The sequence below is a fragment of the Phyllostomus discolor genome, chromosome 7, assembly GCF_004126475.2.
Source record: "Phyllostomus discolor isolate MPI-MPIP mPhyDis1 chromosome 7, mPhyDis1.pri.v3, whole genome shotgun sequence".
Taxonomy (NCBI): domain Eukaryota; kingdom Metazoa; phylum Chordata; class Mammalia; order Chiroptera; family Phyllostomidae; genus Phyllostomus; species Phyllostomus discolor.
Window position 1 is genome coordinate 134,362,640 of NC_040909.2, and position 139,209 is coordinate 134,501,848.

Below are 139,209 nucleotides of genomic sequence, written 5' to 3' on the forward strand. Positions count from 1 at the left end.
CAGCGGAGATAATGGTGCAAACTTGAGCGCAGCACTGGCTTCCTATCACTTCTAGATCTCGGCGAGAGACGACAAATGGAAACCAGAAGTGGGAGCAGCCCGGAGAAGGGAGAGCGGGCTCACGTTCCCCACTGGGAGAGCTTTCAAAGCCCCCACCGCCCTCCCGCCCACCCACCAGGGTCACCAAAGCTCCGCCTCCGCCCTGCACCCTCCCGGGGCGTCCCTGCCCCACCTGCGTGACGTGCTCCCCAGGATGACCCAGGTCCTCTGTGAGACGGTGCCGCCCAGCCCCAGCGTGAAATCGTAGCCCTGTAACTTTCCCTTTAAGACTGTCAGAGCCGGGGAGGCCGGCCAAGCCTGGGCTGGAGGTGGGGACAGAGGGAAGAAAGGGAAAAAAGAGAGAGAGAGAGGCAGGAAAAGTTTTTTTCAGAGGAAAATGCAGGGTTTGTCCCTACCCCTGACGTCAGATCTTGCTTTAATAAAACCCCCCGAGGGCTGCGGGAAGAGCCGTAGCTGGTGCTCCTGATGGGCTGGCCAGTCTCAGCCCAGCCGGCCCGAGAGGTGGCGGGTCTTCTGGGCTCTCGGTCGATGCCGTTGCCGCTGACTTCCAGGCATGAGGTGGTTCCTGCCCTGGACGCTGGCAGTAGTGACCGCAGCAGCCGCCGCGGGCAGCGCCCTGGCCACGGTGAGTCCTGCCTGGAGGGGCTCAGAGAGGGGCCCCAGCAGGGTGAGAGGGGCTGGAGGGTGGTGGGGGAGAGCGAGGCCCGGGCCAAGGAGGAGGGCCGCCTGGGGTCAGCAGATTCCAGCAGGGCCAGGAGGAAGGGGCAACACCTGAAGGCACGAAACTGGCCAGCCCCCCATGCCTCCTCTCACACCTGAAGCAGGGCTGAGAGGAAGGGGCGCTGGGAGCTGGGGGGTGGCCTCCAGACCCTACTGTGACTTTGCCAGGGTTGGCTGTGTGACCTTGAGCTAGTCCCTCGCCCTCTCTGAGCAGCATGAAGTGAACAAGTTGTTAGCAGACTTCTTGAGTCTTTGGGTTTGGAAAAAATGAGTCCCTAAGGGTTGGGTATACTACAGGAAGGGGACGTGGAAAATGCCAAGAAAAGTTGGAAAGGGAAACACCAGCTTTCAACAAAGGAGCCTCTGGAGTAAACGGTGCTCGGGCTGATTTCCCACCCCTGACCGCCGCGGCTCTGGGCTGGCGCGGACCTCCGGTTCCTGCAGCGCGCACGGCTGGGTCCCGCGCACGAGGCCCGCTGTCTCCGGGGCCTCCTCGGCTTCTCTGCCCCCCACCTCCATTCCCAGGCGCGCCAAGGGGAAGGGAGGAAGGTCTGTCCCTCCGGGAAGCCCAGGGAGCCAGACACGTGGCGGCGCAGAGGCCGTCTGCGGGGCTGGGCGTGGGCGTGCGGGGGGCGGCTGGCAGAGCCTCTGAACCCAGGATCCCTCCGCCTGGCCAGGGCCCCTCGGGAAGCCAAGGGCTGGAGGGAGGGTGGGGCGAGAGGGGCTTTCTTGCCCGCTCACACTGACGGGCGGCTTCCCTTGGGATCAATGGGCCCCATTCATGGATGAGGACACTGAGGCTCAGGAAGCAAGGAGCTTAGCCGTGGGCTCGTGGACACCGGTTCTGATTGGACCGGACCTGAGGCTGAGAGCGGATGCTGCCTGCAGGCCAGGTGCCTCGTGGGAGCTGGGTGGGGGGCTCTGTGCGGAGTATGATGAGGGCAGGGAGAGCCTGTCCGACTCGTCGTTAAATCCTCTGTGCCTTGCGCGGTGCCCGTCTTCCCACACAAAATACATTATTAACGTTTCTGCAAATGAACGAAACGGAGACAGAGCAGGTAGGGGACTTGCCCAAGGTCCCCGAATCAATCGGTGGCCAGAGTTCAAACTTAGAGCTCTCCTGCCAAACCCCACTCTGCCTTCCAGAGCTTTCCTGGTCGAGGGGAAACTGAGCACTTCCGGCAGGCCAGAAAGAGCCAAGCCAGCCCCCCTCTCCGGGCTTCTGCGGCTGGGAGGGCAGTGCGGCTGGGAGGGCAGGGGCTGGCTGGAGAAGAGGCGAGAGGCGCAGCGCAGGGAGGTCTGAGTGACATGGGGGAGGGGCAAGCCTGCCGGGTGTCTGGACGTTGGAGCCCCACGTGCCTCCGCAGAGCTGCTGGTGCTGGGGAGGAGGGGGCGCCGAGCTGCAGGCTCAGCCCAGGGGACATACACAGGACCCTGGAGCCCAGGCGGTCTGGGGCAGCAGGATAGGGGGCAGGCTCCTGGCGGGAGGGGGGTGGGGCGAGGCCCCTCTCCTCTGCGCGGCCCCTCCTCCGTGCAGGCCCCTCCGGGACCGTTTCCGGGAGCCCCACTCGACCCACCTGTTCCCCAATTCAGGAGCTCTCTGCAGAAAGCCGGGAGCTGGGCCACTTGGGGCATCGTACCACCCCCACACCCCTCCTTTGTGAGGGCCCAGGGACAAATGGCAACCAGTGCGGTGCTCACAGCCAAATCCCAGCCTCTGTTGTTCCCACCCCCCCGCCCCACCCCCACATACGCACACTGGCACGTAAAGGGGGTGCAAGGCCACGCCGGGCCCCGGTGGGATTCCAACAGAAAAAAATGATATAGACGTGCGCGTGGGAGGAGGCGCCCGTGCGGACCGCCAGGAGGGCCTGAGGAAGTGGGGCCTCGGGGGGCCTCGCCCTGTCGGAGGGAACCGCGTTATCTGAAGGGTCTGTAATCGAAGCAGGAAGCGATAAATCAGGGGGCGAGACAGGCAGCCAGCGCAGAGACGGAGCCGGTCTATTGGGGAGCGGAATGCGTGATAAAGGAGCAGGCGGGGCAGACTTGCTTTCCCCGCTCGCCGCCCCTCTCTTCCCTCTGCAGGACTCGGTGCCCACCGGGCGCCCAGAGAGGGCACTCCCGGCGGTCCTGGGCCCAGTGCTGTGTGTGAATAACCGGGACCCCCCCCTCAGCTCAGCCAGCAGCCCTTCACGAAGTGCCTCCTCCGATTCCCATGGCAGTGTTATTAAGCGGGTGCCATTGTCTTCCTTTGTAGATGCAAACCCTGGAGCTCAGAGAAGTCAAGTCATTTGCCTAAGCTCACACAGCAAATATGCAGTGGAGCCAACTTTGGGACCCAGGTCCAGCTCTTGGCCATAAGCCCCTGCCTTCAAGGTCCATGCACTTGTGCAGAGGTGACAAGCCCGTGGCCCCTGTCCCTACCAGCACTTACAGGCCAGGGAGGCTGGAGGGCGGGTGTCATCAGAGGAGAGAGGCTGGGGCAGGCTCTGCCCTGGCCGGCCGGCCGGCCGTCTTCCACAAGCCCCTCCACCACTCTGTGCCTCACTGTCCTCCCTTGCTAAGGGGGCCGCGACCCCAGCCCCCAGCTCCCTGTGGCTGGGGCGTGAACACAGGACCCCTCCAGATCAGAGCAGGGACTGGGTGCACAGATGTTGTGCTCACAGATTCCTGGGCGGACACGAGGTCTTCGGTTGGCCGTCCATACCACCTCTCCCATGTAAATGTGTGTGCATGCACGTGGCGTTTGTGTGCATGTGTGTGTGCGTGATCGCGGTGTGCATGAGTGCGTACGTGCCCACCGTGTGTGTGCGTGCCTGAGGAGGGCATGCTGGGTGTACCATGCAAGCTCCTCCTCCCCGCAGGCGCCCCCTGTAGAAAGGCGTGGGCCTGCGCGTGAGGCACGGCCCTTTTGCAGAAGAGCGAGGACGTGAACAGGAAAGTCTCCGTGCCCCTCCTGTCCGCAGTTGGGATCTGAGCGAGCATTTCACCCCCCCCCCCCAAATCCCAGCCCCACGAGTCCCCTGCTCAGAGTCACCCCGGCCACTGGGATGCGCTGCTCCGAACTCAGGGCCCTGCTGCCCGCGGCTTCTGTGGGGCGTCGGTGGGCGCTCCTCAGGGGCTGGCTCACGGCCCCACCTGGCAGGGCTCTTGGCAGGCTCGCCCTGTGTAGCGGGAACAGAACTGTCCTCCTCGGGAGGCCAGACCCTGACCTCCAGCTGGGTGGTCTCCCTGGGCTCAGGAGCAGGATGGGGGAGAGGCACCTCCCCCAGGTTTCAGAAAAGCGCTGCCCCCCTCCCCCCATACCCTGCCAGCAAAGCAGCCAAACACCAGGAGGCTGCCTTTGGCTCTGAGCAAACAGCGGGGCAGCTGGGCAGTGGGAGGGTGGCCGCCCTCACTGGGTTCCATATGGTTCAGGGCGGGGACCCGGGAGGGGCCTGGCAGTGTGCCAGCTGCAGCCCGGAGAGGAAGGAGGGGTCACGGCAGCACGGGGGACACCATGCCCATCCCTTCACAGCGCCACCAGAACTCCCTTTGCCCCTGGGACCAGGGCTTCCTGGGTCTGGGCAGTGTCCTGAGCGCTCTGTGTGCATCAACTCAAAAGCCACACGCCTGTGAGGCCGGCGGGGTCCTCACAGCTTAGATCGGCACTGAGGCTGCTGGGCATGTGACCTGTGGTGAGCCCCTAAAGGAGCTGTCAGAGCCCATACACGCCGGGTCCCTCAGACTCCTGCATGAATACAAGACTTTGAAACTCTTGTCGTAATTTTTTTTTGCTATTGACTCCATATTGAGATGATAATTTTCATACTGGGTTACACGAAATACGTCATATTTCATTAACACAAATCCCACCTGTTCCTTATTACTTTTAGGGTGGCGACTAGAAAATGTCAGATTCCATACAGGGCTCACATTACGTCTCACTAGACAGCGCTGGTCTGCAAAGACGCAGGTGTGGACCGAGGAATTACGGTAGGCGGGGAGGAAAACCAGCGAGTTCCGGTCCCAGCTCCTGCGCGTACCAGCTGCGCGTCCTCGGACGAGCCCCGCCTTTCTGGGCCAGTGAGCATGCCTGGAAAGGGTGTGATGTCAGTACTCGTGTCTCGGGGGTCCTGGGGGGATTACAGAATGGAGGGCGGGTAAGACACACAACAGTGGCTCCTTCTGGTCCAGCAGCAGGGGCCGGGGGTCCCCAGCTTGGGCGGAAACCCCGACGGCAGATGAGTGCCAGCTGCCAACGGACAGGCATCTGGAGAGACCCGGCTCAGTGTCCGGCGGGCAGGAAGGGGGGCGGGCTGATTGGTGGGTTGTGCCGGGCTCAGTGCTGGGGACGTGGGGTCTTCTGAAGCTCCAGGGTTTCCACATCCTGGCCAGCTTCCCTGCACATTTAAAGGGAGCCGGTGACCACTTTTGGTTTGTCGTGTAGGAGAAATAGTGATGGTGCTGATGGTGCTGATGGTGATGCCGGTGGTACTAACAATGATGGTGCTGATGGTAGTGATGGTGACAATGGTGATGCTGGTGGTACTAGTGATGGTGCTGATGGTAGTGATGACGACTTACAGGGGAGACTCGTGTCTTACAACCCTGAGTGAGGGCCCCTGTCGCTGACCGTGGCCTTCATAGCCCATATAACTTCTCCATGACCTCTAACAGCCCTGTTCCAGGCCCACCTTCCCCTGTCTCCGGAGATGTGGTGATAAATGGCTGGCTCGGCCCCTACCGTGGCGGGAGGCTCGCACATTGGAGATGGGTTTTTGCACTAGCAGAGGGGAGTGTGTTGAGAATACCAGAGGCCTGTGGGAGGAAAATACCAATTCCGGGGCCCTGAGCTTTAACACCTGGGGAGCAGTACATGTTAAGGGGTGCCTCGGAGATTTCTATGCACACGTGACTTAAACAACCACTGCATCTGATGGACTCCAGTCTCTCCCTTAGCCTTGACGTTCTGTTAATTGGCCAACTCCCTCCTGCCCCCCTTCTGGGACTCTCCCCGAGAGAAGGGGGCGGAGGAGGAGGGAGGCAGAATCGGAGGAGGAGAAGGACCCAGGCCTCTCAGATGTGAATAATGGACATTCCAGGGGATGCGATAAAATCTGCCCCCGCCCGTCCCAGGGCCCCCAGGCTGGAGGCAGGTCCAGGCTGGGGCCGGCTGTGGGTCTGCTGAGCTTTGGTGTGGGGGTGTGAGTGGGGGCGTGCGTGGGGGGAGGTGAGAGACGATGAGGGCCCCCGCCCAACGGAGGGAAAGGGAGGGCCCCCACCCCTGCGGAATCCCTGAGTGCACGCATGGAGGGAAGGGACCCGTGCTATGAGCCAGCCCTGGGCTGGGAGCCGGAAGGAGTGGGGAGGGGGTCTGGAGCCGGGAATCTCTGGAGAGAGCAGGGACTCACACCCCCACCTTTGGCGCAGGGCCCAGCCCGGAGACCAGGAGAAGGAGCGCCTTGCGGGCACCTGAAGGGCAGCCCAGCCCGGACCCAGGTCTCCATCCCTAGGGGCTCCCTCCTGGGAGGTGCTCAGAAAAGGGGCGTCCGCCCTCTCACACGGAGGCTGCCCCAGTCAGTCGCACCAGCAACAGGGGAACAAAGTGGTGGAACGGGTGGGGAGGGTGAGCAGGTCACGTCCACAGCCCCTGGCCCCCCGCCCGGGGCCACATTCTCCCACGCCCCCCTCCCCCCCTTCTCTGCAGGGAGGAGTGAACACAAACCACTTCCAGACCCTGCGGCCCCTTCCCACAGCCCCCAGCCCAGCCCGGCACAGCTCAGGCCATTTCTGTCTCAACCCTGCCCCCTCGTGGAGAATTTGGGTGCGGCCTCCCCAACGCCAACAAACCAGTGCTGGCACCTGCCCCGTTGGTTCACCGAGAGCTGGCCCAGCGCTGGGCACAGAAGAGGCCAGAAAGAGCAACTCGTCCCTAAACAGCCCCCTGGCATTTTAGGCTCCCGTATCCTTTTCTGGGGACCCTCGGGAGCTTGGGCTCAGTTCCACACAACCCTCAACACCCCGTGTTGTCTTACTTTGTGTCTCTGTGTTCTGTGAGGGGCCAGGTCTTCTTCATCCGAGCTGCAGCCACATAGGAGATGCTTAGTGCAGGGGAGCGATGGGTGGGCGGGCGGAGGAATGAATGATTGTATGAATGAATGAATGAATGAATGAGGACTGCAGCGATGACACCTGGATCACAAACAAGGGCTTGGAGGGATGTGTGGGTCGTGGACCATTTCCCAGCTCTGAGGCCTCACGGTTGCTTAGGCTCTTTAAGCCTCAGTTTCCCTATCTGTGAAATGGGGATAATTCTAGTGACTTCTGCCTGGGCTGCTGGTACACACTGTCCTCATTCCCATTTTACAGAGGAGGAGGTGGGAGCTCAGAGCAGGGAGAGTGGGCACAGGCGACAGAGCTAGGAGGGCAGGGGGCTTGGGAGGGGGGGGTTCCCCTCGCTGCAGAAGTCACGCCCTTTGCGCTTCACCCCACGGACTCATTCACTGACGAGCCGCGCTCTCCCGCCAGAGGACGGGCCCATCTCCCTCACCCAAGGGGACATTTCAGGGCCCCCGCGGGGCCCACCCACCACGGCCAGCCTCGCACTCCCTGCTCCCAGGCCCACAGTCAGGTGCTTTTGTGAAAATGAGGCAAAACTGACGCTTCAAAGTCAAATCAGAGACTGACCTGTTCCCAGGTCCGTTATCAGAGAGCCGGCAAAGACCAGCAGGTCCAGTTAAACCTTTAAACGCCGCCTCACAAGGCGCCCGCAGCTCTCCCCACAGCGGCTTCGCTCTGTCCCTCCCCAGCTGCCCTGCGCCGAGTTCATCCAGCGGGTACGCTCGCTCTTAACCCGCCTCCGGAGTCCCTCCTCGTCCAGACGGTTCAGTGTCTGACCCGGTCCAGTCCGTTCTGCTGCTGTAACAAAGTGCCGCCGGCCGGGGGCCGATAAACATCCGAAATCTGTCTCCCACGGTTCTAGAGTCTGGAAGCCCGAGATCCAGGTGCCGGTGCCGGCGTGGTCACAGGCTCCCGTCCTGGCTCCTCGCAGGCATCTTCCACCGTCTGCCCAGGGTGGGAGGGGTGAGGGCAGGGGGCTCCACCCTCCTGACCTACCCCCCCCACGCCCGCCCTAGGCCCCGCCTCCTAGCCCCGCCCCTTTCAGAGATCAGTGCGCAAACTGGGGAGAAGCACAAACTTCAGACCTCGGCAGGCACCACGCTCCTTTCTCTTTCCATTTTTAAGTCACTTGAACCAAACAGCAAGGGCAAAGCACATCCCGTTCAGTGAACTGCGCCCGGCGGGCCCGCTGCCGAGCGGTGGGCAGCCTGGGACGGCACACACAGAGTGGCTGGCATGTGTTCTGTGCCGACTGGTGTGCGGACCGCCGTGAGAAACCCAGGCCGGGGCGGTGGCACTCGAGTCACGGGTTAACAGAGGAAGCTGGTCCAGAGTCCCCACGCTTTCCCTCCCCTGCCCAGCACCCAGGGGGCGGTTCCCATCCTGCAAGAATCACCGGAAGTCCAGGTCAGAACACAGATTCGGGGCCCGGCCTAGCAGAACGGAAGCCGCATAGTCAACACAGGGGCCGGGAGTCTGCATTTCAACAAGGTCCCCCGGCCTTTGCTGGGGCTTCTCACCCTCGGGTGCACCCTGAGCCCCTGGAAAAACCTCAGTGCGGGGCTCCTGCCCAGCCCACCTAAGTCAGGGTGTCTGGGGGTGCAGGGGGAGGGGCAGTGTTTAGGCATGGGTGTCTGTTAAAGATTCCAGGTGCTTCCAACGGAGTTCTGTTTGAGCAGGGGCTGGGATGTTGGGAGAGGCCGCTGCAGAGGGCGGGGTGTGGGACAAGAGGGCGGGGCTGGTGTGTTCAGGGCTGAGCCTGCGGAACCCAGCAGGGACAGGCCTTGGCTGGGGAGCACCAGGCACCCCGCCCTGCCAGGACGCGTCCTGGCGTTGCCACCTCCTTCCTGTCTTCCCTGTAAACACAGTGGCATTTGCAGAGACTTGGATGTGACCGCCTGCAGTTTGGAGGGGCCCGAGACTGGGGTTCACTCTCTCGGGCCTTCCCGGGACAGTGCTCTCTCTGCCTCTGCCTCCGCCTCGTGGCCCTCTCCACGTCAGCTGTGAGATGAAAACAGTGCAGGCCCCTATGGCACTGAGCTGGCCACGGTCAGTCTCTCCATCTGTGCAATGGGCACAGACGGCCCCGGTCGGGCAGCTGGCTGTGGATGAAAGCACCGCCGTCGGGGCCGTCTGGGGAGGTTCTGGCTTCCTGCCTGCTGCCGCCGGGCCTGGGGAAGCTGGGACAGGGTCTAACTCAAAGAAGGCAGGGGGCTGGTGAGAGCTTCAGGGGGCCCCAAGGGCGCTGGCACCTTGCCTATGGCTGCTGGTGACACAGCTCCCTCCGAATCTTCCTGTGTCACCACCTACCTGCGTGAGCCTCTGTGCTTCATGGGTTTGGCCCATAAAACAAGAACAGGTTTATTGCTTTGGGTTGAAAACAGAGAATCACAAGCGATACATTCTCATGGTCACCGGAGCAAGGGCCATGGGAGAGAGCGTGAGCTCGGCGGCCACGTGATTCTGCGCTGGCACCGCAGGTTGGGGCACGGGAGGCCCTAGAGCAGCCCAATCGGGTGGCAGAGGTCAGGGTGACATGGTGTGGTGACCTGCAGAGCTTCAGCTCTGACACGAGGCTGTAGATGTTTCGTCAGGCCCAACAGGGGGCTCTGAGTGACCAGCGACACCCACCCCAAAGGGCCCCAGACTGTTCATGCTAGGTCAACACAAGTACGCGCTCCAACAGCGCCCCCTGCCGCCCACAGTGGGGACGAGCCTACAGCAGGGCCGATGGCAGCTGTGCGGATGGCTGGCCTCCAGGTGTGGCAGGGCCAGCGAGCTGGGAGGGGGTCTGGGTTGCTTCTCAAGTGGGTCAGTGCACACACCTTCTGGGTGCCTCTTTGTTCTTGGGCTGACATGCTTCTCCTGCTCCTTTGAGGATGAAAAAGGAGAGTCTGTATTTTTTTAAAAGATTTTATTTATTTATTTTTAGAGAGAGAAGGGAGGGAGATAGAGAAAGAGAGAGAAACATCAATGTGTTGTTGCTGGGGGTCATGGCCTGCAACTCAGGAATGTACCTTGGCTGGGAATCGAACCTGCGACACTTCGGTTCGCAGCCTGCACTCAATCCACTGAGCTATGCCAGCCAGGGGAGAGTCCATATTTTTATGAGAGTGGTCCAGGTGCCAGGGCAAAGGGCCAGTGGAAATGCAGTGCCATCCCGCATGTGAGAGAGAGTGTGCACGTGACTCTGGGAGGTCTTAGACCACTAGATGGCGCCAGCAGCAAGGGCCTGGCACAGAGGACCCAGAGTCCCTGCCGGGGGCCTCTCTGCCCCTTCCTTCCCAGGATCTTTAACTTGGTGTGGAGACAGCAAGCTGGACAGTGACCGTGTGGAGACGGGTCCCACCAGGTCACAGCTCACCCAGCTCACCTCGCAGTGCCCAGGCCCCGGGTGTTTGGGGGACACTCTGTGGACAGGGGGTGGGGAGGGGCAGTCGTACTCTGGAGTGCCTGCCACACGCCAGCTCCCGCAGGAGTGCATCCGCGCACACCGTGACCCTCGGCCCCCCAGCGGCTTCTGGGGGGCATCCCTGTGACCGCGTCACAGATGCGGGTGCTGGGGCTCCGAACTGTTAGGAAGCTCGTCCAGGGCCCACCGAGAGGGCCACTTCTGTCACCGGCCTCACGCTCTCCTCTTGGGTGGAGAATAAGGGTCTGCTGGCTGTCCCCCGGAAGGCTGGCCGCAGCCCCCCACTCTCTGTGTGCAGGCGATTCTCCTGGGCCCGGGTTTCCCCTCGTGTAAAGGGGGGGTCTGGGTGGTGGTCCAGGGAGGGGGCGCGAAGGTGACTGGGCCCCAGAGGCAGAGGCAGCTTGAAGCCCCTGTGCACGCTGTCCTTTCCTGGTGCTCCGAGGGGAAACTAATAGTAACAATTAATGACAGCAGTAGCGGTAGTAACAAGTCAGCCGGCTGAGCCCAGGTGTCGAATCTGAGTCTGGGGGCTCCCTGTGAGCTCCGGGGGACCTTCTGTGGAGGAAACGGGGCCTCGGCCCCCACACCTGTCGCACGAGGCTGACTCACCGACCCCCGGGGGAGGGAGGGGGGAGGAGGGAGGAGGGAGGACACAGCCATGGGGCTTCGGTGGCCGGAGTTCTGATGCAGAGCCCAGCCCACCGCCCACCAGCAGGGGGCTTCAGGCCACTGGCTTCACGCCCCTGAACTCTGGGCTCTCGGCCTTATTTCCTTTATTGAGGAGAAAGAAGGACCATCAAACGCATGTAGGAGAAGTATAACATTATGTAAGGCTTCTGAACACCATGAAGGCGGGGAGACGTTGGCAGGCGCCTTGGGTGCTGACCCCGGCCTAGCAGCCCCTCTTCACCTCTGCCATCCCCCCCCCTGCCCCGCAGGCCCCGTCTCCAGCCCCCACGGCCATGGCCTTCACCCCGGCGCCCCCGGAGGACACGTCGTCACGCCCCCAATTCTGCAAGTGGCCGTGCGAGTGCCCGCCGTCCCCACCCCGCTGCCCGCTGGGGGTCAGCCTCGTCACCGACGGCTGCGAGTGCTGTAAGGTGTGCGCCCAGCAGCTGGGGGACAACTGCACGGAGGCCGCCACCTGCGACCCCCACCGGGGCCTCTACTGCGACTACAGCGGGGACCGCCCGAGGTACGCAATAGGAGTGTGTGCACGTAAGTAAGTGACACCTTCCCTCCCTTCTGGCCACGCCCCCCGCCCCCACCCCTGCATCCCCAGCTCTGGCCCAGGGCCCCTCACCAGGAGACCTGGAGCCTTCCTCCTGCTCTGCAGGAGGTGCCCCCCCCACAACTCCCCTGTCCATCATTCGAGGCGGGAGGCTGGGCCCTACCAGATGAGGGGAGATGCCTATGTTCCTCTTGCCTCCGGAACCCGGCGTCCTGCTCTCTGTCCTCAGACCTGGAGGCGCATCCATGGCAGACACCAGGGGGAAAGGGGCTGCCAGGAAGGGCTCAGCCCGGTTGCATTCCCTTAGTGGTAGGGCCCCTCGCTGGATGCCTCTGGCCTCCCAGGGCCTCTAGGACCCTGCCGAGCCCCAGCTGGCTGAGCGATGCTGTAAGCTGAAATAACGCACGCTTGAAAAATTCCGTAGTCCTGAAAGAACAAAAGCCAGCAGCCCACAATCCTTTCTTCCTGCCTCCCACCCCTGTTCAGTTGCTGCAGGCACTGAACTTTCCAGCCCTTTCTTCTGGCGTGTAGGTATAACATAACACATGTCAGTTGTTGTGTCCTGATGGGCTTAAAATGTCTAGCAACGATCCTATGTGATCGCTAGTGGACTAATGACTCAGCTCCTCAGTACCACCAGACACCTCCCCGCCCTCCAAAGTTGTCCTATTTTTGTTTACACGGACGGTCATCCCCACTTGTGCTGTTATGTGTGTGTGAGTGTTTAGTGCAGCAGGAGACAGTGTGCTCATCTGAACTTCCTTTCCGATGGAGCCTTTGTGTTTTTCCTGGAGAGTTTCTATTTGCCTTTGCTTTTTCCTCCTCTGGGTCTTTATAATCTCCTCATGTACAGGGGGGCTGCTGGTCATTGTTGTCTGTTTTCCCTTCGAGGGCTGCATCACATCCCTTGTTGTTCCCAAAGACCTCCTTTCTGGGGCTTGCTGGTCCCTTGCCTCTGTCTGACCGGCGCTCCTCTGCCCTGAGTCACCTAAGTGTTTACCCAGGAAGCGTGACCCAGCACGGTGCAGAGAGGCAACTGGGCGTCGGGACGCGGCAGCCCAGCCTCTGAAAAGCCCCGCAGAGCCTCGTAAACCCAGGAGCCTCTGTTTTCCTTTAGTGATGAATCAAGCCGTCACCGTAACTCGGACTCTGTACACACCCTGTTTCACAGTTGCACACAGTGTAGTCTCTCGTCCTCAGCTAACCCACCGTGCCTCCTGGGAGGGGTCGTGGATGAGTTATGGACATAATTCCAAGGCAGGCAGTGCTCTCTGGCCCTCGGGGTTGACCTGTGAGCACTCTCTGCTCTCTCACCATTGGAGCACGCTTCCACTGTCATAGCGAGTCGTCCGTCTTCAGCTCTACTGGGGACCCCCTGTGACACTCTACCCTTCTTCTGTTACTCCTGGTATTCAGGCTCCTCACTCGCCCCCCAGGGACGTGAGTCCAAACAGGGCTTACAGCACCACCTGCCAAGAATCTCCCCACATGCTGGTTAAAAGTGTTACTCCTGAGCCCACCGTACCTCCAGGAGTGGGGATGGAAGCCAAACCTTTAATGAGCCTCCTGGTGATCCTTGGCCATGTTCAAGTGCGAACTGACATACGCAGCCCCCCTTTGTCTGCAGGGTGCGTTCCAGGGCCCCCGGTGGAGGCCTGAAACAGCAGATAGTGCCGAACCCTATACGTACTGTGCTGTCCTGTATTTGCACCCCTACGGGAAAGCTGAATTTCTGCATTAGACTCAGAAAGAAGTCAGCAATAACAGCTGGTAGTGACTAGAGCGACCGTAGCTGTGCTCTGTATGTAAGGAACGTTGAGTGTGTGAGGTGTTACGAAGTGAAGGCAGGGTGATGTGCACACGGGCCCTGCAACCCCGTGAGAGCTGATCTCACCCCCAAGCCAGCTGCGCAGTGACGGAGGGACAGGGCGTCCACAGTGTGGGCACGCTGGACAAAGGGCGGCTCGTCTTCCAAGGAGATGGAGCAGGAGGGCCTGGGATTTTACCACATTATTCAGAATAGCCCATGATTTAAAACTTCTGAGTTGTTTATTTCTGGAATATTGTCTGACACGGTCGATCACGGGTGACAGAAACCGTGGGGAACGAAGCTGTGGATGAGGGGCGGGGTGCCACTGTTAGAACCAGTCCCACGCTCGCTCCCCAAACCCAGTGAGGATTCTGGACTCAGCCTCCTGGCTCTCGAATCCCCTCCCGGCAGAGGAGACGGTCTCATCACCTCCTTCCCCTTCCACAGCTGTTCTTCAAGGTCGCTGGAAAGGTCACTCAGTTCACCGTGATTACACCAATCTCTAAAGCTATATTGACATACTACCATGTGCCGGGCACCACGCCTTTGTAGATGTTCGCTCATGGACTCAGAGACCGTGCAGGCCCGAACCGCCTGCCTGCCTGCCCCTCCCCAGCGGGGCCCTGGAAACTGCCCTCCTGCCCCAGCCCACCCACCTGTGTCTCAGGCCCTGCTTCACCCCTGCAGCCTCCTAGTACCCGCTCGCCACGTGCCTCCCTGTGCCTCCTTCCGTTCCTTCGGAAGGAGGCCTGTGGTCTGCAGGAGCGCCTCACAGGGTTCCGCTCCCCAGGGACGCCCTGCTTGCCTGGGTTTGCAGACACTGGACTAAATAAAGTTAAAAGGTGTTACAGCACTTCTCAGAGGTTTTGAATGTTTATGTCCGCTGCCCAGTTCCCAAAGGGCAGCCATCGTAAGAAGCCTTTTCTTTTCAAGCTTGTTTGCACAGTGGACTCTTCTGTCCAGGTCGATTGTGCCCCGCCCACCCACCCCACCACACACACACACTCACAGATACACACATCTTGTGCTTACGTGTGTGCCTGCACACACACACACACACACACAACTTGCTGGCGTGCTACTGAATGTCTTCCTAGAAACGCCGCCGTAGAGTGTGAGCCTGTGAGACCCTCGTCAGGAAAGAAGAGGCCGGGGCCTGGCGGTGGCAGAGAGGAAGACGCCGCGGGCAAGGCCAGAGGGGAGAGAGAAGGAAGAATTCTTCGCCCAACGGTCCACTCAACCGAAGGATGGTCCCCAGACCGGCCAAACCTGTCCTTGGAGCGGTGCCTGTAACTAGTTCAGCACAGGGCGGGCCATTAAAAGTGAGCCCTTGCAACACTGGGTCATAAAACCCAGAGGGAGACCGGTGGGGACTCTGGCGAAACGGCGAGTGCAGGCCTTGGCTAGAGAGGCGGCTGGTCCTGGGCACCAGCCACGGTGGCCCGGCAGAGATGCGAGCCTGGTCTTGGCCACTGTGCTCAGTTTTCAAGAAAATCCAGATTTGGGTATAATTTGTACATGTTGGCAACACATTAAAAAACATTTTTTTAAAAATGCTCTCTGAGCCAAACTAAATGCTTCTGTGGGCAGAGAGCAGCCTCTGAATTCTCCTCTTCGGCTATTTCTGTTGCACAAACACCACTCTGCCGTCTTTGCCGCCGGGGCAGGCCCGGGGCAGTGTGGTCTGCCGGAGGACCATAAACTTGACGGGCAGACAGATTTGGGGTTTCAATCCTGGCTCCGGCGCTTGCCGGCTACGTGACCTTGGGCTCGTCGCTGGAGGAGCTCCATCAAACCAGCCGCATGGGGTTGCTGAAAGTCAGCGAGGGAAGGCGCTCAAGCCTCACACGGGATCGGCTGCTGTGTGTGTGCACCGTTGCGTTGCTGCACTTTAATGCCCCCTCGGCGACACCCCCTCAGCCCTGACCGAGGTCATCCTCAGAGGCGGCAGGCCCAGGTCCAGGCTCGGACACCCCGGCGTGGAGAGTGAGGGAGGAGAAAACCCGCCTGGTATAGTCCTCGGGGCTGGACAACTTGAGTTCGCATCCCGCCACCATAACTAAGTAGGGCCGGTGACTTGGGGCCAGCCGGTTAGCCTTTTAAGGGTCCCTTTCCCAGGAAAAAGTGACAAGTATGCCTATCTCTTCAGGGGTTTGAGGTGTCAAGGGATCCACAGGAGCAGCTCCCCCCGGCTCCCATCCATCCATCCATCTGTGCATCCATCCAGCTGTCCATCCATCCACAGATGCCTTCGTGCAGGGACACAATGACGGGGTTCCAATGAGGCCCGACCCACTGTCCCTGCTCCCGTGTAGCTGACGGTCCTCTGGGGGTGTCATTGAGGGGAGTGATGGCCCGATGGCAGAGCAGGGTAACCTGAGTCCCTGGAAGTCCTTCAGTAGAGGGAAGACCGCCAGGCCACGCCCGGACCTGCACGTCGGAGACGAGATAGGAGGCGGCAAAGGAGACTGGCCCAGCCTCACTGACGCTGGCCCTCCCATCAGTCAGCATGTGTGGCTTGGGTCTGCGTTGTTTACCACTGAACCTCCAGCGCCTGGAACACCCTATCAATGTGCAGGGAGTGAATGGAATCTTTGTTTCAAAGTGTTCTGGTTGGTTTTCCATGTCTGCCCCACTCAGAACCATGCCCCGAGTGATATTTGTCAGCACCAGGCTTTGTGCCTTGGGCTCAGGGCAGGCCGGGGGGCTGGCCGCCTGGGTCTGCAGCCCCGTGACGCTAGATCCTCCTACACTGGCGCCAGGTGTCACTCAATGGGAGCCACAGCTGCAGCTCGTAAGGAACTCCCGCGCTCCCTCTGCTCAAGCCCCACCCACTCCCCCTCGCCGTCAGGTCCCTGCCCTTGCCGACTCCCCCTCCCCCGTGGCGGGGCATTCCCAGGTTGGGTGAGGTCCACGGTGGAGGGCTGCCCTGGCCGGGGGCACCGGGCCTGACCCGGCCATGCTGTGTTCGCAGAGCTGGTCGGCGTGGGCTGCGTCCTGGACGGGGTGCGCTACAACAACGGCCAGTCCTTCCAGCCCAACTGCAAGTTCAACTGCACGTGTGTGGACGGCGCGGTGGGCTGCACACCGCTGTGCCTCCGAGTGCGCCCCCCGCGCCTCTGGTGCCACCACCCACGGCGGGTCAGCCTGCCCGGCCGCTGCTGTGAGCAGTGGGTGTGCGACGATGAGGCCAGGAGGCTGCGCAAGACAGCACCACGCCACACGGGAGCCCTAGGTGGGTGCTGCGCGTGGGCCCGGGAGGGCTGGCCCTGGGGGCGGGGGGCGGACCGTCCTGGGGCTCTGACTGCCCGCCTGTGGTTGACCGCAAAGCCCACAGTCCAGTTCCCAGCCCCCCCACTCGCTAGCTGAGTGACCCTGGGAGAGAGTCACATCTCCTCTGGCCTGTTTCCCCCGTGGGCAAGTTGGAAATGGCACCCTCTGCCCCGCCTGTCGTGCGGGGTCCTCTGAGCGTAAAGTGAGGAAGGGCTTTGCACGGAACAAAGCCAGGCGCGTGTGATCCGTCACGATCCTACTTAACAGACTGGGTGGGGGGTACGGAGGTGGAGGAGGGGTGAGTGCACGGTGGGTACCTTTCACCGTGGAAGGCGGGAGCAGGTGAGGCTTCAGCCAGGTGAGCCAGGTGACAGGGAGGCCTGCCAAGGGAGGCCGGGGACAGGCCTGTGTGTATTGGAGCCCAGCCAAGGCCAGACACGCAGCGGGTACCTCTTGGTGTTTGTCACACGGATGGATGGGTGGCTGGACGGACGGATGGATAGACGAATGAATGGGTGGATGAATAAAACATGAATGGATGGATGGACAAATGGATGGATGGATGGACAAATGAATGGGTGGATGGATGAAACATGAGGGCATGGATGGACAGATGGATGGATGGACAGATGGACAGATAGACAAATGAATGTGTAGATGGATGAAATGTGAGTGGATGGGTGGACGGATGGATGGATAGACAAGTGAATGGGTGGATGAATGAAACATGAGTGGATGGATGGGCAAATGGACAGATAGACAGATGAATGGGTAGATAAATAAAACATGAGTAGATGGATGGACAAATGGATGGATGGATGGATGGATGAATGGACAGATGGATGGGTGGATGGATGAAACATGAGTGAATGGATGGACAAATGGATGGACCGATGGATAGATGGATGGGCCAATGGAGACATGAACTCGGGCAGAGGAAGTAGAGGTGGCAAAGGAGGGGCAGGTACCAGGACACCGTGTGAGACTGCAGGTCCCAGTGTGGTGGAGGGAGCTGCAGAGGGTGGCCCCTGGGACCGGTCTTGACCTAGGGTGCAGCCCAGAGAAGGAGTGCATCTGGGGAGGAGAAGGGCACCCTTGTGAGAGACAGGTGGAGTCTGGGGCTGGGCTCCCTGCCTGTGGGGCGGCCCAAAGGGGCACCCTGGGGGGGCAGCATGCAGGAGGGAGACAGGCAGAGGGAGCTCCGGGGACCATCCCACCAGAGCAGCCGATGCTGGTGGGACGGCGTAGGGACACGGGGTGTCCAGTGCGACGGAGGGGCCTTGGTCAGAGGCCCAGGGGCTGACATTTGAGGGGTGGACAGTACAAGAGGGGGCGAGGGGGAGACAGAGAGAGGGGGCAGGAGGAAAACCAGGAGCATCTGGGGACACGGCAGATGGCCGATGACACTTCTAGAAGGAACAAGTCTGTCCGGCCAGTGGGCGCGAAGCAGGGAAGACACGGGCACGGAGTCTGCGCACTGAGGTCGCTGGCGATGCTTCTAGACGCGAGATGCGGGAGCTTGCTCGGGGGTCCTGCGGAGGAGGCTCCTGCCTGCGTCCGGACGCCGTTCGGACCAGATGACTCTCCGTGAGGGGCAGCTGCCCTGTGCACTGCGGGAGGCGCGCAGCGTCCCCCGCCCCGGCCACGCAAACAGGCACGACCAGAGCCCCCTGGAGACGTCACTTGTGACCTGGGCGACAGAGTGGCCCTCAGCAGAACCTCCGGGGCCGCCCCGGGACGCTGCCATTTTCTGTGGGGACAGAGGAAAAAGCTGAGAAAGTCAAATCCGAGAGGCAGGTTGGAAACAGGAAGACATCTTGCAGGAGCCAAGTGAAGGGAGTGTCTCAGAACAGAACCCACTGGCGGGTAGGGGGGCAGAGGGCGCACCTGGGTGGGTCTGGCCGGACCAGGAAGGTCGGATGTCCCCCCACCCCCACCCCCTGCCTTGGTTCAGGCTGGGGCCACCTCTCTGGGTGGAGCTTGGGGGACCCCCAGCCGCATGAAAGAGGGGACAGGAAAAGCGTGTCCCCAGCAGCAGGGCAGCTGCAGTCCCAGCAGGGCCCCGCTGGCAGAGCCACAGAGGGTCACCGGGGGGAGCGGCAGCGGCTGTCTGCCCGTTGTGTGTGGCCAGGTGACCCCATTCTGACCGAACGCAGGCAGAGCCGTGTGGGTGACCCAGAAACCAAAGCCCTTCTTTTATCCTCCCAGGCAAATCCCTCCCCTGCCGCCGGCCCCCCTCCCTCCACCCTGACAGCCCACGCACGCACATAGCCTGCAGCCCGGCCAGACCAGCCCTCCTCTGTCCCGGAGAACTCTCCTTCCTCCCTCTGCCTCCCACACCTCCCCTCCCCCCTTCTCTCCCTCCTCCATCCCCTCGTTTTCTCCTCTGTGTTCCCTGCACACCTGTTAGCCTGGGGGGTCTGGGTGTGGGCTATGGAGTCTCCCCTTTCTCCTCCTCCTCCTCATCCTAATGGATGTCTTCCCTTTCCGACTCTGTCTCCCCTCCGCCCCCCAATTTGTATCACCTTTCTCTCCCGGACCCTTTCTCCCTCTCCCTCTCCCCTCCCTCTCCCCCCCTCCTCCCTCCCCTCTCCCTTCCCTCTCCCCTCCCTCTCTCTACCCCGCCCCACACTCTCTCTCCATCTGTCTTCCTCCCCTTCCCTCTGCCTGTTCCTTTCTCTCTTCTCTTCCCAGCCTGAGACCAGCTTCCTCCTCGGGTCTAACTCTTGTGCACCTCGTTCCTTCTTCCTGTGGGACCACCCCTGTGTCTCCCTGGCTTTCCACCGCCTCCACCCCTGGTTCCCTCCACCTTCCATCTCTCCGAGAACCAGTGAGTACTCACCACTCTCTAGATGCTGGGATGTAAATATTAACAGCACCATCCGAGAGTTGGTGTTTGCTGGCCGGTGACTGAGAAACCACGCGAGCCCATGTTTACTGAGGGCTTACTAAGGGCTGGGGACAGCTGGTAGCTGTCACATGTGTGCACCGACCTTTTCCAGCCCTGGGAGGCAGAGGCCCCCGCCCAGCCCCCTGGCAGGTGGCTGTGTTCGAGTCGACTGCACGCTGTTTGACGCTGAAGCCCGTGTGCCCCGTGACCACTGTGCCCTCGGCATCACCCAGATGAAATGCTGGGTCCTAGGGTGTGGCCACCTACCTTTGGCCTTCCCCCAAATAAACTTAACCTCGCAGGGGCAGGACCAGTGTCTCATGGCCTCTCATGCCCAGCACCAAGCAGATGACCATGACATAGTGTCCAGAGTCCTTTTACTGCCACACCAGCCCCACAAGGCAGACGCGATGGTCCCAATGAGGGGACAGAGGCCAGACAGAGTTGTCTAGGATCCCACGAGCAGGATTTGAACTCAGGTCTTCCCCCCCAGAGAAGTGGAAGGGACTCAGAACAAGCCCTTCTCTCCCTGGGGACCCACGACCAGATAGAAGCCAGCTCGCCATCTCTCTCCCGCTGAGTGTCAGGGATCTCGTGCGCAGGGTGGGGGTGGGGGCATTGGAGGGGACAGAGCTGGGGACTCACGGGGAACCTGGTCCCCCCTGGCAGTGGCTGAGGGTGAGCTGGAGCCCTGGCACAGGAACTGCGTGGCCCACGTGAGCCCCTGGAGCCCCTGTTCCACCAGCTGCGGCCTGGGCATCTCCACGCGGGTCTCCAACGCCAACGCCCACTGCCGGCCCGAGCAGGAGAGCCGCCTCTGCAACCTGCGGCCCTGTGACGTGGACATCCGTCCCCTCATCAAGGTGAGTCCACCTCCCCGGGGGGTGGGGGCGGGGGGGGGGGGTCTGGGACCTCACAGAAAAGCGTGGCTTTGAGCCCGACTCTTCAGCTTTCCCGTGGGGCCCTTGTGGAATGGGAATAAGTAAGCCCACCTCCCAACAGTCACGGGGGTCACGTGTGTGTCACCAGGTTGGAGCGTGGTGCGTTTCACTCAACACTACGAAGGCATCCTGTGTTGGTGAAACTGAGACAAAGGGCAGGGCAGCAGCTGGGCAGAAATGGAGGAAAGGAGGGAAATTGCAGAGTGAGAGGCAGGACCCGAGGGAGCAAAGCCAGCTCCGTCTGCTGAGGCCCTCAGCTGACTCCTGTGCAGCGCAGCTGGGCCGTGCGGTGTCGTGGGGGGGGGCCCTCCCAGCCTGAAGATGCTGCGGGTCTCTAAGGAAGGTGGAGGGCTCCCATATGGCCGGGGAGGAGGGGCAGGTGAGGGCGCAGGGGGAAGAAGGTCATGGTTTGTCCTCCAAGCATCCCAACTGACGCCTCTTTCCCGCAGGAAGGGAAGAAGTGTCTGGCCGTGCACCAGCCAGAGGTGCCCATGAACTTCACCCTCGCCGGCTGCGTCAGCACACGTGTCTACCGGCCCAAGTACTGCGGGGTCTGCACGGACAACAGGTGCTGCATCCCCTACAAGTCCAAGACCATCAGCGTCTCCTTCCAGTGCCCCGACGGGCCTGGCTTCTCCCGCCAGGTGCTCTGGATTAACGCCTGCTTCTGCAACCTGACCTGTCGGAACCCCAACGACATCTTTGCTGATTTGGACTTCTACCCCGACTTCGCAGAGATCGCCAACTAGGCGGGCACCCAACACAGCGCTCGGGCCCGGCCCAGTGCTGGCAAAGCAGCCAGTCCCCGGGGCCCCCCCATTGAGCCTGCTCTCATCCACTTCCCATTCATTTCTAATGACCCTGACCCAGACCTGAGACCCCTTTCCTGCCTCTGACCACCCAGATGACACACCGTGCTGCTGCTCAGGCCCAGACTGCGCACTCCGTCCTTGCCCGCGTTCCGCACACGCTCCGGAGGAGGTGCCTGTCTCCGCCTGTCGTGGACAAGACCGTGGAGGCCTGATCCGGCCTGTGCAAGACACGGGGTGGGGGTGGGGGGGTCCTCCTGAGTCCCGAGGGGCCGGATCAGCTGGACATTGAGTGTCACTGATTCCCTCTCGAGATGCCAACCACAAGACTCCTCGGGTCCATTCAGAGGGTGGGTGGGCTCACGTTCAATGGGACAGCCTACTACTGGGGCCCCGCCGAGAGGCGCCGTGACACACAGTGCTGACTCAGAGCACAGCGCACCGAAGCACCACCTCTGGTTCCAGAGGTCTGTGTGCCACAGGGCCACCCAGCACTCGCCATGTGAGGTGAATGGTTGTTTGGCTTCGATTTCTCATGACACACCGTGTCTATTCATCCGGGCATCATTGAGGCACTGAGTTTCCCTCCGTCCCTGCGCTGAGAAGGGTGCATGGGTTTGTTCTGGTTGGAAATGCCACTTGATAAAGTTCGTTCTTGTTCGTGGGACAGTCCCCAGTCACCACTGCAGGGCAGGGCGAGGGCAGTCGGCTTTCAGAAGGAGCGAGGACCCTGCTGCTGTCCACCGGGACACCAGGGGTTGGCCAGACTCCTCAAATCCAGACCCTCGCCCAGCTTGGGGGCTCACGGGAGTCGGCAGGGCCCCTGGGATGGCCTGTCTGACCCCTGAGAGTGGGGTCCTGAGGCATTTTTCTGCACTTACGGAGCCTCAGCCGCAATCTAGGCCAGAGCCTCCCAAAATGACTCAGAGCCCCAGCTGGGTGGGGGTCAAACCAAGCCGTGGGGCCCGTCTGCACCGGCCTGGGTGGCAGGGGTCATGGGGCCCAAGATACAACATCTCCTTCCACTGCAGTGGCCCCTTTTATAGACTGGGGCCTGCTGACCCAAACACCCCAGTTCTGGAGTAAAGATAGCAGGCTCCTAGTTGTGTAGGAACAGAAACCTACTTAGCAGGGAGTGAAAGCCAGAGGAAGGGGTTGGCGCTAACAAGAAGAGAAGGTTCTCGCTAGTGTGGATGAGGCGAGCATTTATTGTATTAGTACAATGTAAGTGCTCACTGTTCCTGTTCTTTCATGCAGCACCATCCACGTGCCCTGTTCGCACTGCTTTCCGTGCACCAGCTCGTGGACACTTCGGGGTCATGTTGAAAAGTGCCCACTCTCGTTTCTGTTCTCACAAATGTGAACTGGGGGGCTCAGCAAGGTGGGGGAATTGGGCCAAGGTCACCCACCGGGTAAGAGGGGGAGTCAGGATTCCAATGCAAGCTGGGCGGCTGACTCCTCAAGCCGTCGTTTTTCCTGATATTCAGAGCTTGCAAACGTGCCTGAGCAGGGAAGCAGGTTAAAGTCAGTGACTTCTTCGCTCGTCTTTGCTGCCTCTCTAGGCCCAGCTACAAGAATCTGATGACGTTCAGAGCAAGCAGGTGCCTGGGTGTCCAATCACATATGGGGTGGGGTGGGGGGACCGAAATCCGTGGGTCCCCATAGATCGTCCCCTCCTTCCCGTCAGGGCCCGTGCTCACCGGGCACCTGGACACGGGTTCGTTCGCCCACGCTGCATGCTGGACAGCGTGCAGTAAGGGAGTTCTGTGCAGTGTGCAGAGGGGCCCCCCTGGACAGGAACAGAGAACCACACCGTGTCCTCCATCCTGCAGCCTCCCGAACGCTCGGCCCGATGCAAGGCATGCCGTGGGTTCCACGACTGAAGGAGACTGGGGGTGTGACCTCCTGCGTTCATTCAGAAGCTCCCTTCTTGCCTAGGTGTGCGACCAGCTCATTTTTGTCAGCTGGGTCTCACTTTACATGCCATAGGAAAAGAGGCACTGAGTAGTTCAAGAACCATGTCTTTTACTGGAAAAAAAAATTCTATGGGACGAGAACTTTCCCCAGGAGTAATCTCTCCTGTGAGCCCGTGGGGCCGCTGGGCTTTTCTAAGGATGAAACCACCAGCCATCTGCGAATGACAGGGACCAGATGACAGCCAGTCCCCTTTGGAGCTCAGCAGAAACCCGAGAGCCAGGTTCTCGCTGAATCGACAGCCCAACCTGGGAAACGAAGCATGATCTTCCAGGACCTTGGAAAACCTGGTTGGAGGAGCTGGGGATCACACTGGGAATGGGCGGGAAGGGCTCGGGGGCAGGGTTGGAATGCTCCAGTTACTGTTTTGAGAAATGGACCCGCCCTCTGCGGGACCACGTTGGGAAGGTCTCGGGTCCACGTGGGGCCAGTAGGAAAGCAGCAGGAAGTAGCCTGCAGTGGTGCGACCTACTTCCACACAAGAATAACAATCACAACAGCAGACATGCCCCTTTATTGACTGATTACTTGGTGCTAAGTACTCTGCTAAGGTTTTATGATTTTACTGGTTATCACAGCAGTTTGAGTAAGTTTTTCTTCCCCACTTTATAAATGGACAATCTGAGACTCAAAAGAGACCGAGAAATCTGCCCTCAAACAGCGGAAACCGCAGTTCATTCTGCTCTGCCTTGCCCTTGGAGGGGAGACTCCAGACAGAGGGTAAATGACCCCTGTCGGAGGGTCACAGCGGCAAAGGAGATCAAGTTCATCAGACACGTGATCCCTCCAGCCCCTGTAACTCCGTGTTCTAGGCCAAGGGAAAGGTAGACTAAAGGTCAGTGAGCCTCTGATGAAGGAATTCCTGTTGGTGCCTGGAGTGAACTGCTCTGCTGCGTTTAGATGCGGGAGGGGGCGGGAGACCTGAATTCGCCAAATCCCTCATTCTTGCTAAACCTGATCATAAGCAAGCATTTGCGGAATGCTTCCTGCATGCCAGGCCTGTGCCAGGTGCTTTACCGCCATATCTTATTGAAGATAAGGCGTCATTATCATATCCCCATTGTAGCGATAAGGCAGCTGAGGTTCACAGGCGTTCAGCCCTTGCTCAAGGTCTCACCAGCTGCTGAGCTCCAGGCCACGGCTGCAAACCAAGGTCAGTCTGTTGTCTGAGCCACCCCTCCTGACGCTAAGCCCGGTTCGCTGGCCGCCCCAGACCACAAGGTACCAGAGAGGCTTTGCCAATAAGAGCTGCAGTTTTAACTCAGCTGAGTCAGAGAGCGACCACAGGAAAGAGACTCAGATGGCATCAGTGTCTACAGTCCCACGAGCAGTGTGCCGTGTCTGTACAGGGATTGCGGGGAAGCAACGTGGCCCGTGACTGTTGTGTTGAATTAGGTCATTGCTTTTGAAGGGCTTAGCTGGACCCAAAGTAACCCCAATGCTAGCCCTGCACAGCTGGGACTCCCGGGTGGTCAGCATCGGTCATTTGTGTGCCTCCGCACACATACGTGTGTGTCTGTATATATGTATGATTACATCTATTTTCAAACTGTGACTTAATATTTAAGTATTCCTCCAGCCGTTTCTGCGACTAAAAAAGCGCATACCAAAAAAACCGTCTTGGAATTTCCCAGTGGAGGGGAGATGGCCCTTGGGCCATCTGTCCTGACTTACTGCATTCCTCATCCCGCTCCTGAGCCCTGTTGTGTAAACATGTTTGTTCAATGTGAAGCATCTTCATCGCTCAGATTCCCTGTTTATAGCTTTTCTCCTTAAAGCAATAAATCACCAGCAAAGTGACTGCCTGGATGTGGTGGGTTCTCTTGTTTGTTCAGTCGTTATGAGGCGCTGACGAAGCACGGAGCGCATTCAGTAAACGTGCAGATGGTGAAAATGAGGTCCCAGCTGTTTTACAGTGGTGAAAATAGCTAAAAGTTCGGGGGTGCACTTAGCAGCAGGAACGCCAGCATTCAGAAGAGACCAGCACTACAGAGGTGCCCAGGCTGGAAGACAGCATGCCTAAACATAAAAATGGAAATCTGAGCTTTTATTCCTTTGCTCAGTCACTCACTCAGCGATCCGGTGCTTTTCTGCGCCTCCGTCTAGACTGGGGTACTTCGCGGTCAGGGCCTGTGACCGTGCCCTCTGAGCTGAGCACAGCCCCGGCCCCTGTCGGGAACCAGGCGAGCCGTCGGAGGGAGAGGCGGATGGACCAAGCGGCTGCCCCCAGCTGCCTTCGGAACCGAGGGGGCTGAGAAGGAGTGGGAAGGGGGCCCATGACACGACCAACACAGCTCTGACTTGGGGAGTCCAATGGCGCTTATGTGCTTGGTCTCTTCCCGGAGCCCCTCATGCCCCTCATCTGAACTGCAGTTCCCTCCGTGGCGGAGCGTAGGACATGGCGGTGCCCTGCTTGTGGTGGTGAAGACGGACGACGATCGAATGCCTGCTGTGTGCGGAGGTCCAGACCGGCGCTGGGCGGGCGCCTCGCGAGCACCTCTGTTGCCCGCCGGGCCCCGTGTCCTGTGAGCGGGACGGTCAGCGAGGCGGATGAGAATGGGAGTCGAGGTGCGTCCGTGTAGTCCACTCATTTCCTTCTCATTCCCAAACAGCAAATAGGCAGCGAAAGTCACCAATGTTCGGTTGAATGCTTTTTTACTTTACTCGTATACTGCCTGACCCCCTCACTTTCTGATTTTTATGTTTTCATTGGCTGCTCTCATTGGATGAGATGGCCCACTGCTCTTAGGCAGGAAGGGTGCCCTATTTCACCGCGTCTCCCGGGTCAGCGTGCCACCCAGCTCACGTTCCGCTCTGTGACCACGTGTGCAGGTGGCTGGAGTAAAGGACAGGAGTGACACATCTGACACTTTCCAGCCAAATCCCCATCACCCACTACTCCCCAAAACACATTGTGCGATTACAGTAAAAATCAAGGAGAGACTGGATAACAATAAAGATAATCGCCACATACGTTGTTTCCGAGAACACCTCTTTCCTGAAACATTACCTTTTTCCAAAATTGGAATTTAGGTAGTGCAGTCCTGGGCATGCCTTCCAATGAACGTCCGGACTCTGGGGGAGACTCCTGGTGACACCACGTAGTTGAAGTTTTGGCAAAACGAGATTTGAGGCGTTGAAAAGAAATGGAGTCGTCTGTGCGGAGCCCAGTCAAGACTCGCTAGCTAAACTGATTGCAGTGTCAGCCTCTTCCAGGAGTAAGATTTGATTTCACAATCTTTTTTAAATGTTGAGAGTCCATTTATTCATTAAAGCTGGAGACCGTGAAACGAGGAAGGGCTCAGGATGGAAGGAGCGAGCTCAGGCGGGCTGCTTTGGCCCACTGGGGGGTCAGAGGAAGGGGGCTCCGGGGGGTGGGGGCAGGTGCAGGGCGCCAGCCCTGGGCGAGCTGAGACTACCCGTCGCTCCCCTGGCGGTGGCTCCTGTGGGGACTCTTCTGGTTCAGGGGAGACACACCTGAGAGGGAAGGATGGCGTGGGCACACTCCCCGGAGCGAGAGTGTGCCAGGGGCAGGATTTTAAATAAATGAGTCTGGAATGTCCCGGTCTGCACTAGTGGGGCAGTCGGCCTGCTGAGACCCCTGCCTCCCCCTGAAGGAAATGACCTTGTCTGGATTGACCCACTTTTCAAAAGCGTTCTGGTGCCAGCCTCTTTCTGCCCATAAAAACCTTCCATTGGCACCAGTCCTTGGAGCACCGTTCTGCGTGCCGGGTGGGGTCCTGCCTGATTCATGGGCCAGTTAACGAAGCCGCTTACCTAGATCTTCACAGTGACTCGGTTTAACTTTGTTCTTTAACAGCATGAAGTGGCCAGAACGTTTTATGCTGAAGGTTAAAAAAACATGCCGCGGAGATGCCCGCGTCCTCCCCCGTCCCCTCCCTGATAAGGGAGAAACACAAAAAGGGGATATTCAAGGGGTCCGAGTTCTGGCTGAACCTGGGTTCTTTCCAAGTGTAGGACTGAGCAATAGTGACTTCTAAGCACACGAAAAAGTGGGCACCCGGCCCACGGGGAGTGCCATAGATTATATTCCGTAAAAAGCGTTTCTGGACCTCCATGCCGAAACTGACGACTCTTATTTCTTTTTTTTTAAGATTTTATTTATTTATCTTTAGAGAAGGAAGGGAGGGAGGGAGGGAGAGAGAGAGAGAGAGAGAGAGAGAGAGAAACATCAATGTGCGGTTGCTGGGGGCCATGGCCTGCAACCCAGGCATGTGCCCTGACTGGGAATGGAACCTGCGACACTTTGGTTCACAGCCCACACTCAATCCACTGAGCTACGCCAGCCAGGGCTTATTTCTCATACAGTGTTAACACAGAGGATTTCTTAGCCCCTCCCACAAAAAGGGAGAGGAAGCTACCAGAAGCAGGCTTGTCGGTAGCCGTGAGAAAACGTCAGCTCGCCAGCAGAGGAAGCGAAGGGATCAAGGATGAGCTAGAAAACACAGTAAGTCAGCCACATCTGGGCGGGACTATTGGGGGGGGGGGGAATAGCCCCGCAGCCAATGAACAGCCTGAGGGGCATCCAGGACGGGAGTCCCGGGGACTCACTGATGTTCCGCTGGTCCAGGACATCGGTGGGTGCTTGTGCGAGCTGTGTGCTCAGGTGCTGGGGGTTTTTTTGTTTTTTTTTTTTTTTAAGATTTTATTTATTTATTTTTAGAGAGGGAAGGGAGGGAGAAAGAGAGAGAAACATCAATGTGTGATTGCTGGGGGCTGTGGCCTGCAACCCAGGCATGTGCCCTGACTGGGAATCAAACCTGCGATGCTTTGGTTCGTAGCCTGCGCTCAATCCACTGAGCTACACCAGCCAGGGTTCAAGAGCTGTTCTAAAGGCAGAAGAGATGTGGTCTAGTTTAGACGTAGCAGCTGTACAAGCCATTTCATCTCTTGAGCCTTGGAGTTCTCATCTATGAAGCGAGGATAATAACTCAGTGTCACAGGTAAAGAGAAGAGGGGGCAAGAAACTAAAAGCTGAGCTGAATATTGCCATTGCTAGAGGAAGTGCTTATTTATTTAGCAACAACCTTTTGTTCGGTGCTGGACACTTGTGCAGCCCCTGGAGATACACAAGAAATGCTAGTGAGGGGGAAGAGAGAACGTGAGGTGAGGCGTGTTACAGGGGCCGCACTGGCGACTGAGGCCAGGGCGCCGTTGTCTCCGGGTTTGTGCTTCCCCGGGGGGAGGGCCCTTCCGGAAACACTTCTCAGAGCAGGGACGAGGAAGGGCAGGCAGTTTGCGGTCAGTGGACTTAATTCTTCGCAGGACATAGCAATTCACCTGCTGCAACTACGTCAATGACTGGGAGCCCTTTGTTGCCTGTGCGTGGGGGAGGGGGCGGGAGTAGAGTGAACCCAGTCATAGTTGATTGGACAGTGAGTGGAAACACCTGAGTCCAGCTGGGCTAATTAGATTCCTCCTGCTTTGGGACGCAAATACCTGATTGGTTCTGGGTCCAAGGGCCGAAAGGTCTTGTAGGCCCGGGCTTAGGACCCCCATTTTGTGCTTTGGAGATGCAGAACAACCTGGTCTTAGGAGGAAGGAGGGGCATCTGCCCACAAGGGCCCCTCCCTGATCTCAACTGCCTCCTCATAAGGTCAGGGTCACCTTCTGCCCTTGCATTCCACGTGGGCCACAGTGGAAGGGTTTCCGTGCAGCCCGGGAAGCCTGAGACAAATCTGCAATGAGATGATGTAGGCTGCATCTAGAACCCACTGAATGGTTCACACGCTGAGGCTGTGTCTGAGAAGGCCGTGAGGAAGGAGCGGATGGAGACCGGGGCTGGCCCTGCACACCTGCAGGTGGTTGATCTCCGCACACACCTGGTCTCCCAGCTGCTGCAGGGACCCGCGTGCCAGGGCATCAGAACCAAAACAAGCAGCTCTGGCAAGACTCCCCAGCTGGCAAAACAGCCCCCAGGCAGAGCACCTGGGTGTAAATAACAGCCAGCACCTGCAAAGCCCTGCGGCAGTTCACTCCCTGGCGCCGCCCCCTCCCCAACACTGACGTGTGTGCGCCCACTGCCCTGCTGATCGCCTGCTGGCTTTCCCACCACCTGCCCCTTCTTCATTCTGACTGCCGCCCGGAGCTGGCGCCAACAGGCACTTCTTATTGTGAATACGGAATACGGATGAGCTTACGCGCTCCTCCTCCGCTCCTCCTCCCGCCCCCGGAGCAGGGCTTCTCCACCTGCGTCCTCAGGCCAAGAATCCACCAGTGGATCTCAGGGGCCATGACCTTGGGTGGCAGAAAATGCATCTTTGTGTTGTTTTTTTTACTAACCTCTAATTACAATTCAGCATTTTTCTCTATGTAAACATGGGCACAAACCCTAACGTCATCTGGCTGAAATCACGTTATGTTTTTCTTAGCACAGTTGCGGTAAGTATGCAAGGTATTGTGTGGATCGCTGCCTGGAAATGAAGCGGATCCCTGCCTCCACCTCCCGATTTAACTTGTTTATGCGAAGCACGTGATGCTCTGCTACAGGATTGCACCATCAGGGCAGCTGTACTCCATCCCCGGTGAGTGGTTTCTTTTGTAATCTTAGGCATTGTAGTGTCTGCACCCAATCCTCTTCCTGCCCCACTTCCTGCCACGCACGGCACGCACGGCACGCACGGCACGCAGTCACGTAGTCACGTGCCCGGGTCCATGCTGCAGGTTTCTGGTAGAACGCACACACCTCCCGCCCTGCGTGCCGGGGTCCGTGCTGGTCCCCTGCGGGGGATGCTGTCTCACCCACCGCCCGTACCCACTCAGCTCCTTCTCCGTGTTCCGGAGCCAGTTCCTACACGACGGAGCCGCGGATTACAGCCCCTCCGCGCCCCACCGCGATGCCCTGTGTGTGTCTACAGCTCAGCACACACTCGGAGGCCGTCTCCGAGGTACGTGATGAGAAACCATTATGGATAACAGCATGACAGCCGTTCGAAGCGGGGCGAGTCTCCAGTGGGGGCTGCGCTGGGTGTCTTGCTCCGAAAGGAGGGTGGGAAAGGTGACGGCAGGGGAGGGGCCCGGCGATCGAGGTTCCTTCCGCCCAGCGGCGATGAGCCACGCCGATGAGCCACGCCGCCCCCGCAGGAGCAGGCACTTCCCCTCCCTCCGCGGTCTTGGTTCCAGAGCCCCGGAACCCAGGCCGAGCCAGGAGCGGGGCCTCGCACAAACCTCCGCGGGGGGGGGCGTTCGGCAGGATGCTGAACCCCACTTCTCAAAACCGCGGAGGTCAGAACCAGGCAGGTGTGAGAAACCGCTCCAGGCCCGAGCACGCGGAGCAGACGTAGCGACTAGATGTGCTGTGGCATCCTGGTGGGACCCTGGGACAGAAAAGTGGCAACAGGGAAAATGGAGGGAAATCCCAGTCAAGCATGGAGCTTGGTTAATAACAATGTGTCGATGTTGATTTCTTTTTTTTTAATGTTAAATTACAATAGTTTTTAAAAAGATTTTATTTATTTTTAGAGAGGGAAGGGAGAGCGAGAGAGAAACATCAACGTGCAGTTGCTGGGGGCCATGGCCTGCAACCCAGGCATGTGCCCTGACTGGGAATCAAACCTGTGATGCCTAGTTTGCAGCCCGTGCTCAGTCCACTGAGCTACGCCAGCCAGGGCTCGATGTTGATTTCTAAGTGGTGACAAACGTACCATAATAATGTAAGACATGAATAATAATGAGAACTGGGGGAGGGGCATGTAAGAGCTCACTGTACTCTCTTTATAACTGTTCTGTAACTTCTATACTAATCTTCAAAGTTTAAAGAAAAATGGGAGGTTATACTAAAACTTGTTGTGCTTTTTTTTTCAGTAGAAACAAGCATTGCCGTGGTTGTTATTAGATGTGAGAAAAGGAGTGATCTTCCCACATGCATTTCTAAAATAAACATAAAACGTAAAAAAAAAAAAAAAGATGTTTCCCTCCCGTGGCAGGTTGAAAAGCTTTACCCCTTGTCACTGCGCTGTCCCAGCTTTCAAGCAATGGAATGTGGGCTGGTCTGATGGGGGAGGAGCTGTGATGTGACATACACACTGGTGTTCATGGTATAAAGGAAAGAATGTGGGGGAAAAAAGAATTTGAAATAGCTGAGTAATTGTTACGTTGAGTTTATGCTGAAACAGTAATATTTGGGGTACATTGGGTTCAACGAAATGCATTATTCAAATTAAATTCACTGGTTTCTTTCTTGCTTGCTGTGGCTACCAGAAGCTCTGGAGCTGACCTTTATCCTTGTATGGGACAACGGCGCTCCGAACCCAAGGCAAGAGGCCCGCGGCAGCTGGACTCAGGTAGGGAGAGACCCGTCCCCTGTGCCCCGAGGCCACAAGCACGCTCTCTCTCGGGTAGAGGGAAGAAAACACACAAGCCACTGCAAGTTACAAATTTATTGGTCTGGAAATAAATACAAATATCTCATTAAGAAACTCCTCCGGAAAAGACTTGTACACAGCGGTTTTCTGTCTGGATTCGGCCATTCCCACCCTGACCCCTGACCCCTGCACACAGGGCCAGGGCAAGCCTCCCAGGGGCTACGGGGCAGGTGAACCGCATCATTCGTCACTCCTCAAGCTCCCCACAAGGTTTGGTGACCTCCTCCTACCGACTCCGGGGTCCCAGAAACCACGAGGTCCCAGCGGCAAATGCTCAATGTCCCGTCCACGCTGATCAAACCTCCTAGAAGATCCGTGTTAGCCAGAATGAGGTCAAAGGGCAGTAGTACAGGAACTGGGCAGTGACGCCGGCGTTGCCCTAAAATGTCAGTGGTGCCACCCCGTTCAGAGAGAGGGGGTTAGAGGGGTGGGGAAGAGCGGGAGGCAGGAGCAGGGAGGAAATCCTGTGGAGTACATGCGCCCCAGAACCCCTGTGTCTTCAGCCACCACCCCCCACCCGAGTCCCCACCCCGGCCAGAAGCAGACGGGCCGTCCGAAGACCCAGGAGTGTCACCAGGCCAGGAACACTGGGCCGTCCAGCTCAGACTCAACCCCAGTTGTCAAAGACTTAACTCAATCACAGAAGATTCCTGGAAACCAGGATGGGATCAATTGCAATCACTACTACACTGGATTTCGTCACAACCACAAGGACTCTCTGACTTACATCTAGTGCCCAACCCCCCCCCCCCACCCTACCACCGTCCCCGCCCCCAGTGCATGGGGACTCCTGGCAGCCAGGTACAGCTATTCTGAGTGTCCCCTCCATCTCAAGGACAGTAACCACGTATTTAAAGGATCTTCCCCATGAATGAAATAACCATTCACTCATGTATTTGGGGTGGGAAGCAGGGGCTGAGGAGGAGGAGGCAGAGAACAGAGCCAATGCCTTAAACCCAGGACACCAAACGTTTGCTGAGACCGTTTTTGGTTTTGTTTTTTTGTAAAAGCCAGGAGATATTCTTGCCTGCTTTCATGTTCATTACAAGAACATCGGAAAGGCAGACTTGTATGCTTCAGCATTAAATATATATATATATATATATGCACAAACTTCAAAAATCTATTTCAACGTCGCTACGTAGATTTACTTTTCCAAATTGGTCTAGCCTCTACACAAGTCCCACCTCTTTTTCCCACGTCCTGTTTTGTCTAAATGAGTGACCCACAATCCCCTGTTCCCTTCCTCCCCAAATCAGAAGAGGGTTTTGTTTCCAGAGACTGGGTCGGTGCGTCCTTAGCTGGAGAGGAAACCGGAAGTAGGTGGGCTGGACTTGTGACAAAAACGCCCCTTAGAAGCAGGATGCCCAGGTCGGCCTAGGCTTGGAATCCTGACCCAGTCCCCTCTGGGTTTCTTGTTTTTAGCAGTTTGGCATCTCTGAGGGAGGGAGAGACCGCGGCCAGCAGGCCACCGAGGCGCTCTTTTCCTTCCACCCACCCCCGCCCGGCCCTCGACAAATCCCTTCTGACATTGGCGTTGCCGGAGCTCACTCTTACACAATAAGCTTTGGATTAATACCGAGTTACGTGCAGTGTGGCAGGCAGGGGGCAGGAAGGGGCTGCAGGAGGGGGCAGCTATGGTGATCCCACAGTCCGGGGGGTGGGAGGGAGCGGCCGTCCATGCAGGCCGCCTAGCAGGACACCTCCATGGACTTGGGCCCGGCACTGCTCCCGGCGGAGCCGGAGTTGGGGGTGATGTCCAGGCGGGCGCCCTCGCTGGTGTGGGAGCGGCTGCGGGTGCCCTCGCTGGTGTGGGAGCGGCTACGGGTGCCCTCGCTGGTGTGGGAGCGGCTGCGGCTGCCCTCCAGGGACGTGACGCTGGAGCCCGAGGCCGTGCGGGACCGCATCAGGCGGGTCATGCTGGCCGAGGGCACTGGGGAGACAGGACAGAACCGTTAGGGGTGGGAGAACGCCAGGGGCAGCCCTATATATGCACGAACTTCAGCATTAAGTATATATATGCATGAACTTCAAAACTCTATTTCAACGTGACTACATATATTTGCTTTTCCAAACTGTTCTAGCCTCTACACCAGTCCCAGCAGCGGTGGGTCCTCGGCACCCGGCCTGGATGAGATGTCTTGGTGTCGCACCCAGCCTCCCAGTGACCCAGCCCCTGAGCTCCCTGTCATCCTTGCACCGCCTCACAGATACAGGACGATGAGGCCCCAAGGGGGTAAGGACTTGCTGTAACCACAGTGGCTTCCCCACAGACCTGGGTCTGACCCCCAGTTCTGCCACTTGCTGACCAGCTCTGTGACTTGGGGAGCGTTCCCCTCGGAGCCCCGCAGCCCCGTCTGTAAAATGGGAACGCTCGTGTGGACCCCACAGAATTGGCACTCGTGTGCATGCCCACTGCCGCCCTGTCCTGTCAGCCAGCACTCGGATGTCAACGAGGTCAGCTGGCCAAAGGTGGGGACGCCGAGGCCGCGCCGCACGTCTGTGGCAGAGCTGGCTGTCCGTGGCCCTTGTCCCCTTCCCGAGAAGCCCCTGGGCTCCCAGGGACTATCAGGGGCGCTGCCCATCCTCTGGGGCTCCACACGCCCTTGCACAGGGCAAGTGGCCGGTAAAATGTAATGGGGACAAAACAGTCCCCCATCTGTACTGGGTTGAACAGTGCCCCCAAACTTCTGTCCACTGGGATCAGAGCAGAGCCTTATTGGAAAGAGGGTCTCTGCAGACCTAGTAAGTTAAGGCAAGGTCTCAGTGGATTAGGGTCAGCACTAATGCTGTGACTGGTGTTCTTCCAAACAGAGGTGACAGAGGCCGAGCCATGCAGAGGAGAAGGACATGGAGGATAATAGGCAGAGATCAGAGTGACGCAGCTGCAGGTCCAGGGACCCCAAGGGCTGCTGGCAACAGCAGAAGCTTGGAAGAGGCGGGGAAGGAACCCCCCAGACAGGCGGAAGGAGCACGGTGCTGCCTACACCCTGACTTTGGACTTCCGGCCAACGAACGGGCGGTGGTGTGAGAGGGTACATCTCTGTTGTTCTGAGCCACCCAGTTTGTGGGGATCCATCCCAGCAGCCACACCAGCTAAGTGAAGCCTCACTGCAAAGGCCACGTGAAATGACGCAGACGTCACACTGAGGCGGCTGAAACACGCTCATGTGTGTCGGGTGACAGCATTCACGTGATGGGCACATCACATGATGGTGGCGGACACGTAAGCGCAGAAGCCACCCCTGCCACACTGAACGCCCTTCTCCACTACGGGACAGTGTCGTGGACGCGACAGGCTGGTCACGCCTGGCCCGCCACCTGTAGTAGGCGCTCGATACTCGACCACTTTCTTCCGCTTCGGGGGACGTTCTGGGGGCTCTAGCTCCGCCTGTGGTGTCTCCCTGCAACCTGCAGGATGCTTCGGCAACACGAGGCGGGGGAGGGGGATAAACGAGGCCTGCCTTTTGCTTCCTTCCTCCCCAGAATTCATTTTCCAAGCCGAAATCCAGACCCAGGGGAGGCCCAGCCAAGGAGTCGCGATTCACCGCCTGCAGGGGAAATGCAGGAGCTACCGGCACTACCTGGCCACCCACTGCTTTGCCTGCGCGCTGTCTCATGGGGAGGGCCGCCCGGACGCACGGCGGGAGACCCACCTACAGAGGGTTCTGCGGGCAGAGGGCACCCGGGGACCCGGACCGCGCCCCGAGCGCATACCGCCGGTAAATCAGCCTCGCCCCTTCTCGGCCTCGCGAGAAACTAAACAGGGCTGAGGCCAATCTTAGAACTGTGGTCAGACGTACTGTGACTATTTTAAATGAGCAAACAGTTTAAGTCTCGGCGAAAAAAGTGAGAGACGCTGGAAGTACAAAGCCTTCCTAGTTAAGACGGGCACATAAATTATCATTCCAAGCAGGAGGCAGAAAGAGCCCAAGCAACCACATCAGGGCAGAACCGCACGGCTGGTATTCCAAGGGGCACCGGCGGCAGCCACTCCCGGCACAGCGCTCAAACTCGCGGTTGTCCGTCCGTCTGTCCATCTGGGTCGGACCACTGGTGTCTGACGAATCAGCTACAATGTAACCACAGCACGAGCAGCAGCAGCAGCACGGTGCCGCTCCTTACCCTTCAGCTCGCGGATCTAATGTTCTAGCAGAGACACTCTCGGTTCTAAATAGAAGCAACTTCAGCACCCACTTGCTCAGAGCTGTTCTGTAGTTTTTAGAGAGCCTTCGCAGACCCCCCACTTGGCTCTTGGCTTCATCTCTCAAAGCCTCATCTATGTCACCACTTGAAACATGAGGATAAGAGTATCTCGTGGGATTATTTGGGTGGTGAAATGAGAACGAATAGAGGACTTATGAATAATTGTTCCTCATCACCATCATCACCACAACTGAAAGTCTCTGGAGAAAGCAGTGATCAGCATTAAGAAAGATTTCCATCGTTTCATTGTCCGTTGCCTCCTTGGAGCTGAAAAGGGTGGCCTTCACCCCCATCTCCGAACGTTCCCCGGTGTCCGACCACGGAGGGAGAAGGGGCCCCGGCGGGCGAGGCACCCAGCCAGCACTGCCGCCCGCCCTGACTCTCCGACCCCCGCCCCGCCCCGCCCGGCCGAAGGCTGCAGCTGGCCAGGCTGTTCCAGGATTCTCACCCCAACCTGGGGCCGGGCACCGCATTCCCAGGCCCCCGCCGGCCCCCGGCCCGCGGGGCAGCGCCGTACTTACTGTAGCCCATGCCTTGCACGAAGTACTTGAAGGCCTCGGCGAGCTTGGCAGGCTGCAAGGGAACAGAAGGGACAGCGGTGTCCGTCACCAGGGCTCCCGCTCAGGAAGGGCCACGTGGGCGGTGCCTGTGGTCACCTGCCTCAAAGCCACCACGTGTTGATACACGAAAGGACCGATTTATGGTGTAATTATGGGGACGGAGATTAGCTGCGGGGAGGGAGAAAGAGTCAAAGGTGCTTCACAGCTGCAGGAACTTGGCCGTGGGACACGACCTGTGTGAGCGGAGTCCTGCCCTGTGAAAGGAGGACAGGAAGCCACGCCAGCCTCCGAGGGCTTGTGAGAGGCAGACCACACGGGGTGAAGGTGAAGGGATGAAGGGACGGTCCTACCCGGCATCTGGGACGTAAGTAACAATGCATCCTGCGCCACTCACGGGCTGACGCTCGGCAGCCTCATCTCATTTCCCCTGGCCACCGCCTTAGGAGGTCAGTGCTCTTTCATATACACTCCCCAGCCGATCGGACGTGGAGGGGTCAATAACCCAGCCCAGGGCTGCTGCAGGGTTCAGGTGGAAGGGCGCGTGGGAACACCCACTCGCCAGGGCCAGAGGAGCAGCGATTACATGGTCCCGGGTCCTCCCTGGGCTCATTTCTCGAAGCCCTGGGCTAGGTCAGCTCCTGCCAGGACATTTGAAGCGTGTTTTACAGATGGCCGTGGTCAGGTCTGTTCTCACGTCAAGGAGAGAAGGAAGGGGAGGGAGGGACGGAGGAGAGAGGCAGGGAAAAGTGGCGCCCCTTCTCCAGGTCCAGCCCAAGGAGGCCCTGGAAGCACCCTGCCCCAGCAGGGGCCCCAGGGTCAGCTGGATGGGACGGGGGGACGGTCCCGTCACTAGGGCGCGGCCATTAACTCATGGTCACGTCTCAGCGGGGAGCTCCTGGGAGCTCACCTGTTCCCCCCAGTGACTGGGACTTCTCACTTCTCTGCGGCTGCCCGCAGCTAGCAGATGAGCCAACAGAACAACGGATACAATGTTGGAAATATCTCCGTTCCCGTGTAGCGGATGCAGAGAGGCAGGGACAGGGGACTCACCTGGGAGATCTGCGGGAGGCCACCACAGTCCGCCATCTGGAAGACAGGGAGGCCGGTTAGTGCCACAGACCTCAGTGACGGCGATCCCCGCTCTGTGCGCCGGCCACCCGTGGGTGCCCGCCCTGCCCGCTGCCCTGCCCGCTGCCCTGCCCGCTGAGGGGCGCCGGGCGCGTTGCACACAGAGAAACGCCCAGCCCTCTCGCAAGGCCGCTCCTATTCCCGTCCGTCTTGGCGCTGAACTGCGTCGTCTTGGCCACCCTGACTTGCAGCTCCTGACCGCAGGGCACTCTGCCAGGCCCTGTTGGTAATTCTACTCTGTCCCCCAAGAACCCTGGAAGGTCGACTGTCCCCTGGGAGGGGCAGAAACTGGGCCGGAGAGTGCTGGGGAGCCACACGCGGCCCTGGGCGCACCCTCCCTTCACAGGTGCCTGCGCCTGAGGAGAGAAGCTGTTGGGCTCCGGACCCCAGACCCCCCAGGCTCCCAACGGGCCACCCTCGATCAGCAGGCTCGCTCCCCACACCACTACGAAATCACCAAACCTAAAGCCATCGGCGCTTATGAACGCCACTCCAGGCCTGTGTGAGCGCTCACCCAGGAGCGGGGGTGGCCGGGCGCCGGCTCAGGAGCACAGGGATGCTTTTCGGGGGAAGTGGACGGAAAGAGCCAGAGAGAGTGGGTGACGCCAGGCCCCCCTACTGCCCAGGCTCAAGGTCAGATCCCAAGGGCGACAGGCTGTAGCCTGGAGACCCCTGGGGTCCCACAGAGGGATCCTCTCATCTTACCAGCCAGCACCCAATAGATGTTTGCGAACAGGTACGTTAAATAGCTATTTCTCTCATTTCTGACCACCCGCTTTGCCTAAATCGGGCACAACTCAGTTTTTGTGGAAAATGTCAGCATTTCTAAGAACAAATGCAAACTCATTATTTTCTTTGTACCTTGAGGAGAGTGGTCTTTGTTGGGTCCAGCTTCGAGTTGCACTCCACCTGGACAAGGGAAAGGAGGGAAATTTGTTCATTTTCTACCTGGAGCCAAAGGCATGACCTTTCCCCCCTCCCCAGAGGCCCCGTGTTCCCACCAGCACAGAAGGAAGAACACAGGATTTGGGACTAAACAGATGTGGCTTTCCACCCCAGTCCTGCCATGACTAGCTGTGTGGCCTTGGACAAGTCGCTTGACTTCTCTGAGCCTCAGTTTCCTCCTCAATAAAATGAGGTGAATATATTGTAAGGGGTTGTTACGAAGACTTCCGAACATGAAGAAGGTGCTCTGGGAATCTTCACTCGGTGAGTGGCCTTGTTAACCCACTGAGGCCAGCGAGCTGCAGGTTTAACATCCCCAGTCCCAACAACTGTCCTTCCAATGGGATCCCCTCCACCCAGCTGGTTTCTCTCTTCCATGTCAACAAGCCTCTTAAAAGTACATCCAGAACAGGGCAGCATACCAGCTTGTAACCTGTGAAGTTTACGATGCCTACAGGGGAACTATCACCTCCCTCGATGTGAGCAATGTATCTCTGTTGATGCATCCCATCGTGAGGCCCAGTGGGGGAGATGACGGCAGCCTCGGGATTCAGGGAGGCACCCAGGCCCCTGGGAAATGAGCAGCTGTGGGTCCTGCTCCGCAGCTCACTGCACACAGCGTGTCACCCCTGCAGGTCTCTGCCCCACAGCCCCTAAGTGTCCCGTGTCCCCCGCTGTGGGGATGCTGGAAAGGCAGAGCCCTTGCTGTGTCTCCACGAGATCACGGGAGGAAACTAAGGGGTGAAAGGAGCCAGAAAGCCTCGCTTCAGCCAAGCTCCCCAGCGCCCCTTGTCCTATCGGACAATCAGGCACCACCCGGGTCTCCCAAAGGGGAGGGACGTCTCCTGGCCAGGAAGCCAAGTGGAAAACACACCCATAGAAACAGGCCAGTGGAAGAAGGAGGGAGGCAGGGAGACGTCAGACAAGCCAGTCGGATCTGGACTGCCAAGTTAAGCGCAAGGACCAGGGCTGCTCTCTACATACCACAGCGTCCACAGCAGGAGAACTGTCCCCAACCACCAGCAAAGCAGGACACCTGGGAGCAGGGAGAAAAAGGGGGATTAACACAAAGTTTATTTTAACGATTCTCATGCTCCTAGGCCTGCCAAGGTTCTAAAAAAATTATTTTGGTTTCCCCAGTACTTTTTGCTCATTTTCCTTCATCTCCTCTCCACCCTCTGCTTTGTTTTTAGAATAAAATAGGTAGGTTAGTCATTTACACCTTAGTATAAATTTCACCAGAGAATTTCTATGCCCTGATGTTTTTTATTTGAAACACCCTTCTGTCGAGGAAGGATGAGTAGGGTTTCATCAGCAATCAAGATCAGAGACAAAAAGGACATGGCTGACCCAGGAGAGGGCATGTGCCAAGTTCAGGTTCCGATAATGTGGTTCACTCAAGGAACTAACAGTTGGCACCACCGCTGCTAGTGGAACACAGTTGCATGTTTCCAAACCTGTCTTTTCGTGCAAATTTAATAGTATACTTTGGGGTGGGGGGCGGGGGCAGCATCCTGTGCCTGAGTCACCCCTGTTCTGTGAGCCAAAGCTAACACAGTATTCGATGCAAAGTAGGTGCTCAATAAATTCTGTCCAAAGTGTGGTCAGAACTCGTCTGCGGTCCAAGGCTCCAACCTAGGTCTGGGGGCCACCCCGGGAGCTGAGCCCCTGCACAGGGCGAAGATGAGTGAGACGGGGTTGTGCCCGTCCCTGAGCAGACTCTCACTGGTCACCACATCCTGCCAAACCGGAAGGGCAGGCCCTGCCGGGAGCTGGGAGCTGAGCTAACCAGACCTTGAGGGGGAGAGGAGCAACTCACTGCAGGGTGACCGTGTGCACTCCGGGCATGGGCCGCTCAATCTCCAGGTCCCGCCGGCTACGGAAGACAAAATCACCATGGATCGCGTCAGCAGACCCGCCCCGGGAGGAAGCCCCTCCCCCTGAGCTGAGCCCAGGAGGCCCTGCCATTGCAACCCACCCACAGGACAACCTGTGTGAGGTCACGTGGCTTTCGGGACACCACAGCTTCCTGGGGTCCATAGAAGTGGTTTTGGGGACATTTCCCATGGATCCCACCTCATGGCCGCCAACATCTTCTTTTCATACGAGTATAAATCATGTCCTCCGCCACAGAGGGCCTCTGCCTCCCTGGAGCCCCCACCTGACCAATGGCTAGCCCCCCCATCAGTCTCTGCTTCCACCCTTAGCCTGAGCCTCACTCTCACCCCCAGCTCCAAGTCCTGGGCTCTCCGTGGTCCCCTCCGTGTGCCCACTGCCCAGCCGACAGTCTGACCCACTCCAGGTCTCAGAAAGCATTTGCAGAACAAATGGACCACTCAGCCTCCCTGTCTTCACTCACGCACTGGGGATACAGTGCCTCTTCCTGACCCCCAACACTGCACTGAGCGCCTGGGAGGGTGGGGGGCAGAAGCGGACCCTGGACTTCCTTGGGGGTGCTAAGGCACATCACGAAGTCACGTTGCCCACACAGGAGGACGGAGAGGCAGAGCCCGGGAACTCATTTCGGGCCCCATCGGTGGGAGCAGGGCAGAGCTGGCCCGGCAGGCTGCTTGGAATCTCCCTGCAGATTCCAGAGCTTCTGGCTGGCACCAGGGGCCCTGAGCCGTCGCCTCCCCTTGCCGAGCTCCAGACAGGCACCCGGTTATGGAACAGAGGGCTGTGCCCTTGCCAGAGGCTGTGTGCAGGTGTCCACCGTCCTGGGAATGACTCACCCACCGCCCAGCAGCCTCCCTGGGCTCCTCCCACCCCCGGTGCTTTGCTTCTCTCTCGGCTCTCCTCTCTCACCTGTCCTTTCCTATGGTCGCCATGGTCACAGGCCCGTGCTCCCAACCCTGCCAGGGTATGACCGAGTCCCACTCGTGTTTTCATCCCCCCATGGTCTAGAATAGTAGCTCAGCTCCTTGCAAAGTGCTCCGAACTCCAGGAGGCACCTCGCTAAGGGCACCTCGTCCTGATCATCTATTTGCTCCAATTCAGAGGCTGCTGCTTCTCCTAATATTACGATGCCCCTCTGCCTCACCCCACGATCCAGACCCACGAAGCGAGCCTGGTAGGAAGGGCTGTGCGGCCTCCGGTACCTGTTGTAGGCGTTGATGAACAGGTGCAGGTTGCCGGGGTTCATGTCGTTCATGATGTGCTGGCGGTAGGTGTGGACCACCTCCACGTTGTTCTGCATTTCCTCCTGCATTCGGAGAGAGAGGAATGTCCTCCCCTGAGCCTGTGGCCCGGGCTGGTCACAGTCCTCTCCGTTCCCCAGGTTATCCAGGTACAAAGCGAAGATGCCTGGGCCACAGAACTGCTGTGGAGACCGAGGGAGCACGTGGGAAGCCACACCAAGGCGCAGGCTGCTGGGCGAACGTCAGCTGGTGGCATACAGGGACACACACCTGGCCGGGCAAAGCACCCGCTTCCGGGCTCAGGACTTGGAGCTGGGACTGGAAGTCAGGCTCCTTGGGTCTGAGCCTGGCTCTGCAGGGGCTCAGAACAAGCCCCCCCAAGATGTCCCTCAGTGGGAGGCAAGTTATTTGGAGTTGAGCTAAGGCAACCGAGACCCCGGGGGCTTGAAAGCAACTTCAGCTCCGCACCCTAGTTGCTTCACTATCTAGTACAGGGGTGTCACACTCATCCTCACCGGGGGCCACACCAGCCTCACAGTCGCCTTCAAAGGGCCGAATGTAATTTAGGACTGTATAAATGTGACTCCTCCTTAACAGCTAAGCGAGAGCTCAGCACTGCCGTCGGGTAGAAATAAGGTGCCGGGCCGGATAAACCAAGGTGGAGGGCTGGGTTCGGCCCGCAGGCCTTGTGTTTGCCACCTGTGCTCTCGTAGAACTGAAATCAGGAACCTGGCCCCACAAATGAGACTTATCACCAGAAATGGCTTCCTAGCTGCCCACGTGACAGGCACGCTAATTCCTGGCCGTGCTCTCTCCCTGCAGTGGCCCTCCAAGCCCCAGGGTGCACTGGGGCTCCCGAGCCCCTCCGTAGCTGAGAAGGTCAAATACACCGCGATTTCCCTGTCCGTCTCTGACTCACTCACGCACTCGGGATCCCCATATGTGTGTATGTAGTTAAATTTGGTCACTTTCTCGTGCTAACGTGTCTCGAATCTATTGGGTTATTTGATCCGCCAAAAGAACCTTGAGGGCAAAAGAAAGTTCCCTCCTCCCTCACAACTCCATCACTGCCCCTTTCCTGGGAAAGCGCCTTCACCTCCCTGGGCCTCAGTGCCCTCAAAAAAGGGGGGAGGGGGTATTAATATTACCCCCTTCACCAGGTTGTGGGGTTTAGCAGAGGTTGTACGCTTTGGAAAGCCCTTTGTAAACTGTAACAATCCACGCAACCATTAGCAACTATTACTTTTTCACCAGGAGAGGTGAAGATTTTCATGTTTGCAAAACAAACACCAATTCACGCAACTGGGAAGTGGCGGGGAAGGACAGTCTCCCTCCCCACAGGGGCCGGCTGGAGCCTTGCAGGGGCTCTCCCCTCCCTGGTTCCTTCCTGCGTGGGATGTTGGACGAACGCATTAGGAGCTGGCGGCTCTGCCTCTCATCTGTACGGCAGCAGACGCCGCAGGTCCCACCAAACAGCCCGATGTGACCGGTGGTGGCCAGAGCCCCAGCGGGAGGACGCACGGGGCCGACATCAAGCCTGACATCATCAAATCAGCAGCTGAGCCACAGAGAGACCAACTGGCTGTTCAAAGAAACGTCAGGAAAATGTAGTCTGAGGGGCTGTGCTGGGGTTTCTGATCAAAACATAACTGTAGACACCCGGGGTGTCTACAGAGACCCCAAGGAGTTCACAGCGCAGCCAGGCCGGACTCCCGCCCTGCACCGGACCGCCCTCCTCCAAGGAGGCCCAGCACTGGCTGCGGTTTCTCCACATTCCCACCAGTGGGATGGCCCACTCAGGGGGAGGACCGGCACCAGACTGTGGAGTGGAGCCCACAGAGGAAAGTGGGTAGAATGGCGGTCCCCGAGACGTGTCCACGCCAAATCCCTGGACCCTGTGCACATGGACTTATTGGGGGTGGGGGGAAAGGTCTTTGTGCAGGTGATTAAGTTCAAGATCCTGAGCTGACATCACCTTGGATTATCCCTGGGGGATTTAGGGGGAGTCCCTAAATCCAGTGACAAGTGTCCTTAGAAAAAGGCAGAAGGAGATGTGAAACTGACATAGGGGAGACCATGTGAAGACGGGTGAGCACTGGGGTGGGTGGCCACAGCCCGGGAACCTGGGAGAAGCCAGAAGGACCCTCCCCGGAGCCCATACAGGGACTGTGGCCTGGCCAGCACTCGGGTCCGAGGTCCCAGCCTCCAGGACTGAAAGAGGATTCATTTCCATGATCTTCTGGCACCCGGTGTGTGGTCCTTTGCTCCTGCAGCCACAGGAAACTGACCCCAGGACCGAACGCAGGGGCCACAGTGCTCCAGCCCCACAGCAGAGCCTCTGCCCACCCCCTGGGCTGTCACACAGCCACACCTGACACAGCCACACCTGTTAGCTCGGGGGCAGGGGGTGACGAGGGGGCCACCTGAGGAAACGGAGCAAGCCGCCTTGCACTGGGCAGCCGAGGGGTATTTCAGAACCGGTCAGCATTTGTCAGATTTTACACTTTTGCTTAATAAAAAGACTTATGTTAAAAATAGAACAGACGGCTGGGTGAATGTGAATAATGCCGTTATTTGGTCGCACTGGAGCCACGTCTGGTGCGTCTCTGCCCCACGTGCAGGCAGCACACGCTCGCTCAGAGGGCACACCCGGATGCCAGGCCGCGCTACTCACCTTCCCAAAGAGGTGGGACACCACCATGTCGGGCAGGGCTTGGGTCCATCCGGAGATCTGGGGGAGCAGAAATGGTGGGGTTAGGGAGAGGGCATTCGCCGTGGGGGGACGAGGTCAGCCAACCCCCTCGGCGCTCAGGGCGCCCAGCACTCGGGTCTGAGGACGCCCCGTCAAGTGGGGGCTCGGTTACTGGTCTCTGGGGACCTACGAGACTGAGGCCCTGGCAGGCAGGGCCCGGGTCTCCGTCTGTTGCTTGTTCCCGGAGCCTCGGGCACAGAGGACGCACACATGTGCTCAACGGCCCGCTCGCTCCAGGCTTTCCCTGCTGCACAGCGCACCAGCTCATCAGTGAAGACTCCATTGTTTCCTCTAAACACACGTGGAGCTGCCCAAGGCCAGACCTCAGGACCTGCTCTCCCTGGGTGACCCTACAGATCATCTCGTCAAGCCACTTGCCTCTCTCCAAATAAACTGAGCTTATTAAAAAAACGAACGATTTTCTCCTTTTTACCTCTAACAACAACAACAACGCTAGGTTAGGCACACAGCAGGAGCTCCATAAATGCTAGACACACAGCAGGAGCTCCACAGATGTGTGCTGACCCCCTGCGGCGGCAGGCAGGGCCTGGGGGTCCCCTGCTGGGCGCCCAGGGAAAGCCTCTGGAGCTCAGACTGCTCATCCGCAGCTGGGGGTGCCAGGAACCTCCAAGTCACAGGTCACAATGAGGATTACAGGAGCAACTACCCACGCCACAGGCTCTGGCCCCGGTGCCTGACCCACAGCAGACCCCTGATGTAGGTCTTTTCCCCCAGGGTGGGAGTCAGAAAGGAAGGACGAGGTGCCGATATGAAAACCCACACCGCCCCTCAGGCTGCACTGCAGCCCACGGCTCGGCTGATGCCCCCGGCTCTGCACGTCTGGCTCGGAACAGCTCTCCGGGAGCCAAACTGGCTGCCTGGAATGTCACTTCCTTTGCTGGAAAATAAAATAAAAAACAGGGAGTGTGTTCCGCTCCCGAATGTCACGCAGGCCGGAGGGAAGGGCTCCCGCCTTCTGGCAGAATGTTCCAGGAAGAAAGGCAACATCAGACCGGCCGGCCAGGACAGGGGCGGGAGGAGGGGGGAGGGAGGCAGGGCATGACCCCTCTGACCCTTCTGTTCCGAAGGCCACCACCCTAGCCTTGGCATAAACACACCCCAGGATGGCCCCAGCTTGGGAGGCTCTGTCCTGTTTCAACTGAAATGGTTTTCCTGTCTCTTTGGCAAATACTGGGGCTTTTATGAAAAAACAACAACAACAACAACAAAAACAATGATCATTTTTAACAAACAAGGAACCCTAGACCACCAGCTGGAGTAGAGCTTCCTGAGGTAATGTGGGTCCTGGGTTCCAGGAAGAGGCATGTCCCGCCCCTTTTGTGCCCAGCCCGCAGTGCCTGGGTCGGCGGAGGGTCCCTGACACGGGCATCAGGCATCACGAGGGCCCTCGAGCACAGCACGGAGGGGAGCCCGAGGGCCACAGGTCCAAGGGCTCTGCGTCCCACCCCAACTCTCCATCCGCCTAGTGTGTGCCGCCCCGGACAGCTTCCTTAGCCACCTCCTTCACCGTCTCCCCCTCTGCGCATGGTGTGACAGCCCCCCACCCCCTGGCGGTCCCACGAGGGGTAGATAAGGTCACGCACACCCACAGCCTCGGAGAGCACCAATAACCACTGGTGACTGTTCCATCCATGCTAACTGATGACTACTGTCGTAAAACTAAGTACCAACTACACACTTCTTTTGCATCGATGGCACGTGGGTTCCTGGGATCGGAGGCATCTGTCCTGTTCATCTTTTTATTCTCAGCACCCCGAGAAAAGCCCGGCAGACACTCAGTCCCCAGCGAGTACTTCTGCCCACAGGGCTTGTCAAAGCTGGCCCGGGGCCCCTGGCCTTGCTGGCTTACCCCGCAGTGTCCTGTGGGTATCCAAGTGGCCACTATCCGAGGCCAGTGGACTACTCCAAGCCAAACAGAGGAAACCCACTCTCGGGGCCAAGCGAGGGGAGTCGGGGCTGGTGAAAGGGTGCGAGCAGGAGGGGTCTCCCGGTTCTGCCACTCCTCCGGCAGAGGCGAGGGCACCCCTGCGTTTTGGGATCCTGCCAGCCCAGGCCCCCAGACTCACCTTGGAGGCTGCCCAGTCCATCCAGCCCTCCGCACAAGGGTTCACGTTGATGAGGACCAGGCCCTCCACCATCTCGGGGTTGTTCAGCTGCAATTCAAGACACGAGGTGAGGGACACCAGCCGGCAACCCGAGATACTAGGAACTTTAAGTCAAACCGAAGGTGGAGAGGAGGACCGGGAAAGGGCTCGTGCGGGCCACCAGGGCGGCTGGTGCTCTCGAGGGTCTCCAGCCCCTGCCCTACGCAGAACTGAGGTCTCAGCTCAGGGAACACTGTGTCGGGTCCCTGAGGGAGGGGGCAGAAGAAGCCACACGAGACGCAGATGCACAGGTGCTTGGCGGACCTGCCTTGGACAAGTCACAACACCTCGGTGTACCTCAGCTGTCCTAGCTGTGAAATGGGTACGTCATACAATCAACCTCATGATCAGACAGGCTCAGAAAGGCTCTTTAGCAATCAGTAAGAATTCTGTTATGTTTAGAAGAATATGTGTATCTCTCTCTCTCTCACACACACACACACACACACCCCCCTCTGGAACACACACCACAATGTGAACTGTGATCCTCCCTTGGGAAATGGAAGGATGGGTCATTTCCTTTTCCCTTTTGGGGTTTTTGATGCTTTCCCAATTTCCTTCCTCTGTCTTGAATTAATTTCACTTAAAATGTAATGTTTAGCCCTGGCTGGTGTGGCTCAGTGGATTGAGCACAGGCCTACGAACCAAAGGGTCACTGGTTCGATTCCCAGTCAGGGCACATGCCTGGGTTGCGGGCCAGGTCACCAGCAGGGGATGTGCAAGAGGCAACCACACATTGATATTTCTTTCCCTTTCTTTCTCCCTCCCTCCCCCTCTCTCTAAAAATAAATAAATCAAATTAAAAATAAGTAAAATGTAGTTTTTAGAAAACGCCCAAGAACTCACAGCAAATCGAGTGAGGACGTAGGCACCGGCCCCAGTCCCCATGCCGATGACGCTCTTCAGCCTGAGAGCAGAAAGAAACACGCACGTCACGGAAGAGGTGGGCGCCGCGAGCCCTGACCACCCTCCAACCCTCGTCCCCACTCCTGGTCCCCGGGGAACTTGCCCACCCCGGTGTCTGTCCTGGTCCCCGCTGAGGGTGGCTGGCAGGCGGGGCAGAGTGGGAGGACACGCTGCCCTCCTGTGCCCTCGTGACCTGAAATGCATCCTGCTTCATGGACTCACAGAAGGCCATGACCTTGGAGGGACGCGTGCCCTTCCCTCACTTCCCCTCTGACTGAGCCCCGGGCGGGCACTCAGAGACCGTCTGACATTGACGGGAAGGCCCATTAGCGCTCCTTCCCGCTCCTGAGCTGTTTTTGTGGATTCTAACACTTGGCAGGAAAATGGACTGGGCAAGAAGTCTGAGGTGTCGTCCCCACACCAAAGGCTCGAATCAGAAGAAAAGGAGCCTTGGAAGAAGGAGGGCCTGGAGAGAGAAGAGTTGAGGGGGCAGGCCCTCTGAGTCCAGAATGTTCCATGGGAAAGACAAAGCGGGGAGAGAAGAGAAGGCCGGGAAGGATTGGGGGGTGGGGTGGGGTGCTGTCGTTAGGTGATGTTATCACTCAGAGAGCAGAGCCCAGCTTGCAAGAAGCAGGCTGCAGGGGAAGAGCATGTGAAAACGGTGAGTGCAAGTCAGCCGAGTGACCTTCTTCCCTGAGCTCCACACTCCCGCCTCAATGTCAGCAGTCAGGTCAGGTGGAGGCTGAAGGAGGGGCAGACGCTAGAGGCCACCCCTCCCTGCAGGCTGGTGGGGGAGCGGCCCCTCGCTCTCACCCGAACTGGTGCAGCACTCCGGGCAGCATCTCGGCCAGCTGATCCATGGAGGGGTACATGTACCTTGGGAGAAGCCACACACACAGAGGCGTTAGCGAGGGCCAGGACCCCGGGGGAAAGGAGCCACGCCACAGGAACAGGCCCGAAGGGGAGGGACCACGCGGCAACCTGCCCCGTGCACGCCCAGACTCCCCATCACGTGCCCCAGAGGCGCTCACTGCCAGCACCCCGGTGAGCACAGCCTGCACTGTGTAAGCAAGGATGGCTCCATCCCTAATCCTCCGCCGTTCTCTTTGTGAAACAGCCCTTTACCCATTGCTTCCTGGGTGCCAGGTCCCGCCCTGGGCATCTGATGAGCACTGTAAGCTCATTGAATCCTTGCAACGACCCAGTGAGGTTGCTACGCTCTCCCTCCATATAAAGATTATAAGTATCACCAAGGCTGAGGGGTTCTATCACAGACGTGGCTCCACAGGAGAGGATATTTTACTGCGACAATAAAAAATTAAAAGCCAGGCTAACGCCTCCCCCCACGACCTGCTTCCACCCTGCAAGGCTTCCCTACCCCCGCTCCTGGGGCAGGACCCCCCCACACCTCCCCCGCTCACCCCTCCCCGCTCACCCCAAGGGGAAGGAGGCAGCGCCGTCCTGCTGGCCGGGGGCGTCCACATGGCAGACGGCAAAGTGCTGGGTGATCTCCTGCATGTCCTCGGAGTTGAAGAGGGGATTGTAGCAGGTTTTGTCTGGAGATCGGGCCGGGGAGAGAGAAGAGGGGGAAGTAAGGCCGGAAAGAACCAGCTGGCTCCACATACAAAGCGTATTCATTTTGTTTGCTGCCCTTCCGTTGGGCAGAAGGAAACGGACTCGTAAGAAAGAATGCCGACCTGTTGTTCCCCGTCCCGCCTTCCTCTGGTGACGAAAGGCAAGAGTGAGCCATGGGAAAGCAGAGGGGTGTGGCGGCGGGGCCGGTCCCTAAACTCTGCTGTACCCGCCGGTGGAGGACCTTAAACTTCCAGTGCGGCTACTCCTCTCCTCTGACACTCTCTCCCTGGGTCTCCCAAACCCTCTGTCGGGGGAGCTGGCCAGGGCATGGGAGATTTTTTCAAACGGGGAGGGGCACAGGAGACAAAGCTCAGACCTCCTGCTTGTTACGTGGCTGTGGGTGAGTCTCCTAATTGCTGGCAGCCTGAGGCAAAGACAGCCAGCTGGTTACCAAACCATTTCTCTTTGCATCCTGGGCGCACAGCTGGACTACATTTCCCAGCCTCCCCTGTAATTAGAGGCAGTCATGTGCTCAGGTTCTAGCCAATAGCGTGGGAGTCTTGCCTCTGCCTTGTAACACCTGCTACTCAGTCCTCCAGGTCTCTCTCTCTCTCTCTTCCATCAGTTACCTGCCAGGTGCAGAGGCCTCTGAGGCTCCCGGGGATGGCAGAGCCACGGCCGTTAGGACCCTGGGGCCCTGAACCACCACGTGGAAGGAGCCATACAGAATGCCCCCCGAGTTGTTAAGTGTGTGAGAAACAACATATATCATGTTAAGCCACAGAGGTTTGGGGTCTTTGTTAATGGCAGTTAGCATCACCGCCACCTGCGATTCCATTCCCTCATCAGAGTCAGTGAAAGGAGCTGGTCGCTGTCACGGTGCTGCCCGGGCATCTGACACGTAACAGACACGGGTGGTGGGGGGGCGGAGGGGTGCACAGGGGAGGAAGTGAGATAAAAGAGGCATGAGAGTGAAGAAAAGGAACAGTTTTCAGTGACTGGCATCCTCTCCAGCCTCAAAGGGTGCTCATACACGGAAAGCACAAAAATGCAAACCAGGCAGCCTGTCAATCAAGAGCCAAGCGAGCACCCCGCTGGCTGAGCTCCAGTGCACAGAGATTGCTGGGCCAGAGGGGCCTCTCCGTGCCTCCGAAGCATCCCGGGAGACTCACTCCCACTCGGCCTGATTGTAGCACAAAGGGGCTCTCGCGCCATTCCCATCTGTGAAGAACGCACATATGGTCGCACTTTCTGGGGATCTGGAGAATTCAGTCTCCACTTTCCCAGCAGCCGCGCTCGGAAGAGCCGAGACAGGGAAGCAGTCCAACCGCCCGTCAGTCAGAGAGCGGGCGGGCAAAACACGGTAGACCCATGCAGGGGAGATCGTTGGGCGGAAGAGAAGGAAGGACTGATGGATGCTACGGTGTGGATGGAAACGGAAAACGTCACAGAAGACCAGTCGCGGCAGAAAGACGGCCTACTGTGTGACCCCGTTTCTATAAAACGTCCAGGACAGGCAGATCCTTAAAGTGGCCCCGTGGCTGCCAGGGGCTGGGAGGAAAGGGAAATAGGGGTGATGGAAAAGAGGGGTTTTTTTCAGTGTGGTAACATGCTCAAGTTGATTGTGATGGCGGTTGCACAACTCGGAAAGTACTAAACACCATTGTATTCGTTCGTTGAAAGAAGTCATTGTCACACGGGCGGATGGTGGGGGCTCCCCGAGTTCCCAGCAGCTCCAGGCACCCAGACAGGTCCGCAGCCCCCCTGCAGTGTATTCCAGACTCTTCTAACGTGCAGCAGGAGTTCCTCCCAGGGCAGCGCCAGAAAGCCCCCGCCGCCAGCCCTCCCTAACGCCCCTCCCCGCCGCTCCTCGGCGGGAACAGGCGCACTAGGAAACCGCGGGTCCTCGGAACTTACGGTTCATGCCGATGTCGTGGTACGTGAGGATGACGGGCCGGCTCCCCTTGGGGGTCCCGCACAGGGTGACGTGAATGGAGCCATGTACAGTCTCGATGTCCTGCTCCTGAGGGGAGAGGGCGGACAGAGGGGGCTGTCAGGTGGGCCGCGCAGCCTCGGCGTGGCTTCAGCGTGGACAGCAGACACCAGGGTGCTGCCGGCTGGGTGCTGCCGGAGGAAGCGCCCAGTGCCCTTCTCATCTGGCCAGGAGCGCCCTGGGTGTGGGCAGTGACACTCTGCCCGGAGAACCCCATCCTGGAGTCAGGCAGGGCAGGGGCGGCAGAAGCCCACGGAGGGAAAGAGGAATTAGCCCACGAGGGGGCTGTGGTGTCGGACCAGGTCGGCTTCCCGTTCTTTGAAATCCGTGGTTGTCAGTCTGAGGGACAAGTCTCAGAAAGAAAAGAGGAGGGGAGGGAAGGAAGGAAAGAAGGAAGGAAGGAAGGAAGGAAGGAAGGAAGGAAGGAAGGAAGGAAGGAAGGAAGTCCCCTGAACACGGAGCCGCCCATCCCCCCGATGCCCCACCCCCTCCTGCCTGCACCAGCACTGGAGAAACCCAGACCTGGGAGCCATGACCCAGCCCCCAGTGGGGGCCACGGATCATCTGCTGGGCCCAGCCTGGCCCTGAAGCCACTGCAGGAACAATGGTGCATTGTGGGGACCACATTCTCTATTGTCTCCCCGGCTGACCCACATGGCACCCTCTAAAAATAGGCCAGGCCAGGCAGTGTCCCCACCAGCCTGGGACATCAGGGTTCAAATCCGAGCTCCATCCTTCCGCAGCCCTTCCCAGCCCCCAGGTCTGCACCTGTAAGATGAAGAGTGAGCCACCTGGGCCCCAGGCTCCTGAGCAGAGGAGACAGGCTTGGGGTCTGGTGGAAAGGGGATGCTCAGTACACGGTGGCCCTGGCACCCCCTTGGTGGCAGGTATGGGACACCCAGCTCTGGCTGGCATCTAGGATGTCCCCAGCAGTCCCCCCAGGGTGGGGATGAGTGACAGATGTTGACTTAAACTTACACAGCTGTGGAGCCAGAGCTAAACTTGTCCAAGAAGGCAGGGGCTGCCTCCGCTATTTACTGTTATGTCCTCAGGCCCTGGCCCAGCTGCCAGCTCATAGCCGGTTCTCAGGGCCTGCTGGGTAATCGCCATCCACGGGAGACCGTGAGGATGAGAGAGAGGAAGGAGCCCTCCCCAGGTCACATGGCTGTGATGGTGCAGCAGGATCTGAACCCGGGACCGTCCGAGTCCAAAGCCTGTGCCCGCTGACATGTGGTTTCTACTCTGCGCCAGGAGCCGCGTGAGGAAAGGAAACTAATACGTGGCATGCACTGTGACTCTCGAAAGAGGGATGCAGTGAGCCAGGTCCCCCATCGACGGGACTGTAGACGGCTTTTCTCTCCCGGCACCTCCGCGAACCAGCACACAGAACAGAACCAACCGCCGCTCCTCCCCAGACGTGCATCCGGCCCCTCGCTCTCTGCCTGCAGCATCTTCACGAGAACAAACACCTGTTGCGTGGCCGCCCCCTGCAGCTGACGGTCAGTTCCCAGAGGGAAAGGCCGGCTCTGCCTCCGTCAGGGTCCGGCCCAGAGGGGGCACCTAGAGGTCTGCAGTCTACACTGTCTACAAGCCGGAAAGTGCTGGAATGGCACCCGTCCCCACTGTCTACACCGCTTGCCACCCGCCAGGTGGTGAAAACAGCACCCAACCCCTCTTCGGCCTGCCAGTCCTGGCTTGGAGCTGTACGAACAACGGCAGAAGATGACACATCCACCATGCACCCTTGGCCACGCTGCCAGACTTTTCTGAGATTCCTCCCCTCGGCTAAAATGAGGTCGATAGCAAGCCCGTCTGCCCAGGGAGATAAGCATCGCTCCCAAGACCGAAACTGCAATAGCGACGAAGGGGAAATGTTTTGCAAATTGTAGCTTTCCCTCCACGGCCATTGTTACGGACACCTGTCCCAGGGGTGATTAGTCTGAAGCCACAGGGCCAGCCCCGACGGCTGGGTGGAATGACCCAGGGGAGCTCGGAGGCCCCTTGCCGTCGCCTCCCTCCGTGACCCTTGCTCAGCGAGGCCCTAGGGAGACACTGAGGGCTTTGGACTCTAAGAGGATGGATGACATGCTTCCACAGGCCCCGAGTCAGCGGGCGAGCTGGGCTGCCCTCCCCGCAGTCCAGCAGGCCCAGGTCCAGGCATGGCCCGAGGGCAGAGGGCAGAGGGCACCCGATGGGACAAGGCAAAGGAGGCTGGTTTTGGCTAATCAGACAGAGCGTTAATTAAGTCAAGGCTTCTTGAGGAAAGGGAGGCACACCATGAGAACAGAGGCTCCAGACCACCGTGTTTGTGCGAATTAACGCACCCCTCCCCCATCTCCCTGGCTCCGCTCCTGTGCCCGCAGTGGGGGGGGGGCAGGCCCGGGGGTGCCTTCCGTCTCATCCTTTCCATGTGGGTAAGGAGCACATAAGGATAGAGCATGACCAGGAGGGGTGTGCCCGTGGCAGGGAGGACAGCCGCCCCTCCCTGAGCAAATACTCTGAGGCGGGGAGAGCCGTTTCCCAGAAGAGAAAAGCCAGCCTCGGGGGCCGAAACCTGGCGGCCACAGGCACACACCTGCAGGGAGCACGCAGGGTCCGGCAAGGTCCCGGGCCTCCGAGCCCTGAGCCCCAGGGCTGCAGCAGGGCCCTGGGGCACCTGGAGGCCCGAAGCGGGGCCTGTGGCTACTCCCTCCCTTTCTCGGATCTCTTCACGTGGAGAAAGAGAAGAGAAGTTAGAGTCGGGAATGAGCTGCTGCGGGCGGCAGGGCGTCCGCCTGGGAACCGGGCGTGAAGTGCGACCCACCTCGATGAGCGGGATCCTTCAGGGAAGAAAGAGCTCGGAGCAGCAGCGCCTTCCCTGGCTCAGGGGAAGAACGAGCGGAGGGGTGGACATCCACCGAGCAGAGGGCGGGGGGCAGAGAGCAGAGGAGGCCCGCCTGCCCAGTCCAGGGCTGTTTATTTCACTGATGCTCCCCCAGGGTTGCAGGTTAGAGAACTAAGGCCCTGGGGAAGTCCGGCGACTGGCCAAGGAGCACATGGCTGGCAACCGCAGCACTGACCCGGACCTGCTTCCGTGCCCTGCACCTGTTCCCCAGGAGAAGGGTGTCCACTCTAGGTCAGCCTGGTGGCCTGGACTGGACGGGCCTGGGAGGATCCCCGCCATGGGGATGCTGGGTGGGGGCTGCGCACCTCCCCCCCGCTCCACCAGGAGGGCGGGAGAGGGGAAGCCTCATCTTGTACGGACCCCCCAGTGAGCCCTGCTGCCATCTGCCGCAGGGTCCACTCTCAGTCCCAGTGGCTTCCCCGGGGAGGGAGGGGAGCTGGGGCGGGGTGAGAAGGGCAAGGATGGGAAAGGGTAGGCGGAGGATTTCCAAGCCTCTGAGTCCTGCCCACCTTCAGTCAGGGGGCATGAAACCAAGAAGCAACTGTGTGGAAAGAATGAAATTAGGAAAAGGTCACCATTTCCATTTTTCCCTGGGAGCAGGGCTGCTTCCGAGAGCAGGGAAAGAAATCAGCACCTCCCCCGGCCCCTCCAACAAGGATCAGATGTCCCCTGGCCCAGTCCCACCAGACCCCGACCTCCAGAGCGGGAGCCAGACTTCAGGGGACCCTCCCACCGCCCTCCTGCCCCAGCGCCCCGCGGCCCTGCGGGAACACCAGCTCACTGCCAGCAGAGCCCTGCTGAGCACACAAACACAGGTTCCATGGAAACCAAATCAAATCAAACCCTCGGAATAAAGAAAGATCCAGGTGGAAGGAATTAGGAACGGCAAATCCGACAGGGCAGGCGATCTGGGGCCTCGGGAAGCATGACAGACAGTGGGCTTGGATCTGCCCACCCCCCCCACCCCCTTGCCCCTCTTAGTTACACGGACTTTGGCTCCAGACGCAGAGACGGAGTCAGAGCTCATCATCTATCTCATCGCGGGTGACACTGAGCAAATCCCTTAAACCCTCTCTGGGCCTCGCGCTTCAACAAGAAGAGAAGACGGCCGTAATTCCTCCCTCGCCGGGCGGCTGTGAGGATGACGTGAGGTGCTGCCGGGAGAGGTCAGCCCGGTTCCCAGTGCACGGTCAGCGCTCGGAGACATCGGCCATGACGGCCCCCACGTTCACTTCACGTTCAAGAGGCGGACGGGCCCAAACGTGGGGCTAGCTCCACGGTGCCCCTTGGCAAGTTCCTTAACATCTCCTAACTGGTCTGCCTGTGCCAAAGAGGTGGTGCCTCCCCACCTTAGCAAGAAAGGCCTGAGCCAATGAGAGAGCAGGCAAATATTCATTCCCTCCCCTCCCCTCCCCTCCCCTCTGTGGCCTTCAACAGAGCCTCCCCACCTGGAGCAGAAGGGGTGGGGCTGGGTCACAAAGCACCTGCCAGCTTGGACATTCTTGGGTTTGACTGGAATTCTAGCCAAAGAAAGTAGCTGGAACCCAAACTACTGCCCCCTACGCCGCCCGTCAGATTTGCAAACACAATTGCTCAGAACCCGGTGCCAGCCCTTCCCTGCATAGCCCACTCATGCGGCACCCTTCCTGTGGCCACTTCTGCAGCATCTCCGGCCAGCAGCCCGCCCAGCCCTGTGCTCTGAGGGCCCCGAAGCACAGTCCTGCAGCAGCTGGCACAACCTCACATGTCCGGGCACCGGTCGATTTGCCTTACGCGTCACCCAGGCCAAGACAAATGGCGCACCCTAAGGTGATGTCAGCCCCGGAGAGATAAGGCCACGAGGCCTTCTGCTCTGTCGGCCGAGCTGCCTTCTGAGATGGGCCACCCGGCAGCTCCACAGCAGACCCCTCCCCCATCTCCTCACCGCTGTGGCGCTCGGGGCTACGACATGGTGTGTTCTGATTCTGGTTTTCATGCACACACACACACACACACACACACACACACCCTTGACTACTCTGGAAAAGGAAGAGTGTGTCTGCCTGAGTTGGCCCTAACGCTGGAGCACCAACTTCTCTCTGCAAGGAGCGACACTGCTGCTCACAGACACAGGCGGGGAGGCGGCTCGGGCTCCTTGCGCTGGAGTCCCCAGGCACCGGCCAGACGGGGCCAGCTCATCCTCAGCGGGTTACACAGCACATCCAAGTTCTGTGCAAATGACTTTTTGGGTTGGACACAAAGGGCAAAGGTGAGCTGAAATCTAGGCCACAAGGCCCAGCGTGGCTGCTCCAGGTTTAGCACGGCAGTGACGCATTGTGGTGGAGGGGGCGGGGCGGGGCCAGACAGAGCTGGGTGCCATGGGGCCCCTCCCCAGCTGCTGGCCAGGGGGGAGCCTCGGTTTCCTCTTCTGTAAAGTTGGGAGGGTGGTGCAAGTCCCAAAACATTCAGCCAGGGAGCAGGGAAACGCCCGGACCCCGGCCTGGCTCATCAGAGGACACTGACACCCACAGCATGCAGGAGACTGTCCTCCTGTCCCTGGGCGGGTCCACCTGGCTGCCACCCGTCATCAAGGCTCTGTCATCCTCTGTGCCCAGTCCTGGGAGCAGTGGCCCCTCAGGGCACAGAGGACGTCAGTTGTCAGGCTGTGCAGCATCTTCCCAAGGACACCCTGTGGCGCCCCACAGCCACGGCGCTGGGGGCGGCTGGAAATTTGGGGGAACTTCCACAAATATCATGAGTCAGCGAGCTGCAGGAGCCAAAGCCAGAGTACCGGTTTTACACAAAGAGTCTGGAACCGGCCTCGACAAAGCGTGGCTCAGCAGCCAGACCCCGCTCAGACGCTGGGATTCACCGGGAAGGCTGGGCCAGTGAACAGGGAGAACTCGCTCCGCCCCGGCCGGCTGGGCACCGGGACCGGCCAGAGCCCTGTGCAGGCGCTGCCGCCTCTGCCTGGACCGGTCGGCCCCGAATCTTCTCGGGCCGCATGCCTGGCCCCATCTAGCCTTCAGGTCTCGGTCCAACGTCACCTCCTCCAGAAGCCTTGCCTGACCCCTCACCCTAAGGCCACACACGCCCCATCACATCAGCCGGCGCTGTCATCTTCCCAGTCCCTACAGTAGCTGGGATTGTCACGGTTGCTTAATTTTGCTTACGTTTGTGTCTTCCCCTGCTGGGGGTTCAGAGGAGCGGTTTCAGTCAAGCGCACCGCTTGCGTTCACACCCCAGCCCTACCCCTTTCCATCCCTGTGACCTCAGCCAAGTTACGTGACCTCTTGAGCCTCAGGTTCGCCATCTGTCAAATGGGTATAAGATTTGTTTCAAGCATTAGGTGAGTAAAACGTGTGACACGCTCAGAATGATGCCTAGGATATGCCCCATGCTCCCCAATGCTGAGCTCTTAGTCTGGAATTAAGTTCTGATGACAGGGGCCACAGCCTGTCATGCTCACCACTGTGTCCCCAGCACCTACGACAACGCCAGGCTGACATTATTAAAGGCAAAGGAGCCACAGTGGAAAAAGTGCCCCCAGCTTTCCGGGACAGCTGTGCGTGACTGAGAGGGCTCAGCCCAGGCTGGCCCCCGCCTGCCCCAGATCATCCCCACGGCTTCCTCCCAGGTCTTCCTTCCTTCAGGTCCCCCCTCGGCTGATGTCCCGAGGGCACAACACCCCGGCCCGCCCCGGCCTGAGCAGGCTTCGAGGCAGCCTGTCCCGGGAGTCGGGGCCAGGACTCCTGGTCTCTGCTCTACCGACCGCCCGTGAGTGCCTGGGGCAGGAACTCGGAACCAGGCTGTGCAGACGATGGAAAATGACGCCCGAGTGAGGGGTGAGCTTCACGCAGGCTACGTTTTCCTGCTTCCAGATCAACAATCGAGGTTTCGAAGATCTGCGGTAGCCACGTGATCCACCAACCCCACTTCTGGGTACACACCCGAAAGGATTCGAAGCAAAGCCTCAGACAGACACTGGGACACCCACTGTTCACGACAGCTGAAAACTAGAAGCAACCCCAGTGCCCACAGACAGAGGAATGGACAGCCTGTGGTCTCCACGCACGACAGGAGGGTGCCCGGCCTCAGAGAAGAGGAAGTTCTGACCCAGGCCGCAGTACGGGTGAACCCGAAGACATCCCGTGAGGGAAGTCAGCCAGTCGCAGACAGACAGACCAACGTCGTCCGATTCCGCCACCGTGAGATACTTAAAGCGGTACAGTCGCAGAGACAGGGAGGAGGACGGGGGTTGCGGGGCTGTGGGGAAACGACCCGGGACTCCGAGTCTCAGGGGGACGGGAGCCGTTCCCAGGATGAGAGCGGCTCTGGGCGGGACGCCGGGGACGGCTGCCCAGCGGTGCGACTGCACCGACTGCCCCGAAGGGCACACTTACGGGGCGGGGGGGGGGGGGTTCCCATGGTGCCTTTCAGCGTCTGTGGACTTGACCACACACAGACACGCCAAAAAAAGGAGGAAAAAAGTGTGGGGGGGGACTCACAACAGAGTCAGGAGACAGGGTGTGTCACGGACCCAACACCGATGTGGGCGACATCACATCAGGGCCCCTGTCCTTGTCCTCCCTCCTCTGCCGCTGACGCAAGACTGGAGTGACTCTCCTCTCCCCACTTTCCAGATGAGGAAACTGAGGCTGAGGGGAGCTGACGCAACTCGCTCTGCAGCAAAGAGCCAAGGAAGGGCGAACCTCTACGTGCCTGAACGCCGATCTTGGGGAGACCCTCGTGTACCCTTTCCTCACAGCAGCCCACGTCTCCAGGCGCTCCCCCACACTCCCCCCTCCCTCCAAGGACAGCGCCAAGACTCCCAGCCTCTGGACGTGGGTGGCGGGCCTGGGCCCGTCACTGAAACACAAGGTCCAGGAAGAAGGGCAGAGTTGCGTGGGGTGGGGGAGGGGGAGAACAGGTGACAGAGACGAAGAGCTCGGGTGTGCAGACAGAGGCTTAGGTGAGCATACGGCCTGCATCTCCCTGCACTTGCTCCTCTCCTCTTCTCTGGGCATCCCACGTGACCCTACCACGCTAGGGCTCCCGGTCCCACCCCAGGGCCTGAAGCCGCCTGCGGGGCTCACACAGGCTTCGGGAACACTCAGGGTCCGGGGTTTACAGTTCCCGAGGTTCTGACCCACCCCTCAGCCGAGAGAGGCCAGCCCACTCTTCTTAACATTCGTTCTTGGACAAAACTCAATACCCACCTCCCCCAACCCCCACCCCCAATGCCCCTGAGACCAACCCGGAGCAGGGACGGAGCCAGCACGCCACGGAGCAGGCCGGTTCCGCTTTCCCCAGCACAGCCAAGAACATCAAGCCTTTGCTTCTCTTCCCTCCCATCCCGGGTCCCAGCCCACCCCAGGGCTCTCCGTTCCCCTCCCCCACACACCCCATAGCTCGAAGGGGGCTGGGTCTCCCTCCTGCTTCTACAGGAGTGACAGGCTTCCTTGGCCAGAACTTCCACCACCTTCCACCCGCGGAGAAGGAGCCAAGTGTGGGAAAGTAGCTCCCCTCTCTCCGCTCGCCCCCAACGTCTGAACAGGGGTCTCCTTCAAACCAGTGGCAGGAAGAGGGGAAGAGAGAGCACGGAGTGGGGGAGGGGCAAGGGAGTCCACGGGCTGTACTCGCCTGAACGTCGAACTCCTGCAGGAGGCCGGTGATGGTCTGCGGAGAGACAAGAGGGCTGGTCAGGGTTGTCGGTTTCCTCGGCCGAGAAAGAAGGGAAGCGACGCACAGGCTTCTCCCAGCCCTGAGCCCGGGTCTACCCTCCGTAACTCCCTACGAAGACAGACTTTCCTTTTCCTCTCTAAGAACAGGCCGGCAGGCCCTGGCTGGAGTAGCTCAGTGGATTGAGCGCGGGCTGGGAACCAAAGTGTCCCAGGTTCAATTCCCAGCCAGGGTACATTCCTGGGTTGCAGGCCATAACCCCCAGCAACCGCACATTGATGTCTCTCTCTCTCTCTCTCTCTCTTTCTCCCTCCCTTCCCTCTCTAAAAGTAAATAAATGAATAAAATCTTTAAAAAAATTATCTGTTTTCAGGTAACACAATTAAAAAAAAAAAAGGAACAGGCCAGCAGGAAAGTAGACCCACGAACTGGATGCCTCTTTGATGACAGCCTTGGTGAAAAAGGGTCTGAAGGTCTAAGCTGACCACAAGCTTGCGTGATCAAGACTGTAATGGCCTACCCGCTGGTCTCCTGACCTGCACACACGTGCTGCCCTTTTAAATCTCAAGCCTGACTATGTCCCTGTCCTTACATTTCTTCCCCGGATGCCCATCATCCGGATTAAAATTCACTCTCTCGTGGGCAGACATGGAGAGTGGAGACCTCTAAGCGTTTCCCTCGATCCCACAGTTCTGTGTTCCCAGCCCCACGACCGTCCTTCACCAGAGCTCTCTGGATTCAGGGCATGCGCAGCGAGCAGCACGGGTCAGCCAACTACAGCCGGCCGCCCGATTTCGTAGACGAAGATTCACTGGCATACAGCAAGCCCACTCGCTCCCATTCCCTTCCAGCTGCTTCCATGCTGTCATTGTGACGCTGGATGTCTCGACACATGGCATGGCCCGCATGGCCTCAGACAGTTAGTTACTCTTTGGCCCTTTACAGAAAACATGTGCAGACCCTGAATATGAATTCCTCACAAGCATTCTGCAGCCTCCCCGGGCTTCTAAACCCTGGGTGCCGCCTGTCCAGGTGACCCCCTTCCTGTCAGAGGTCAGTTTCTGTGTCTGTGACATACAGAAGGGAAGCTCCATGACCACGAACCTAAAACAGAGCAGCCACACCCAGGGTCACAGAGGAATTGCACGAACCACCCACGCACCAAGGCGGCTGGCCCGGCTTTGGCTCCACGCCCCACCCACCGTAACCGTGTGACCGAGGACAAACTAACCTCCATGGGGCTCAACGGCCTCTTCTGTAAAATGGGAACAATCCCAGAACCTGGTACGTAACCAACCACAGGGTCACCCTGCCAGGTGGCGTGGGAGAGCCCATGAACTATGGCCACCCAGAGACAGCCAAGCAGCACGTACGCGGTCATGCATGCCAAGTATGGTTTCTGAAAACATTTGGTTGACCTCAGAGTGTCTTCATGTTTGAGCCTGAACTTTGCATTTTTAAAAGGATGTGTCACACAGGCTGCTTTGCAGCTCCATAAGAACTGGGATGTGAGCACCATTTAAAAAACAATGTCGCTGTTACAGCAAATGTAAAGGCTTGTGGCGGCCATCGCCAGCACGGCCAGTCCAGGATGGGTCGTGCGCACCCAGGCCGTGGGGGTGCGGGGCGGGGCTACTGTCCAACGGGGAGGCCTGGCTGACGTGGAAGGTTTGACTGGAAAGACGGTAAAAACTACAACAACCAGAGCCCGTGGGTGTGGCTCGCCTCCTCCATGCCAGACCAGGTTCCCACGGCTCCCTACCAACCGCACGCTCCCTCCTCACTCTGGCCTGTGACACAAGTCCTAGTGTCACCGTGTCCAAGGTGGGGAACTGGGGCATGGAGAGGTTGAAGGGTTTGCCCCTGCTGGACACAAGGCTGCTGTGTGTCCCAGCCAGGATCTGAACCCAGGCCCTCTGGTCCCAGAGAACGCGCACGACCTTCGCCTCTAAGCTGCGGGGTAGCCGGGGCCTCTGGACAGCGGGCTTCCTGTTGCATGTTCTAGAATCTCAGGGTGTTAGGGGTGAGGGGTGCTTAGAGGAACGCTCGTTCAGTGCCCTTACTTTGCAGATGGGGTCAGCGAGCTGTGGACAGAAAACCTGCCACGGCACTCGGTGGCCACGCTGGGACTTGCACAGCTACATCTCGTCCCTGTGCTTTCCCGGCCAAGGGCACTTGTGGAAACACGGAAGTGGTGGGCGTGTGTGTGTCTGTGTGTGCGTGTCCACAGTGTGCACACACGTGTGTACACGTGTGCTTGTGCATCTCCACTCACCTCCCCTTTCTCCACCAGAGGCTTCACCTCCGCGAGGTCCACGTCCTGCAGCTCCCGAGACATGTCCCTGCTGTCACCTGCCTGTGAGGGGACAAAGGCCAGGGGGTCAGCACGTCTTGCTGAGAGACGTTTCCCGAAGGAAGCGAAGCCGAGGCTAGAACACCCGCCCAGCAGCTCTCACCTCCCGTGTCGCCCATTCCCAGTGACGACGAGGCCCCTCCCACCCGCAGTGCCAGCCCAGCCTCGCCCCCGGCACTGGAAGCTGAGGCTCACGAAAGGATGCAGCTACCTTTCCAAGGAAACCGATGGATCCACTCAAAACCAGGTCCTCACACCCAGTCCTGGCCCACCCCCACGCCAGGGGCATTTCTCACTGTATTTTAGAAGGAGTCCCGCATGGCAGACCCCAAAGTCAGGCAGCCCCCGTTGACACCCGAAAGGGGACGGAAGGTCAGAGGAGGCCCACCGCGAGCAGGCAGGGCACAGGCTCCATCCTCTCTCGCCCTCCACGCATCCGGAACAGAGGGGTGGCCACAGGACACCGCGCGCCCACCTCTGGGCAGGGCTCCTGGCTACGTGCTGGGGGCACAAGGTTCCGGAGGGGAGGGACCTGCCAGGCTTGACGGTAAGTAGGATTTTCAAAGCAAAGAAGCCAGAGCAGCAGCGTAGGGTGGGGGCCAGAGGAGGCCCCCGCTGGTGCCGACACAGGCAGGAGCAGGAGGAGCGGGAGAGGACAGCTCAGAGCTGGCGGGAACAGAGTTCCAGACGGTGGGACGCTGCCATTACCTACTCCCCGGGGAGCAAGGCTTGGGTGGTGACGGGTACTGACGAGCACACTTCTGGGAGCTCGATCCGGGAGTGGGAGAGACAAACGTTCATTCCTACAGACGGACAGTCAGGCCAGAAGCACGCAGGGCCCTCCAAGACTCGGGATGAGGGGCAGGCAGGGCCAGAGGACAGGGGGGAGGAGGAGAAAGTGACAGGAGGAGCCCAGGTCCCCCACCTCTGGCTCACAGCCCCAGACCTTTGCCATCCTGAACTGGGAAACCGGCTGAAAACCAGCCTAACCGAGGCGGCCACATTGCTTCGCTCCAGGGCAGAAACCCAGGCCCCCAACTACCCAAGGCCCCCAGATCTAACGACCAGAGAGAGCTCAAGCCACTGAAATCCCAGCCCCGGTGGACCAGTCTAGAGACCCGGCTCCTGGAACCCACGAGAATTTTCTCTGAGAGGCAGGTGGCAGCTGAGCCTGGGCCACCTCCCCCCCCACCCCCACCCCGGTGCTGACACATGGCATTCCGGGGGCAGATCCCCGGGGATGCTCTGGTCTGGGGCCCCAGTGAGATCTCCCCCGGTAGATAACCAGCCCCACAAGAATGCCTTTATGCGGCCTTTGGAGCCTAGGCTCCAGAACATTCTGAAAACAAAGTCAGTTTTATATTTGCGAGCATTCCTGGGCGGCGGCCAGCTCGGAGTCCGGAGGCATGAAAAGCCGAGGTCGGCTGGCCTTGCTAACTCAGCATGTTCGTGGCCCTGGCCCGCGAGACACCTCGCCCACACCGCCCAGGGAGCCTTCCAGAAGCCCAGGCGATGCCACCCCTCCTGCAGGGGGTGAAAGGGCTTCTCCTTGCTGGACCCAGGGCCAGAGTGTGGCCTGCCTCTGTCCCCTGGGTGCCCTCGAGCAAGCCTTCTTCAGCCCCACCTGCGGGTTCCCAGGACACGCGGACTGCCTGTCTCACTACCCGGCCTCCCTGTAGCTCCCGGCGACACACCAGGTGCGAAGCCAGGCCACAGCTCACTTGCTGAACAGATGAACAGTTACGCAGCTCAGGAGCCAGGTTTGCACTTAAACTCAGTCTTACACGGTCACAGCCCACAGGAGTGGTGTGCACAGAGCCAGGTCCGCAGTCTAAGGGCTCAAGCCCGTGCCGCAGTTCGGCCCCGTGCGGTCAGTTCTCGTTGACACTCAGGCGCTGGGATCCCTTGAGACTCCCAGTCCCCACTAGGGTCCTCATCGTCCTTCAGGACAGGAGAGGGCTCGATCCCAGCCTTCACGACTCCCCAGACGTCTGTGGGGAGACCTCTCTGGCCCAGACCTTCTTTCCAGTCCTGGAGCCCAGCTTCCCTGACCACTGGGGCGGAGGCTGAAAACTGGCCCCCCGTGTCCCTTGAATACCTGAGAATCGCTGAATGTGGGAGCTGGACAGGCCTCAGGGAGCCCTGCTCGGGCCGGGGGTTACGAGGAGGCTCAGCGATGAGGCCACTGAGAACCGTCACAGTGTTCACGAGCAGGAGAGGCGACTCTGCCCCCCGGGGACAGAAGTCAGGTCTGAGGACCTTTTCCGTGGTCATGACTGTGATATGCTATGGGCCTAGCAGACGGAGACCAGGGATGCGGATAATCAGCTCATCACCTTACAGTGGGTAGCACCGCCCCCGGAGCAGGACTACCTGTCCCAACCTCAACAGTGCTGAGGTGGAGACACCCCGGTCTACCCCAGGGAGCACCCAGTAAGTGCCCTGGGACTCGGGAATCTGCAGGGAGACTGAATACAGCAGAGGAAGCTTCTGTGCTCTGTGTCCCGGGGGGGCAGCCTGCAGTTAATAAGAGCAAATGCCCTGGCAGGGAGGGATGGGCCCAGACCTCTGTCTAGGTCAGTGCCCACCGTGAGCAAGGCTGCTCAAGCTGGGGCTGCCAAGCGCACCCCTTGGGCCCCTCCACGCCCCCCAGTGGCAATGTGCAGGAAGACAGCTGGCTGCCCCATCCCGCCGACCTGGGCCAGGTGAGCGCCAACCCTTCTGTCTCTGTTGCCTTGGCCAGAGAACTCTGTGAACTTTTATTCTCGAAGCTGTCTGTCTAAAGGACATCTTATGATGAAGTTCAATAGAGAAAAAACGGATTTGCCAGACAAGGTGGGAGGAAGCCCGCATGCTTTGGGTAAAGCCAGGGAAAAGGCCTGGCACCCCTAGGAGCCCCTGGGGCTCCCCCTCCCTACCAGGTGCCCCTCCCCCGTGAGACAAGACCTGTCCTCAGAGACCGCCGGGTCCAGGAAGCCCAATTTGAAGCAGTGATTAATTCGGGGGCGGCTTCCTGTGCTAGGTTCCCAGGCGCCCAGCACTGAGCGAGCGAAACACCAGTAACTGCTTTGTGGACGAGCCCTGCCACATGACAAGCAGGGGACATGGCCATGAACCACCAGACCAGCTCCTGCCATGTGGAGCTCACAGGCCCTGGCCTCCCCCGGCACCTGCCGCTCATCAGGCCAGTCGGAACGGTCCTGTCCCCCCAGGAGGCCACGCTGTCCCGGAAGGTAGATCAGAGGTGGCCCCACGACCACTGCACCTCCAGGGCACAGCTCCCCACCTCAAACTGCTCACACCAGGGCGGGTCACTCCTTGTGACCGAGGCTGGTGTGACACTGGAGGAGGGTCAGCGGCCCCCTGGTGCCAATAGCAGCCACCACTTGCCCCACCCCACCCCACTGCAAGACACAGACCATCTGTGGGCTTGGCCACATGTGCTCCGGGGGTAAAACCGCCCCTGGGTATAGGTCACTGACCGAGGGCAGTCCCGGGTATAAATGCAGACAATGCCTGTCAGATGTGGCTCTTATTTAATCCAGTGAGCATGCACACACGCCCTGCACACACGCGCACACCCTGCGGGTTCACCGGGGAGGGAGAAGCTGAAGTCCCGTGGCCCGAGTGACTGGCTGTCCTGAGAAGGCACCGTCGGTGTGGCCAAGAGTCGGGGGGCCTCTGACGCTCACCCCTACTTCTTCTCCACATGCTCCCTTCACAAGTTTCCTCTCTGGGGTTCAGATTCACCACCGCAAGACTGTGAGGCTCACTCAAAGAAAGAAGCGGTTCCTGCAGTGGACACGGCCTTACAGGCAACACTGACCTCCTTCGCCAGGAGGGAGGGACAGCGGGGAGGTGATCTGGTGTGGGGCGCTCTGGCTGAGGCCCCCCCCCACGGCCCCCACCCGGCACCCCTTGGAGCCCACGCCCAGGGGTCAGCCCCCAGCGACACGAGGTCCCTGTTGGCTCAGCAAGTTCTCTCGCTGGGCTTGAGGCCAAGCAGTGGGTGCCAGTCCATGCCCTTCTCCGCTGCCTCCTGGGAAGTCCCAGTGCAGAATGTCAGACTGAAAAGGGACAAGGCCATCAGCGAGCAGACGGGTGACAGGGCCAGGTCACCCTCACCCTGTGGGTGGGAGCCCCAAAACAACCCCCAGGCCTCCCACTCCACCGCGCAGGGTGCTGGGTGCGGAGGCACGGCCAGCCCCGTCTCCAACAACTGCAGACGGACTCCCCTCCACACGCAGGAGCAGGTCAGGACAGGGCTCCGCCCACTAAAACCCCACTCAGTGCCAGAAACTGGGCTCCGAGTCACCCCACCGGCTGCCACACCGGTTCCTGTCCCCACTTCTTCCTTTCCCACTTCCCTCTCAAAAGGAATGCAGAGAAAACCGGAGGCAGACAAGTCGCAGGCAGCCGGGAGCGGGAAGGAAGGCTGAGGGTCTGCAGGCCGCGATGTCGTCATTGGTTAGCTCTGTGATCCCCAGCGAGTCCTCTGCCCTCTTGGCCACAGTTTGCTCATCCGTGAAATGGGCACAACCACCCTGCTCCCAGCGGGAACCAGTGGGGCTTAGATTAAACACTGGTGCATAGAATCTGGTAAATAGCTGCCCGATTAGTCAGTGCAATTTCCTTTCCCGGTTGCCTCAGAGACACAGGGACATGCATGAGGACACTGCCCGTGTTTTTGACGCCGCTGGCCTCTCAGTGGCCCGGGGAGGAGGGGCACACACAGAAGACGTTCAGCAAATGTGTCACGAGTCCCCAGTGATCAGGCCCAACGCACCCACGTGGGTCTCCTCCCCCCGAGCCACGCGGTCAAGGAGCACTGAAGGCTGGAGGGGGCGGGGCAGATACCTCTCCGCTTCAGCGAGCCCAGGAGACAGTCAGCACTTAGCTGCACCCCGTGGGTCCCAGGACAAGCCAAGACTGGGGTTCGCTGGGAGAAGGAGAGGCTGTGACCCCGAGGGCTGGGAGGGCGGTGGGCAGAGGCATCTCAGGTATCTGAGGCCACCTGAGATTGCGAACCAGTCACCAGGGGAATGAGGGGACACAGAGCTGACGGCTCCCAGAAGCCTAGGAGGCGCAGCAGGAACACCGGCCTAGGAGCCAGGGTGTGGGGACCCGGCCTCGCTCCGGCCACAGGAACTGGACTCACCCGCTCTGTGGGCTCAGCCTCCATCTGTCACATGCGCGGCCTGTGCCGCACGGACATTGTGAGGCCCGTAGGCAGCTCGGGGCAGAGGGGAGCCAGGCCGGACAGGGCTGCACAAAGATCCTGTGCACCCAGGGGCCTCACCAGGGCGCTGCCCAGCTCAGCTCTGCCCGGGTCTGCCTGGAGGTCGCTGCTCTGCTCCTGACCCCAGGCCCCTCCCTGTCCCTGAGCCCCGAGCCTCCGACCAGCGCTGGCACTTCTCTACTCAGCCACTAGGGGCACCCCTCCGACACCCCCTTCAGCAAGCTCTCCTGGGCCCCTGGAACTTCCATGAGGTGGGCAAGAGGCTGTGTCCGGCAGAGAAACACCCCTGACGTGGGGTGGGGTGTCTGGGACGCACCCGTCCCAGCACGACTGGCCCCAGGAGGCCACGGTGAGACCCCGCACACCAAGGACAGCAGCAGGAGCCGCTTCTCCGGGGGTCCCTGGGCCCCACCTTCCTTTGAGCATCACAGCCGCCCTAGGAGATAGGCGCCATCACACTCTCCCTTCCATGGGGGAGGGAATGGAGGCCCCAGAAAGGTCGAGAAGTGTTCCCCAGGTCACCAAGCATCCAGCTGGCGCAGGCGAAAACAACCCTCAAGGTGCAGCTGCCTGCGACACCCGCTTGCTCCAAACACGTGCACACACTTAGTCCAGGAGGGGGCCCTGAGGGGGGGCCTTCTCCGGCGTGAGTCAGCGGGGGGCCACCTGCTTCTCTCCCCACCCCCAAAGTCACCACCACCGAGCCACCGTGAGCAGGCCAAGCTTTGGGCAAAGTCCACATCTTAGATTTTCTATCGTCCCTTCGAAGTACGCAGGAGGACTCCTGTTTTCCGGTGTCCCCCAGGGGCCTTCCTGAAGCAGCCAGGTCAGTCCTGCAGAAGAGTGGTCACCGCGTCCTTCCGTGCGTTTCTCCAGGAGGCCGCGGGGAGAGGGTGCGCGTCCCCATGCCAGCCTACGGGGAGATACCCGAGGCTGGAACGCTAAGGGCCACGTGACTTCCTAAAAGCCTGACTCCCCCTCCCCTTTCCCTGGAAGGAGGGAAGACTCACTCCTTGGAGGCGGGTGCAGGTGTGGAGGGGAAGGGGTGGGCGGACCTCAGCCTCCTGGAGTCCTTCAGGGACACAGAGACAGAGGGTGACGCGGGGAGATGGATGGCAGGTCAGCCTCGACTGCGGCCGCCAACGGCCAGCCCAGGTTTTGTGCTCTCCCCAACGCGCCTGGCTGGACGCCACAGGAGAGCAGTGCTCCTCCCAGCACGCTGGGTTCTTCATGGGGCAGAGCCCAGAAGAGGGGTGGGGCCGGCAGGCCGGCGTGCGCTGCTGCTGCTGCTGCCGTCCGGCTCACATCTTCCAGCAGGTTCCAGGGAACAGCCCCGCATCCCCGTGAACCTCAAGGAAAGGGGCCTCGGGGTGCGCCCCGGCGACCCCGCCTTGCTGTGGGCCCGTTCTTTTCCCCTTTATTTGCCAAGGAGGTTTGGACATCAAGCTACGCGAGACGGCTTCTGGGCTTCTGGGTGTTTTCTGGACATTTTAAAACCCAAGGCTCTGGGGAGGGCGAGGACGTGGGCGGCCTTAACTCTCAGTGTTTTCTCTTACGTAACCAACCTCGTCAACAATCTGGACCTTCGAGAAAGTTCTCCAGGGCTCCCAGACTCAACAAAATGATGCTTGGGAAGACAAAGAGGCTAGCGGTTCCTCAAGGACCCGGTGAGCCTGAAACTCCAGAGCATCCAGAGCCCCGAGATGATGAGAAAGGAGGGCCTGCGGAGCAGGTGGATGTGCCGGGGGCGAGGCGGCAAAGGACCCAGAATCCCCCGCTGCATGGAGCCCAGAACCCGCGCAGGGCCCTCTGGGAGAGGGTCTGGGACAGGGCGGCGGGAAGCAGAAGGGGTCGGTGGTCCCTGTCGCCCACCCTCTTCTCTGCAACACCCCTGGGAAATCTTCTGGCCGGTGCGCAGTGGAGTTCTGGCAGCGGGAACAATGGGCTCAGTGACCGAGGGGAAGCATGTCATAACCAGAAGCCCACAGGATGAGCAGGAGCCGCCTGGGTGGCCTGGGAGAGAGTTTGCTGAAAGCCCACAAATGGGGCCCGGACGTCCACCCCGGAGCACGAGGTTCCCCAGGCCCCCGGGGTCCCCCACCCCTCTGCACACCTTCCCTCCACAAGCCAAGCCAACCCAGCAGGAGGCCACACGAGTGTCTGGGGAATTAACCTTGGGCTCTGAGACAAAGACTGCCAGCCAGCCTGCTCCTCTGTCTTCACATGTAACGAGACAGGGCCAATGAGAGGGCAGGCCCGGGACCAGCCTGAGCCTGGGAAGCAGGCGGGGCAGCTTGAAATGCACCCGGGAATGCGGGTCCGCTCCAGGGACAGGCCCAGGTCCCCGACATCGGCGGCCAAGGAGCTGCCCCGCGAACGGCAGTTGTGAGAACTGTGGGCAGGCACCAAGTATCTGTGGGCACGGCCTGTGGGCACTGCCGTCGACTCCCTTCCATGCACGAGCTCCATCCACCGTCCACGTCCTCACGGGACAGTGTGTCAGTCTCACTTGATCGGGGAAGCCCCTAATGGCCTGTTGTCTTCCCGTGGGGTCAGGGAAGACAACAAAGGCTTTCAAGTCGTCTGTCTCTACGGGTTCAAAGCCTGGCTCCTCCACTTTGAGCCACGTGGCTACAGGCATGTCCCTTCAGCTCCCTGGCCTCGGTTTCCCCCGCTACTCGATGGAGCCAGAGCAGCCGGGACAGAGCTCTGACAAGGACGGAAGGGGAAGAGGGGTTACAGCCGCTGATCTGGAGAGAGATGTCCTGCCCCCGCCAACCCCCCACCGAAATCTTGGATGGCTGGTTGGCAGTCACCCGGGCTGCCTGTGGGAGGCACAGGGCCTTGGATGGGACGCCCTGGAGCTGGGTTCCCTGGGAGAAGCGCACCTTCAGGACCTCAGAAAAACCCAGTGGGGTTTTCCTCCCCATCCACACTGAGGCCAGCTCCGGCCAGGAGGTTCCAGCACCCCCAGGGCCCCCAACGTGGTTCGAATCTGCAGTCCCACCTGGAGGGGGCCGCCTGAACCCAGGCAGCCACCCCTCAGCAGGCAGGTGGTGTCCTTTCTGTCTAGGCTGATTGTCACTCGAGAATGCCCGGCTTACCCTAAAAATAAGTCCATAAACAAACAATCACCCCATGCTGTCTGGAAAGTTTTCTCACCAGAAACTCACTCAAGATCCACTTTATCACCCCTCTGATAACCTAGCACCTTTGACCTCCTGCAGTCCCCCCGGAGACCCCAGCAGAGGGGCCTGGGGAGACAAGTTCCGGTCCTACCGGGGCCTCGGTGAGCGCCCACGCCCGGTCTCTGGGCCTCAGTTCCCATCTGCAACGCGGGAAGGTGGACCAGGAACCTGAGTGCTCGCCGGGGAAGGAGCCACACTCTTCACTCAGTGTACGTATTTGAACTCCTCCCAAGTGCCAGGCCCCGGGCCAGGGGCCAGGTGCCAGGTTCCAGGGCGAGGCCCGTACAGCCTTCCTCCTCGCCCTCCTCACCCTCCTGAAGCTCATCCTCCAGCAGGAGACGGGGGCGGGGGGGAGGGGGCACAAAGCTAAGTTGCAGGTCAGGGGACACCCCAGGTTTCACTCCTTACACCAGAGCACTGCTCCTCTGCGGGTGCCTCATGCTTCCCGAACCCCCCCTACCACAGCCCCCACCCCGTGCCACCCGGGGCTGTGCTGGGGGCCTTCCCTACACTTCCACCCCAGCTGGCCAGCCCCCGTACCTTGCTGATTTCAATTCCCCTTTGGGAAACTCAGCAAAGACTCCAAAATTTCTATACAGGGGGAGGCTGGGCTGGGAGGTTTCCCTTGAAACTGGGTCTTCACAGCCAGAACAAGGTTGCATTTACATATTTTGTTCATTTGAGGTGGCTTAGGGGAAGCTGCAGCGTGGCTGTTGGGTGCTGTGAGGAGACTGAAGTCCTCTTATGTGGCTGCTCGCTGAGTTCTCTGAATCTTGGGTCTTTCTCAGTTGCTTAAAAGGACCAAACAAACCGAAGTGCCCAGGGCGTCTGTGAAGCAGAGTTTTTCTCCGGCACAAGATAACCAGGGGTCCCCCCCAGATCCCCCCACACCCGCTGTCAGGCACCTCCCCTTCCAAGCCACAGCCAGGTGCTGCCCCCGAGCCACAGGGGCGTCTGACCACAGAGGCAGAGACAAACCAGCTTCTGCCACTAATTTGACAGTGGGGGACAGCGCCTTTCCCCCTGACCTCACCACGTCGCGCACACGCCCTGCCCCAGGCTGAATCAGAGACCGAGGCGGGTCTCCCCGGAATGCCGGAGCAATTCCAGCTGTTCTCTTCCCTGGAGAGCAGGACAGGCGGGTGGGGCATCAGGGGCGAGAGGGAAAGCTGGGGAGGGTGGGCGGAGGCGAAAATGACGCCACTCCTAGCCCCAGCCAGCCCGGGGCCACCAGAGGCCCGCACGACGCGCGCCACCACAGCGCCAACCCCGGGCCACATCTGGGGGCGCACCCTGCCAGGCGGCTCCCGCACACACCCGCTCCTGCGCTAGTCGTTGCTGCGGTGACACACCTCAGACCGAACCCCGCCCCCCCCCAGCACAGCACCCCGGATTCGAGGCTCAATCGGCCCCCACCCCTCACATGCATATCCTTTCCGGCTCAGTTTGGGAACCAGACACACCCACGCCCCCACTCCAGCCTCATCTCCAGCTTTTACCCATCTCCTTTCTACACAAGCTCGCGCACAATCCCTCCTTCCCCAGACACCCCACTCCAGCGATGCAGCCCCCCACATCCACACACCCGCCTAGGCCCTCCCTGCTCCCACTTTCAGCGCGATCCTCGGCCCCAGGCGCCAGCGGCGACTCCGGGAGAACGTGGGGAAGCGGGATCCAGGTGTTCCCCGGCCGGCTCTTCACCGCCTCCACGACCCCCAGGACCCCCCAGCTACAGGAAAGAAGCGCGGGGACTCATCTTTTTTCTTCTCCTCTTCCCTAGTCGAAACCCCCCACTCCAGAGGTGCCCGCGCCCTAAAACCATCCAAACGCCTGCGCTACGGGGTCGCCGCGCACTTGCAGCTCCGGAAGATCACGGAACGCGGTCCAGGAGTTTCAGCAGCACCCACGGGCGACCGAACCCCTCTGCCCCGCAACAACAGGGCATGGGGCTTACCTACGGTGGAGGGAGAAAGGCAAAAGGAGCTGGAGCTAGGCTGGCGGTGCCTGGCGTGAATGGAGAGCGGCGAGGATGGGCGTGTGCTCCGATGACCGAGACGAGCGAGTCCGGTGAGGTTTGTTTATGTCCGGGAGGAGGGCGACTTTATACGCACCGCGGCCCCGCCCCCGCGCCTCGCCCGGCCCCGCCCCTCCTGGGCCCCGTAGACTGCGGGGACACACCCCTTGCCCGCGCTCTGCGAGCTGTCGCTCCTCCCGCTCCCGCCCGCGCGCCTAGCTCAGCTCTGGCAGCGTTGGGCCAGAGCCCGCCGAGGCACCGCCTGTTGCGCAAGCCCGTGCAGGGGCGCGGCCGGGAGGGACCTCTCGGCTCGGGCTGCGGTTCGACTCTGCTGTCCCCGCGTCGTCCGGGAGGCCGTGTGCAATGGGCTGACGTGCACGGGGAATGTGTGTGTGTGCTTGTGCGTGTACGTGTGCACGCTCATGCATGGGCCTGTGGACTTCCACGTGTCCCTGTGTGACCGAGTGGCTCCCATCTTGGTCTCAGAATTTCCACTTCCAAGTCCCGTCGCGCCATGCGTGGACATCCCTGTGGGGCGACTGACTGACTCCCCAACTTCTTCCAGGTCGCCCTCCCAAGCCCCATTTAGCTTCTTTCGCGAATGCTGCTCCCTGAGCTCTCTCTCGGCCAGCGCCCTGCGATTCTCACTCCATGCCCTCTCCCTGTTGCACCAGCTCTCCGCCGAAACCATTCATCCCAGTTAATCTCGTCCATCTTGCCCACCTCATCCTAATGCCCAAACGATCCCCTTCTGCTCCACCCCCCCAGTTCTAAACCCACCTGCCCTTTTGCGCCCTGCCTCCCCCCACCCCCGCCCGCCCCTCCCATCCTTCCCGCCTTCCCCAGGAGCAGGGCTGGGAAGCCTCTCACTCCTTCCTCTCCTGGTTCCTGGAACTTACCCTGAGCACCCTTTCCTCCCTTAGCTGTTCCCTGCTGTCTTGTTTCTGTTTAACAACTGTCTCTGTGTTCTCAGCCTGCCCTGCGCATTAGAAGCCCCTACGGAACGTTCGTTAAAACAGGGAGCGCCAGGGCCAGTGTAATCAGAGCCTCAGGGAGTGCAATGCAGGCATCAGGGAGTTTTAAAAGCTCCCTGTTGGGTAATTCCAACGGGCAGCCCTGGAGAGACAGTGCCCTGGAGGAACAGCATGGCACAGTAAAGGAAGGTCACCGTCCCCAGCCTGGACGTTGTCCTTGTCCCCATATCCTCTGTCCACCCTTGCAGTTGCAGGTTCCTGGGCCTCTCCCCCACCCTGCCTCTCCTGGCTGATGAGGAATCTCTTCCTCCTCTGCCCGAGGCAGGGGTCTCGGCTGTCCTCTGGGCATCCCGCCTGCCTCCTCAGGGCCCGGGATCTACTTACCCCATCATTCTGCAAATATTTACTGAGCCGCTGCTGAGCCAGGTTCTGCACGCAGCCACCGGGAAAGGACCTCGAAGGCAAAGTCCTTGCCTTCGAGGGCACGGCCAAGAGCTTTAAGTCCCCATCCCCCATTTCCACAAGAAGGGTGAGCTGAGCCAGTCCAGTTGGTACCTGGACTAAGGGCCTGCTGTGTCCAGGCAGCACGCTCACGTGGGGATACGGCGATGACCAAGATGGCGCCTCCCCCCACAGCCACCCTGCTGTCTGAAGACCCTTCCATGTCTAGCAATCTGCACAGCAGCTTTCTTGAACCCCTCCCACACTTCCCTTCCCCTTCCCTCCGCTGTTTTGGCCTTCAATAAACATTTATTGAGCACTTATGGTTTGCTACCTGCCAAAGACACAGGGTTAAATTCGAAAGCCTGGAGAAACCTGCCTACTCCTTCAGTGACAAATGCAAACCCCAGTGCGTGGGCTGGAGAAGGGCCCTCGGCCTGGCCGGGTCCGCCCCTGACCCTTTGGGGAAGTCTTCGGGGCAGCAGAGTGCACAGAGGAACCCAGACCTGCAGCCAGAGGCCCCCAGCTGCTGGGTTTGTGCTTGGGAACCCAGGATTTCTGGAAGAAAGTGGGTGGAGAACAAATTCCCCTTTGGGCAGGGAAGGATGGTCCCAGGAGCACAGGGAAGAGAAAAGAAGAGTTTGGACAGTGAAGAAGTTTCTCAGTACAGCGGTGTCCTAAAACCAGGGTGAAAGGAGACCCTTGTAGAGTCCGCATCAGCTTGGAAAAACTCCACAGAGGTGCCCCTTGACCCCGCACTCCCTCTCCCGTAGGCCCAGCCCAGGCAGTCTCTCCTTCCTGTTGCCTGGGATTGCTGCTGCTCTCACGGAGCGCAGGGTGCAGCCAATTTTGTGTACGTAGCCGAGGTGGTCCTGCTCCGGGAAAGACTGACTTTGGTGCGACCCTGGGCACACACGCAGGTGGAGGACGCTCAGTCTGTGGAGTGGGCCCCCGGGAAATGAGGGGCACCCACACTGCCTCATCCCCCAACCCTGGTCCGCTGAGGCAGCAGTAGCTCTTGGAGCCAAATGCGGCCACAATTGTATCGAGCTCTTTAAATGACTTCCCTTTCTCGCCGGTCAGCAATGGAATTGGATGGCTTAGTACGTGCGCATGTGTGCTGCAAATCCATCACAGGGTGAGGCTGGATTTTTCTGGATTAATGTCCCCTGGGGACTTCTATTTAGCAACACCTTAAATGTTACCATGGAAGGTTTGAACTGCAAGGACCACAGCCACCCTCTCTTCCCAGCCCCCTTCCCTGGAAAGTGTGAGCACTGGCGGCTGAGAGAGACTCGAGAGGCAGCTGCCGTTCATGGGGAAGCCCCCTGATTTCAGCACTTAGGAGCCGTGTGGTCCTTTGGTCAGTTGCCCTTCCTCTCTCTGTTCTTTTTCCGCCTGTTGAGTTGAGAAAGTCGGTTCCTGAAAAACCAGCATCTCCCAGCTAGGGTTCTGGGCTGCCTCTCGCCCCCCTTGCTCCTCCAGCACCCACGTGTCCCTCTCTTCCGAATGACGCGAACCCAGGAGTGCACGTGCTCTGCAGTCGAGGACCCATGAGACCACCCCTGCCTTCATCCCGAGTCTCCCACTGGTTACTGCAGCCCAGGGCCTCTCAGCCCGCGCTCCCCAGGCTCCTCTCCACGGCGGCCGCCCACGTGGTCTCCACTTCCTTATCCCCTCCTACTTTCACTTTCCATTGCTTAATTTATCAAGTTCCCGGTGGACCTGGCCAAGGAATTCTATGAAACTTGTCAGGAAAAACAGTAGCCTTTGCACCATCATCTTCCCCTCCCCCCACCCCACCCCGGCATTTTTCTGGAGTCCCCTCCCCAGTACAGTCACCACCATCATCGTTGTCCTCGTCACTGTCTGCCCCGGCACCTGGAACAGTGTCCGACGCGTACACACCATCAGGCAAATACTGACCGAACGAGTGAGCAAATGAATGTTTCCCTTTGACCTGTCCGCACCTTACGCAGCCTTGCTCGGATGTTGCGGGGGGCAGGGGGAAGGGCTTCCCCTCCGGACCTGTGGGAGTTCTCCCCGGCCTCCGGGAGCATGTGTGACCCATACTATCCAGTTGTGAGCACTGGGAAAACCCGATGCCATTGGATATTATTAGCCTGTGTCCAGGCTATGGGAAGAATGCTCACTGTGAGCCTAAAGGGAGAGCGGAGCAACATTTTGGCCCATGGAAAATCAGTTTCTCTCCGTTCCGGCTGTGCAGGAGTTTGCCAGGGCTGCCAAAACACTTTGCCGCCAACCGAGGGGCTTAAACCACAGAAGTGTGTTGTGTTGCAGTGCTGCAGGCCAGAGGTCCACCATCAGTGGGCAGGCAGGGCCGTGCTGACCCTGAAGGCTCCAGGGAAGACCCCTTCCTGCCTCTTCCCAGCTTCTGGTGGTTGCTGGTGATCCTTGACACCGCTGGGCTTGTGGCTGCATCCCTCCAGTCTCTGCCTGGGTCGTCACATGACTTCCTTCGTGCCCCTCTGCCAGCCATGTTGGACTAAGGGCCCACCCTAATCCTCACCTTAACGAATTCCATCTGCAGAGACCCTATTTCCAAACAGGATCACATTCTGAGGTTCTGGGTGGAAAGGAATTTGGGAAAGACAAGATTCACCCCAGTCCATGGTTCGTGCGTATTTATCACGTGTTTGTAGCTCATGGACGGAGACCCGCTTCCCGGCCTGCTCCAGCTGCCCTGGTGACACAGCCATCGCCTGGCTGCCCAGCAGCTGCCCCGTCCTGTCATCTGCCCTCTCCAGTTCTCTCCATCCCATGCTGGGCTGTCATCTCGGACCACCTCAATCACAGGTCCTGCCTAATAAGCCCGCCTTTGCTCCTGTCGCCTGCCCAGTTCAGCAGCCCCTCCGGGCATGGCGAGGGCGATGGCTCTGCGCATGTCCAGACTTTTCTCTCCTCCTGTCCCTGGGTTACTCACCGCTCTTCCTTGAATGTGCTGCTCGTGCCCTCCTCTGAATCTCCTTCCACCAAGCAAGTCTCTCCTTCTAGGAAGTCCTCCCACACCCTCTTCACCTACGGAGATTTCACTCATCGGGCGGGGGAAAGCACTAGGAGTGTTCGCCATCCGCTCCAGCTCCTCACTTCCCGCCCCTCCTCCCTGGAGTTAGGCATGTCCGTGGACTTGCACTGTCAGTGAATGGGGTGCGGAAATGATCCGTGTCACTTCCAGAAGGGAACTTAAATAGCCAGCCTGTGATTCACCCCAGTGTCCTCACTTCGGCTACCGCCACCAGCCTCACTGGGATGGTGGGGGCTCCATCCCCTGGGGCTGAGAGGGCGGAAGCATGAGCAGAGTCCCCGGCTGACCCCGAACAGACCTGTGACTTTGGGAAGAAATAAACCCTGCTGCCACTAGGACTCGGAGGGGTTCTATTGCTGCAGCTTGACCCAGCCCATCCTGACTGAGTCACTGTCCTCTGAGGCCATGCCAGATGTCCACTGCTCCAGGAAATCCCCTTCATTCTTTTCCAATTGCATTCATTTTTGTTTTCATTCAATACATAGTTGTTGAGCATTAACAATCCATCAAGCGCTGTGTGAGGTGCTACCAATAAAAACTGGCACAACTCTGTCTTTACAATCACTGTGAGTGTTAAGTAAAAAGGCAGGGTCTTCGGGATCGATATGGCCCTGGAGCACCTGGAAAAGGCGTCCTGAGAAGGGACCGTGGGAAGCAGGGAGCTGATGGATGGCATGGATGAGCACAGCCGCACGGTCCTCTGATTCCCAGAGCATTGAGCGCTTTCTTTTCTTTTCATTAGTTAGAACTGCTCATGCATATGTGGCATAGGCATCATTTCAAATGGCTTAAGCAATAAAAGGCAGGGCGTACCTAGAGGCTCCTGTAGCAGCGAAGTACAGAGAATGATTGCTTCAGGCACAGCTGGATCCAGGGCCCGATGTCACTGGACCTCTGTCTCTGTAGCTCTGGGTGTCTCCCAGATCAGTTTTACTCCCTGTTGGCTTTGTTCTCAAGCAAGTCCTTTCTAGGTCAAATCAGAAGGCTGTCAGGTAGTTCTAGGTCAGTTTGTTGGAGACCTTCTCACCTCTGAGGAAGGCAGAGCCCCCGGGAAATCTCTCTTGTTTTCTTGGAGAGTCCTTGGGAGAGGCTTTGAAGAGCGTGCAGGTTTGCTTGACAGGCACTCCTGGTGAAATCACTGGCCCTTCGTGGTCCGCCCACCTTCCTGGCTTGACTGTCTGGCTCCACCAGCACCAGCACCAGCACCAACTGCACTGTCCAGCTGAACCTGCCCTCCTGCCCTACCTGGTCGTGCCAGGCACCTGCACAGCGTTGTGCCCCTGTAGGGCAGGGCTCCCTGCAGACAGCGCCAGCCTCTACCACGGGGATGCACCGCCTTGCACCAGGCAGACAAAACTTGAGTGACGTTTGCTACCCGAATGAAGGAAAGGAGGGAGAAAGAAGAAGTGCGGAGATTCAAACTTACGCCTGGGCAATCAGGCTGAGACGACCGTCCCTCATCCGGGTTTAGGAGAGACGGAGTGGTTTTGCAGCACTTCCTAAGATTTATCCACTCCTCTTGCTTCCGAGGCGGCATTGTCTCCCCGAACAAACGATTGTTTTTGTTGGTAGGGAAATTAGACTTGAGTCTAAGTAGATCCCCCCCGCCACCCCCCAGGCTCTTGACTGATGGCTTCTGGTCCACAGTGCCCTGGGACCTGGCTGAGGGGATGCAGAAGGGTTCTGTAGCAGCCGTGACACGTCCCCCCAGCCACGTCAGAGAAGGACCGCCACCTGACCCCGTATTCCTTGTGTTAAATCAGGCCTCAGTCAGTCCCCCTTTGCCGGACCCTGTGGGCAACTCCATCTTGGTTAGTCAGTTATCCTGCCCAATGTTATTACTGCTAGGAAGGCGAAGCTACTGCACTATTATTATTAATTATTATTATTATTATTATTATTCATTTTAAACATGTGATGCTTTCTGAAGCTAAGCCTGACTCGGATTCACCCCCTGCTAGGAACCCCCTAAACCCCTGCTCAGGGACAGCGCTGATTCCGCAGGCAAGCCTGCTGTGCCCTCTTTCTGGACAGAGCTGGAATCCCCGCCCCACACAGGCATTCTCGCCACGCGTGCCTGTGACCCCCACCGGCATCCAATGCAGGAGGAGGAGATTTTGCAACGGACCCCTCTCGGGGCAACACGGCACGAGCATTTACCCTCGGAGCTACAAGGAACCAGACGGTGAGCCTGTGTCTATTTCCAGGGGAGAGCGGGCTGGACCAGGAGGAGTTGGAGGTACAAGAAGATCAGGGCAGAGCAAACACGGGAGGGCTGGGAGGGGAAGCAGCAAGCCCTCACTGAGAACCTGCCCGGGCTGGAAGCGCTCACCCGCCCAGGCACACGGGTTTGCATGCAGTATCCCTTCTCGCCCGTGCAGAGCGCAGGTACTCTTCGGCGGGAGGCCCCCCCTGTTCTGTGCACAGGGAGGTGCTCTTAGCCCCACGTGGCAGGTGAGGAAGCTGAGGCTACGACTTGGTTAACACCGCAAAGCAATCCAGCCTTTTGTGCAGGCCTGGGGCGGCGGCCCCAGCGACGCCTGGGCTGCATGGCTGCTGGACAGGATGCTGGTGACACGCGAAGGCTGTCGGACCTCACGGAAACATCCAAGTAGTGGCCGTCTCTCAGGAAGGGGAAGCGCAGGGAGGATCAGGAGAAGAGGAAGTGTGGCTGTCAGGTGACGCAGGGGGCAGAGCGGCCGAGCTGCACCTGGGGCCCTCAGCCGGCCTGCCACGAACAGCCAACGCCTGGTTCGGGTCGTGGGGAAAGGTCTCCTTGCCCAGGCCCATGGTGGCGGCTTTCCCTCCAGTGTCCTGTTGCGTCAGCAGGCCTGGGTTTAATCCTGGCTCCTTATAAGCGAGGGCATGCTATAGAAACAGTTGTGACCCACATAATAAAAAACAAAAGTGTTTCAGAAGTAAATGTTCCATGGAAAACTAGGAGGAAGCTCAGAAACACACTAAGTACCTAGGCACATACATACATACATCTAAAAAAACGAATCACACACGTTAAAATAAAACAAACACCCCCCAAATCATCTCTGTTAATGTTTTAGTATATGTTTTTCCTGACATTTTCACAGGGGCATGGGTATATGTAGGTGTGTGTAAATATCTATTTAAAAATGTATGATAGCATTTAATTATAAGCAGGTACTTGGATGACAGCATTTCAAACCGCTCTCATACTAGACTGACATTTTTATAACCTGCTTTCTTCACACAGCCATACACGAGGAACATCTTTGCATTTGGAAAAAATCTGTCACACTTTTTTTTTTTACTTTCTTATTATAAAATACAGTACGCACAGAACAGAAAACGCGTCCACTTTAAGTGCACTGTGGCACGGAACGATTATAAAGTGGACACCCAAGAATCCAGCACCCACCTGGGGCGGGACAAGGCACGTGGTCACCCCGTGGAAGCTCCTCCCACTGCCACCATCACCCAAGAGGCTTCCAGATCATTCCTAACGAGACACGACATTATTCCATGACACGGGTGGACCACCCTCCATTTAACGTGTCATAGCTGGCTGGACATTTGGGGTGTTCCCAGGTCTCACTGCAGTGAACAGCCCCCCCCCATCTTTGTACGCTCTTCCAATAACATTTTGGGGGAAAACCTTTGTGGGGGGGAATCTCTGGACCGAAAAGGACACCTATTTCAAGCTTTTTGATACATTGTTGCAACCTGGCTTCCAACGGGCAGGATGGAGTTGGGTCCCACGAGCTGAGGGTCCGCCAGTCCCTCCTCTGTCAACTTTTTTTCCTGGTAGGTGAAGGCCAGTGTCTCATTGTTGTCTCGACACAGTTTCTGTGTCTCGGTGTCACTGTTTGCTGGCGAGCCTGCGTGAGCCCATCTGTTTGTGTATTGACACTCGGCCTCTGAGGGTTAGAAGTAGGGGGTCCAGGGTTGAAACACATCATCTTGAGAGCTTGTCCCATCTCTGTGTTCATCCGTAAGAGATTTAAAAAAAATGGCTTCTCAGCCCTCCTCTCTCTCACCCCATGTCTGGAGCTCCTAGACTGGAAGCCACACTGGCATTGGTCGCTTTAGGCAAAGTCCTAGGTTCCCCACACCAGGACCTGCGGGGGGCAAGCTGCCACCCCCCTCTCTGAGCCTCAGGCTGCTCAGCTGATTAGCAACTTAGAAAACAACAAAAGTAGAAGAGAATGGTGAACTCCGTATCTGGAACAACTGCTCATTGAACACCGACTGTACGCCAGGTACCGCACTAGCCACTTGATGCATTTTATTTCTCGTTTTTACAACACCCCTGCCATGCAAGCGTGATCATCCCGTTTTACACAAGAGGAAACTGAGGCTCAGAGAGGCGAGGTGGCTCGCCCAAGGCCCCACAGCTGGGACGACGGAGTCCCGCAGATTCCCAAGAACTCGTTCTCCCTGGGGGACCCAGCGCCCACAGCAGCTGCGTCCGGGCACACGGAGGGACCACCGTTATCAAACGGCACCTGGACGACACTCTACATCGGTCTGGGAATTTTCTCCGAGAATTGCATTCTTCCCCTTGGTGGTATCGCTGCAGTTTGCCACGCACGCCTCAAGGGTGTGAGACTGCTCCTCACCGGGAGACCTTCCCCGTGACTCAGGGCGCCCTTTCGCCAAGCTCCTCAAGAACGGGACGGCACCCAACCTCTCTTTGGTGCCCACCCATCTCACCCCTCCCCCATCTCCTTCTGAATTCCACCTGCCAGGAGGCTGATGGAAAGTCAGAACGTCTCACCTGAGGATTCTTAGGAGAGGATGAGGGGAGGGGTCTTTTAGGGACTGAGTATCTGCCTATTCTACAACGGGGTCTTTACTTACATCCGCAGCCCAGCCGCAAAGAAGTTATTACGTCTCCTCTTTGCAGCTGGGGAGCTGAGCCTCAGACAGGTGACGTCGTGGGCTGAGGGTTCTTGGCTAATGAGACTAGCTGATGCTTATTTAGGTACCAGAGACGCTCATAAACCGTTGCATGTAATAATCATGCTTTCACCACATCTACTAAAAGACATCAGATACTTTTTTTAGCGTCCCTGCTTTATAAATGGAAACACCAAGGCGGAACAAAAAAATTAAGTCATTTGCTCAAAATGGCCCAGCCGCTAAGTGGCGGAGTTGGGATTCAAACCCAGGCAGTCTGGCTTCCAAGTCTGGATGGCCCCCAAACCCACATTCTTCCTCCTAAACTACTAAGTGACCTCTGAAGGCAAGGAGCTCTACCAACAGCCTTCCCTGTCCCGTGGGAAGATGCTCGGAGCCAGCCCCCTCTCTGTCGTTGGGGGACCTTGAGCACCAGAGAGCCCGCACCTGGTCCCAGGTCCCAGGTCTCGGGATTCGGAATCCAGTCACACCCCAATCCGCCCCTCTGAGGGGAAAAGGGCATTGCTGGCGGTGTCTCCTCCCCCACACTGCCCAGGGCAGTGGGGCTGTATTCTGCGAAGGAGAGATAATGTCGTTACTCATTAGCTGGGGAGGCTCCCGTGACTGATCATTCACAGCGGCTGGGAAAGGTGTGCATGCTCAGAGGCGGGCCAGGGGTTTGGGAGGCTGCGTCGGCCGGGTCTCCTGACTTCTGTAGTCACCTGCATGATTCAGACTCTCGGTCTCGTCTGGCTCCCTTGACTCATCCCCTGGCCCAGGGCGTGGCCTCTCCCCTCTGGGACACCCCTGTTCCCAAAGCAAATGGCCGCCTCCCTCCCCTCCTGGCTCCTCGTCTGGTCCACGGCTGGCTGCGGGAGCTGAAACTCCTGGGCACGTGGGTGTCCATCCAAGGGGGCCTGGGCCCGATTGTTGAGCCTCCTGGAACCACAGCCTCCTCGTCTCTGACTCGGGCAGGAGCACTGACGGAGATAATCACCCGGCGGACACTTCGTGAGCCGTCGCCGTCAGCATTAGTTACTCGGGGTGCCGCACTGGAATCGGGCGGCCGCAGGGCTGAACGGCCTCTCTCCCTGTGCACGTGCCAGTCCCTTGGCGGCAAGTGCCTTGTCCTGGCCTCTCGCTCTTCTCTCCGCGTGGCGTGCTACCGTTCCGTGGGGAAGGAACACTCTCTGCGGTATGAAGCAGTGGGAGTCTTCGTTTTGTTTTTCCAGCGGGGAGCCAGCAAACGAACCTGGCCATTTTGAGTTCTCCCAGCTCAGGGATTAGGGTTGCGGGTCAGGGTCCCTGGGCCCAAAGCAAGGCATGGCCCCTGCTGGCTTTTGTTTTGGTAGAGCCTGAAGCAAGCAAGGTTTTACGCTGCTAACACCGGCAGGAAGGAGAGAAGCTTAAAGGTGGAATGGGAAGCCACCTCTACCTGGGGTGGACAGGTCCGGGGCTCTGCTAGGGGCTGGGACCCTTGACCCAGCGTCTTGAGGAGGGGGAGGGGCTGCTGCAGTATCTTCAATGCACCCTCTCCAGAAGGTTCTGCGCCTGGCAAGGAGGCTGATATTGCCCAATGCCTGGCTGCTCTGTGCTCTAACCCTGGACACTTTGCACGGCCCCGAGTGGGAGAGGTGTGCCCCACTCACAACCAAAACCAAATTCCCACAGAACCGGCGACGTGGGGGCGGCACGTCAGGTCTCAACTGACTTCCAGATAATAAGGAAATGGATACTCCCTGGGCGCCTGCATTTGCGCCCTGACAGCTCGCCGCCACGCACACCTGCACGGGATGGAGCGCCAGCTCCGCAGACGGTGCACCTGGGGGGCCGACGTGGCAGGAAGCAGCAGGGGAGGCAGGGCCACCGGTGGCTTCCTCAGAGCCCAGGACTATGCTGACTAAGGCGATAGCCAGGAACCGCATGGGGCTATTTTTAAAAATAATCCCAACGAAATGAAATGACAAATTAGTCACAGTTCAAGTGTTCATCAGCCCCATGTGACCAGGGAGGACGGTACAAGCCAGCACACAGCTCCAGCGTCCCGGAGAGTTCTGTGGGGCTGATGTAACACAGGGCAACTCCCCAGGGGACTCGGGGAAGCAGACTTTCCCCACCCCGACTGGCAGCAGATAACGACCTACAGCGGGTTTCGGGAACAGCTGGAGCGACCTGCGACCCCCAGCAGGGAAAAGCACTGGCAGAAATTCAACGCTGTGCGGAGAGGGGTCCCAACCCTGGGTAGAATGTTCTCTACCCAGCCTGCACAGGACTCTCGTGGCCACTCAGAGACATGGACGCATCTGTGGGCCCCTCCTGCTGAGGTTCCTCCAGCGTGTTGTTGGGGGTGAAGTGTCTCCATTGCCCACGCCCCCCCCCACCACCCTGTGCTCCTGAAGAAGCCCTTCTGGGCTGGCAGTGTCACACTGACGCTTCACTTCCTGTTTGTGGCTCTGTCCCTTCTCTCTGGGTGTCCGCTCTTGCAGAAAAATCTCCCGGTCAGCAGTGCGTCCCCGCCACCCAGGGCCTGGCTGGCGCTCAGCAGATGCTTACTATGAATGTCAACCAGATGGAGGGACACACTGGCAGATGGCAGGCTGGCTCGGGGTGGCTGACGTGGATCTCCGGCACGACTGGCTTTAAACCCCGCCGTGTCCAGGAAATCTTTGCTCACCACTGTCCCCTGACTCCGGGCACAGTCGTCTAGATTCGAGAGCCGAAGGGTTCTCGGGGGTGAGGCAAGCTTTCTCCGTCTCTTCCTTAGGCACACGGGCGGGCTCCGGTGTTACAGACGGGAAGGCCTGAGAGGTCAGGGCCCAGAAAATGGGGAGGGGAGGGGGGCCTCCAGGAGGAGAAGGTTCACGCTCAACAGACAAAAGAGATGGGGAAGGGCCGCTGTGGGCAGGCATGCAGGGTAAACTGGTCCGCCTGTCTGCTCGGTGCTTGCGGGTACCGGCCGCTGTTTCGTGGGCGGGCCCCCGGGATCGCTGCCTCACCTCACCCTGCCCACACCTGTCCGCATGCTCAGTCACGTCCTCCCCGTCACCCACGTCCTGCACGAGCGCTGCGTCTGCCTCCCAGGGTGCAGGTAAGCCTCTGGCGGGAGCCCAGGGGTGTCTGGGAAGACACCCTCCCTCCTCCCCCGCCAGAGTAAAGAAATCCCCCGTTTTCACACTTGGGCACTCCCTTTGTCTCCAAGCCTTTCCCGTTAGACATTAGAGAGGTGTCCCCTGAACATGTAATTTTATGGCATTTAAAACCGTAAATTAGTCCTGCCGTCTCCTAAGAAACATTTGAAGCAGCATTCATTCATTCGTTCACCCGTTTGTCCCACCACAGTCCCTACTGTGAGCCAAACAGTCTACCCGTGCACTGAATGCTGCAGGCGCAGGTGGGTGAGGAACCTCTGCCCTCGGGGTCCAGGGCACCGGGCGGGGGTGGGGGGTGGGGCAAGGTCACTGTCGTCAGAATCCCAGCCGATACTCACCGAGTGCCAGTTCTGCCCCGGGCCCATTCTGAGTGCTCTCTCAACCTGGAGCCTCAGAACGTGCTGAGGACGGACACACTATTACAGCCCCCTTTTTATAAATGAAGAAAAGGGGGTGCAAGCCCCGGCTGGCATAGCTCAGTGGATTGAGCGTGGGCTTCGAACCAAAGTGTTGCAGGTTCGATTCCCAGTCAGGGTACATGCTTGGGTTGCAGGCCATGACCCCCAGCAACCGCACATTGATGTTTCTCTCTCTCTACCTCCCTCCCTTCCCTCTCTAAAAATAAATAAATAAAAATCTTAAGAAAAAAAGAAAAAAAAAAAGAAAAGAGGGCCCAGAGAGTGTCAGTAAAAAACAAAACAACACAGGTCACATGGCGTGTGTTAGCTTGCTGGGGCTGCAGTAACAACGCACCACAGACCGGGGGGCTTGAACAACAGAAAGTGATTCTCCTGTACACGGGGAGGTGGGAAGGCCGGGACCAGGTGTCCGCAGGGTTGGCTCCTCCCGAGGCCTCTGGCCCTGGCTAGTGGACGGCTGGGCCGTCTTCTCCCTGAGTCCTCTCAGGGTCTTCCCTCTGTGGGCTCCTGTCTCCATCCCAATCTCTTCTTAGAAGGACAACAGTCCTATTGGATTAGGACCCACCCCAATGACCACATTTTAACTTAATTTTATCTTTAAAGTCCCGGTCTCCAAATACAGTCATAGTCACGGGCCCCCGGGGTCAGGACGTCGACGTGGAAATTGAAGGGTTCACAGTGCAGAGCCAGGATTTGAACCCAAGGCTGGCAACCCCACAGCCCCCGTGCCTGAGCCACGTGGTGCATCTCACTGAGAACTGCCCTGCCGTCCCCTGTTCCGGGAGCCCTCGCGCCTTGGGTTAGGGGATCTCTGTGGCCCTGTTGCCCACCGTGACCATTCTCCTCCAGGCAGAATTGGAGGCACAATTTATGTGGGCTCGTGGGTCCCGTGTTAAGTGACCCAGGACTGAACACAGGTGACAAAATACTCTAAGCCCATTATTTCTGACCCAACAACTCTGCCAGCTAGGCTCGAGCATACCCATTTTATAGATCAGGAGACTGAGTTCCCGAGAGTGTAAGTGGCAAGCCAGGAGTTGACTCAATTCTTGGACGTACGTGGGTGCGAGTGGCAGAGCCGGAATTTCCCTCCAGCCACACGGTGTTCCCAGGAGGCAGCGGAGCCGGCCCTGGGACCGGGCAGCGGCAGCAGCAGCCCCCTCCGCCCGAGCCGAGCTGTCTAAGAACCCCCGAGGCCTCCACTTGGCTTTGCCTCTGGGACTCACACAGCTGGGTGGTTCCTCCCGTGGCTGGGAAATGCCCCGGGACTGTTTTTCCCAGACGGTTCAGCTGCGGCCCAGAGCACGTTCCTCACGGCCCTGTGTGTGGGGAGTCATTCCTCTGCGTGCAGGGGCAGGGCCGGATGCTGACTCAGGGCTGCCGGCGTGTGGTGCTGGCGGGGGGGGGGGGGGGGCTTGTTTCCACAGAGCGGGAGTGCCTGCCACGGCTCCCGGCCCGCGGGCCTGGCGACGGAGGGGCCTGCCTGCGCCGGCCTGCCACAGGCACGAAGTAGATGTCGTGGTCCCAAACTGACTGATGGGGTCACGGGGGAGGGGCTGAGCATTAACCACTGGCTGTCATCTGGCGGCAGAGAGTGCAGCGGTGCCAGCGACAGCAGCTGCAAGTGCACCCAGAACGCTTCCTGCTGCGGGGGACGGCGAGAACTGTTTCGTGAAGCACAGGCGTGCACTTCCTTAAACCTCCCCCGCCCCGCCCCGCACCCGCCCTGCAGCCCTGTGAGCAGATCCGATGGAGATCCGTGCTCACAGCCGCCTAGACCAGGGGGAACGGAGCTGCAGGGGGGCCTCCCCACCAGTGGGGGCTCACCAGGGGCGGAACTGGGGTTTGAACCCACGCCGAGGACGGTGGGGGCTCGTTCACAGCACCCCTCTGTCACCCCGCTCATGGTGACCTTGTGCCAATGACATCGTCATCCCACCGCATGCCAGCATCTCGGAAGGGGAGAAAACACTGAAGTGGTGGCTTCTTTGATAAAGTTGCGCAAAACTGAGATTTTCCCCCGGGGAATGAGTCACCGCCGTTATCACCTGTCCCGGGAGTTTCTGTGGGAGAAGGAGGAGAGATACACACGGCCCGTCCATCCAGGAGAATGCTTGGAAGGCCGTTGCTTTGTAGAAAGCGCTGAGTATGTGCCAGGCTTTGCACAGACAGCCGCCCCGCGAGCAGGTCCCGCTGTCCTGCTCTGCGGGTGGGATCTGAGACCCGTGTCCAGTAAGGGGCTGGGCCGAGGTCCCTAAAGCAGCAGAGTCAGGAGGCAAAGTCCCACGGAGTCAACAGCCATGCTGTCATCCATGTGTGGTGCTTCCCCAAGTGCTCTTGGGACACACGTGGAACCAGAGGGAACAGCCTAGAATTGGAGTCCCAAGACCTGGATTTGGCTCCTAGCAGCTGTGTGTCCCCGAGCAAACTCCCCAGCCTCTCTGTGCCGTTGCTGGTGAGGCACAGACACGGTGCGCAATGTGAAAGCCCTGAGCAGACAGTACAGTCTGGGAAATGCACCAGGCCCTCCCTCCTCTTCCCCCTGCTCCCCTCCCCACCTGCTCTCAGCCCCACACACGACTTCTTGGCCTTGGGGATATTTAAGCTCCATTCCCATGCCCTGGACCAACCGGCTGCCTTCCTAAGAAGAGGATGCATTTTGGAGGAGAACCTGGCACATGATAGATGCTCAATAAACAGCAGTTCTCTTTGCTTTGGACCCTGAGCATTATAATTTCCACACTCCCCACGCCTAGCACATCCCTTGCATACAGCAGGTACTCATGAGCTAAAACCTTTCCCCTGTGTAACCTCAAGGACATCTGGTAGCCTCTCCACACCTCAACGTCCCCATCTATAAAACAGGTGTGGAAGCAGGACCAACTTCATTGTGAGGATGTGGTCAGATAATACAGCAGGAGCATGTAGAAGAGTCCCGACACGGAGTAAAAATTATCCAAGTAAATGATTAGCGATTCTTTTTATTGTCATTATTTACCTGCTGCTCCCCACCCCCCACATACCCCAGGGTCTGGCTGGTGTAAATTACATAGACATGCTACCCACCCCCCAGCCTGGTCCACCCACATACTGTACAACAGGTATCCCCCCATCCCACCCACTTAAACATCCCCCACTAGACACCCACGCAAGTGATGCAGTTTCCTGAACGTGTGTCCATCTTGCACAGACACTCAGAGGGGCTGTGCACAGGGTTAATGTCCCCCGAACGTCCTAGGATGCCACTGCCATGCGAATCAAAAGACATTGTGCTTCTCTGGCTCTGGGGTTTACTCAAGAGCCACTTGCTGTTTTTGGGAAATCCTGTCACTCAGAGAAGTGCTTGGAGTGGCCAGCAAAACACACCCACTCGGGCCAGCGTTGGTAGCCGCACGCACGCACGCACGCACGCACGGCGACTTTATTTATGTGCAGGTGCCGGCGACCTGACTGCGTCCTTCAGTTTCCCAGCACCGCTCTGCCCAGACGCTTGCATAGCGAACTGTGTATCACTGCATTACAAACCATTTTCCTTTCATTTGCATTCAAGTTAGAGCCTTCCCTGTACTGTCTTAAAATCATACCTATCCGCAGGTCACACCATCCAGGATTTTGATTTTGAGCCGGTGAAGGGCCTTTGCTTGTAGAAGGGGGCATGGGCTCATTAGTTTTTTCGGGGGGAGAAGGAGTACCTTCTGGAGGGGGAGGGGAGGGTGTGGTCACAGTGGGCTTTCAGGGACCTGCAAGTCACTTAGGGGTGTCACGTGATGCGCATTCCGTCCCGGCCTCTAAGATGCAGGCACTATCCCCGCACCTTCGCCCTTGAAAGTCTCCAGAACAAGTTTCCTTGCTCTTCAGGGTACGGCTGTGTTTCTCCCTCCGAGGGAAAGGTGGCCGGCTGGGAGGAGAAGGCCGGGGTCTGAGGTTCCCCTGAGGCTGACCTTGGGACCCTGCCCCTCGCTGGGCCTCCCCCTCCCTGTGGAAGGGAGGCCCACAGGCTCACCGGAGCTGGGTGTCGGCAGACCTGGGTGGGGCTGAATGGACACCCAGCAGCCCGTCCAGGGTCGACTTTCAATGTCACCCTTGGGGCTCGTCCTCACCTCCACGGAGTACAGTCTGACTCACCTGTATTTCTGCTCTCGTTTCTCCTATTTACGTATTGATTTATCCACCTCTTTATTTTCCTTCGTGCTGGTGAATGTTTTCATCCATCTAGGATTTACAGGGAAGCAGGGCAGGGAGAGGGGAGACACCCATGGGTGCCCAGGGTTTCTCCTGGGCCTCCGTGAGGTGAGAAGACAGTGGGCATGTGGGACAGGGAAGGAGAAGCTGTGTGAGACAGTGCACCTGGCAGGGGGAGGGGACCGCAGGTGACACGCCAGGTGAGGGGCAGGAGCAATCCCGGTGCTGGCTTCCCTTTGATACAAGTGCACCCTCTGCCCGGACCCCCTGGGCCCTGGCTCCATGTGCCCCCCCCACCTCTGAGGGTGTCATGGAGTGTCCCTTCGCTGACGGCCAGTCACAGCCAGCTCTGGACGGGGCCCAGTTCAGGCCCAGCTGGGAACCGGTTCTAGGTGGATGAGGGGCTGGTGGACCATTCCAGGGTGCGGGGCCTTCTCTGAGAATGGCCTGCTCTTGACCAGCAGCCAATGTCAACATCAAAAATGCAAAATGCAGAGGTTGCAGGCAGGAGAAAGGGACTTCTCAATTAAAAGGGGCTCAAAATGCATCAGCCACGGAGCCCGGTATGAACTTGATTTGAAACAAACGAACACAAAACCCTCTGTTAACGTTACTTGGGGGACGGTTCTGGACATCTAAATATAAACGGGGCATGAAAGGACACTCGGAATGCATTGTTAGTCTTCCAGGAGAGATTATGGAGCGCAGTCACCTGTGACAACAATGCCCTGATTTCTGGAAGGTATTCGAGGCGTCCTTGGGCAGGTGATGGTGGCGTCTCTGTCTGGCTCCCGCAGGTTCCAGCAAAGAAAAGCAAGAAGAAAAGCCACATGTGAACAGTGCCAAATCTCAGGGGGTCGGCGTAGGGATGATCACGGTGCTGTTCCCGAAAAATAAAAACACAACAAAGAAATTAAAGCACGGACCTAGTGACAAGGAAAACCAGATGCCCTCTCTTTGGGTCCTGTCTTGGTGTTTTCACTAAGATCCTTAAGAAAAATGCCCATCTGCCTCAGTGGTACTACAGGAGGCAGGCCCTTCTGGGGCTGAGTTTCAGAAAGGGGGTGGGGGAGGGACCTGGGCACGGCGGGAGGGTTGTTCTCCTTCACGGGGTCTGAACTCCGGTGCTGCGCATCCCACCACCAGCTCACCCAGAGCAGCCCTCAGAGGCGTTTAGGGCATGTCTTTGGGGACTGGGCGCAGCCTGGCTGGGAGCCCAGCCAGCCCCCCACCCCGGGGGGCCGGGCTGAATGACAGTAAACAGGCACGTGCCACGTTGCTTCACCCTCCACGGGGGTGCGCTGAGCACCCGGGCCCGGCCCCCATGACTTCTCTGGCCTCTGCCCCGCCAGGCCGTCCGGTCCACTGAACACTGAGTCACGCGTTCGAACCCGGCGATCGTTTTCTGGGGCGTGGCCTGGGAAGTAGGGCACAGATCGCTATCGATTGGTGCAGACCTAGAGCGGTTCCCCACGGAGCCGGGAAGGTCACTGGCAGTTCGTTTGTTCACTCGCCCCATTATTCATCCATCTAAGAAACTGGCTCGGACCAGGGCTGTCGACCTGGGGTCTGAAGACTGACACCTGGCCCCTGCCCTGGAGGTGCTCAACACTAACAGAAGCAAAAGTGATGATAGTGTCCATCATGGGGTATGTTTATAGGGGTAAGCACGGCCCGCAGTGACAAGGAGGGGTCTTACCCAGCCTGGGGTGGGGGAGGGGAGGGATGGGGCTAGGGGGCACTGAGCTGGCGGAAGGGCCTAGGGGTCATGTCGTTGGTAGTTGTGCTGATCTTACGGAGCGAGGTTCTTACCCACACAGCATGGCATGTCCATCATCTTCTTGAGACCTCCCCAAGATGCTGCAGAGAGCACCCCCTTCTCACCCCCAGGGGCAGAGCAAGGAGTCGGCCCCAGTGCTCTGGGCACAAGGACATGCAGCTCCTGTCCCCACGAGGGTGGGCTGCCAGGCCCTGGCTGACCCCGGTGCGGCGTGGAGCCGGGGTCGGCTGGGCGTTTGCGCAGGGTGTATGGGGGCAGGGAATGAGTGTCTTATTTTTTCCTTCTAGTTAAACAAAAACCTGAACGGCAAAGTGCTGCCTAAGCGCCAAAGGCACATGTGCACAGGGCCATGTCCAAGGGCGTTCGCTGGGCTGACTGGTCAACCCCCCCAGTGCGAGGACCAGAGCAGGCAAATGGATAACCAGGGAGGGGACCGGTACATGCGTGCTCCCCAGACCCCACGCACTTCCTGACACGTGCTGCGTAAGATTCCTTCCCGCTGTGGCTGGCGGGGGGGGGGGGGGGGGGGGGGGGAGGGTCAGGGGGCGGTGCTTGTAGGCAGCTATCCCTATCGGGACCCCCCAGTGCTGGTCAGCTTCGGTGCAGACATCCCCTCCGCCGGAGAGGTCATCGTCCCCCCTGCACGGACGGGCAGCCTAGCAAACCAGGGATGCAAACTCAGTCTCCTGACACCCGGGTGTGGGTCTCCCCTCCCTGCCTTAGCCGGCTCAGGCTCCCGTAACCAGATACATGGACGGGCTGGCTTCACAACACACATTCATGTCTCACACTTCTCGCACTGGGAAGTTCAGGATCAGGCAGATTCAGTTCCTGGTTTCAGCGGTTTCAGTAACCTGCGGTTCGCTCCCACTGGAGAGTATTAAATGGAGACGTCCTGAGATGATTCATGCCTTTTAAATCACTTGCTGCTCGGAGTGAGCACAAAGAACCCTCCCACCATCCGGCTCCCTCCAGCCCACAGCCTGGGGCGGTATCTCACAGGTCTCCCTCCAAAGCTGCCGTCGGGCCTCCTGCCCTTGAACTCCAACTCCAGAGAGGCCTTCATCTCCCCTGACCCCAGGGTCTCTGGAATGGCTGAGTCCCGTACCTCTGGACTTCTTCCTGGGGCTACAATCAGGGGCCGCCTAACAGCCCGGGACTCGCTACCACACGCTGAGCACAAACCCACTCTCACGAGGTTTTCTGGAAGGGAGGGGGCTGGGCATTGGAAGGCAGGCAGGTGGGCCCGGCTCCTCTTGTGAGAGACCCCACCCCTGGGGCGTGCAGACCCTGGGCCTCCACGGCAGAGGCGGGCCTGGAAAACCAGAGACCTCCAGCTGGGCCACCCCCTGACTCCCAGGGACCTCAAGCTGGCTGTGCGCGCACCTCCATTTGCTCAACTGTAAAATGGGGGGAGGGGCAGCTTCAGGAACCAGGAACTCAAGGGCTTCGTGCGGACCACAGAGACCTGTTTGTTCATTTCCTTCTTCGTGACTGTCCCCGCCCACCACCACCACCACCAGCAGCATTGTAAAAAACCGGTACATTTTAAAAATCCAGCTCTCCGGGTTTTTACTTGAAGGGGCGGGGGGGTGGCACTGGTGTCCTGGGGCCCACATTCCTGCAGGGCAGATAGGTGCGGGCTGGAGCAGGGTGTGGCCGCCCGTGTCCTGGACGGCTCTCCGGGCTCCCGACCCCACTGCCCTTTGGGGCACACCCAGGCCCGGCCAGCTGCCCTTAGCAACACGCTGGTCCGGGTGGTTTTCTCTAGGGAAGAAAAACTTTTCCATATTTGTGAGAGGGAAAATAAAAGCCAGACATAAACCCTAGGGAGGAAAGGGTAATTTTACCTTTTGTTTCCTGTCCTACATAGTTTTTTTATCTTTGTTTCTGTTTTGCTGGCGCACACGCACACCCTCTCACCCGTGGGTGGAAATGAAACCCATTCTGTGCAATAAGCAGAGTGGGTGTCTCGTTTCTGAGGTCCGAGGTCTGTCTGCCCCGGAGGTCCCGGCGGCGGCTGCCCGGGGCCTGGAGGTCCCTCCCCTGGGGACAGGCTGTGCAGCAGCTGGCTGACCACATGGCCGAGCAGAGGGTCAGCCGCCCGGAGGCCGAGTGCAGAATGCTCTGTCTTGTTGTGTAATTAGCGCACAGTGTTCAGTTTTAGGGCCTGACCCGGGGACCGGGGCCAGGAGCATTCCTGAAGGGTCAGCAGGGAGTGTGTTTACTGTCAGGCAGCAGCAGGAACTTCCTTCAGCAGGCCCTCTGAGAACACGTCCGAGACCCAGCGCTCTCAGCAAACCCTCCTCAGGCCCCCACTGTGGCCGGGCTCTGGACCAGGCCTGGAGACGCAGGGGCATGGGTGGATGCGACCCTCCATCCTCAGAGAGCTCCCGGGGCTCTGGGGGAGGCTGGCCAGTAGAGGGACAAGCCTGGGGCGGGGCAGGGGGGAGAGCAGTGACAGTGATGAACACAGGGCGCTGGAGGGGAAGGGGGCAGGGAGGGACTGCCGCCCAGGGCGGTGAGCCCCCCTTTATTCCAGGGGACACAGTGCAGGGACGCACTGGCCTCTCCTTGAAGGCCATTTGCTAGTGTCTTCTTTTGAAATCCATGACTTCTTTTTCTGAATGCAAAAGTAATGCTTTTTTCCCAAAAATCTCAACTGTTGTGACATGTATGCATTCAACCATAAACACTCTTCAGAGATCCGATGGCCAGGGTGGGCTGTGTACATGGTTCCAGCATTTTCTTCCAGGCGTCAGCCTCACGAAGACTCCTGGGGGCGCGTCGGGCTCCAGGCTGTGAGACAGTGTCACGTGGTTTCACCTATTTCATGCCCTGTGGGGAAAGGACCATTAGCACGCCCGTTTTTTTCCCATGGGGAAACTGAGGCACAGCAGGAGGGAGTCACTTGGTCCCAGGCACACAGGAAGGAAGTGGCAAAACCCAGCCACCTGGCTCTGGGCCTGAGCCCTTAGCCCTGAGACACGGGAGTCAGGGAACTCACCCATCCTCACCCCTGCTCACCTGGCCAGTGCGCGAGGCCAGGCCTGCACCTAAGCGGTCTTATTCCAGAACACTTGAACTTAACCCCACGCCTGGCTGCCTTCAACATAGATTAAATACATACACCCACATCGAAATATTTATGCAAATGGTCTCGCGGTGTACTAAATATTCTGCACTCGAAGCAAATCTTGTGCCGTTCACTGTTGCTATAAGCAAATCTGCCTCCTTCATTCCAAAGTCTGTTGGGCGCTCCAAACTCGGACACACCACCACGGGTCTGACCCGTCTCCTCTCTGGTTTTTTGGGTGGTCTCCAGGTTTCTGTTCTTACAGACAATGCTTCTACAGAGCGCTTGGCAGAGGCCAACGGGAGTATCAGCCAGGCCGATTCCTAGAAGAGGGACAGCTGGGACACCGGTGTGGACACGCCACCCGGACGGGCCTGCCAAGCCTCCCTGCCCGGGGCTCACTTCCGTCTGCCGGGGGAAGGCCGTCGTCACAGCGGTGCTGTTTAAATGCCCTCCACGCTGGGGCAGGTGCCTGGACTCCAACTCACAGCCTTCGTGCGCTCGGCATTTTTTATCTCTGATCCTAGATGGCTCGGAGAAGGTCATGATTAAAAAAAAAATCAATCAGGCAAATAACAAAAGCCACGATGTGGTCAGCAGCTGCCGTTCCCAGGAGGACAAGCCTGGCCGGGCTGTCCTTGTATGTTGGGTACACCAAGGTGCCCCTTCCTCCGAGCAGCCGGCAGGCGCAGCCCCAGACAGCAGGATTCACGCTGGATTTCAGCCTCCACGTGCGCAGGGCCCAGGCTGGATCCCACCAAGATTTCGGCCACCTGTGAGTGGCTTCTTTACTCTCTGGGAGACTGGGACCTTCCCAAGGGCAGAGGGGGTGCAATGCAGGGCAGGGCAGGGGGCAGGGGTGTTGTAGTGCTGAGGTTGCCACCCCCGGCAGTTTTGGGGCTCCCTTCCCAGCTCTGCCCCTCACCACCCCAGCGTCCTTGGGCGAGGCCCTGGCCAAGCTGCCTTAGCATGAGTGGACGGTTGCTGGCCACCGTCTGCGGGCACCTCCTCTGCCTCCTCTGTACCTGGAGACGGTGTGCATTCCTGCAGGTCCTTTCAGAGCAGATGGGACCTTCTCCCCCTTCTCCTCTTCTGGGGAAGGGGACAGTGGAGACCCGGAGGGAGCAAGGCTCTGCCCAAGGGGCAGCGCTGCAGCCTGCACCTGAGATTGCACGTGCACTCTCCAGCCACCATGGGCATGCCCTGTGTCACCTTTCTCACAGCTCTGCGGGGACACTGGATGGGGGCCAGCTTTGCATCCTGTAAAACTCGGCGTGTGGATTCCAGATAAGGACTTTGGCCTAACTGTAGCTCGGAACTCTTATTGCCCCAACGCAACAGGGTCTGGGCCTTTGAGTCTGGGTGGGGCCGGGAGACCCGGGGCCGGGGTACAAAGATCTGCAGCCAGAATTGGGGCGATGTACGTTTACCCACCCCCTCCACCCCTGACACTGTTCCCTCTTGAGCCCTGGGAGTCAAATCCTCCCAGTTTGGCTGCAACGATTTGGAAGCAGCTTGTGCGAAATCCCTGTCCCGGGTCCAACTTGGCAATCACAAAGATCCACGGAGCCGCCTCAGGGCGGGGCACTGAGCAGGGTGGCTAACACTGTGTCACCAAATCCTCACAGCCACCCAGGGGCAGAGCCTGTCACTGAGATTTAGAACAATGCAAGAGCCCCACCGTGAGCGGCGGCCCCTGGATTTCCAGCCCAGGTCCCCCCCCCAGCAGGCGTACTAAACACTAACTTACCGGCTTACGTGCACTGCACTGCCCCTGCACACTGGGCTTGCACTTGAGGACCCAGAAACGCAGACTCCGGCGGGCACGGTCCAGGCCCGCACCCTCGGCCCACGCTGCCTGCCCCCAGCTCTTCGCCACGCTGTGGAGCCTTTTTCTGCAGAGTGGGAGCAGCCTGCTCCCTGGCACCGCACTCGTTTTACGACTTCCACTTGTAAACGGAGTTGGGGCCTCACCAGAGGTGGCCTGACCCAGCACACGGCCTGTGGAACGAGGAGCACCCCTGCTTGTCTCTGCCAGGTCCCCCGAGACACCTCCCGGAGACAGAAACTGCCAGAGATGTGGCACCCCGCCCCCCAACTAGAGGTGGCAGTTTGAGGGTCCAGCCAAGAAGGGTGTGTGCCTGCACGGAGTTTGTTTCTCACCCCACTGGGTCCCTCCTCCAAGTGCACTGGCCTAGTGGAACAGCACTTCCGTCCCAGGCCCCTGCACTGCCGTGGCAGCCCTGGCTGCGTGACCCGGAACACGCCACCGAGTGCCTCTGAGCCTTGCTGCCTTCGACGGGAAGGATCCCACACATCCACCGGGGGGTGAGGAGTAATAAGACAGAAAAACAGCAGAAACGGTGCCGGCAGATGGACAGTGCTGGATATATGCTATTTTCCCCCCTTTTCCTCGCCGTTGGAAAGAAATCATTTTATCAGTTCTGTTTTTAGAAATGCGTTTTGGTCTGGAGAGACATGTGTTTGTAAGATGTCGCTCTTGGGAATGTGATAAAAATCACTCCGCCACGTTGCTAGCTTCTCTGGGAGTCTGTCAAGGAGCTTACTGGACTGCCGCCCAGTTGCACTGTTGCAGCCTAGAGCATTTATTGTGCACCACTGTAAGCCCGGTCTGGAGCCAGGGGCTGGGCAGAACCTGTCCTGTCTGCAAGAACTCACAGTCCGGGGCGGGGCAGGGGTGGGGGGGATGGTGAGCAGAGGCAGACAGACTGCACCGCAGGGACAGACACCCCCTGTAGACAGCCCCCCTGGAGCTATTGTTTCAGACGGCAGGGATCTGAGGATACTTTCTGCAAGACATGACATTTTAGGGGCCCTCCAAATAGAAGCGAGACAAGAGAGGAAAAAAAAAAGGCGTCCAGGCATAGAAAACAGCCAAGGAATGGCTACAGAGTTAACTTTATGGAGCTATATTGTTAAAAAAAAAAAAAAAGGTTTCAAATGCTAGCAAACATCGAGTCACCTGCAGGGCGAGTGAAAACACAGATCCCTCCGCCACGCTGTCCTTCAGCGGGTGCGCGATAAATATCAGTGGTGCGCCCAGACGCGGAATGCTAATCAGGGCCGAGAGGGAATGAGCTATCGAGCCACGAAAAGACGTGGAGGAATCCGAGACGCGTATGAATGAGTGGAGAAGCCATTCTGAAAAGGCTGCATGCCGTATGTATGACTCCGACTCTGTGTATGTATGACATTCCAGAGCGAGCGAAACCGCGGAGGCGGTCAATAGATGAGTCGTGGCCGGGGGTTGTGGGAGGGGCGGTCGGAGAGGCGGAGCACAGGGAACGTTTGGGGCAGTGAGACTACTCCGCACGACGCTGTCGAATTGGATACATGTCATTACACATTTGTCAAAACTCACCAGAGGCCCAACACCAGGAGCGAGCACTACGGGAATCTATGGGCCTGGGGGGGGGGGGGGATTAGGTCGAGTCGATGCGGCTTCATCGATTGTAACAAAGGGCCCCACTTCCCCCCTCCCCCACCCCATGGGGATGTTGATAATGGGGGAGGCGGTGCCTGTGTGGGGGCTGGAGGATATAGGAATCTCTCCTTTCTGCTCACTTCTGCCGCGAACCTAAAACTGCTCTAAACAAATAAAAACCTATTCATAAAGCACACACACAGACCACTGCTCCCCACCCCAGGGTGTCCCGAGGGCAGCTCACGAGCTGGCTTTTCTGCACGGTGACGCCGACGCTGCTGACCGCACAGCTGACGTTGGAGAGAAGAAAAAAGCACAGGGGGCGGAGGGGCCCGACCTCGGGGCAGCCTGGGCGCCGGGCTGCACGCTGGCGACGCTCACACCCACGGCGGTTTTCCTATCATTAATCAGTGCGTCACAAACCTTCGCATGGGGCGGTTTAAAGTGAAGTCCATGTACTATTCCTCCCAATCCTGTCGCACAGGCTCGGCTCAGCCGGGCGGTTCTTCGCTGCAGGCGGAGCGTTGGGGACTGCACCGGCTGGGACGGCACCTCCGTTCGCAGAGCGGGCCCCTCGCCAGAGGTGGCTGGACCGGTGGGGCTGCTCGGGCATCTCTCTTTTGTCAAGTGCCGCCTCCCCCCCTCCCCCGACACACACACACACACACACACACACGCACACACTTCTGCCGTGGCAGCTGGCTCCCCACGGGAGGCCATGGAAGCTCCCAAAGGGCAGGCCTGGGCAGGCGCGAGGCTATTCCCACCCCCTCGCACGGGCGGGAAGAGCCCGAAGCCAGCGAGGGCGCCACCTGTTGGCGTGCGGAGTGGCAGGTGCCTGGAGGCAGGGAGGGGCTCACAGACCCCCTTCCTGGGGACTCTCCTCCGCAGAGAGGGAGGCTAAACATTTCCCACGAGGGGGGCCTCCCTGGAAGGGGTGCACGTAAGGAAGGGCCAGAGATGGCAATGCGCACGTGAGGGAGAAAATAATTCCGGGAGGCCGGGCGAGAAGCAGGTGCAGAGGCTCCGAATCGGAAACATGCGTGTCTGAGAGGCAGCAGGGAGGCCAGCGCGGCTGGGGCAGCGGGTGCAAGGACAAAGGGAGGGGGCCACGTGTTGGTAACAGGACGCGGTGGGTAACAGGACCTCCCGTGAGGTCTCGGGGCCACTTGGCTTTGACCCTGAGTAGCTGTGGTGTCAGGAAGCCAGCTGTCGCAGCTTGCTCGGGGTTGAGAGGATTCCTGGAATGTGGGACATTGTGTTCAGACCAGGAAGCAGACCACAGGGGACCCGGGTGACAGCAGGGAGGCCTCGTGGGGGAGACCCTGGGGGGCTCCAGGCAGAGGTGATGGCGGCCGGGCCTGGAGCGGCAGACACGAGCTGCCACTGCACCGAGGAGACTATCCCGCCCAGGCTGCCATTCACAGGCAACTTCAAAGCTTTGCGCGGGCAATTTTGATTTTTACAAGATTTCCGCTGACTCGTGTGATCGAACTGCTGTGGAAGGTGTGGCTCCTCTAATGGCACGTGCTCTGGGATGTCGCCAGGGATCCCGTCTGCCCCTGCGGCCCCCCCTGAGGCAGAGGGTGGTGGGTGGGGTCCGTGGGGACTGACCTGCGATGCCGCCCCGCCCCCACTGAGTGGGCTGCCCCTCCGGGGCGGGGAGCCTGGTCTGCCTTCCTGCCGGTCCCAGCTGTGGGCTCACTCAGGCCTGGAAGAGGAAGCACGGCCCTGCCGGGAAGTCCGGGGAGCCAGCAGCCCACTTCTGTGTCACCCCGGGGGTCCCCACGCTGTTGGCTTCCCTTGCAGCGTGGCCGTCTGAGGCAGGTCCAAGGGGTGTCTGAGGCGCTTGGGACCCGTGTGCCTCTGTCCTCGCTGCTCTGTGCCCCCCCCCCCCCCGTTCAGCATGGGGACAGTGGCACCCTGGACCTGCCCCAGGAAGAGGGGCCCAGTCAGGGGAGGGGACATCACACACACCCACTCATTGTGTTCAAGGGTGGCTCAGGGGGAAGGCTCCGAGGAGGCCCCGGGTCCTTCCTGGAGGAGGTGGCGGGACGAGGAGGACTCTCCAGGGGCAGAAGCGGCGACATGCCCCAGGCAGCTCAGACAGCTTGGGGACGAACAGGAAACACGGTGCCTGCGGCGGGAGGGCTGGGCTCAGGGCGCCGCCCTGCTGCCCAGAGAGTGGAAGTGAGGAGGAAGGGGCAGGAAGTGAGGAAGGAGAGGTGTGGGGGTTCCGGTACGTCCTACAGTGGTGGTGGGCAGGGGATCTTCCAGAAGTTTCCACACCAGGTGGAGACAGGGTCCTCCTTCCCTAACCCCCAGCCCCTAGCCTCCCACCCACTCCCTGGCCACCCAAGCACCCGGCGGAGAGCGGCTCTTGGCAGCTGCCTTTCTCACGCCGCGCCCTGCACCCACCTCTCCACACTCTGCCCCCTTCCCTCCCTTCTCCACCCCGATTCAAAACGAAACAGGAGGAATTTGCTTCTTTCTCCCAAGACCCACTTTTCAGGGTAGGGCCGGGCTCCTGCCTTGCTTATCTTGGCCACGGGTACCCTGCCTACAATACAGTGTTTGCTCACGCTTCCCCAGGGGGCAGGGTCTGTCCACTGGAGTGATCTACACCATGCTGTTTCAGACGGAAGACCAGGCCCGGACAGGGGCCTCCCTCGACATCCTTGGGTTCCACCACCAGGCCCAGAACCCGGGTTTCCTGACTGAGTCCCCCGTGGCTGAGGGTAACCAAGGAACAACAGTGGAAAGATGGTCAGGGAGCAGCCAGGATTGCCTGGTGACTTGTCCCTTCACCCTTAGGGTCTAATGCTCAAATTCTGGGTGTTCCACTCTTCATTCATACACAGCCATGGGGTCCTCAAACATTTCCCGAGCACCCCTGCACCCAGGCATAGGTCTGGGTCTGAACCCCAGCTGGGTTCCTTACTAGCTGTGCAAGCCCGGGGCACCGTAGCTTGTCTCTGTGCCTCAGTCTCCTCATCTGTAAAGTGGGCTGTTAGCCTCCACCTGCAGTTCTTGTGAGGGCTGGAGATGACGCCTGTAGAGCACCCGGTATACAGCAGGCGCTCAGTACGTGGTAGCTGTCACCCTTCTTTAGACATGAAGAGGTCCAAGGGCACACCATGGTCTCGGGGACCCTGGCACTGGGGACTTCCTCTGGTGGGGGAGACAGGGGCCCCCAGCGGAAACACAGCCCCTGGGAGCAGTGGGGCTCCCGTCGGCAGCACCCCGACTCTGACAGGAGCCCCGAGCATAGGGAACATGCACCCCAGTCTCCCAAACACTCAGACAGCTCCCGTCGCTTGCCCTGCCTGGTCGGTCACCCAGAAAGCACGGGGTGGTGACAAATACAGAGCCCGCGCTTCCTGACGTCCGGACCTGGAGATCCGGCTGTTTCCAGATCGAGCCAGTCTGCTCCGTGCCTCTGCCCCTGCGCCCTGCCTCTCCGGAGCCTGGAACCGCCCCCGCCCCCCTGTGGGCTCCTCAGGCTCCAGCATTTTCTGCCAGCCCCAGCTCACACGCCCCCCTCCACCCCTGCCCCCGCCTCCTGGAAGCTTCCTGTTGGGTCTGAGCGAAGTTTCTGGCTTCTCCTTGGCACACATCATCCTGGCACAGCCTCTATTACTGCCCTTATCTCACCCCCGTAATTACCTGCTTAGGTCTCTGTCCCAGGGAAGGGGCGGAGGGGGGACGCCCAAGGGCCAGGACCTTGACTGGAGAGCGAGGGAGGTCTGTTATCTCCGAGACCCTTATCACGCTCCACCCTGGATTACAGTCATTACAGTTCCTGCCCACCCCCCCCCCCCCCCCGCACACCCCTCCCCACCCCCGGCTGTGCCTGCTGTAAAATGTTTCCCAAACCAGCCTGCTGTTTGTTGGCCAGCACCTCACCCAGGAACGACTAGGAGGAGGGCCCTGAGAGTTTTAAAATCACAGGTTGTGGGCACAGGCGGGAGGGCGGGGGGCAGGAGACGCAGTGTCTCTGGGGTGGGTGGGTGGGGGAGGGAGAAGGAGATAGTAGCAGGAGGGGGAGGGAAGGGCACGGCAGAGACAGAGGAGGAGAGAGAGAGGAAGAGGAGGGGAGGAAGGAGAGAGGGAGGGGGAGAGAGGGGAGGCAGAGCAAGAGAGGGCCCTTGGAATGCCCGGAGAGCCCAGAGAAAGCGGGGTCTGCCCTGGTTCCCGGGTGCCTCCCCGGGCAGCCCCTTTCCACAGCTTGGCCCTGGCCGGGGTCCTCCTGGTCTCCGGCTGCCCCCGTGGCCGCCGCAGGCCCCCTCTGCAGAAGCGGCTCTGGAGGTCCGAGCCCACGTGCTGCTGCCTCGGTGGCGCCCCCGGAGCTCTCCAGGTGGTCTGGCTCCTCCGAGGCAGAACACCCAAACCCATCAAGAGTTTGTGTGACACTGTTTGAGCCGCGCTGACCACACCTGCGGGCAGCGAGGCCCCCAACGCCCCTGGGACGGACAGCTTGGCAGTTTCTTTCAGGCGGCTGGGAGTAAGCAGGGAACGCGAGGAGGGAGGTTCCCTGGAGGTGGGAGAAAGCAAGGCGGGGACTGAAGGTTCCCCGGGTGGCTAGAGAGAGACGTGCTCTCCCGAGGGTGCTGAGGCTTCTCTCAAAGGTGCGTGAACCTGGACCCACGGAGACCACGGACGGGGCTTGCTTACTCACGGCAGAGACAAGGTTTGCACTGCGGAGGTGACGTGGCTGGAGCGTGACTGCTCACCATGGCTTTCTCCATGAGGAACCCCCTTGGCACCCCCCTGCCCCCCGCCGTGGCGGGCCCTGCCTCAGGCCAGGCCACACCAGACTCTGCAGCCGCCTTTGGCACCAACGAGCTGCGGGACACTGAGCGGGCTGCTAGGCTTGTCTGAGTTGCAGGGTCCTCCACCGTGGAACAGGGTCCTTGGGGCGGGGGGGTTCCCTGGGACTTCCGTGGGGGCAGGGCTCATGCCACGAGGCGGGGGTCCTCTCTCCTCTCACTGCGTGATTCCACTTCTAGGGCGTTCAAGGCCGTGGACGGAGGGAGAGGTCGGAACCGGAGTCTACCTGGCAGAAGGGCTGGGTGCTGACCCAGAAGGGCTGGATGCTGGGGTGTCCCTGGGGAGCGGGGATTCCCTGTCCTGATCCGTGCGGTGGTTTCATGGTGCAGAGCCATAGCACATGCATTTGTGACATGTACCTTCTGTGCGGTTTGCCCCATCGAAGTCATTCCGCAATTAACCACCAGCAGCAGCCGACATCCGAGGCACCAAAATCCACCCTTTGGGCCCAGCCTGCTGTCTTCTGTGTGACAATAACGTTCACTCATCCTGATACTTGTTTCACTTTCAACCACGCTCTTCGCACACGAGGGCACGGCGGCCCACACGGTGAGCCCACACGTTGCCAGACCCAAGCGGGTCCACTGCACTCTGACCCCTCGGGACCTGCCCGCCCATCCTGCTTGCTCAGCCGCGGGCCCCCTCTCTGGTGTCACAGTGTCTCCTCGGGGACACCTGGGGTAAGGGAGTGAGTGTCGTCTTCTCTTTTGATATTTTCAGGCTGTTGGAACCGTCTGCTCCAGGAGCCTAGACTCGCTCACCTCCCAAGGTGTCTCCCTGGGACCCTCCTGATTGTTCTGGCGTCACAAGACCTCCTGGGACCACGGACAGCCATTCTCAGCATGCCCTTTGCCCTTCACTCTCTGTCACTCATTCAACAAACGTTTCCTGAGGGCTCATTCAGCTCTGGAATTGGAGGCACAGTGGGGAAGAAAGCCAAGCCCCTGGTGGAGCTGAGAGTCGAGAAAACGAAACACAAAACTCACGGAACGAGACGAGCGTGCCTGACAGCGATGATGGGTAAGCATGAGTGGAGGAGGCCCCCTGGCTGGGCAGGGGGCCCCTCCAGCCTCACGCCCACCATCTCATTTCATAGTGAGGACAGCTTCGCCACAGGGGGAAGGTAGAACTTAGTTATTTGGCACAGAAGCCGACCGAGGGGGTGGGGTGGGTAAATGAGACCCCAAGCCCTCCACCCTCCCTCCCTCCTCCAAACGGCAAAGCCAGGCGCAGCTGCCTGCAAGAATTGGGTTCCTCCGCTCCTGGGGCACCCTCCCCGGTCCCCACCCCCGTCACTGCCACCTCTCCGTCTGGCTTGAGGGGGGTCCACGGCCTGCCTGCACGGCACTCGCCCTTAGCCGTGTGCAAGGGGCAGGGCAGGGCAAGTGTTTGTATGTCCACTTTGCCAGCTTGCAAATCGCAGCTCAGAGAGCGAAGAGCCCCAGCCAGGGTCACCGCTGCTGCTGGCCCGGCCTGGCCTGGCGCCCGCATCCCTCTGCCTCGGGGTGAACTTATGTCCATCTCCCACGAGGAACTGTGGCCTTCGGGAGGGCTGGGACAGGGGCTGGGTGCCTGAACCCCAAGAGGGCCCTTGGCTGATGACTTTTTCCAGAGAAGGGGAAAACCACCCACCTCCTCCTTGCTCCTGCCCACCCTGGTCGGGACGTGCAGAGCCTCACACCCCTCCCAGGATTCCCTCAAGGGGTGAGTCAGCAGTCTTCGAACAAGGCCTCCTGCCAGAAGCAGAGCCAGGCAGCAGGGCAGGTGGGGAGTGGGGAGGGGAGAGGGCGGGGCGACCACGTGCCTCCTGCCACCTGCACCTGTGTCGCTGCCCAGACTTTGTTCCACACCTGCTGCTCCCTCCAGTCCCCTTCCACCGGCTTGGTGGGGACCTCACAGGTCTGTCCTGCCCTCCTGTCAGCCATCCTCGCTCCCGGGGTGTTAGTGCAGGGCCGCTGGCTCGCAGAGCTCAAGGCTCCACAAAAGCTACCCCCTGCCATCCTGCCAGGCTCGGGTGGGGAAACTGAGGCTCAGAGAGGAGGCAGGACTTGGGCGAGGTGCTGAGGCTCAGACCCAGCTCAGCCTGCCCCTGGGTTCCTGTGCTTCCCCTGTAGCAGTCACACTGAGTGGAGTGGGGTGGGGTGGGCCCCCTGGGGGCTGCAGACAGACTCCGCCCCCTTTTGCCCATTTTATAGAAAGGAAGACTGAGGCACGGGGAGGAGAAGTGACTGGTGGGGGAAGGAAGGGACACAGTGATATCCTAGGACAGAACCATGGCTTCTTCTGGGCTCCTCTCACTGTGGCTTGTAGGGCTGGGGCCTCCCAGCAAAGGCACGGTGCGTGAGTGAGTGAGTGAGTGAGTGAATGACAGGACGGGTGGATGAACGTGCACACGCAGTACTAGAGCACTGGTGTCAGAGCGACCACCACTGGCCACATGTGGCCTTTGAGCACTGGACGTAGGGCCAGTGCAAACAAGGACCTGAGTTACAAACTTGGTTCCATTTTAATTCGTGAAAATAAAACAATAAAAACCGACACTTAATTCAGATATTAGAAAACTTGCAATCGTGTTTGGACCAAGTTGGGTATGTGAATCTACTTTTTCAACTGCAGATTTTGTGATATCGAATTACAGACCAAACACTTCAGAGGAAAATGCAGCCCGCGCATCGGGTTATGTGAGTCCTGGCAGCAGGCAGCGGGCACCCGATTTCAGAGAGGTAGCATGAGAAAAAGAATGCAACCCATCTCCATGTGCTTCGTGTTGATAACGTGTTGAAACAGTTTCTTCTGTGAGTGGCTGCATACACTGTGGTCCAACCAGACGGGAGAACATTATTCAGCGCTAAGAAGAAACGAGCTTTTACCCAGCCACGAAAAGACACGGAGGAACCTTCAACGCATATTACTAAGTGGAAGAAACCAATCTGAAAATGTTACATACTGTCTGATTCCAACGCTATGACATTCTGGAAAAGGCAAAACTACGAAGACAGTGAAAAGATCAGTGGTTGCCAGGGAGGAAGGGGGAGGGCAGGAGGGAGGGGGGAACAGGCGGAGCCCAGAGGGTTGTGGGGGCAGCGAAGCAACACCATGGTGGGCACGAGTCATCACGCAGTTGTCCAAACCCTCGGATCGAACGGCAGCAGGAGTGAGCCCTCCTGTAACCCACGGACTCCGAGTGCCTGCGATGTGTCGAAGCGGGTTCACAGATTGTAACAAAGGCGCCCCGCGATGGGGGTGTCCGTAGCAAGGGAGGCTGGGCGCCTGGGGACAGAGGTTATGCAGAAAACCCCGGTCCCTCGAGCTCCGAGTTGCTGTGGACTCACAGCTGCTCTGAGAAAAGACAGTCCGTTTAAAACTAAACAGTCACCCCACACCCCAGGAACTTTTCCCTGCATCGTTCACTGTGTTCTTAGCTCTTAGTATGTTTCCTGGCACATAGTAGGTGCTGAATAAATGTTAGTGGGGTGAATGAATGAATGAATGAACCCAAACAGTGTCTTAACACTTTGGGTTCCAGACCTTTTCCCGTGCACGTACAGTCCCGCGTACATACATGTTTCATTTAAATGAGCTCATACCAGATGCATGATTATATAGTCGGTGTTAGTCCTTAGTGTGCTGCGAGCACCTCTCCGAGGCGATAGCTATAAACCTCCCTCGGTCTCCCTCGCACGGCTGTGCACCCTTCTGCCATGTGGATGGACCGTCATTGATTCAATCCAGCTCTTATTGTGACATCTGGGCTGCCTTCCCGAGGGGGCTGCAGGCCCTCACGGCCACAGGCATCCCTGCAGAGCGTGTCTTTTGCCGCGTGGCTGTTGGTCAGGATCGATTTTAAACCGGTCTCAACAGCACGGAGAGGGAAGGTGGGGGTGATACCATCTGAGTTTCTGGTAACAGGAAGATAAGGCCTTCCTGCACCTCCAGGGGCCTGTCCCTGGCTGTCCGTGCTCTGCCTTGGCTGAGAGTTGTCCCCGAGAATGCACTGGAAACGCGCTAACTAGCTCAGCCCTACGGTCAGCGGGGACGGGATAACCAAGCCCAACATCTGGCCCTGGGGCGGGGCCACCAGGGTGAGGTGGGGATGTGCCACCCCACCGCTGACTGCACACCAGCTGGGAAGCCAGCAGGGCCTGGGGCTGAGGCCTGGGGTTGCACCTTGTGCACTTCCTGTCTCGGGTGAAGCGATGCAACCTGTCTGGGTTGTGATGGTCTCAGCTGAAAGGCAAAGATGGTCACAGAACCCGCCTGGTCAGGCTGTCCCAAGGATTCCTGGAATGGCCGCCACGACGCTAGCCAAGCACCCCATGCAGCACTTGTGCGGGGCTGGGAGTTCACCAGCCTGCACACAGCACTCCCCCCTGTGCCTCAGCGCCCCCCCACCCCCGACTCTAACTCACAGCATTTGAGCCCGCGTGGGTGGCTGTCCTGCGACCTTCGTCAGGAGCGGAGACGGTGCACTCCTGGGTGTGCAGCTGACGTCGCAAAGAGACACCGTCACTTCCGTGGTGGGGCCGTGCCCCTGAGGTGGGAGAAGGAGCTCAGACTGGGAGGTCAGAGGTGGAGCCGGGTCCCCAAGAGCTCCTGAAGTCACCTCGAACTCTGAGCCTCGGCATCCCCATCTGTAGGCTGAGGTGAGAGGGCCTTGCTCCCTCGACCCTCCCAGCTGTAATGGTCTTAAAGTGCTTCCCAGAAACAGAAACGGTGGATATGATTACCCACCCAGCCCAGCGACTGGCAAACTGCAACCCAGATGCGGCCCAGGGCCTGCTCTCACAGGGCCTGCAAGCTCAGGGGGGTGTCTACCTCTTCAAGTGGTAGGAAAAAAACCCCACAAAAGAATAATAGTATCTTTTTAACAACAGGGAAAATGATGGTGAATGCAAATTTTGTATCTATAAATAAAGTTTTATTGGAGTACAACAGTGCTCACTCATTTACATATTCGCTGGGCAGCTCTTCCAGCTGCCATGGAGGAGCCAGGAGTTGCCATGGAGACTCCCTGACCCTCCACACCTGAGATAGTCTCTCTCTGTCTCTTTAAGAAAAAGCTCGCAGTGAGTGCCCTGGTCTAGAGAGTTGTCTTTTCAGATAGTACTCACTATCTTCGGAATATTTTGCATTTTTCTTTCTTTCTCCAAAGGTCGCTGCCTCTGAAGATCGGGGCTGTTTAGAAAATAAAACAGAATGCTTGGAGAATTCTTTAGCGCGCCCCGGCTCCAGGGGCTGGGGCCTCATGGCAGTCTGCCCACTGCCCAGGGTGCTGCAGGGCCCTCCCCGGGGGGGGGGGGGGGGGGCGTGGGTGTGTGGGGGGCCCAGCGCCAGCTCCCTCCCCCGACATGCTTTCCCTGCAGAGAGGTATTTGAAAAGCACATCTCGGAAACGGGCCGAGAAGTATCCAAGCACAAAACCCTTCCCGGGGCTGTGCGGCTGAGCACGCAGGCCTGGCCATCGGACAGATGTGAGTTCCCAAAGTCACTGGGTCCCTTCTCGGCTGTGCGGCCTTGGACGTGAGTGTGGCATCGCCTCTCTGAGGGTCAGTTTGTGCGCTGGGCAGTAAGTAGTGCCTACCTCTGTGAGTCTGTTCAGGCTGCCCCGACAAAGCACCACAGACTGGGAGACTCAGACGATGGGAATTTATTTTCTCACGATGCTGGAGGCCAGGAAGTCCAAGATCAAGGTGTCAGCAGGGCTGGTTTCGTCCAAGGCCTCCCTCCGGCCTGTAGACCGCTGTCTGCTTCCCTCGTCTCTGTTCTTCCCTGCCTGCCTCCTAATCTCCTCTTCCTACAGGAACACCGGTCAGGCTGGATCGGGGCCACCAAACGACTTCATTTTAGTGGAATCGCCTCTTCAGAGACCCTGTCTCCAAACACAGTCACATTCCGAGGTCTCGGGGGTCAGGACGTCGGCACAGGACCGTGGAGGGAGACACAGTTCTGCCCATGGCCCTGTCTGACAGGGGGCGGGGGGGGGGGGGCCGGGTGACGTCAGGAACGTGTAACACGGTCTCTGCAATGTGAGTGAGCCCTCGGTAAACGTCCGTTCTAATTTCATTAACAGGGACTTCCTTGGGGTGGGAGGGTCTCTTAACTAGCTTCTGAGCAGCCCGTCCCCATGGTTGTCATTGCTGCTTTGGGCATTCGTTAGGACGACTTGTCTGGCAGATGTCAGAGGACAAGCCCCCTTTCCTCAAGCCCCCTCGCAGCGTGGCGCCGCTGCTTCCTCGCCTGACCGAATGCGGTGAAAGCACACGGGCAGAGAGCAGAGCCTGGCACACAGTAGGCACTCAACACATTTGCGCCGGATACGTGCAGGGAAGGACCGCCTCTTCCTAGCATCGCGCTAGAACATAAACTGCACGAGGGCAGGGGCATTTGCTGTCTCTATCACACTATATTCGTTTCTGGCACACAGTAGGTGCTCAGGAAATGTTTGTCGAGTGAACTAAATGAATCAATAAGGCCAGCCATTCTCTCTTTCTGTCCCTTAAATGAGTCTTCAGTACATACCATAGAGACTCCGGGATGGGACGTAGCGTATATTTATTGAATACCTACTGTGTGCCAGCTTCTTTTCTACCCTGGTTCGCACCACAACACACAGTGGATTTTGTGCTGGAAATAAAATCCAGTCTCAGTCAGACCCAGCCCGTTCATACTCTGGGCGTCAGTTCCTTCTCTGCCAGGAGCAGCAGATGAAAAGGCCTGGCAGGGTTCCTGGCACATAGTAGGTGCTCAATAAACAGCACTTTACCTCCCTCTCTCCCCGCCCCCCCGCCCCGTCCCCGAGATGGTTGGAATAATCCTCTCTGTTTAAGCTCCCAGACCCACTGCTTGCCTCTGGGACCTCGGAGGCCAGGGGCGAGAAAGGAGACCGAGGGAAGAGTGGAGGGAAGAGGAAGTGGGAAGGAGACGCCGCCCGGGCGGCCTGGCGGAGACGCGGCCAGCGAGCGCGTGAGCGTTGGGGCACTGTGGAGTGGCCCTCGCCCCGCCTGACTCCGGGAGGTGTCAGGACTCTGCAGCCAGGGGTCACAGGTGGCTTTGGGGAAGCCAGGCCCCGGGACAGATGTGCGAGCAGCCCGGAGCCCCGGGCCTGGAGGAAGCTCAGGGCGCCCAGGGCCCAGGGCTGAATGGGCCCTTTCTCTCCCTCCAACAGCACATCCCTTGTTTGTGGGTTTGTTTGTGTGCTCACTTCCCCAGGCTGTTTCTGTTCTGCTTTTCCTCCCACGGGGCTCCGCCTGGGGCGGGCGCCTCCTCGGGCGAGCGCTGGGCTTCCAGCATTTCCAGAGCATTGCACATCTCTCCCCAGGCTGGGGGTGGGGGGTGTAGGGGACCAAAGGGAAGGGTGGCCTTCCCTCTCTGCAGTCGACTTGGGAAGACACAACGTGTTCACCTGTGGGGGACAGGGCCTCGGGACCGGCTCACCCAGGCCCGGGCCCCACGCCGGGGGCTGGCACGAGTCCTCACACCAGCTCCACCGCAGGACACCGGGAGCCGCATCTGACAGAGGACGCCATCGCCATGCCGAAAACTCCTCGAGGCTCAGCTTTGGCTGCCAGGGGAGGAGACGGAGGCACGGAGCGCTCAGTGCCCTGGCACTCGGTGGCTGGATTTGAACCCCAGCCTCGGGGAGGCCCAGACTCAGCACCTGCACAGCCCATTCCTTCCACTCCTTAGCTCCCTGCCCTCCTATTCGCTGTCACTCCATGGGCTCGCACACCCTCCCCAGCCCTGCAGGACCTGCCTCCCTCCTTTGTCGTGACGGAGGCCACACGTTCTCGCCCCGCCCCGGAGCGTGTGGTCAGCGCGAAGCCCGCGGGCCCCAGCTGTCCCTGCGCCCCCACCCACAGAAGGGCGCCTCGGGGAGACGCTGCTGTGATTGCCGGTCTGCGGATGGGACCCCTGAGAGACACAGAGCAAGAGGTCGCCCACCCAAGGCTGCTCGCCTGGAGAGCTGGCATGGGCTTTAGCTCCTTTTGGCAAACCCGCCACTGTGGAGTCCAGCTGGATGGAGGCAGTGCGAGGGGGTGGAGGCGGAGGCCCCTGCCAAGTGGCCGGACTCGCAGAGGACGAGGAGGGCAAAGGGAGGCTGGGTGGGGGAGCGTTTCAGAGGGAGCTGGTGTACCCACAGGCTCGGGGACTCTCGAGGGGTTTATAGGAGCCCGGGGGCGGTGCCTGCCCCCTCCTCTCTGGGTTTCCCTCCCAGGACTCATGCACCGGGTGTCCCTGGGTGGTTCCGATGCCTCAGACCTTCCTGCAGGTGGGCATGGGCGGAGCTGCCATGGCTGCAGCTCGCATGAGGCACTGTCCCCTCCATGTCTCTGGAGCCCCCTGCCCAGGCCTTCTTCACCCAGGGCCAGCCTCCCTGACTCCTGCCAGCTTCCTCCCCACGGTGCCGCCCCAGCCACCAGTGCTGCCCGTCCCACAGCTGTGGGGCTGGTGACCCCCACTCCCTGCCGCGTGCAAGACGAATGGCCTTCAGACAAAGGCAGACCCACCAAGGCCCGGCGGGGTGGGGGTTGGGGACGGCTCCTGCCCTTGACCGCACCAACGGCTCACCCAGGCTCAGAGAGATGGTGGGGAAGCAAATCTTCTTCAGCCAGACCGGGTGTCTCCGAAGGGGGTTCTGCAAAGGCCACACCCGATCTGGAGTGGGGGTGGGGCCGGGGAGGGTGGAGAATCTGTATGTGGAGGGAACCGGCCCTTGCCAGCTTGAAGCACACGAGGGCTGTCCTTGGCCCGCCCCTCGGGGTCGTGGGGTTCTTCGGCGCATCCTGAGCCTCGTGGGGCCTCAGAGCCTGATGCGCAGCGATCCCCAGGGCTTGCTTCATTCCCTTCCCCCCGGACCATTGCCACAGGGCCGGGGACTACGCCTCAGCCACCTCCCCACCCATCCCTGGGGCCTGGGCCACGCAGGCCCTGCCCCTGAGCACGGGCACTCTCGGCCATTGTTGAGTGCAGGGTGTGTGCCGGGCCCCCTGTGCACGCACCCTCACTCGGTGCCCACGGCACGGGTGTCGTCTGCAGTTTACGCAGGCTGATTCCAGAACCTTCCAGCTGCCCCCCCGCCCCCATGCTACATCAGGGCCAGGCGTGCGCCAGGCGTGCTCCCTAACTAGCTGCTTGGAGGGCTGACCGCACCTTCAGCCTAGGCTGTTGCGAGAGTTAAATATGTAAAGAAGCTGCCAGCAGGCGTGATTTTCAGGAGGAGCTCAGGAAACAGACTTGCCTGAGATAAAGCCACACATCACCCAGCCCCCCGGGATGCTCTGTCAATGCACCAAGTTCAAGTGTCCTGAGTTCGCCCTGGAGGAACCTTGGATTCCATCCAGGAACACCTTCCCCGCTGAGAAACCGGTGTTTGCCTCACTTACTCGGTGTTTTGTCTGAGCCTCAGGTTGTGCCACGAGCCCCTCCGTGGGGCGGCGGTTGGATCCTGGCACCAGTCACTGGTCTCAGACGAGCTGTTTTCCGGCTCACCATCGGCTCACTGGAATTCCACCTCGTGGATCCCACGGGGGGGCAGGGCTGCAATGGGTCTTGGGACGCTGTGAGGGGCAGCGGAGTAGTCACTCCGCCCCTCTGAGCTGTGGCCATGGAAGCAGCCACCTTTTCCGAAGTGGCAGTTGCCTGGAGGGAAGGTGGTGTGGAAGGACCCCCAGCTTCCCTGAGCTGCCCCGTAGGTAACAATAGCCCGCTGTCCGTGTCTATCCAGTCTGTATCATCAGGACTGTTCTAAGCCCCTTCCCTGAACCGACTCACAGACGAGCTAACTGTTGTTACTAGTTCCACTTCCAGATGAGAAAGCTGTGGCACAGAGAGGTCAGGTCATGTGCTGAAGGTCACACAGCAGGGAGGTGGTAGAGCCGGGATTTGAACTTGGGGCTTTTAGGTTTCAGAGTATTTTAGGGTAACGTGTTCCTATCCTGCTACCCCTGAGCCAGCCTCTAGACGTGGCTAAGGGCATAGTCTTCAGTGGTACTAACTGGAAAACATTTTTATTCATTATTGTTTTCTTTCCGATTTTCACAGCGACCTTGCATCGGCCCAGAGAGGAGTGAGGTGCCTTCTGCCACCCTCGAAGGACTCACAGTAGCCCACAGGGCAGGAAAAGTGAGGACACAGCTCCACTCTCCTTCTCTCAGCCGCTGACGTCCAGCTGGGGGAATGCAGGCCTTGGCCGCGCTCCCTCAGCTGCAGTGGAATTCCGCCTCAGGTCGGGCTGACCCCTCTGCACGCCCCAAGTGAGGACAGAGACACCAGCCCCGGGGGCCAGCACCCGGGCGGGCGGCAGGAAGCTCCCCTGGCCCCTGGGCCTCCGGAGGACGGCACTGCTGCCTTGGAAACGGGTATAAGGACCGGCAGGAGCCCTCCGTGGGGAGTACTCCACCGAAGGAGGCTCACATTTCCCCGAGGAATGCCTGCCCTGCAGGGACGACACCGTGCCCTGGTGAGACGGAGAGACGGACGACGGAGCCCCAGGCTGGCCGAGAGCGGAGGAATGCTGCAGTATCTCCCTCTCGTGTTTGCTCCCACCCGGCCTCGAGTTGAAAGGGCTTCAAGGAAAACACCCACGGCTCTCGTGCTCTCCCACACCACGGGCAGCCGACGGCCGCTGGGCCGGAACGCTACGGCCCCCCGTAGCTTCCCCTCCTCCAAGCCCCACTCATCAGTTCCCGTCGACGAAGACCCGAGGGGAGCCCGTGTTGGTGCAGGGCTGGGAGCGGGTGCTCCTCGCTCTCATGAGGTCAGACTTCAGTTAGGGAACGGGGGTGGGGTCGGGGGGGGGGGGGAGGAAAATGTGTTCTTTAGTTTTTGCCTCCTTGTCTTTGTCTGGATGTAGGTGTGAAAACTCACAAGAGGAACAAAAAAAGAAAGAAAAGAGAAGAGTCAGGTTGCCGGGAAATGAACACAGGCTGGAGGGCAAAACAGCCGGGTGTCCTGAGCCTCCCTGTCGGGTAACATCCGTCAGAGATGGGGACGTCAGAGCGAAACCGGTGTTTGCCCTCCAGTTGCCACCTGATCATCTGGCTCAGGAATCCAGCCCCTTTCAAGAATAGGATTCTACTCAATTGAGCACAGGCTGCGAACCAAAGTGTCGCAGGTTCAAATCCCAGTCATGGCACATGCCTGGGTTGCAGGCCATGGCCCCCAGCAACCACACATTGATGTTTCTCTGTCTCATTCTCCCTCCCTTCCCTCTCTAAAAATAAATAAATAGAATCTTTAAAAAAATGAATAGGATTCTGGAATCATCCAGGGGTTGGTTTTTTGTGTGTGTGTGTGTGTGTGTGTGCGCTTTCCCCCCTCCTGAAAACGGTCTCAGAGATTGCAGCGTAGGATTTATAATCACTCACACCTGGATCCCAGCCCCGGCTCTGCCCCTCGGTGACAAGGACCCTGTTGGACATTCGCGTCCCTTCTCCGCCTCTCGGACCCCTCTTCCAGCCCAGGGGGAGGGGTGGCCGAGTTCCCCACAGGGTGATCGTGAGGATGAAGGGGGGTAACGGGGGGAAGGCCTGGCGGGCCCACGACAGGTGCTAAGAAAAGGGAGTTCCTCTCTTCTCTTGTCAACACCTCTCCTGACTGGATTCTTCAAGGGGTCAGCAATGTGTTCCTGTTGTAGTTAGCTGGGTATTGTGACAATTAAACAGTTAATAATCTTCCCACGGCAGGGACTCTCCGTGGCCGCCCAATATCCACTCTCCATTTCCTCTTTAGTAATACAGCCCTTTATTATTGGGGTTGCCCAGTAGATTAAAATACAGTATGATGGGATATAATACCATATGATTATTGTGGCCAGCTTAAAAAAAAACCCAACATTTCCCAGCCCCCTTTGCAATCCGGTGTGGCTGGCGGGACTGCTCAGATCACTCCCCAGAAGAGGCACGAACTGACCCCTGCCTGGACACGACTGCTAGAACCCCAGCCGCCGTCTTTGACCTTGGGTGACCTTGAGGCTAGAGGCCATTAGTCAAGGATGGTAACGCAGAGAGAGAGACAGAGCGAGCTGATGACTACGGCGCCTCCTTAGTGCTGGGCCTTTTGTAAGAGGCAACGAAACCCCCCATTTACTCAACCACTGCTTTTTTGAGTTTTCCATTGCGTGGACCTGGATGTAACTATAACTGATGACCTCTCCACCCGTTCTAGCCCCACTTCTTGGTGTGCCGGGCACTAACAATCGCATCTCTCTACCTGTCTCTTCACGCTCGTAGAAAAGATAGATTTACGTGGGCGTGCGTACACAGCGGTGTTGTGCTGTATGCCACGCTTCGTGATGGCTTAAAAATGTATATCAACATCAAATTTTCCCGTACACAGATCTCTCACCTACTCTTTCCAATATTAAGCTACTAAGATACGGTAAGGATATATCATACTTTCTTTAACGGTCCTTCTATTGATGTACTGAGGTGTCTGGACACTGTTTTTGAACTTAGATCAACCTTGCTGCACGGACACCTGATGCAAGACCTCGTACCGATGTGTGTTGATGTTTTGCAGACACGGCCACTGTGGGATGCCCAGTTCCAGTCCTTCTGAAGCCTCCCCACACTTCTTCCTTTCACAGACGAGGCCAGGGAGGCCCTGAACAATGGTGCGCCGGAGGTAACAGAGCCAGACCACGGCAGCGACGCCTCAGAAACACCACAGTCGCCACCCAAGGCCCGCTCTCCTCCGTATCCGGGGGGGGGGGGGGGGGGAGCAGTGCAGAGTTGCTGGAGGAACATTCAAACCCTCTGCATAGAAAGAGGGCTCCCCCAGTCTCTGCTCGACTGTGTCCCTTGTCGGGAAGGTCCCTGCCTTTCTTGTCACCTTCAGAGAGTATCAAATGATCTTTCTGGCGTCGTGTTCTCAAAGCTTCTACCCACTGGTCTCTGTTCTGACCCCCGGGGTCCTGGAGAGCTGGTATGCTTCCTCAAAGACCCGTGGGATTCACCAAGGTGGGCGCAAGAAAGGAATTCAAAGTTCCCTGTTTGGGACTCTTGACACTCAGATATTTCTCACGTGCGGAGTGTATACTATCGGCCGGGCGGTGAGCGCGGCTCCCGGGACACAAAGAGGAACAGACATGGCCCCCGACGCAAAGATGGCCCCTGTCCAGGGTTGGGGGGCCTCTCACTGCAGTGTGTGACCCACCCTCTGACAGTGGCGGCTTTGGAGCGACAGGAAAACACGCAGTGATGGGGCACACAGAGGTAGGGATGTCTGGGGTTCGGAGAGAAGGGCACAGGGCTGGGCTGAGGACCCGTCTGGGAGAGGTAACTGGCCAAGTCGGGGGGCAGCCTGTCCCCCACCAACGGAAGAAATCCGCTTCTCTATAAATGTTGGTTTGTTTTTCCTGGAAAGGATTCCTATTTGCAAGGAGTCACATTCCTACGAGAGATCTCCCTGCCATCCACCCCCCACACACACAATGTTTAGAAGAACAGGCGGAAGGAGCCGTCTGTGGCAGCCTCCTCCCTTCTGACCTTCCAGGGAAGGCCGTGTGCTCAGTCACCACTGAAAGGGATCACAGCAAGCAAGTGTCACTCTTACAAAATATTGGGCAATTCGGTGGGAAAATAAAAGTGAAAAGTAACTGTTCTAATCTGCAGGAATTAAAGTTGAGACGACAAAAGAGGCAGACTGCCCTTCAGCGGAGGGAGAGCGTGGGGTGGACACCCCACGGGCCTGGCGTCGTAACCCCACCTGTCGCTCCTGGCGGGGGACGGGCCCCATCCCTCCCCGTTCCATTTCCTTGTTGCAGAAAGAGGAGAGAATGGAACCTATGTAAAAGAAGTCTGTGAGAAAGTAACTAAAATAAAATCAACAAACAAATCTCGGTCAAGTGCTCAGCCCCCTGGTGGGGGCCAGTGCCCGTGGACTTGCCCCTGGTTGCAGGTTCACCTGGCAGGGCACGGCCCGTACCCGAACACGCCCCCTGTTCTTACGGGGGTGCTGGGGACGTGCATGGACCTCCAGGAGAAGAGACGTGGGGAAAGTAGATCAGAAAAAGCAGCCCCAGGTGCCATGCTTCCTTTGAGCCTTGGTTTATTTAAGTCCAAGGAAGCATCGATGGCCCATGAACTTACCGAGTCCATGGGGTGGGGCCACGGGTTCGGTTCTCCTCCCCGACACTGGGCTGACTGTCCTGGCTCTCAGCCAAGAGGGGATGGGACCAATGCAACCGACGAGGGGCACGGGGCTGGGAACAGAGGCCCTGCCCACCCTGGGCTGCAGGCGAGGCGCAGAGCCGAGCTGGCAAGCCACGTCACGGCCAAGAAGCCAGACAACAGCAGCCCTGACACCTCCTTCTGGAAGGAGCCGCTTGTGCTTTCTCGAGCTCTGGGTCCAAGTGCTTAGACATCTCGTCCCGGTGTGTTCTGCAGGTGCTGCTGCTGCAAACCCACAAGGCCCCGAAGGGCCCCCCCGGCCTTGCCTCCTCACCAAACTGCCCATGGGACCACCCTGGTCCTGTCTGTGTTCTTTTCTGCGACCGGCCTGAATTGGTCCCCTTTTCCCTGCCCTGGCTGTGTGGCTGGCCCGGCTTCTCCCGCTGCCGCCCCATCCTCCCAAGGGTCCTCCAGGTGGTGGCTTGGATCACACCCCCGACACCCCACTCTACGGCCTCTGCGTTCTCAGACACGTGGCTGCACAGACCAGGCAAACCAGGGGCAGAACGGGGTTCTAAGCTTACCTCCCAAATCACAGGTTGCTCGGCCCCCAGACTCAAACCACCACCGTGAACTCTCCGCCACATCCCGTGTGCCAGCTAGCTTGCTGTGGTCCCCCCCGCCCACCCCTCCCCCATCCGGCTCCTGGCTCTGCCAGAGTCCCTAGGGATTGACCCGCCCCTCCCCCAGGAGCCTCCAAGGTCACCTTCCCGCCTCAGGACTTCTGTCACCCTCTGAACCTCCCCAGTGATCACCACTTTCCCGCTAGATGGCCATTCACGTGCGTGTCAACAGCTCTTCACTGGAGCGCGGGTCAAGGACTCTGCCTTATCGCATTACATAACAAAGTGGGTACCGGGGCCAATACTCAGAGTATTCAGCCCTCTACAGTAGTGTCCTGGCCGGAAAGAAGGTCTGGCTGTCGAATTCACCATCTCCCCTGGCAGAGCAGGCCCATCATAAGTCCTTCATAAATATTAAGAAATATTTTATACAATTGAAACAAATTCCCAATTTTGTCTGAAGTCTTCCTTACACTTACTTATATATTTGGCCAGTTTAGCTCCCCTCCTAGCAAGTGCTCCTCGGCTCCCTGACCCCCAAGGGGAGTGGATTTTCCAAGCACGGTTCCTTCCCTTGTTCAAGAAATGTCTGTGGGCACTGGAGGGCCCCCTGCCGCAGGGACCTGAGCTCCCAGCGCTCCCCTGGCTCAGGGTGCGGCAGCCCTGGGCTTGGGAGGGCAAGCCTGGCCCACCGCCCAGTCCCTCCTCTTCCTCTGCATGGGGAGGGGAGCCCCGTGCCTTTTATCCTGGAGACCTGCCTCTGGGCTGCAGTGCCCTTCCCGGCTCTCCTCCAACCGAGTTTGGAATCTGAGCTACTCCAGCCTGGGGCTCCTCCCTGCAGAGCCCGCCTCCAGGTCGCCCCCGCATCTCCTCCCAGGCTCTCTGGGCCTCGGCTCTTCAGTGCATAATCGTCCCTCGGGCCCCCAGTGGGTTCCTTTCCCTCTAGGCCACACAGGGTTTCACACGGGCAGGGATGAGAGGGGACATGCTGATGAGCTGTGGCCCCCCGGGAGCTGTGGGCATGATCTTACACGTTCATCTCACTGAAACGTAAAGGTCTTGTGAGCGAGCCCCGCTTTTCAGATGGGAAAGCAGACGAAGGGAGAGCCAGGTGTACGGAGCGTGCCCGGACCCCCGGGCCCGGCCCTGCCCGGGACTTCCCTGGGTTGCCTGCGCAGTCACTACTTTACTGGCCCCGTTTGCGTCTCTGGGGCTCAGCCGTTCAGTTTGTCGCATGTGTTGAGCACCGACAGTGCCCCAGGCCCTGTTCCGGGCCCTCCGCACTCAGCGATGGCTGCGACCTGGCCGTGGCTGCAAGGGTGAGGCCAGAGAGAAAAGGGATCAGCCCAGACCCACTCCCGACCTTGTGGTGCGACATGGCGGCCGTTTGATTGAGCAAGTAACGAACCTTCTCCTTCCCCCAGTTTCATGGCCACAGCTGGGGCAGCAGTTGTACCCACTTCCCCTCTTTTTTTTTCTTTAAAGATTTTATTTATTTATTTTTAGAATGAGAGGAAGGGAAGGGAAAAGAGAGGGAGAGAAACATTGATGATGTGTGAGAGATACACCAGTTGCCTCTCGCACGCCCCCAGCTGGGGGACCAGCCCACAACCCAGGCAGGTGCCCCGACTGGGAAATGAACCAGCGACACTTCGGTTCACAGGCCGGTGCTCAATCCACTGAGCCACCCCAGCCACGGCTACTCCCCCTCTTTTTGAAGGCCTTATGGGGACTAGCTGAGATGCTCAACAAGTGACTCCCCAGGACCTCCGCCTTAGAGGCCAGAGAGTGAGCCCAGACTTCCACCTTCACCTGGCAGCACAAGGCATCCCCCACGGCTCACGGGAGTGACATCAGGAAAAAAAAAAAAAAGCAGGAGGTATAAACGAGATCCTGCGTCTCCATAACATACTACCAAAGTGTGTCGGTTTCAGCTGAAAAATCACATCATACGAAGAACCAGGCAACTCTTAAAGGGATCGAAAACAGATCACCTGTGATGCCCATACCATGACGACAGAGGTGCTAGGATTATTGGGCAAAGGTTTTGGATCAGCAATCATAAAACTGCTTCAGTGCGTAATTATAAACATGCTTGAAAAAATTAAAGAAAGAAAGAAAGAAAGAAAGAAAGAAAGAAAGAAAAGCCTCATCGAAGAAACAGAAAGTCTCAGCAAAGAAACAGAAGACCGAAGAACACAACAGAACTTAAAACTGAAAAATACCGTAAGTGAAATGAAAAGCCCAGTGGATTCTGGGCTCAGCAGCAGAATTAAGGTGTAGCCCTAAGTTCGGAAGGAGCCTTCGCCTCCTGCAATGCACCAAGGGCTCCTGCAAACCTGGGGTCTAGGGTGGCCGCCTCTGCACCCCAAGGGCTCGGCCCTGGGCCGGGATCCGTGGAGGGGTGTGCTTACGTGTTGGCGGGGTTTGGTTTTGGCTGTGAGCCCCTGACGGGTAGATGAAGCCCTCAGGAGACTGGAGTCTCCCCCTGGCTTGAGTTCTCCCAAGTCCAAGGGCAGCGTGAACCGTGCTCCCTGGGACAGATCCGCAGTTTCCAGTTCCATCAAGCTGGCCCAGCACACCACCGGGAGGCCAGCAGATCCTGTGCTCCCCGCATTTCAGTGGCCTGTCTCCTGGGGGATCCCAGCCTGCAGGGGACAACCCGCAGGGTTGGGTAGGGGTTAGGGGAACATTGGGGAACATTAAAATGGGGCTCTTGCTTGTCATCCAGGAACACCGAGTCACAAAAGGAAAAAGACTTAGCCAAGAACCACTCAAGTGATTGGTAGAGTCAGAGCAAAACCTAGACCTTCCAGGAAAACCTTCTCTCCACCCACTGGCGGGGGGGCTCAACGTTTCCCACCAGGATCCCTGGTTCTGGAGGCCCAGCCTGGACCCGGCAGATGAGGCACAGCAGGGAAGGAAGCTGCTTTGCTCCTCTTCGCTCATTCAACAAATATTTACTGAGCTCCACAACAAACCACTCTGCACTTGGTGGCTGGAATCAGTCAGCATTTTTACTGTTGCTCACAGGCCGACGGGCGACGGTGGCTCTCTGGTCTGGCTGTGGCTGCTCCCGGCTGGGCTTTCTGGTAGACCGGCTGCAGGCTGGCTGGCTGGCTGGCATATATGGGCCTCACTCGTCTCTCCGGCAGTTGGCTTGCCACGGGCTGAGGTGCCCCACGTCTGCTGTCCCCCAGGAGGCTGCCCCAGGCTCCTTGCATGGGGCCGTTGTGAAATGTTTTGCTTCTGTTTCCTTCGGAGCCTTCTTCTGAGCTGTGTGAGCCGCGCTGGTTGATGAAAGGAAGTGAATTATGTCACTTCTGGACGGAACTTGAAATTCCAGAGTGATTCTCCACATTCTTCTGTAGGAAGCTAAAGGTCAGGACACGGCCTCCACTCGGGACCCTGAGTCCGTGGGGGGTCAGTGGTGCGGCCCCAGCCCCCAGCCCCCCCACAGTGTGCACGTAGCCTGAGTGGGAGGGAAGCCTTCATGGCGTTGAGCCGCTGAGACCCCGAGACCTTGGTCCCTGCAGCAGGACCCGTTTTATCCGGGCCGGCACACGCCTCTGCTACGTACCGGAGAGCATCCCCTGCCCATAAGCCGGTTCGCAAGAAAGACAAACTCCTTAGCCCTGGCGAGCTCACAGTCTCGTGCGGGCAAAATGCAACGCACAAGTGGGCAAACCGACAAATGCACACGCATTCTCACGCCGCCATCCCGCGTGCTGTGAAGGGGAAGTGCGGGACCGAGGAGGGAGTGAGTAACGGGGTGGGACACCAGCTGGGACCATGTGGTTAAAGAGAAGCGTCTCTGGAAAGGAAGCGTGGAAGCCGAGGCTTGGTGTGGGGGAGAGCTTGGGTCGGGGGTCGGGGCGAGGGGGGAGGGGGTGGTGACTCAGCACAGGAGCAGGCAGGGAGGAAGAGGCCTGAGCTACTCAGAGGCAGTGAATGGGGCCAGGAAGTGGGTGAGGATTGAAATGGAGGGGCGGGGGCTAGACCCACAGGGCCTCAGCGCTGGTGGGGAGGGGTTGGGGTTTGGTCTGGGTACCTGGGAGCGCCCCCCAGCCCCGCTGCATCTGGGGAGATGGAATTGAGCCATTTGGAAGCCGGGAGGGGGAGCCTGGTTTTGATCCCCGGTAGTGAGGGCATGCGTTCCGGAACCCGGGCTCAGCCCAGGCCTCAGCCGCCTGGGCGGAAGGGAAACGTCACTTCCCATGGAGTATTTTTAACACGACACAGCGAGCGGGCCTCTCTTCCTGTCCAGCTGAGGCTCCGGGCCAGTGGGGGCCGCTCGGCAGGGGCTGGGCCAGGATGCCCACAGGTGCTCCCAGCTCCCAGCAGCTGGGCGGGACACAGATGTCCTGAGAGGGGACTCTAGGCCTGGCCAGACCTCTGGGAGCCACAGTGGTGTCCTCCCCTCGGGGCTGTGAGAGGAGCCCACGGAGACAGGCCGGAGAGGCTCGGGGCCCAAGACCGGGCTGGGGAGACTGAGTGTCCCCTCGCCCCACACCCCCCGGCTGTGCTTCTGCCCTGTGACAGCCGCTGACCTGAGCCAGCGCCAGGCCCTGGGGCTCCGGGAAGCGCTTGGTCCCCTGGGCAGTGAGGGACAGGGCCTGCAGGAGCCCAGAAGGACAGCAGCTGGGCTCTCTCAGTTCCATATGCACACCACGCACCACACATGGATGTCACACACCTCACACATGCCCCCCACACATCACACAGATGCACACACAGGCCCTCCTCACACGTCACACACGTGCAGAGACACACACACACACCACACACACAGTCCCCTCCTCTTTGACCTCAGGGCCACAGCGGGGAAGGGGACTTGCCAGGGGCCACAGGCAGGGGTGGGAGATTTCTGGCCTTTGGTTTCCTGTATCACCCTAGGTGTTGGAGAGCATGTTTTCAAATGCTTTGCTCTGATACGAGGCCTGCATTCCGTTTCCTGTGTCTGCGGAACAGATCACCGTGAACTGGGGCTTAAAGCAACAGTGCATTGCCCTCTCCCAGACCTGGGGCTGCCAGCAGTGAGCTCCAGGTGTGAGCGGGGCAGCTCGCTCTGGGGGCCCGGGGAGAGGGGCGTCGGCCCAGCGCCTGGGGGCTGCCCCAAACTGCTGTTCCTCAGGGGGCACGCCCGTGGCTCCAGCCTCTGCTTCCTTCTCCGTGGGCTCTCCTCTGTGCCTCTGATCCCCCCTCCTTCTCTCATAAACACGCCTGACCTTGGATTTGGGGCCCGGCCTAACCCAGCACCATCTCATCGAGAGAGCCCTCATTACACCTGCGGAGAAATTTCCCAAACCGAGTAGCACTCACAGGTCCCCGATGGTTAAATATTTTGGGCTGGGGGACATCATTCAACCCCCTGCAGGGTCCCTGGGCTTCCCCAGTCCCCCGAAGGGGGTCTCCCCTGTGACTTGGGCTCCGCTCCCTGCTCTGCCCACCTTCTCTCTGACATGAGGACGACGGTGGCTCTTTCTTGGGGCCCTGGGAGGCCCAAGCAGAAGGGGCGGTGACCCTTGGTGAACTCAGTGGGGTCATGAAGTTCTCCCCTTTGCCTCCTCCCCCTGGTAGTAGGGGTCTTCCTACTTGAGAATGGAGGGGTCCTAGCAGCAGCAGCCCCAAGATCCCGGGGACAGGAGAGGAAGCCCCGTTACTCAGGGAGTCGCTGACCCAGCTGAGAGCCTGAGTCTTGTGTCGCCCGGGAGAGGCCCTGGGGTGGGAAGGGTTTCTGGTGGGAGAAACTGGAAGGAGGTCAGTGTGGCCTGGGTGACATGGGCGCTGGGTGAGGCCGACAGGCAGGCAGGGAAGAGCCCCAATGGGATGCATGGCTGTACCCATCAGGAGATGTTGGGTGGGGGGTCAAAGGAGGCCCTGCTCCGGGAGCCGCGGCTGCCTTCCCCGTGACCTGTCCTGACAGGGGGCACCCTGCCCGCCACCTTCCCGGGTCAGAGCCTGCTTTCGAGGGAGGCGCCCCGCCCCGGGCCTCGCCCCGGGGTCCTTGGGCAGATGTACCACAGGGGCTGGGCAGGCTCTTGTTTGGCTCACGAGCTGCAACCGCCTGGCCCCTGGGGCTGAGGGCTCTGTGCAAGATGTTCCGGGTCGGAAGTCCAGGCCCCACCAGCCGGACAGAGAGGGGAGGGTGATTCCCACCAGCCTCCCGAGAGCAGGACTTGGTTCAAGAGCCTCGACCCCAAGGTTACTTCGCTTTCAAGCTGTTTCAGGAGGATGGTTCCAGGGGCCCTGGGACCTGGCAGAGTCTGCTGGTACCCTGGCACCAGCCCTCCCTGCTGTGTGGCCTGAGGAAGGTAGCTTGACCTCTCTCTGCTCTGCGCCTCCCGCCAGCCCGGCTCGGGGATGCTGAGGAATGAGGTCCGTCCTGCCCTCCGCCAGCGCTGGTACGTCCCTGCACCCTGACCTCCCTTCGCCAGGGGACAAACAGGAACTGAGCCGGCTGGAACGGCTGTTTAAAGAACTTTCCGGCCAAGAGGGTGTGTCTGCACAATTTGGTTCTCTGCCCCCAGGGCTCTGGGAAAACTTCCAGGCCTGAGAAAGTGTATCGGATTCCTTTCTGTACCCACCCAGCCTTGGATTTCATGGAAAACAAAACAAGAGAAGAGAAAAACAAAGCAGCCGAACACTTGATTGGATCAGTAGTAACCGGGTGGGTTTTAAAGCCTTTTGAAGCCGGGCTCCTGCACTCGACCACCTTAAACGGGTGCCCTTGGGCAAGGCGTGTCCACCTCTCCGAGCCTCAGTTTCTTTCCTTCCTGCGGTTAAAATGGCAGCGAGTTCCAGGACAAGCCGTCAGTCCCGTCTGGTCCCAAGCGTGGCGCCCGTGGTCTCGGCGTGACCAAGATGGCAGGCGTGGCGTAGCGTGGCATGGTGTGGTGCGGCGCTGGGCAGCTGTTCTTCACGCTCAGCCACACTGGGCCTTCTTGCAACAGTCCTTGACCCTTGTTCTAGTTCTTTGGTAATCTAGAAATTTCTCTTACTTCTCCCTGCGATCGCCCTGCCACCCCCTTGCCGGTGGTTTCAGGCAGAAGGATGCTTTCTTCGGGCATTGGCGTTTTCCCCTGATGGAGGAGGAACCTGGTGACCTCCGTCCAGCTGCGACAGGCTCGGTGTCAACACTCAGACAGCGACAGCGCCTTCCTCGAAGCGCTGTCTCTTGGTCTCCGGTTTGAATGTCACAAATGTGTGTTTGCCTGCCCAGCCCCCGTGTCCCGTGAGTCTGATGACAGTCCGTGAATTTCGATTAAAGTCTTACTCGTCCTCACCGTGGGCAGGCTGTGGGGTCACTGCAAGGTGGGCTGCACGGTCCTGGATGAGCTGCGGGCTTGTGGCCAAAGCCAGGCCCCCTGGACCACCTCTCTCGACCGAGGTCCCCAGCAGAGCGGCCCGAGGCAGAAGATAGATAGATAGAGGCCACCTGTCCCGGGACTTGGCCTAGTGGCCGGCCAAACACAGCCCCCTCACCCAACAATGTCCACGTTCCTAACCCTGGAAGCCACGACTACGTCATTCCACAGAAGGGACTTTGCAGACGTGAAGGTTAAGTGGAGGACCCTGAAATGCCTCGATGTGGGAATCTCGAGCGAGGGCCCTCAGAGAGGGAGGCAGGAGGGTCAGAGCCGGAAACAGAAGGAGGTGCTAAGACCACAGGAAGCGGGGTGGGGGAGGGGCCCGAAGGTGACGTGTGATGGGCCCACTAGCCAAGGAGTGTGGGCAGCCCCCAGACACTGGAAAAGGCAAAAGTCAGACTCTGCCCCGAAATCTCCAGAAGAAACTCGGCGCAGCTGACGCGTTGGTGGTAGACCCCGGCCTGCAGAGCCGTGAGCCTGCGGCTTACGACCCTGAGTCACTCCTAGGCTGAGTCTCGGCCACAGGGAATGAATGAGACACCGAAGCGGAGACCCCAGAGCCCCGGCTTCTGCCCTCCAGGCTTCTCTTCGATTCCGAGGCCTCCTGCCGGCTGCCCCACCCTCCTTCCACCAGGAGCCCGGCCCTCCAGGGCGCCGCCTGGGTGCGTGTTCCCTGCCTGTGTCCTGTTGTCGACTCCACCGGGACGCTCTTGGGCTGCTTCTTTCCCCCGGGATCGGCGGTTCTGACTCACAACAGCAGACAAATGGTGCAGAGAGTGGTTTGTCTGGGCTTGTCGCAAATCCTCAAAGGAAGACTACTGTGCGGGACGTGACGGGAGCACGCATTCAGGGTACTCGGGCTGCCTTTCGGGGAAACGCTGGAGGCGAACGCAAGAGAAGGATGAGCGGGTGATTCGGGCCTGGAATCTCCCTGCAGCCTGAGCGGGTAGCTCCCATCGGAAGATTCTGGTAGCCGGTGGGTCACAGGGGCCACCACAGTGGCGGTTTTGGGACTTGAGGACAGCAAAGCAGACCACCCCCTCTCATGCGGATCTCGTCACTGCTCCGGTTCCCATAACGGTCTTTCCGGTGCTAAGGGGCTGAGCCTCCCAGAGTCCCCAGGGGCTTCTCTAACTCCGAGTCGCTCTCACCGGTGGTCTGTGAGCCCCCGAGCTCAGGGTGGACCGAACCTCCCCTGCAGTCCCTGGCCCCTGGCACGCGGCACAGACCAGGCGCGAGGTGGGTCCTTCCCCACGGCACGGCTGCGGAAGGAAGCTCTCACTTCCCCGGCTTCCTCTCCTGAGCCAGACCACGGCAGCCCTCCACATCGACGGCACTGCGCTCTTGCCAAAAGCTATCGGGGGGTCGGGGGGGGGCCCAGAGGAAAGAACACTGTGTCTGAGTTCAAGTTCCTGTGCTCCCCATGTTTTGACCTTGGGGAAGCCACTCCCACTTTGGCTCGCCCCCCACTGTGGAGTGGGGGTGGTGATGCCTTCAAGGGGAGGTCACTTCTGTCCCTTCCAGGGCCAGCTCTCTGTGGAAGGGCCTCTCCGTGCCCACTCTGCCCTCGGCACCCAACACGGCCCCGGCACAGCTGAGGCGTGAGTGTGCGCTGCCTGAACGAGGGAGGGCTCTCGAGACGTCACGCTCCCTCTCTTTTCCTGCCACCACCTCCACCTCTTACCTGCACCCAGAGTCCCCTCCCTGCTGAGGCAGGAGTGACCTGTCTGAAGGTGGACACTGAGCACTGACATCCTGCCCCCACCCCCACCCCAGTGTGCACCCTTGACGGCTCCCTGTCGACCTCGACCTAAAGGCCCAGCCCTCCAGCACAGCCGACAAGGCCCTCCTGCTCTGGCCCACCCTCGCCCTCCACGGGCCCCTGGGCACCTCTCGCTCCACCACCTGGAGTGCCTTTAGCCGCGCCCACCTGGGGACCTTCAGGCACCTGTGCCTTTCCTCCCCACCTCCCCTGACGGCATGCCGGACCCACGCAGGTGGTGGACGGCGGTGGGCGAGCTCTGATGGGCCGTCAGTCCGGTTCTCCCACGTCCCAGCAGTGCGCCCTCGGGCACGGGACTTAACCTCTCTGGGCCTCCCTCCAAAGAGCATGCCTCCTCCCGAAACACCTGGGACGATGGGATGCCATTTTGCAGGCAAAGCTTAGCACAGTGTCTCTATGACGAGAGACCCATTCGTTGACTGTTTAAGTGTCGATTCTGAGGGACAATCTAGAAGGATCCCAGGTCTTTCCCAATGTAGACCCCAGAGGCAGGGACCTCTTCTTCCTCCTCCCTTTCACTTTTGAGCTTCTCTTTCTCCACTTGCCCAGGGGGCAGCCACAGCTCGGCCTCGCCGGGAGCCCCGTGAGCTGACAGGCAGGTCTGGGAGGCAGCCGGGCCTCAGCCCTGCCTCTGCCCTGTGCCCCCCAGTCCTGCCTCCTGCTGAGAAGGGGGCACGTTAGGGTGCCAAGTCAGCCTCAGGCACCGGCCAGGTGAGCTGTGGCTTTTCCCAGAAAACTTCGGGCTGTGCCAACCCTCCTGGAATCCGCACTGCCCCTGTGCCAGGGCAAGGGCTGGCTCTGCTTCTGCTTCTGTGACAGCCTCCATGACGGCAGGCAGCACCGGGCAGAGAGCCGGCCGTGGGCCTGGGGGCTGGGGAGGCCACCGGGGCAGGGCCAGCGCCCCCTGCAGGGCAGGGCCGGTGCTGGAGGGCTGCGCTCCGAGCTCCCACCCGCGCAGAGCAGGGCAGGAAGAAACATGGCTGGCGCTCGACCACTGGAAATGCAGCGCTCCCCCACTTGTGGCACCCCAGAAGCACACGTCGGTTACGTGGGGTCTGTGGAGGTGACAATGCAAATGCACGTTGCTCCGGAAGGTCCTGGAACCCATTTTTAGGAATGTTAGCCTCATGCATGACTTTGAACCTCTTCCCTCCTGACCCACGAACCCCACTTCCAGGGACCCCAATCCAAAGGGAAAACGGGAATAGAACAGACATCTGGACGAGGGTTTGTGTAGAAAAAGTCGCCAGCCCCGAGACACTGATAAGAATAAAAAGCATAAATGTCCAAAATTGGGGATCAGTGAAATAAAATAAATTTTGGTGACTCCACATGATAGTATGCTAAGCAGACTATGAAACAACAACTTTTATAGGACTCCACCAGCATGTGAAATTGTTCTGATAAAGGATTCGGTAAAAATAACAAAATAGCGGAATACGAATGTATACGAACCATGTGATTTCGTAGGCACACACGCAGACACATCTATTTTTAAAAGAATACACCAGAACGATAAACATGGCTTTCTCTGTGGCTGGGTTCTGGTTTTTATTTTCCTTCTTATAATTATCTGTGTTTTTCAAGATAACATCACACTAACTGCATGTCCCTTCCAAAGCAGAATAAACACAGGCCACTTGCTGACCCTACCCCTTGCTGACACACGCCTTATCCGCTCACACCACCTGCCAGGGGCCTCCTCGGGGGCAGACCTGATGGCGTGGGGATGCAGGCAGCTGACCGGGGCCTGGTGGCAGTGCCGTGGGGGGGCTCTCAGCTCCACGGAGGAGCCACCAGCAGGTCCAGTGACACAGAAGCCTCCAGGAACCACCTTCCCTACGAGAACCAACGGCCTACCTGCCGCTCCCCTGACAGCTGCACTCCCTGAAGCCATCAGCCCCGAGGCACGTCAGCTGACCGCACCTCTAATCGGCTGTAAACGTGCCCGGCTGGGAAGGTCGCCAGGTCCCTCAGGTGGACGCTTATATTTTTGGAAACAAAAGTGATCAACAACTGGCAGGAGCATTTTCTGCCTCCGCTCCTCGGGGGCCTGATCCTGACTCTCAGAAACCCCGACGTGATCTCACAAACCCCTCCGAGTCTCAGTGGGCCCCTCCCCTCCTCTCCCCTGCAGTGGAGACCCCGGGGACCTGAGGCTGAATTCCAGCTTCCCCCTACAAGCCGCCTGACCTTGAGCAAATGACAGAACTCGGCTAGCTCGGCTCCTCAGCTGAAAAATGGGCTTAGCGCACGCCTCTTTCACGGGGGGAGGTTTGTGTGTTCGTCAGTTTGAGCCAGTGCTTACTTACCCGGTTCTCATCGTGGGCGGGCCGGACACAGAGGGGAAGACGGCGAGCTGGCGATTCTCACTCTGCTCCGGAAGGAAAAAGCCCTGGCCCGTGGCCTCTGCTGGTCTCTGCGGTATAAATGCTCCCACCACCATCGATTCCAAGCAACCAGTCATTGGACTGGATGGCAACATTCCTGAGTATTTAAGACATGGTTTGAGCATCCGACCATCCGCCCACCATGTGTCCCAAGCGGCCAGACGGGGTCCTTGTCCCAGGAGGCCAGACTTGGGCTCATGGCATAATGAGAGGAAAGCAGGAGCTATTAAAACTTTCGCTTGCACCCTGGCTGGTGTAGCTCAGTGGATTGAGCGCGGGCTGTGAACCAAAGTGTCGCAGGTTTGATTCCCAGCCAGGGTACATGCCTGGGTTGCAGGCCATGACCCCCAGCAGCCGCACATTGATGTTTCTTTCTCTCTATCTCCCTCCCTTCCCTCTCTAAAAATAAATAAATAAAATCTTAAAAAAAAAAAAAACTTTCGCTTGCCATGTTATTATCCTCAGTCCTGGCAGAGAGGAGGCACCTAATAATATATGTCAAATGGATAAATAAATGCCTTTAATAAAAACCAAAATGATGAAAAACTGAGCTCAGTGCTGAGCTGGAGAGTAATGGGGAATACCTCCTTCTGACAGGTGGCCTCTCTGAGCAACACGGGTTCGAGAATGAAATAAAATAGTATATTTAAAGGCTGCATCACGATGTCCATGGTATGGAAATCCCTTTCTTTATATTTATAGGGACCCCTTTGTTCTTCAAGGACAAACCTCCTGAATCCCCCAGCTCCAATGCTGTGTCGCTTCCTGTCACAGTGTCCTTCCACCTCCTGCTCTCCCCCATTGCCCGCTGTGGGAGCTTCCCAGGGGGGTGGGGGCCTGGGTCTTGCTCTCGGGCCTCTGCACACCTCCTGCCTGTGCTCTGGAACGACCTGGCTGTGGCTGCCCAGCGTAGAGCGCGGGGTCTTCCTGCCGTCAGGCCCTGGAGCCTGGGGAACGTGGGGAGGGAACCCTGAAGGTTAGGACTGGCTCCTGTGAGGTCGAGGGTCTGTTCTGGGCGCAGGCACGCTTACGAAGATCTGTGTGGATTCCTGGCTGTCACCTGGGTCAAGTCCCCCCTGGGGCCTCAGCTTCCTAAGCTATACAATGAGGTGTATCCCTTGCAGAGGCTCCGAGAGGCTGGTGGCCCACAGTAGGGTAAGAACTGGGTGCTGGGCCCGAAGACCAGCCCCCCCCATCAGGGCCCAGCCCCCAGCCCCCCAGGAGGACGCCACAAGTTCTCAACCACGTGGGACGTGCCCCCCCCAAAGTCCCCAGGGAGGTCAGCTGTTTATCAAAGGCAGGTGTGGAGTCCTCAGGGCCCTGGTTACTCATTACACTTTATTAAACGCTGATATCGCAAACCCTCATAAGTAGGCCAAGGGGGTGCTAAGTCACCGAAAGGCCGACAAACAAGGGCCTACTGATTAACCGGCCCCGCTCCGCAGGCCTGCCAGCTGCCCAGCAGCCTCCGGGAGGCCAAAACCGCCACCTCAGCCGCGGTGGCCAAGGGTCAAAGGCCGGGCTTGTTTTCCGGCCCAGCTGCCTGGGATCCTGAACGCTGGTGGTGGAAAGGGCCCTTGACTTTGGCGCCGATTCCCGGAGGCTCCGGGAAGCTCCTCGGCGGGTGTTTTTCAGGAAAGGCTCCCCCTTGAGTCCTGCAAAGCCCACACTGTGGGGGAAAGGGGCCCCTCCAGCCTGCCCCCACCCCTGGCATTCGGGGAGCTCGCTGCTGCCTCTTCCCCTGGACCCAGGGCCTCGGCTGCCACCTCTCCCCCAGCCCTCAAGCTGGCCCGCAGTCAGGGACACGGGTCAACATCCTCTGACAGCGCCAAGATGAGCCCACGGGTCTTCTTGGCTTCAGCGCTGTTGTGAATCATATGTGTGGAGAGACAGAAAAGGGGAGGAAGGGACCATCAAGAGAAGCAGCTAACAGCTTAAAAAAAAAGTTCTGGGACCTTCCATGTCCCCATAGTGCTGTCTTGGGGCATGGTGCATGAGCTCCCTGTGGCTGCGGGGGCAAACGGCAGGGCTGACGGCTGCGTGGCTTTGGTGTCTGATCGTTCTGGGGCAGGTGGTGGGGTCAGAAGCCCCACATGGGTCTCCTGGGGCTACAGGCACGTGTGAGCAGGACTCGGTTCCTTTGGGGGGTGTTGGGGGAGACTTCGTTTCCTCCCTCTTTCCAGGCTCTAGAGGCAGCCATTGTTCCCCGGCGCAGGGCAGCGCACCACCCTGCCCTCACGCCTCCATCCTGAGGATGGTTCTGTGACCACCTGGGGCCCGACCGGGCACCGCAGCACGGCTTCCCACCTCAGGACCCTTCGCTGAATCACACAGCGGCCAACTCCCCCTTGCCACATAAGCAACATACTCTGGGGCACGTGGGTCGGGATGGGGGCATCGTTGGAGAGGGGCCAGTATCTGGGGGCGTCCAGTGGGTGTGAGCTTTCCTCAGAGCCCCATCCACTGGCATTCGGAGGTTTCCTTCCTCACACACACACACACACACACACGCACACACCAGCCCCAGGCCTCTGTGCGGCCCTGGAGACACGTGACTAGAGTCTGGGGGAGGCACGGAAGGAGGCTCACGCTGCAGCAGTGCGTGCAGCTCCCAAGCGAAGCGAGCCACCCTCTGCCCGGGCACTTCTCACTGCCACTTCCCTCCACAGGGTATCCCGACTGCGTTTCTTTTTCTTCTCCTTCCTTCCCTCTCTCCTCTCTCCCGGTCCGAGGGGCTGGGGGTAGGGGGCGGGGCAGACTGGGCTTTTCTCCAGAGATGGTTGGAAACACATGCCCCATCTTGAGATTTCCTCCCCTGTGATCGTGCCACCCTCTGGTCAAGAGGGGGCGCTGCTCTCCTCCCCCGTAGATGCCCGCAGGCCTGAGGCTCCTCCCAAACGCACGTGGAGGAAGGAACAGGTACGAGATTTCTGAGCCTGAGTCATAAAAGGCAACGAGGCTTCTGCTTCCTATGCCGGGGTGCTTGCTTATGGAAATCTGAGCTGACACGTCAGAACTGCCACTCCCCTGGGGCCTCCATACTGTGAGGAAGCACAGACCACACGGAGAGGCCCTGCAAGACGCTCTGGTCAGCGGCCTACACCCCCCGCAACCCCCCGCCAAGGTGTCATCAGCCACCAGACTAGTGACTGCAGATGCCTTTATGGTGCTAGCCCCTGTGTTGACACGTTGACAAAAGCCACTCTGCGGAGGCCGAGGCCCAGGCCTCCCGGGGCCCATGTCAGATGCCCTGCCGCGTTCTGTCCCAGTTCCCCACCCACGCTAGTTGTGAGCATAATAAACCTGCGGTGTCACAGCACGGCGTTTGGGGGTGCTTTCTATACAGTGAGGAGCAACTGGAGCCCCCTTCCCTGCTGTCTCAGAGGCTAAAAATACTCCCCTCACTTCCTTCGGCCTGGCGGGCCGGCCAGTTCTTTCGTTGCCCTGGTCTCTGCCCCTGGGGCCTCTGCTCTCACCCCACGGGGTTGGCTAAGGTATTTTCCTAAACCAGACTCCTCTCTGAGGGGTGTTTTGATGCCAGCAATTAAGACAGCAAACTGCCTTATCTCTGCCAAGTTCTTGAGGGCTTGGCCCGTGCAGATGCCCCGTGACTGTGCGTGCTGAATCCCACCTTTCTTCCCGGAGCTCCCGGGGCTCTGGAGGGTGCACAGAAGGCAGGGCAGGGGTAGAGGAGTAACTTCAGGACCCCAGAACTGTGCCACTGGCTCCCGGTGCACGCAGCCCTGCAGCAGGCAGGACCCGGCCACAGAAGGTCCCCGGGCAGGAAGTTCAGTAGAGGACAGCTAATACAGAGAATTAGTGCAACTGTGTCAGAAGGGTCGAGAAGCCTCACACGCAGGGTTGCCAGATAAAACACAGGCCAGCCAGTGAAATTTGCACTTCAGATAAACAAAAAATATTTTTTTTCATGTGTGTGCGTGCCGTGCAATATTTGGGAATGCTTATACTAAAAAGCGATTTGCACCCTGGCTGGTATGGCTCACTTGGTTGGAGCATCGTCCCGGACACGGAAAGGTCGCAGGTTCAATCCCCGGTCAGGGCAGCGATGACTTCCCAGGGGTCCGGTGGGCTGCTTTTGTCCCAGGTTGGACAGCTGGTGCAAAAGCGCAGAAAGAGGCAATGGGCGACCGGCCGCAGCCAGGGGCACAGCAGGGCTGGAGGTCAGGGGCAGGGGCTGGACGCTGGGGGTGGGGGTGGGGGTTGGGGCTTGGTTTTTCATGCGTGGGAGCCCTGGGAAGAATCTGAGGCATCTGCTGAAGCTCTGCTCCCACTAACCCTCTGCCGCCCCCCCCCCCCCCCCCCCCCCGCCTGCGTGTGCCGGGGACACAGGCTCCCCCTGCCTGCCCGACAGTGACCGGTGCAGGGGTGGGGGAGGGAGGTGGCAGTGTGAATTTTCCACCTTTCCTCGGACAGTTCAGCTGGTAAAGGCAAGCACGTGTATGTCGCTGGAAGTCCGATTTCCAGGACCCGCCACACAGTCACGGCTCTATTTCTGGAACAATTCCATGGGCTGCGACTTCTTTAGAAAACTCGAGAGACGCCCCTGCGGGCCGGCGGGCAGAGGGCCGGTCCAGCTCCTCTCCCTCCCCATTCCCGGTCCTGACCCTGCCCCTCCCTTTCTCGCGTTCCCTCCCTTCTGTCCCCAGGGACTGGCTGCCAGCAGGGACATGGAACCTGAGTCCCTTTGTCCAGGCTCCGGGAAGACTCCCTGCCTGCCGGACCCAGCACTCAGCCCCGAGGGGGTGCTCACGTCTCCCTCCCCGGCCACGGCCACGGCCACGGCCACGGGCCCAGCGAGGGAGGAAGCCGGGTCTGCTCTCCCTCCTGCTCCGGACTCGCTGTGAGGCTCCGACCAAGCCCCTCGCTGACTCAGCCCGCGTGTCCACGCCCCCCCCCCCACATTCCGCCCACCTCCTGGGGCCCATCTCTTTCAATGAGAATACGTGTGAGCAACACGTCTTAGTTATTACTATTTTAGAGTTATTTATTGTAACACTTTTTCAAATTCAGGTAAAATCCACTGACACACGACTCACCGTTTTCACGTGTACGAGTCGGTGTCACCTAGCACTGTCACGATGGCGGGCAACCACCCCCTCCCCCAGGTCCACGACGCCGGCAGCACCCCAGGGTGCAACCCCGCACCCGTTACTCCCCACGCCCCTCCCAGCCACCGCCAGTGCTGGGCCACCCATCCGCTCTCTGCCCGTGAGGACTCGCATATCACGGACAGGTCACAGCGGCGGAATCGTGCAGTTTCAATCCTTCGGGTCCGGCTCCGTTCACTCGGCAGGGTGTTTCGGAGGTCCGTGCACCCACCTTGCAGCGTGCACCAGTCCTCCGCTCCTTTTGACGGCGGAGCAATATTCCCCCGTCCCTCCTCCTGCGGCCAGACCCTGGGGTGTCTCCGCCCTTGGCTCACGTGAGCAGCGCTGCAACGAGCATGCGCGTGTGTTTGAGCCCCTGTTCCCAGTCCTCCCGGCAGGCGTGGAGGGGGAGCGGGCTTGCTGACGCAGACAGCGGTCCTCCGCCAGCCTTTGGGGGACCTCCAGCCCGCCGGCCCCGGCGGCCGCACCGCTCTCCCTCCCCACCAGCCCCGACAAGGCCGCCCGTTTCTCCTTGTCCTTGCCGGCCTCCGCCGTTGCCATCTTTCTGATTGTAGCGTCCTCCTAGGGGCAATGAGCAAGCTCGTTGAGGGTCGCCGGGCGTCTCCCCGGGGACCAGTGCTGTGGGGCCGGTTTCCGTGGGCGTGTCGTCCGTGCATCTGTCTTCTCCGGGGAGGTATCTGTTCCATCCTTTGCCCATTTTAAATCAGGTCGTTTGCCTTTTTGTTGAGGTGGGACAGTTCTTTAAATATTCAGGAAACTGGACTCTTACCAGGTACGTGATTCTGAAACATTTTTTCCTATTCCATAGATTTTTTAAAAAGATTTATGTTTTAGCCCTGGCTGGCGTAGCTCAGTGGATTGAGCGCGGGCTGGGAACCAAAGTGTCCCAGGTTCGATTCCCAGCCAGGGTACATTCCTGGGTTGCAGGCCATAACCCCCAGCAACCGCACATTGATGTTTCTTTCTCTCTCTCTCCCTCCCTTCCCTCCCTAAAAATAAATAAATAGAATCTTAAAAAAAATTTTTAAAAAGATTTATTTTTAATACTGATTATAAATATTTTAATGTTATATGTTAGTAGCTTTAGCATTGTCTCTCCTTCCTTCCTTCCTTCCTTCTCTTTCTTTCTTTCCCTTTTTCTTTCTTTCCCCCCTTCCTTCCTTTCTTCCTTCCTTCCTCCCTCCCTTCCTTCCTTCCTCCCTCCCTTCCTTCCTTCCCTCCCTCTTTCCTTCCTTCCTTTCTGTCTCTTTCTTCCCCTCCCACCCCACCAGGCTTGCCTGTTCACTGTGAGTTTTCCCCAAACAAAGACCCGCAACCCCACCCTCCTGCCCCACCCCTCCTGCCCCGCCCCTGAGGAGGTGGCTCTCCTTTCCCAACCCCAGGCCCTGGGCCCAGTGGGTGCTCCCTGAGGCATGTGGTCTCCGGGAGGGATGTTCTTGCTGCTATGAAAATGGTGGTTAGGAAACAGCCTTTTGATGTGGAAAACACTGGTTACAAAATAACCAGCCCATAAAATGTAAAAATAGGTCGCCCGGGATGACGGCATCCCTTGAAACACACCTGGATAAACAAGGAGGGAAAAGGAGGGCACCTACTGGGTTCTTCTTTCTCCCTCCCTCCTGCCCCCCTCCTCCCCTGCCCCTCATTTCTCACGGGCTCCCTCCCTCTCGTCACAGGGAAAGGGGAATGACCTTCCGTTTCAGTAAGAGAGTCAGAACATCTCGACCCCTTTGGGGTCCCCGGGAGAGCAGAGCAGACCTGAGGAGCCCCTTGCCCTGAGAGAGCCCCCCACCCCCGCCCCGGAGCCCGGCCTTCCCCTGGGAATCCATCCCACTACCCGATTCAGTGCCTCACGCGTGCGTTACGCCCCCAGGCAGGGCTCTCTGCTCACCTCCAGGGACCCCAGTGGTCCCAGTCATGGGGGACCTGCAGCCCAGCTCGGGCACCCACCCCTCCCTGAACCCTGACGCGGTAGACTGTCTGGAGAGCTGGCAGTGTGGGGCCTGGGTCCTGAGCCCTGGTGACCCTGCTGTCACCACTCCACTGGCTGCTCTGTCTCAGGCCGGAGACCCCATCCGAGCGCTCCTGTGCACAGAGCGGGGAGGAGGGGCTGCAGATGCCAGCGCGTGGGTACAGCTGCTGGAACGGGCTCTGCTACATTCATGGGCGGGGCCCACCTGGGGCCCACCCCCTTCCCAAGGCATCTTCCCTGACGCCCAGAGTACTTACTCCCTAGCATCTCCCCAAAACAGCCCCCAGGACAGAGCTCACTCCCCCAGGCTGTCCCAGGAGGGTCTGCGCTGGGGGGACAGGCCCACACAGAGGGGACAGGTGGCGGGGATGACAGCAGCCCCCTGTCCACACGCCGGCCCTTTGGGTAGCAGCAAGCATGCACAGGTGGGAGGTGGACCAGCCCCGATCCCAGCACACCCTGCCTCCGGGCCCTGCCCGGGGTCTGCCCTGGTCGGCCCTCAGCTCTTGGAGCTATGAACCCGAGCACTCTGCCCAGGGACCCTCCGGACTGACCGGCCAGGGCCAGGGGCCTCCCGCCAGCCAGCCCCGAGCTAGGGCCTGGGTCTGAGGCACCAAAAAAAGATTTGGGAAGAGGTGGTCAGTGCACCCACCTCTCCCAGCCCCCAGCCCTCCTTGTGGGTTTGTTCCGACCACGTGGGCCACTGTGGCCACGTGAGTGGACGGATGCATGGTGACTCCAAGTGGAGGCAGTTTGGAGCTAGCGAGCCGTCCCCGCCCCACTTCCCCTGGCACGGTGACCTTGGAGCCCACGGGTTCAAGTTGAAGTCGGCCTTCTTGTGAGATGAAAGGAGCCAGGAAACCCGAGTCACCGCATGGAGGGACCACGTCAGAGACCCCACGAGACTCTGGCGCGGCAGGAAACAAGAGCTGGGCCGCCCGCTCTGAGTCACGGGATGGGGGCTCCTCTGTTAACGTGGCGTCAGCCTGTCCCGTCCGGCGGGTGGGATCAGGGCCGGCCTCCCGTCTCCCTGAGCCCTGGGGAGAGTGCGGCCACGGGCAAATCACTTCCAGCACCTGCGTCTGAGCGCCCCCTGGAGGAAGGACGCCGTCTCCTCCGTCCAGCTGCTGTAAGATGTAAATGAGATAATGCCTGGCCCAGACAGGACTCAGAAGAGGGGGCCTGCCCTGTCTGTTTCAAATGTACTCTGTCATTTAATACCCATCTTACAGATTAAGAAACCAAGGCTCCCAGGGGTCAGGTTTTCCCTTGAGGCTACAAAGCAAGTGAGTCACGGAGCAGGGGTGGGAGTGAGAAGTCCCACGTCTGGGGTTCTGGCCCGGGCCCGGGGCCAGCCGTGCTGGGTGACATTGCTTTCCAGCGGGTCCGTTTGCCTGGGGTTCTGACCTCTTCCGACTCGGTTGGGACTTTCCTCTTGACCCAGTTTTCTTGGCCCCGTGGCAGGTATCTTCACCCCCTCATCTGGAGGGCGTGGGGCTTGATGATACCTAATGCCAAGGCTTTGTAAGCGCTGACCTTATACACGGGCATTTGTGTTTGCTTCCGGGTTCGCTCCCAACCTAACCCTGCTTGGAAAGAAAGCCACTGGCTGACTGTGAGTGCATTGCGCCCTCTGGTGGCCACCATCAGTAGTAAGCCCGGTCTGCACTCTTGGCCAAGGTCAGGAGGAACGTTTTGGCAGCTCTGGGCATTCCCAGGGAAGGGCAGGTTCTACAGCAACAAAACAGCCTGTGGGGCTCCTCTCCAAAGTGTTTGGTCTTGGAGCAAAGCTGAGAACCCAGCGTCCCCTGCTCCCGGGAGGAACAGAGGCTTATAATCCTTACCCAGCGCTCGGGAACTCCCCACCTTGCTTTTGAAGACCTGGCTGCACCTTCTCCTCCCTGGCAGTTGTTTCGCCTCCTTGAGGCTCAGCTTCTTCATCCTGCAGCAGGAATCGTGCCTCTTGCCAGAGTTGTTGCAGGACTGAGTGAGGTTAACGGAGGCAAGACGCTTAGTCCAAGTTCATGGCATGCAAAAGGGAGCCATGGTCATTAATGGTCCCCTACAACTGTTCCTGGTGGTGCCACTGGCTGCCTGCCCCCCCACTAGTCTGTGACCCTCCGGCAGCAGGGGCATTGGCTCACCCATCTCCACACCCTCAGCCCCCACTGGCCCCCTGGATGTATTTGTCCAAGGAAATGAATGGATACATGACATAGGTTAGTTTCCTCACAGTCCTGGGAGGCAGACACACCAGGAATCATCGCTCCCACCTCACAGAGAAGATTCAGATCTGGGCGTGTGACTCTCTGGACCTGTGGGCACCCTGATTCAGCCGAGCCCTCTCCTGGGGAACTTAGAAAGGGCAGGAATCCTGCAGCAGCCTGCAAATCCAAAACAACGATACCTCCCTGTTTCGGACAAAGTTTCAGGAAAGCCAGCCCAGGTCCTGTAAAGCATGGAGGGGTGGGGCGGGGGGTAGTTCTCAGAATGTGTGGGGGCCACAGAAAGCTGAACCTGGACGTCTGTGGATCTGAAGGTGACTCAGGGCATCCAACCTTGGTGGCCAAAGTTATGCCTGAGCACTCGTGCCGGAAGGCTCCGGAAAGGAGGCCCAGAGTTGACCGATAGCCATCGAGACCCTTTGCTTAAGGTCTTCTATGCGCCGGGACCTACGCCAGGCGTGTGGCATCCCAGGGGCGGCCGGCCCCGCAAAGAGGCAGGGTCCCCGCCCCGACTTCTGAGATGGACTCGGGGCGGGTTCTGGCCCAGCTCCCAGCCGTGACGTCGGGGTGAGGACCGTGGCTCTGTGGGCACCCACTGATGCTTCCAGACTCCCCCCCGCCGCCCCTAATTTTTCTTGGCTGCATCTGCCTGTACAGCACTTGGCCCTTTCCTACCAAGGGTACCCAGCACCTGGCTGCCTACCTTCCCTCCTTCCTGGAAGACGTTGTACATGAAGTATGTTTACAGCCAACCAGCTCGTGCCCTTATCCTGGTGACCTGAGTGTCCTTGTGCAGCTCACACACAGGACCCGCCCTCCAGGGCCCCGGGAGTCTACTCCCCGCACTCCCGCCCCCCACCTCCTCTCCATCACCTGGAACGACTCCGTCTTGAAGGTCACTCATTCAGACGCCTGTGCCCACAGCCTCCCAGCTCTCACAGCAGCTCCTGTCAGTGTCCTGTGCCCTGACACCTGCAGGAACCCAGTCCTCTGCTCCGTGACCTGCCTCTCCTCCTTCCCCAGCTGCTTCCGTCACCTCGAGTTCCCCCACTGCAGCCAGTTTCTCTCTATGCTCTTC

General features: G+C 59.2%; 2 protein-coding genes across 3 annotated transcripts; one reads left to right on the top strand and one right to left on the bottom strand.

The window, feature by feature from the left end:
- Positions 1-319: 319 nt before the first annotated feature.
- CCN4 (cellular communication network factor 4) lies at positions 320-25,022 on the top strand. Its single transcript, XM_036031442.1, has 5 exons — positions 320-685; positions 11,233-11,512; positions 16,310-16,570; positions 20,168-20,361; positions 20,889-25,022. Exons 1-5 carry the CDS (start codon positions 614-616, stop codon positions 21,186-21,188), a joined length of 1,107 nt encoding a protein of 368 aa, XP_035887335.1. The 5' UTR covers positions 320-613; the 3' UTR covers positions 21,189-25,022.
- A 6,587-nt stretch (positions 25,023-31,609) lies between these two features.
- Positions 31,610-72,393, bottom strand: NDRG1 (N-myc downstream regulated 1). 2 transcript variants are annotated; one of them, XM_028534056.2, is made up of 16 exons: positions 72,253-72,393; positions 61,794-61,874; positions 59,480-59,515; positions 50,898-51,003; positions 48,841-48,961; positions 48,219-48,281; positions 47,346-47,406; positions 46,422-46,508; positions 44,257-44,313; positions 41,544-41,647; positions 40,265-40,321; positions 39,430-39,481; positions 38,362-38,409; positions 37,423-37,458; positions 36,334-36,385; positions 31,610-33,539 (listed from the first exon to the last, which is right to left on the bottom strand). In XM_028534056.2, the coding sequence occupies exons 2-16, from the start codon at positions 61,854-61,856 to the stop codon at positions 33,298-33,300; spliced, it is 1,185 nt and encodes a 394-aa protein (XP_028389857.1). In that variant the 5' UTR covers positions 61,857-61,874; positions 72,253-72,393; the 3' UTR covers positions 31,610-33,297. The 2 variants fall into 2 exon arrangements, with proteins under 2 accessions (XP_028389857.1, XP_035887336.1); XM_036031443.1 differs by lacking the exon at positions 72,253-72,393 and adding an exon at positions 65,564-65,643.
- Between the last annotated feature and the right edge of the window lie 66,816 nt (positions 72,394-139,209).

Excerpts from the sequence above, each read along its gene's own strand:
- CCN4 (XM_036031442.1), top strand. The coding sequence starts at position 614 with ATGAGGTGGTTCCTGCCCTGGACGCTGGCAGTAGTGACCGCAGCAGCC. Across the intron at positions 11,513-16,309 it reads CGCAATAGGAGTGTGTGCAC|AGCTGGTCGGCGTGGGCTGC; the intron begins GTAAGTAAGTGA and ends CTGTGTTCGCAG. Across the intron at positions 20,362-20,888 it reads ACATCCGTCCCCTCATCAAG|GAAGGGAAGAAGTGTCTGGC; the intron begins GTGAGTCCACCT and ends TCTTTCCCGCAG.
- NDRG1 (XM_028534056.2), bottom strand. The coding sequence starts at position 61,856 with ATGTCTCGGGAGCTGCAGGACGTGGACCTCGCGGAGGTGAAGCCTCTG. Across the intron at positions 41,648-44,256 it reads TGTCCCACCTCTTTGGGAAG|GAGGAAATGCAGAACAACGT; the intron begins GTGAGTAGCGCG and ends CTCCGAATGCAG. Across the intron at positions 37,459-38,361 it reads CAAAGACCACTCTCCTCAAG|ATGGCGGACTGTGGTGGCCT; the intron begins GTACAAAGAAAA and ends CCTGTCTTCCAG.